The sequence below is a fragment of the Pelophylax lessonae genome, assembly GCF_965119305.1.
Source record: "Pelophylax lessonae genome assembly, chromosome: 11".
Lineage (NCBI taxonomy): Eukaryota > Metazoa > Chordata > Amphibia > Anura > Ranidae > Pelophylax > Pelophylax lessonae.
In genome coordinates, this window is record NC_138778.1 from 10,263,229 (window position 1) to 10,407,407 (window position 144,179).

At 43.1% G+C, this 144,179-nt stretch overlaps 2 protein-coding genes and 1 long non-coding RNA gene across 3 annotated transcripts; 2 read left to right on the plus strand and 1 right to left on the minus strand.

Annotated features, from left to right (window-relative positions):
* The first annotated feature begins 14,851 nt into the window (after window positions 1–14,851).
* On the plus strand, window positions 14,852–60,998 carry LOC309567095 (myosin-4-like). Its single transcript, XM_082272419.1, has 40 exons — window positions 14,852–14,915; window positions 15,710–15,763; window positions 18,524–18,737; window positions 18,832–18,975; window positions 22,254–22,410; window positions 23,241–23,268; window positions 26,726–26,840; window positions 26,928–27,020; window positions 27,567–27,630; window positions 29,565–29,663; window positions 33,986–34,089; window positions 35,344–35,482; window positions 35,592–35,710; window positions 37,275–37,424; window positions 37,508–37,678; window positions 37,771–38,080; window positions 38,422–38,489; window positions 38,601–38,688; window positions 41,207–41,324; window positions 41,419–41,542; window positions 41,628–41,764; window positions 41,840–42,095; window positions 42,934–43,176; window positions 43,935–44,111; window positions 44,205–44,350; window positions 45,475–45,565; window positions 45,651–46,040; window positions 48,857–48,983; window positions 49,082–49,200; window positions 49,285–49,481; window positions 51,778–51,961; window positions 52,140–52,305; window positions 54,578–55,011; window positions 55,101–55,304; window positions 56,127–56,252; window positions 56,337–56,507; window positions 56,620–56,724; window positions 56,987–57,082; window positions 57,187–57,321; window positions 60,868–60,998. Exons 3-40 carry the CDS (start codon window positions 18,537–18,539, stop codon window positions 60,880–60,882), a joined length of 5,811 nt encoding a protein of 1,936 aa, XP_082128545.1. The 5' UTR covers window positions 14,852–14,915; window positions 15,710–15,763; window positions 18,524–18,536; the 3' UTR covers window positions 60,883–60,998.
* On the minus strand, window positions 16,163–17,821 carry LOC309567004. Its single transcript, XR_014225909.1, has 3 exons — window positions 16,996–17,821; window positions 16,819–16,878; window positions 16,163–16,760 (listed from the first exon to the last, which is right to left on the minus strand). It is a non-coding gene; the product is annotated as an uncharacterized lncRNA (long non-coding RNA).
* Window positions 60,999–104,783: 43,785 nt separating the features above from the next.
* On the plus strand, window positions 104,784–128,208 carry LOC309567092 (myosin-1B). Its single transcript, XM_082272416.1, has 41 exons — window positions 104,784–104,881; window positions 107,375–107,422; window positions 108,168–108,381; window positions 108,487–108,630; window positions 108,716–108,872; window positions 110,286–110,313; window positions 110,438–110,555; window positions 110,652–110,744; window positions 110,833–110,896; window positions 111,855–111,953; window positions 113,254–113,357; window positions 113,480–113,618; window positions 115,117–115,235; window positions 115,327–115,476; window positions 115,568–115,738; window positions 115,857–116,166; window positions 116,443–116,510; window positions 116,605–116,692; window positions 117,777–117,894; window positions 119,418–119,541; window positions 119,627–119,763; window positions 119,856–120,111; window positions 120,225–120,467; window positions 120,565–120,741; window positions 120,833–120,978; window positions 121,125–121,215; window positions 121,306–121,695; window positions 121,779–121,905; window positions 121,995–122,113; window positions 123,926–124,122; window positions 124,379–124,562; window positions 124,665–124,830; window positions 125,730–125,854; window positions 126,104–126,412; window positions 126,495–126,698; window positions 126,783–126,908; window positions 127,114–127,284; window positions 127,371–127,475; window positions 127,599–127,694; window positions 127,794–127,934; window positions 128,090–128,208. Exons 3-41 carry the CDS (start codon window positions 108,181–108,183, stop codon window positions 128,099–128,101), a joined length of 5,817 nt encoding a protein of 1,938 aa, XP_082128542.1. The 5' UTR covers window positions 104,784–104,881; window positions 107,375–107,422; window positions 108,168–108,180; the 3' UTR covers window positions 128,102–128,208.
* The last annotated feature ends 15,971 nt before the right edge of the window (window positions 128,209–144,179 follow it).

Genomic DNA, 144,179 nt, shown 5'->3' on the forward strand with positions numbered 1-144,179 from the left:
CTGACAATTCAAATCCTTATCTTTGCATTAAAGTTTAGTGAATTTAATGTTTTAATGTTTTCATTAATATTATGACAGTTTTTTTTATTATTATTTATATTTATATAAATAAATTATAAATATATTATATTATATAAAGAGTCAGTCTTCAGTATTGATAGGACTTGCTACAATCTTGTTACAATATAACATGTAGATGTCCTTCCATGCAATCTCTCCTCATAAAGAAACTTCATGCAGACATTCATCAGTGTCAGAATTTGGGCTACATACATGGGTGCTCAACCTGTGACCCTCCAGCTGTTGCGGAACTACAAATCCCATGAGGCATTGCAAGTAGGGATCAACTGTTTATTGGCAATGCCGATATATCGAGGGCCGATATGCACTTTCCCCGATATATCGGAAGGGGCCCCGGAGGTTGCCGATATTCCAGGAAAGTGCTGTACCGGAGTGATCCCTGCAGCTAGAGGCATCACCCCGGTACCGGCGTCCATAGCCGACGGTTGGCTGTCTTGTAATGACAACCAATGCAGCTGAGAAGCCACTTAGTTGTCATTACAAGGAGTGGGAGGGGTCAGCCTTCCGCGGCTCGCCTGGGTCTCCTGTCCCATCGGGAGACCCGGGCATCCTTCCTACACGGCCGCCCAATAGAAGACCCAATCAAAGCCGCATTAGACTCTGATCGGGTCTCCGTGTAAAAACCCGGAAGTGATGTCATGACATCACTTCCGGGTACTCGGCGCCAGATTAAAAAAAAATGACAGCATTCAAAACAGACAAACTTGACATTTTGACTGCTTTTAAATGCAGAGGAGGGGTTTGGGGTGTTTTAGACCCCCAGATCCCTCCACAAGAGTACCTGTGAAAAAAAAAATAATTTTTTTTTAAATGTCTGAAAATATTGGTCGATACCGATATCCGATTACCAAAATATCGGTATGGGCACTAAAAAAACAATATCGGTCGATCACTAATTGCAAGCAGTGATGCCAACTCATCCCTATAACCACTTGCTGACCGCCCGCCGCAGTATATATATATATATACTGTGGCAGGCTGGCTCGGCTGTGTGAATTGCCATACCCATACGTCGCTTCTCAGGAGCGAGCATGGGGGTCAATTTGCAAGAGTGGAAGCTGATCTGCGGGGCTGGCGGCCGCGATTGCTTCCCGGGAAGACAGAACGGCAGACCATTGTTATCATCTTTATCATCACAAGGCTCCTGTGTTTCTCAAATTTAGGCACCTTTCACACTTGTGCGACTTGTCCAGCGATTTGGGACTGCAAAGTCGCATGACAAGTCGTACTCCATGATTTCCGAGTGCTGTTTCATGAGTACCGTTCATATCTGTACAACTTAGAGTCGCAACAACTTCAAAGTAGCCCCAGCACTACTTTGGGACGATTTTAATGCGTTTTGAGGTCCAAAGACATAGGCATTGCTTCAAGTCCAGTCAAAATCACGGTAAAATCGTGCAACTTTTAGGTCGCATAAGTGTAAATTTTGTGAAAGGGACCTTAGAAACATAGGTCTCTGTGTTGATCCAATAGGCCCATCCCCCTCACAGTTAGAAAACACCCCCTCAGGCTCATATTTAACCCTTTGATCGCCCCCTGGGTTATCCCCTTCCCTGCCAGTGTCATTAATACAGTAACAGTGCATATTTTTAGCACTGATTACTGTAGTAATGTCACTGGTCCCCCCCAAAAAGTGTCAAAATGTCAGTTAGGGGTCAGATCTGTCCGCCGCAATGTCGCAGTCCCACTAACAATCGCAGATCGCCGCCATTACTAGTAAAAAAATAAAAATAAATAAAAATGGCATAAATCTTTCCCGTGGTTAGTAGATGCAATAACTTCTACGCAAACCAATCAAAATACGCTTACTGGGATTTTCTTTTTTTTACCAAAAATATGTAGCATAATACAAATTGGCCTAAAATGTTAAAAATTTTTGATTTTTACATTTTTTTTTGGGAATGTTATATAGCAGAAAGTGACAAATATTGTTTTTTTTCCAGAATTGTCGCTATTTTTTTGTTTATAGTGCAAAAAATAAAAATCGCACAAGTGATCAAATACCACCAAAAGAAAGCTCTATTTGTGGGGAAAAAAGGACATCAATTTTATTTGGGTACAGCATCGCACGACCGCGCAATTGTCCGTTAAAGTAACGCAGTGCCGAATCTCAAAATATGGCCTGGTCAGGAAGGGGGAAATCCTTCCGGTCCAGAAGTGGTCAAATCAGGACACACAATAATTACACAGGTTCTGTGGCTGATTAAGGTGGTAATTAAACTCACTTAGTGCCTTATGTGCATTATATCAGCCTCAGAACCGGTGTAAATAATACGTGTCCTGGTTTAAAGGGATGAGGTCGCAACCCTAATTGCAAGGCAGACAGTTACAAGCATGACTCCCAAAGGCAAAGACATGATGGGACTTGTAGTTCTGCAATAGCTGGAGGGCCACAGGTTGGGCACCCATGGCCAGTGTAGCAATATATCACACTGGGATTGCCCATGGTACATGATGATGTGCACAGTCCAGGCACAGAGCAGTGGGAGCCCTATGCACCGCTCTAATATAGAGTACATTTCAATAGAGGACCAATAATCCACGGATTTTTCACAGCTGGTTACTCTGCAATGGTGGCATGAATATGAAAGTGATTTTGTTTCATCCTGATCTGACCTGACAACACTGTGATCTTGCTTTACTGATCCAGACATATAGGGGGACGATTTACATTTACATTTAAATCTGGTGCACACAGAATCTGGTGCAGCTGTGCATGGTAACCAGTCAGCTTCTAGGTTTTAAGGCTCAGTTCACATATAGGTGAATCTGATGCGTCATGAACCGCATCCCAGGGTTTGGACAAGGACAAGGGGTGGGCAGAAGGGACGGCTGACCTGGTTACTGTGGTATCATTTGAGGTGGGGTGGGGTGGGGGGCACCACAAGGAGATGGGGGGGGGGTAAATTGTGCTGGAAGGGGGAATTTGGGGGCGGCCAGAGGCAAAATTGCAACTTTTGGCACAGAGGGCAAGTACAAACCAGAGGCCCATGGTTCAGCAACTCGACCCCCCTCCCACTCGCCCTCTTCCTGTCCTCCTCCTGATCTCCATTCCAAGCTGAAGCTCCGCTCCAGATACTCTCTACTTACTGACAGAATCCAGGTTCCTGACCTGGCCAGCAGGGGGTGTTTGGGGGGAGCTAGGACAGCTCGGTAGGGGATTGTCGGGGGAGAGTCTCCAGTGGGGCATGGAACCGGCCTCTGCTCAGACGCAGTTTACACCATCCATGCTGGGGAGGAGGGCTGCCCTCTGTCCTTGCCTTCATCCTGCACTCAGTCGGTCAGTGGCAGAGACTTTTTACTTCTCTCCACCAGGAATCCTTTAGGCATGTCTGTGGCAGAAGCAGTGCAGCCTTTTTATGGAGCATCAAAGCGGCCCAGGGGGCAATTGCCCCCCTGCCCCCTGGCCCAGTCCTCCCCTGGGGGCGGTAGGGGGTAAGTATTATTCTTGGAGGGAAAATTTGGGGGGTGGTAAGAGCGGTGAGGATTGGGAGGATTTGGGGAATGGGGGAGCAAAGATTTGTGCTGAGAGGGGGGATTTCAGCAGGGGGTGTATTTGTGCTTGGAGGAAGGGGAACTTATGGTTAGGGGTAAGTAGGCAGATTAGTGCTTGAATTTTGCTGTCACATAATGCTCATACATCTTGAGGGGGGGCGCAGTTTAGCATGTTTGCCCTGGGGTCTCAGCACTGCTGCAACCAATTAACATAACATGTGAGCCAGACCGGCTTTTAATGGAGCGGCTTCACATAGATTTGGGCCGGTTGCAGTGCAAATTTTAGAAGGGTCCTGTGAGTTTTTGCAGTTTGGTTCTGGTGCGATATCAGTGTCAAATTCACACCTGAATTGCTAAATGGAAACTGCACCGGACTCTGCACTAAAACCAGACCCGCATATATGTGAACCCAGCCCTAGCCCCATTCACATTGGTATGATCTGATATGCGATTTGACAGATTAAATTGCATGTAAAATCGCAGCCTATAGCCGGCAATGGGAGAGTCCCAATCGGTGCGATGCTGACTTTGCGGCGCCGCAACCATTTTCAAAAGTAGTTCCTGCACTTCTTTTGGCAACTTCAGTGGGGGGCGGGGGGGTGATTTCAATAGACATCTGTGCATGAATCCACACAGATGTCTTTCAAGTTGCCCCCCCAAAGTCGGCCTGAAATGCGGCTTTGAAATCATGCGAGCTCAGATGAACTTGCACGATTTCAAAGCTGCCTTGATGTGAACGGGGGCTTATTGTCAAAGCTTAATTGAACAAGGGGAAGTTAGAAGCTAATTGGTTACTATGCACAGCTGCACCAAAATTAGTGTGCACCAGTTTTAGTAACCCCCCCCCCCACATAGCAAATCTTGCTACATGTGATTTTTTTTTTTAAGTTTTTCTTTAACTTTTATGGAATCATAGAGATTGTTTTACTAAAGGCAAATAGACTGTGCACTTTGCAAGTGCAGTTTCTCCAGAGCTTAGTAAAGTTTCACCTTATTTACTAAGCTCTGGAGAAAGAATAACCAATCATGTGCAAGGAAAATGTAACCACTTCTGGACCGGAAGAATTTACCCCCTTAATGACCAGGCCATATGCGATTCGGCACTGCATTAGTTTAATGGACAATTGCGCGCTCGTGCGACGCTGTACCCAAATAAAATTGATGTCCTTTTTTTCCCCACAAATAGAGCTTTCTTTTGGTGGCATTTGATCACCTGTGCGATTTTTATTTTTTGCGCTATGAACAAGAAAATAGCGACAATTGTGAAAAAAAAAAAAAAACAATATTTTTCACATTCTGCTATATGAAATTCCCAAAAAAAAAAATCTAAATTTTCTAACATTTTAGGCCAATTTGTTTTCTGCTACATATTTTTTGGGGGAAAAAAATCGCAATAAGCGTATTTTGATTGGTTTGCACAAAAGTTATCGCATCTACTAACCACGGAAAAGATTTATGTAATTTTTATTGTTTTTTTTATTTTTTATTAGTAATGGCGGCGATCTGCGATTTTTAGCGGGACTGCAACATTGCGGCGGACAGATCGGACCCCTGACTGACATTTTTGACACTTTTGGGGGGACCAGTGACATTACTACAGTAATCAGTGCTAAAAATATGCTCTGTTACCGTAACAATGGAACTGGCAGGGAAGGGGTTAACACTGTGGGTGATCAAGGGGTTAAATGTGTACCTAGGGGAGTGTTTCTAACTGTGGGGGGTGTGGCTGTGAAATGATCACAGGGGCTCTGTGATCATTCCAGAGAAGAACGGTCAGCTGTGTTTACAAAAGATGACCGTTTTTCTCTCTCAGCGGGGAGCGATCACAGGTGGGCGGCGGCAATCGGAGCCACCTGCCCGCTGCATCGGCTGCCCCGCTGATGAACGGGGGAGGGAGCCTCCAATATCCCTTGGAGTGTTGTCCTTGAACTTTAATCTGCACTTCACAAGTGATCTCCTTCTCCTCGTTGTCCCCTTTGTGTTGAGTTTTTGTCCATGCCTCAGCCCCGGGTCAGACTTTTCTTGAGTCATCTCTGTTCTCCTTTTCCAGCATTGGATTGCTTCTGGACTATTGACATTACCTAAGGTAGTGTTTAATAATTCTTTTTATACACCCCCCCATTACATCCTAATTTTTTCCAAAATTATACTGTACTATAACCCATATTCCTATTTTTAGAAACACAATCTTTAATCAAGCTCCTGATGAATGGACGGAGGTCTATGAAACGCGTCGATCCTACAATAACTCAGTTGTCATACCCCCATTTTGACACATTTTATAGACTGTGAGCATACAGAAACTAAGATGTTATGTTGAAATGATCTTACCATTGAGAGATCTATGTTTGATCCGTGTAATATTGTACGGAATTTTATTCAATATGAATAGTATAACTTGTCACATGTCATTTCTCTTATTGTGTCTGTTTATGTATTTTCGCAATGTGTCTGTTCATGTATTTATTCAATAAAATCGACATGCCTAGTTGACCTCATTAAAGTCCCACATTTTGGTCTCTATTTTTGCTGGTGATGGTGATGGTGAATGGTGAGTGTGGAGTCCTGGTACCCAGGACTGGTGATGGTGAATGGTGATAGTGGAGTCCTGGTACCCAGGACTGGTGATGGTAATGGTGAATGGTAAGTGTGGAGTCCTGGTACCCAGGACTGCTGATGATGAACTGGTGATGGTGAGTGTGGAGTCCTGGTACCCAGGACTTGTGATGGTGAACTGGTGATGGTGAATGGTGAGTGTGGAGTCCTGGTACCCAGGACTGGTGATGGTGAACTGGTGATGGTGAATGGTGAGTGTGGAGTCCTGGTACCCAGGACTGGTGATGGTGAACTGGTGATGGTGAATGGTGAGTGTGGAGTCCTGGTACCCAGGACTGGTGATGGTGAACTGGTGATGGTGATGGTGAATGGTGAGTGTGGAGTCCTGGTACCCAGGACTGGTGATGATGAACTGGTGATGGTGATGGTGAGTGTGGAGTCCTGGTACCCAGGACTTGTGATGGTGAACTGGTGATGGTGAATAGTGAGTGTGGAGTCCTGGTACCCAGGACTGGTGATGGTGAACTGGTGATGGTGAATGGTGAGTGTGGAGTCCTGGTACCCAGGACTGGTGATGGTGAACTGGTGATGGTGAAGGTGAATGGTGAGTGTGGAGTCCTGGTACCCAGGACTGGTGAACTGGTCATGGTGATGGTGAATGGTGAGTGTGGAGTCCTGGTACCCAGGACTGGTGATGGTGAACTGGTGATGGTGAATGGTGAGTGTGGAGTCCTGGTACCCCGGACTGGTGATGGTGAACTGGTGATGGTGAATGGTGAGTGTGGAGTCCTGGTACCCAGGACTGGTGATGGTGAACTGGTGATGGTGAATGGTGAGTGTGGAGTCCTGGTACCCAGGACTTGTGATGGTGAACTGGTGATGATGATGGTGAATGTGGAGTCCTGGTACCCAGGACTGGTGATTGGGAACTGGTGATGGTGAATGGTGAGTGTGGAGTCCTGGTACCCAGGACTCCACACTCACCATTAAGACTTCATTTGGTCCAGAGGGGTGTCTCCATTTCTGGTGAGTGGGGGTGCAGGAGAGGGGAGTGGCACCTGGACACGGATGAGCACCTTCCAGCATTAAGAAAATGAGGCACCTGAGCGCCTTTTTTGAGCACCTTTGCACAGTCTTTCTGAACATTTTATGAACGTCATTACTGCATGCACTTATTTATGAATTGAACTTTATTATTGTGTGTATTCATTTATGAACTGAATCATATATTTGTTTTTTGATTACATTGCGTATTTTGCACATCTATTTATTGACCTATATATCGTAGGAATTTGTTTTGCACTTTAAATGCTGATACACATTTCATCCAGCACGTTTTTGTAGCACGTTAAACACTTTATTTGTTATTTTTCTTATTTAGCAAGCGCTGTTTAGATTAATTTTTTTTTCCGGTTTCTTCCCCTATTGGGTGAACAGCAGCTGCTGATTGTATTTTAGCAATCAACCAAGCACGGGTTATTTTGTATTACAAATTTTGTATTATTACGAATAGACTGTGCACTTTGCAAGTGCAGTTTCTCCAGAGCTTAGTAAATAAGGTAAAACTGTACAAAGAATACCCAATCATGTGCAAGGAAAATAAAAAAAAAGCATTTTTACTTGCACATGATTGGATGATTGAAGTCAGCAGAGCTTTCCCTCATTTACTAAGCTCTGGAGTAACTGTACTTGCTAAGTGTACAGTCCATTTGCGTTTAGTAAATCAATACCATAGTGTGCATATGCAGTGCTGGGACAAGGCCATCTTAAACCCAGGGCAAACATACCAAACTGCGCCCCCCCCCCAGGATGTATGAGCATTATGTGTCAACAGAAACCCCCCCCCCTAAAAAAAATCGAGCACTAATCTAAATTCCCCTCCTCCCAGTACAAATCTGACTCCCCCCCTAAAAGCCCCCCTGCCAGCACAAATCTTTGCCCCCCCCCATCCCCCTCCAAGCTCAAATATTCTCTCTCCCCAAATCTCCGCCCCAAAAATATCACCACTCATAGCACAAATCCTTTAGCTTGCATATTCCCCCCCCCCCCCTTAGCAAGAATTCTCCCCCAATCCTGCCTCCTAGCACAAATATGTCCCCCCCCCTCCCCAATGTCCTCTTTTAGCACAAATACTCCATAATCCTCCCTACTAGCACAACCCCCCCCCCCCCCCAATAAAAAAAATCCCCTCCTAGCACAAACTCCAACCCCCCTTCTACCATATTGCCTCTGCTTGCACAAAGCTACAATATCCCCCGTCCTAGCAAAAATCTTCTTCTCCCAGCTCTAATCCCCCTCAAATCACAACTCCTAGAACACCCCCCAAATTACCCCTTGCCACTCCTCAAATTCCCCATCCTAACACAAATCCCCGCCCCCCCCCAATCTCCTCATGGTGCACCCCAACCTCACATGACACCACAGTCCCCAGGGCAGCCGTCCCTCCTGCCCACCCCTTGTCCCGGTCCTGTGCATATGCATGTTACATTGACATAAGATATAATACAGAACACAGGTCAACCTTCCGTAGCTTCAAATAGATAATCAGCAGAACATTTCCCAAATGGAAATTGTCAATGATCATCTTACTGAACCGCTGTTCATATTCCACCAATGGCAAAGATCCATCGGTGTTTACCCCAATATAATGATTTCATAGAGGTGGAAAGTTGTGTTATTCCACCCCGAGACACCAGGGCCGTCTTTATTATTGATTGGACCCTGGGCAAACATTTTCTTGGACCCTCCCAAATCCACTTATCAACTATTCTCAGGCAGTACAGGCTCAAGGGGCATCTGCTTTGGGCCCACAACAATGACTGGGCCCAGGGCAGCTGCCCCTTTTGCCCTGCCTTAAAGACGGCCCTGCGAGACACACATACCATGAATAAGAATCCGCACCACAGACCAAAACTTGCACACAAATAAGTCAAAGAGACCAACAGAGAATTTTTATTTAACAGATTTATTTTAAATAGATTTACATTTTGTATAAATACATATAAAGCATTTAAGAAATATATTTAAAAATATATATACCGTATATACATATATCAAACATATATAAATATATAATTTATTTTTTAATAATATTAATATTATTATATTTAATAATAAATGAAGGTCTATGAGGAATGAGATTCCATTGGTGAGGGAAAGGGAGGGCACTGCCTGTCCCCTGCTCTGCAATTGGTTAGTGACACTCACCATACTAAAACAAGCTAATAATAAATCAACAGTCAATTACAACAAATCTATTCATGATAACAGAGAGGTTTTTTGACACATTTATATCAAATATATTTAAGAATTTTTATAAACACATATATAACATTTATTAAGTTTAATAAAAAAAATGTATATATATATATATATATATACATATATACATCTATCTATCTATCTATCTATCTATCTATCTATCTATCTATCTATCTATCTATCTATCTATCTATCTATCTATCTATCTATCTATCTATCTATCTATCTATCTATCTATCTATCTATCTATCTATCTACAGGTCCCTCTCAAAAAATGAGCATATTGTAATAAAGTTCATTATTTTCTGTAATGTACTGATAAACATTAGACTTTCATATATTTTAGATTCATTACACACAACTGAAGTAGTGCAAGCCTTTTATTGTTTTAATATTGATGATTTTGGCATACAGCTCATGAAAACCCAAAATTCCTATCTCAAAAAATTAGCATATCCTGAAAAGGTTCTCTAAACGAGCTATTAACCTAATCATCTGAACCAACTAATTAACTCTAAACACCTGCAAAAGATTCCTGAGGCTTTTAAAAACTCCCAGCCTGGTTCATTACTCAAAACCGCAATCATGGGTAAGACTGCCGACCTGACTGCTGTCCAGAAGGCCATCATTGACACCCTCAAGCAAGAGGGTAAGACACAGAAAGAAATTTCTGAAGGAATAGGCTGTTCCCAGAGTGCTGTATCAAGGCACCTCAGTGGGAAGTCTGTGGGAAGGAAAAAGTGTGGCAGAAAACGCTGCACAACGAGAAGAGGTGACCGGACCCTGAGGAAGATTGTGGAGAAGGACCGATTCCAGACCTTGGGGGACCTGCGGAAGCAGTGGACTGAGTCTGGAGTAGAAACATCTAGAGCCACCGTGTACAGGCGTGTGCAGGAAATGGGCTACAGGTGCCGCATTCCCCAGGTAAAGCCACTTTTGAACCAGAAACAGCGGCAGAAGCTCCTGACCTGGGCTACAGAGAAGCAGCACTGGACTGTTGCTCAGTGGTCCAAAGTACTTTTTTCGGATGAATGCAAATTTTGCATGTCATTCGGAAATCAAGGTGCCAGAGTCTGGAGGAAGACTGGGGAGAGGGAAATGCCAAAATGCCTGAAGTCCAGTGTCAAGTACCCACAGTCAGTGATGGTCTGGGGTGCCTTGTCAGCTGCTGGTGTTGGTCCACTGTGTTTTATCAAGGGCAGGGTCAATGCAGCTAGCTATCAGGAGATGCTTCCATCTGCTGAAAAGCTTTATGGAGATGAAGAAATTCATTTTTCAGCACGACCTGGCACCTGATCACAGTGCCAAAACCACTGGTAAATGGTTTACTGACCATGGTATTATTGTGCTCAATTGGCCTGCCAACTCTCCTGACCTGAACCCCATAGAGAATCTGTGGGATGTTGTGAAGAGAAAGTTGAGAGATGCAAGACCCAACACTCTGGATGAGCTGAAGGCCGCTATCGAAGCATCCTGGGCCTCCATAACACCTCAGCAGTGCCACAGGCTGATCGCCTCCATGCCACGCCGCATTGAAGCAGTCATTTCTGCAAAAGGATTCCCGACCAAGTATTGAGTGCATAACTGAACATCATTATTTGAAGGTTGACTTTTTTTGTATTAAAAACACTTTTCTTTTATTGGTCGGATGAAATATGCTAATTTTATGAGATAGGAATTTTGGTTTTTCATGAGCTGTATGCCAAAATCATCAATATTAAACCAATAAAAGGCTTGCACTACTTCAGTTGTGTGTAATGAATCTAAAATATATGAAAGTCTAATGTTTATCAGTACATTACAGAAAATAATGAACTTTATCACAATATGCTCATTTTTTGAGAGGGACCTGTATATATATATGTATGTATGTATATATATGTACGTATATATTGTAAGTATATTATATGAGTGTATATGAGGAATAAGGTGCCATGGGTGAGGGTGCCATGTTACAAATACTTCTGATGCAGCAAAGGGAGTCTCACCCCATCTGCTGCATTCTCTGTAATACGATGTAGATATACAAGAAGTGTGAGCTCTTTTTACATTGTTTGGATTAGATTGGTAGTGCTGAGAGCACCACAAAGATTTCCACTCCCCCCCCCCCCCCACCCTCAGGACCTTTAAGAGACCTTTAGAGCTGAAAGTGGATCGATGCCCCACAACCTGCCAAGACTGAAATGAGGTTGGGTGTGGAATGAGGGAGGGGGGAGGGGGGATATAGATATAGTTGGAGTTCTGCTCATTTCTTCAATACTATGAGATGACATTCCACCTCTGATTGTGGTACTGATACGGATTGTGAATGGAGTCTCTCCAATAAAGTGTACCTGTCTTCTGCCAGGTGTCTCCTGGGTCTCCTCTTCTGTTCTGCACACTTTATAGTAAGATAATAATGTCTGCAAAAACATATCCACACCCAGATAATTCCCTGAGATAATTCCTGGGGAGGAACCCTACAACAGAGCAAAATAATTCCATAGAATAAAAGAAATCAATCTAATCTGTCATATAAAACAAAGCTGCTTACAACTATCGTCTATCAATCTATACATCTATGGATCTCTCTTTTATCAATCAATCTATTAATTGATCTTTGTAACTGTTATCTATGAATCTATCTATCTATCTATCTATCTATCTATCTATCTATCTATCTATCTATCTATCTATCTATCTATCTGTCTGTCTGTCTGTCTGTCTGTCTGTCTGTCTGTCTGTCTGTCTGTCTGTCTGTCTGTCTGTCTGTATGTCTGTCTGTCTGTCTGTCTGTCTGTCTGTCTGTCTGTCTGTCTGTCTATCTATCTATCTATCTATCTATCTATCTATCTATCTATCTATCTATCTATCTATCTATCTCCTATTTATTGCTCTTTTATCTATCTGTCTATCTTTATCTATGAATGTATCTGATCCTTCTGTGACAGGGTCCTCCTGTAAAACAACAAAATTGTTAAATACAGTAACATCACTAGAAAGAATATATCAGTGCAATCTGTTACATAATAAAGGAAATTGAACCGCTTGTGATATGAAATGGCAATAAAACTGAAGTTTTTGATTTTCCCCTCTGTTATGAAGATTTCAGCTCTTCAAAATGATAAAAGTTCAAAGTAATAAAACACAAATTTCCTACAACACAGAACTGCTGAAATGTGACCGAGAACTGAAATGTGTTTGGTGGGTAGAAAGGAATTAATAAGACAAACAAACAGAGAGAGAGAGAAGTAGAAATAGATGATGGGAACCTTTAAATAAACATCCACAGAAAGAACTTCCTAGAGTTTAGGAGATTTCACTCATCTTCATCTATCTATCTATCTATCTATCTATCTATCTATCTATCTATCTATCTATCTATCTATCTATCTATCTATCTATCTATCTATCTATCTATCTATCTATCATCTATCTATCTATCTATCTATCTATCTATCTATCTATCTATCATCTATCTATCTATCTATCTATCTATCTATCTATCTATCTATCTATCTATCTATCTATCTATCATCTATTTTAAATTATTGACCCCTCTCCTTTTTCTATTGATCTCTCTCTCTCTTATCTGTTATCTATGAATCTCTCTTTTTTTCTATCAGTCAATGTATTGATCTTTGTATCTATCTATCTATCTATCTATCTATCTATCTATCTATCTATCTATCTATCTATCTATCTATCTATCTATCTATCTATCTATCTATCTATCTATCTATCTATCTATCTATCTATCTATCTATCTATCTATCTATCTATCTATCTATCTATCTATCTATCTATTTTCTTTCTTTCTTTCTTTCTTTCTTTCTTTCTTTCTTTCTTTCTTTCTTTCTTTCTTTCTTTCTTTCTTTCTTTCTATGGATCTCTTTTATCCATTAATCTATCTATCTATCTATCTATCTATCTATCTATCTATCTATCTATCTATCTATCTATCTATGGATCTCTCTTTTATCTATCAGTCTATCTATTGATCTTTGTATCTGTTAACTATTAATCTATGTATCTATCTATGTATCTAATGTATCTATCTATGTATCTATCTATTTATTTATCTATCTATCTATCTATCTATCTATCTATCTATCTATCTATCTATCTATCTATCTATCTATCTATCTATCTATCTATCTATCTATCTATCTATCTATCTATCTATCTATCTATCTATCTATCTATCTATCTATCTATCTATGGATCTGTCTTTTATCTATCAGTCTATCTATTGATCTTTGTATCTGTTAACTATTAATCTATGTATGTATGTATGTATGTATGTATGTATGTATGTATGTATGTATCTATCTATCTATCTATCTATCTATCTATCTATCTATCTATCTATCTATCTATCTATCTATCATCTATTTTAAATTATTGACCCCTCTCCTTTTTCTATTGATCTCTCTCTCTCTCTTATCTGTTATCTATGAATCTCTCTTTTTTTCTATCAGTCAATGTATTGATCTTTGTATCTATCTATCTATCTATCTATCTATCTATCTATCTATCTATCTATCTATCTATCTATCTATCTATCTATCTATCTATCTATCTATCTATCTATCTATCTATCTATCTATCTATCTATCTATCTATCTATCTATCTATCTATCTATCTATCTATTTTCTTTCTTTCTTTCTTTCTTTCTTTCTTTCTTTCTTTCTTTCTTTCTTTCTTTCTTTCTTTCTTTCTTTCTTTCTTTCTTTCTTTCTTTCTTTCTTTCTTTCTTTCTTTCTATGGATCTCTTTTATCCATTAATCTATCTATCTATCTATCTATCTATCTATCTATCTATCTATCTATCTATCTATCTATCTATCTATCTATCTATCTATCTATCTATCTATCTATCTATCTATCTATGGATCTCTCTTTTATCTATCAGTCTATCTATTGATCTTTGTATCTGTTAACTATTAATCTATGTATGTATGTATGTATGTATGTATGTATGTATGTATGTATGTATGTATGTATGTATCTATCTATCTATCTATCTATCTATCTATCTATCTATCTATCTATCTATCTATCTATCTATCTATCTATCTATCTATCTATCTATCTATCTATCTATCTATCTTCTCTATGTATCCAGCTATCTGTCTTTTTATTTATCCATGTGGCTATTATCACTCACTTAAGTCGATATCTATCTATCTGTCGGGTAATGATTTCGGTTACCGTTGGAGTGTGAATTGCCGAGTCCTCTGCCCTCTCCTCTCCAGTCTGTAGCAGCTCCAGTTACATCTCTGTCTTCCACTCTAATAGCCAGCCATCAGATCTCATAGCGTTAATGATTTGTCCATATGGCCGTGTGTACACAAGCAGCCAATAATATCTCGCCGTGCCCCCATGGATGGCAGATCGTATCCTCGACACATTTTTACAGCTGCGGCCAGAGTCTGATTCACCAAATATAGAGAGTGAATGTGCTGGGGCAGCAATTGCGTGTATATAAAAGTAGTTGAGATGCCAGGGGGGCTCATCCTTCACTGCTCTGCATCTAGAGGTAAGACTGTGCCAGAGGAGCCACCATACTACCCAGACCACTAACCTTCATCACGGATTATGTCGGGGGCCCGGGGTCCCTTCCTACCGGGCTGGACTTTTTTTTTTTTAATTTACAATTGGTCAAATAATTGAAATTTATTAGTTTCATATTTGACTGTACGAATTCAGCTTAGAAAGTAAAAAAAAAAATTTTTTATTTGAAAATGTATTTCGCTACATAAATTGGAAACTTTTAGATTCCCAACCACAAACAACATTTTCCTATGGCCTCCTTTTTATTTATTTATTTTCTTTTTTTACAATAAGAGCCAATTGGGATTCTGCAAGGAGGACGGGATTGGTCCAGAGCTTGACAGGCAGTGTAGAGAATCACCAGATGTCTATTTCCCTCAATAATGACTCGTCTGTCTGGCACAGACAAGGGGGAGGAGTCCTCCCTGTAATGACCTCTATTACTGTGGATATCACCCAGTTTGGAGCAGGATTAATTAAGAAAATCCATTTATGCATCAATATTGGTTGGAATAAGACCCTTTATTTGCACTGGGCCGTTATCCGCTGAATTTGGCTTTTAATCACAGCAAATTTTTTTGGTTGGAGTTTAAGAGGAATATAATTATACTGGATGCCAGTTTGCTTTATTAAAAACTTTTCTGTGCTCAGGAAAGTAGGCCATACTATCATACACCCAACTTTTACCTATATTAATGATGTCTGTCTATATGTATTTCCTTTGTGTCATGTGATGCCATTTATATCCTATATTTATTAAAATGTCTTTCTTTTTCACAGCTTCATTTCCCTTCCAGAGTCATCATTTTTTAACATCTTAAAGGCATATTAAAGGTGAGAAGCCATCATTGTCCTTATCTATGTAACATTTAGGTCTAGAGGGGATGACCAAGCCAAGTAGTTTTCTACCATTGTACTTTATTTATAAAGAGATAATTTTTTCTAATATTCTACTTTACTTCTTGCTGGAATTTTGTTGTAAAATATCTGTCCTATCTGTCAACTCCCAGTTAAGCCTGGCATCCCGCCATGGCTGCCATCCCACATTAAACCCTGGCGCCCCACGGTTGGAGGACATGGACTGTATTACAAATTCCATGCCTTGTTAACCCCTGGCCCCCCACTGTTGGAGAACATGAAGTATACCATATGTTCCATCCATGCCATGTTAAACCCAGACAACTCACCTTTGGAGGATGTGGGCTACATTGCATGTTCAATCCCAACTCCCAAGTTAAACCCTTGCAACTTTCCGTAGGAGTACGTGGACTAAACTACACGTTCCCTTCCTTGTTAAACCCTGGCACTGTTTTCTGGGAAGTCATGGACTATATTACATCATCCATCCCATGTTAAACCCTGGCACCCTGCTCTGGGTGGACATGGACTATATTACATGATCCATCCCATGTTAAGACCTGGCACTGTTTTCTGGAAGGACATGGACTATATTACATGATCCATCCCATGGTAAACCCTGGCACCCCGATCTGGAAGGACATGGACTATATTACATGATCCATCCCATGTTAAACCCTGGCACATCACTATGGGAGGACATGGACTATATTACATGATCCATCCCATGTTAAACCCCAGCAACCCATCGGGGGAGGATGTAAACTATAATGCTTTAACCATCCCATGTTAAACCCTGACACCCCGCTCTGGGAGGTCATGGACTATATTACATGATCCATCCTATGTTAAACCCCAGAACCCCATTGTGGGAGGATATGGACTATATTACATTAACCATCCAATGTCAAACCCTTGCACCCCGCTCTGGGAGGACATGGACTATGTTACATGATCCATCCCATTTTAAACCCTGGCACTGTTTTCTGGAAGGACATGGACTATATTACATGATCTATCCCATGGTAAACCCCAGCACCCCATCGTGGGAGGATATGGACTAATTGGCATTAACTATCCCATGGTAAACCCTAACACCGCTCCATGGGAGGACATTGACTAAATTACTTGATCCATCTCACGTTAAACCCCGGCACCCCATCATGGGAGGATGTGGACTATATTACTTGATCCATCCCATGGTAAACCCCGGCAGCCCATCGTGGAAGGATATGGACTATATTGCATTAACCACCCCATGTTAAACCCTGGCACCTCACCATGGGAGGACATGGACTATATTACATGATCCATCTCATGTTAAACCCCGCCACCCCATCATGGGAGGATGTGGACTATATTGCTTTAACCATCCCATGTTAAGCCCTGACATCCCATCATGGAAGGACAAGGACATTGTTACTTGATACATCTCATGTTAAACCCCAGCACCCCTTCATGGGAAGATGTGGACTATATTACTTGATCCATCCCATGTTAAACCCCAGCAACCCATCGTGAGAGAATGTGGACTATATTATTTGATCCATCCCATGTTAAACCCTGGAACCCCATTGTGGGAGGACTTGGGCTATAATACACATTCCGTCCTTTGTTAGACCTGGAACCCTGCTGTGGGAAGACATGGACTATATTACATGTCCTACCACTTGTTAAGTGTAGATTTCCACATCTGCATTAAACATACCAAATTAAAGATAACTTGTTTACCCCATATATATATATATATCAAGGCATATAATAAATATGAATTTGTATATGATAAACGCATAGTCTATTTATGAGATTTAGCTAAAACCTAAAGTATATGTAAAGCCAAAATGCTTTTAGTAGTGTTAGGTGGAGGGATGAAAGGTTAGAACCCCTGTTAAGGTTTTTATTTAGTCCTCTGTAGCCCATTATGGGGATTTCCCTTCATTTCCTGCCCTACAGACATAAGAGGAAGAGAAAGGAAATCTCTCGAAAGGAAGGGTAAACTGTCTTTTGGACAGATGGGCCCAGGCCCAGATTAGTTGTTCCCAGGGCTTTTTTTCAGCGGGAACGTGGGGGAACGCAGTCCTGGCACCTTCTTCAATGCTGAATGGTACTGTATTTAATGGCAAGGGGTGCTTGGGTGTGCTGGAGGGTCTATTGATAATGGCTGCTGGGGGAATCTATTGTTGCTGAAAGGGATCTATTTTTGCATGGTTGTTTATTGTTTCTGGGGAGGTCAATTGTTGCTGGTTTGCTGGAGGGGGGCTTATGATGCTGAGGAGTCAATTGCTGCTGGATAGGACTTGCTGTTGAGGAAGGGGGTCTGTTGATGCTGGCTGCTAGGCGATCTGTAGTTGCTGGGGAGGGTCTATTGCTGGTGGATGCAGGGGATCTATTTTACTGCTTTTCTTGCTATCATTAGCAAATTCCATACAAATTACTTAGCACCACAAAATGATACCTGGCTCTGTATTCTGTAAAGGGGGCGGCACTAAGAGTCGGGGGGGGGGGGATTTGAATCAAGAAACGGTGCTCATGGGTGGGTAGGGGCAGATACAACAATTGACCCAAAAAGGGGGAGTTCCTGCACCTATTCTCTGAGAAAAAAAGCCCTGGTTGTTCCTATTGGAAGATTCCCTGTTATTCTGATGACAACTGTAACATTTTAAGTATAGTGACTCAGAAAATGTTAAATATTACCAACATTTCAGAAAATGCTAATATTAATTGATTATTTCATAGAAAACCAGCAGCCATGGGTGATGGTGAGATGGCCGTATTTGGGGTCGCAGCCCCTTTCCTCAGAAAATCTGAAAAGGAGAGGATTGAGGCTCAAAATCGCCCCTTTGATGCCAAAACCTCCTACTTTGTAATCGACCCAAAGGTGATGTACGTGAAAGGTACCATCCAGTCCAGAGATGGGGGAAAAGTCACTGTAAAGAAAGAAGACAATACCGTAAGTTGGAGAAAGCAAAATCTCATCTATGTTATAATACGTGTTTATAATAGCTACACTCGGTTATGTTTAATATCTACATGCTTTTCTGTAGACCGTAACAGTGAAGGAAGATGACGTTTTCCCCATGAACCCTCCAAAGTTCGACAAGATTGAAGACATGGCCATGATGACTCACCTAAACGAGGCCGGTGTGCTGTATAACCTCAAAGAGCGTTATGCAGCCTGGATGATCTACGTAAGTGGGAATCACATTACATGGAAAAACAATATCTCAAACTACACAAAAAGACTATATACGGGGCCAAAAATAGATATGGTGGCTCTGGTGGCCAGTACACATGTGTTAAAGTATGTAGTAAGCAGTGATCAAAAAAAATAAATAAAAGACAATTACATCCTCTCCTCTAATTTTAAAACTTTTCCCCAACACCAAAGAGGCAATTGGCCAATCATTCTCAGCCTTGAGATAAAATAGTTATTATGAAGGAGACACTAGTAATTGTCACATTCAACTGTAATGTTGAAAACTTTTTAGCACTCATTTGGGTAGCTTCCTTGGTTCTTATAGGTGGCAGGAACATTCGTTTTTGATCTATCCGGGTGGCTCAATCACCTTCATCCAAATAACATATGGAACGTGTCAAAGCAGATGTTGATTGTCAAAGAACAAGTCTTTTACACCTTCTGTCATGTTCCTGAACAAAGTGGACAAGTGTTGAGGTTCCTAACACCAGTGTTGGGGTAGTTACTCAAAAAATGTAACTAGTTACTAGTTACTTCTGTAAATTGTAACAAGATTACTTTACTAGTTACTGCATTTGAAAAGTAACTCCACTACTTATTACTTTACTTTCCTCTTTCTTAATTGACCGTGTACAGGGCTGGCCTTAGGTGTTCAGGTGCCCTGTGCGAGCTAATTCTGTGGCGCCCCCACTGCGCGCTTGACCACCACCCCCCTGCACATTTTCTTGCACTTTTTTGCACTTTATTTGACTTTTCTTTTTTATGATCACTAATAACTTAGCCCCCCTTACATTAGAGACCCCTCACAGAGCCCCCCTTACATCAAATACCACTTTACATTAGAGATCCCTACAGAGCCCCCCCTTACATCAAAGACCCCCTTACATTAGAGACCCCCACAGAGCCCCCCCTTACATCAGAGACTCCCCCCACAGAGCCCCCCTTACATCAGAGACCCCCCCACACAGAGCCCCCCTTACATCAGAGACCCCCACACAGAGCTCCCCCTACATCAGAGCCCCCCACACTGAACCTCCAGGCCGCGGTCGCCGCTTACCTCCCGCTGTGCGGCCTGATCATCTGCGAGCTGTAATGGCTGCACGGCGCCCCTGTTGCCCATGGCGCCCTATGCGGCCGCACAGCTCGCACACCCCTAAGGCCGGCCCTGACCGTGCAGAAGAAGATACATGACACTCTTTCTGCATAGAGTTTATTGTATAAACACAGGCTTTGGGAAACATGAGAACAAAACCTGAAAAAACAGAATAAAACATAAAGTGCAACAAAAAGTCATAAACTTCATCCCTCTCTATTCTTCCAAATAACGATTGTATCGCACGGCTTGGGTAACGCAGGAAAGCGCCTTCCTATAGCCTAGTAAAGTAGTGTAGTTACCTCCTATAGCCTAGTAAAGTAGTGTAGTTACCTCCTATAGCCTAGTAAAGTAGTGTAGTTACCTCCTATAGCCTAGTAAAGTAGTGTAGTTACCTCCTATAGCCTAGTAAAGTAGTGTAGTTACCTCCTATAGCCTAGTAAAGTAGTGTAGTTACCTCTTATAGCCTAGTAAAGTAGTGTAGTTACCTCCTATAGCCTAGTAAAGTAGTGTAGTTACCAATATTAGTATTGTAACTAGTTACATTACTTCGTTACCAAAAAAAGTAATGTAGTTACTGTAATCAGTTACTTTGTAACTAGTTACCCCCAACACTGCCTAACACTCATTTGAACTGGAGAAGCTGCTTAGATTATGGGGAAACGTCTTCAACAATGCAGAACAAGTTCAGCTAAATGTGACAAACCAGAGGTGTAACTAGAACCTTCAGGGCCCTGGTGAAAGAAACCATGAAGGGCCCCCTGAACATCTGGCCGGGGCCATTCCCTTCAAGCCTGGGGCTCTTCCCACTGATCCTGGGGCCCTTTACTCTCATTGTGGGGCCCTTTATTACTGTCCCGCAGTGGGACCCTTTCACAAGTTTTGCAGTGGGCCCCCTTCCTGCCATCTTGGGGCCTCCCCACGCCGGTGGAATGCCAGGGCCCAGTTGTAAGTGTGACCTTTTGTGATCCTCGAAGTTCACCCACTGTCAGTCGTTTTTATTTTTTGGTATTTTAATTGTCTTATTTTTTTATCTTTTTATTTAACTATTTAATGTCACTGACTATGACTCTGTCCATTCAGAAAAGGAAGAAGCTGGTAAATTACATATTTATCGACGCCTTACTGGTTCTCTATTGTGACACATTCCCTGCAGCAGCCGGCAGGAGAGGGGAGGGAGCACAGTGATGGGGGGGGGGGGGGTAGCACAGTTGGGGGGGGGGGGACCAGGGGAGCACAAAGGGGCCCAGAGACAGCAGAAAGAAGTGAACTGGATAGGAGGAGTGGCATGGGAGGGGAGGGGAAGCACAGTGGGGGGGGGGGGGGGAGTACACAGGGGCCCAGAGACAGCAGAAGAACACAAGTGAACTGGATAGGAGGAACGGCGGGGGCAGCATACAGAGGAACCAATCTCCTCCATTTTCCTCCTGCATCTACAGGAGGAAAAAGAAGGACAGTAATTTCTCTACATGCTGCCCTCGCCGCCCCTCCTATCCAGGCCAGGTGTACAGGGGAGCCACACAGGCCCCCTGAAGCATGGGGCCCGGTTGCAATTGCAACCCCTGCAACCCCTGTAGTTACGCCCCTGTGACAAACTACTAAACTACTATACTGTGACCAGGGAGAATGAATGTTCAGCACATATTATTGGATGGGTTTTCAAGCACATGTGATGGGAGCACACCAAAAAGCACAAGCTAATCATGAAATAGTTGTGGTGTCTGTATTTTGCCTTTCTCTTCCATTTATTAAATTGCTAGATAGGTGCCACATGTCCACCATGTTCAGCCTCTCACAAACTCCGGCTGGCTTCGTTTAAAGGAGGTGGAACAGGTCCCAGGGGCAGATGTGGTCATATTTAAGGCAGTTGCCCAGTCTAACAGTATTTTCTTTTTTTTTTACCATATTTTTATTGAAGATTTTCAGGAAAGTATTAATTATAATCATTTCAATATACGCATATTTAAATATGCAAAAAGTACATTGTTAGTTTGCTGTCTTTATATTGAAAGGTAACTTAACATAGTCAAAGTAGAGATTGCAATAGTAGTAAAGTGATTTGCAAATATTTCTCCACTTGAGAGTGTCTGATGCTTATGCTACAACTGTAAAGAATCTTTATTGTCCTTTGCTAACCACATCTAACATGTTGCCTCCACTTGCCACTTGTCATACAGACCTACTCCGGCCTCTTTTGTGTCACTGTCAACCCCTACAAGTGGCTGCCTGTGTACAACCCCGAGGTGGTGAATGGATACAGAGGGAAGAAGCGTCAAGAAGCTCCACCACACATCTTCTCCATCTCTGATAACGCCTATCAGTTCATGTTGACTGGTGAGTCACATCAAATATTGACCCATGGTTGCCTTCTGTCTGCTGCTCAGTACATCTAGTTCTGTCAATGAGTTGCTTTCTTGTGGGTTTTTCAGCAGAGTCTTTATACCATCAGTCAATTGATCAGTGGCGGCCGGCCGATAGGGGGCGCAGGGGCGCCGCCCCCCCCCCCCCAAAAAAAAAGAAAAAAAGATTTAAAAAAAAAGTCAAATTTTCGCCCACTAGTGGCGCCGGACTGTGTCCTGGGTATGGGGGGGGGGGGTGGGGTTTTTGACCCCACCCTCGGCCAGCAGGGGCGCCAATTGGCGCTCTTCAGGGGGTCATCGGGGCGCAGAGCAATGCGCCCCGATGCCCCCCACTTTTCTGATGTCCGGGTTGTGATTGGTCCAGACTCCAGCCTGGACCAATCACAGTAGGACATCATCTGGTGACGTGACGCGTGGGGCGGTGCTCCGCCCCGGCATCACAATCACCGCTTCCGCCTTCAGACTGACTTCCTTCCCGCCCGAGTGTGTCGCGCAGCCAGCAGCAGTGGAGAAGATGTCCCATCCGCAGCTCTGCACACCGCACTGGGCAGGCACTCAGACCGACGAGGCGACTCGAGTCACTCACCACTCACCGTCACCAGAATTGATGGTTACATTAGATCATTTCTACGTGGCAAGCCTAAACAAATGTGGAAGCCCTATTAGTTTTTAGGCCTTAGCTTAGCTGCATTCCTCTCCAGTGCCATACGGTGCCTCCTAGGGACAGAAGGATGAATAAGCTGTAGGGGATTATTTTTATTTTTTACTAGAGGTCTAATTCTATGTATATCATTCCCCCCACAGATCGTGAGAACCAGTCCATCCTGATCACGTGAGTTCACTTTCTTATGTCTGCACAACTATTGACATCTGCATCACTTGAGTCATTATTACAAATGAGAGTGAAGGGGGGAGAGCGTCCTCAGCCCATATACCGTAGGACATCCTCAGCTCATATACTGTAGTGTGTGTCCTCAGCCCATTTACCATAGGACATCCTCAGCCCATTTACCATAGGACATCCTCACCCCATATACTGTAGGGTGTCCTCAGCACATATACCATAGGACATCCTCAGCCCATATACCATAGGACATCTTCACCCCATATACTGTAGGGTGTCCTCAGCACATATAACATAGGACATCCTCAGCCCATATACCATAGGACATCCTCACCCTATATACTGTAGTGCGTCCTCAGCACATATACCATAGGACATCCTCAGCCCATATACCGTAGGACATCCTCAGCTCATATACTGTAGTGCGCCCTCAGCCCATATACCGTAGGACATCCTCGGCCCAGATATTGTGGGGTGTCCTCAGCCCATATACCAAATGACATCCTCATCCCATATATTGTAGGGTGTCCTCGACCTATATACCGTAGGACATCCTCACCCCATATATAGCAGGGTGTCCTCGGCCTGAATACCGTAGGACATCCTCAACCCATATGCTGTAGTGTGTCCTCATCCAATATACCATAGGACATCCTCAGCCCATATACTGTAGGACATCTTCAGCCCATATACTGTGATGTGTCCTCAGCCCATATACTGTAGGCCATCCTCAGCCCATATACAGTGGTGTGTCCTCAGCCCATATACAGTGGTGTGTCCTTAGCCCATATACAGTAGGACATCCTCAGCCCATATACTGTAGGGCATCCTCAGCCCATATACAGTGGTGTGTCCTTAGCCCATATACAGTAGGACATCCTCAGCCCATATACTGTAGGACATCCTCAGTCCACATACTGTGATGCGTCCTCAGCCCATATACAGTAGGACATCCACAGCCCATATACTGTAATGCCTCCCCACCCATATACAGTGGGCAGACCTCAGCCTATGGTGGAGATAACACAGAACCTATTCTCCTTTACTCTACTGTAGTATCACATAGATCCTCTGACATGTGTTAACTTGATAGTGTGTGTCTAAGATCTCAGTGATGCTACAAAAGTAAAGTCTTTACATGTTTCCTGTCTCAGGAGCGAGGAGCTACATGCCGAGGAGGGGGGTAAGACAGGTTCCATATTGCAATACGAAAAAAGATGTAAAAATGCAAGGGTATTGTTATATTTTAATCAGATCTGCTCTTGCCCTGGGAAATAAAGCACAGAGAAGGGGAATGAATGCAAAATGGCAAAAAAAAAAAGTGTTTGGTCTAATTTTTTGTAGAGGAGTTGGCTTATTAATAATTCTGCCCCATGGTTCAGATGTCCCTCATTACATTAGGGTACCACCATTCAGACTAGGTTTCCTGCATCTCAGTGTTCAGACCTGGGAACAAAGAAGTAAAGCAATTACAGGAACAAGCAAAACTAAACCAAAGAAAATTCCCAGCTCGACTCACCAGCCAGCCTGCAACCAACCCAATCATCTTGTCTAATATTATGAGTTAAAAACGGGGGACAGTATGTCACTAGCCTGGGAGCAAATAGGGGGCGAGCGCGCGCCACCGGAGGCGCGCTCCCGCCCCCGCTCGTACCCGACGAAGCCGGCGCGTGTGTCCGGCGGACCCGATGTCCGCCGGTCACTCGCGATTGTCGGGCAGAGAGGGAGAAAGGCAGGCGGCTAATGTAAACAAAGCCGCCCGTCATTCTCCCCTGTGTAAAAACACAGATCACTCGGTCCTGCTATGTAGGACCGTTGATCTGTGCTATTACACCACTAGCCACATCCAATGACAGTTGGAAACACGCCCCTAGGGACACACTTAAAGCGGAGTTCCACCCGAAATTTATACTTACCTCCATCTTCTCGCTCCCGGTCACCTGAAAAACAAATGGATAATCGCAATTTTTTTTTTTTTTTTCACTTACCTTTTAGAGAAAATATACTCACCTTACTTCCTTCTTCCTCCCCTCGGCGGCCACGGCGATTCGTCACTTCCTGGCTCTGCAATGATTCCTGGGAGCTGAACGTCATCACTCCCAGGAATCATTGCGCCTGCACCGGCCCCGACGTCAGTTCCGGGGCGCGCGCGTCATTCCCTTCTAAACAGCTTCTGGGCATGCCCAGAAGCTGTGGAGGGATGACGCGCGCGACCCGGAAGTGACGTCGGGGCCGGTGCAGTGCATCGTGGGACCGAAGAAGAAGGAAGAGGATGCAGAAGAAGATCACGCTGGCTTCAAGCTGCCCACACCTGAGATGGCAGCGCTGGACAATACATTTTCAAGGTAAGTATTTCTCCTGAAAGGTAAGTGCAACCCGGGACAGATCAGAGGCTAGCCATTGTGGAATGTACTAGCCCTGACTGTCCCGGGGGTATTTTTATTAAAAAATGTATAACGAGGGTGGAACTCCGCTTTAACCCCTCCCTCTCCAATAAAGTTAACCCCTTCCCTGCCAGTGTCATTTTTACAGTAACAGTGCATATGTATAGCACTGATTACTGCAGTAATGTCACTAGTACCCCCAAAAGTATCAAAAATGTCAGTCAAGGGTCCGATCTGTCCGCCGCAATGTCGCAGCCCCGCAAAAAAAATCGCAGATCGCAGCCATTACTAGTTAAAAAAAAAAAAACAAGAAAAATGACAAAAATCTTTCCCTTAGTTAGTAAACGCAACAACTTTTGCGCAAACCAATCAAAATACGCTTATTGTGATTTTTTTTTTTACCAAACATTGGTAGCAGACAACAAATTGGCCAAAAATGTAAAAAAATTTAGATTTTTTACATTTCTGGGGGGGGGGATTTCATATAAAAAAATGTGAAAAATATTGTTATTTTTGCAAAATTGTCGCTCTTTTTTTGTTTATAGCGCATGATCAAAAAATCGCACAGGTGATCAAAAAAAAAGAAAGCTCTGTTTGTGGGAAAAAAGGACATCAAATTCGTTTGGGTACAGCATCGCACGACCGCGCAATTGTCCGTTAAAGTCACGCAGTGCCGAATCGCAAAATACCCCCTGGTCAGGAAGGGGGTAAAATCTTCCGGGGCTTAAGTGGTTAAGTAAATCAACCCCAAAGTGTTGTAGTCAACGCTCATTGTGCAGTGAAGAGAAAGCTAAATATGACTTAGGAAATTACAGAAAATGGTAGATAGTGCAGACTGTAAGTTAAAAAAATCTAATCGTGCATTCGAAAATTGTTGGTGTAGTTACTACCAGACCTGTAGAACGCATATCATGCAGTGGGTGGTATTGTCTGACACTAAATGATTGCCCAGCTTGGAGGCTCTAAATTCAATGGCAGGTCTATTCCTAAAGGAACCCCTAAATCTGACAGGTCCCCAAAAAATTAAGATTCAGTGATTACTACATCTTGTATCCCCCCAGTGGAGAATCCGGTGCCGGAAAGACTGTCAACACGAAACGTGTCATCCAGTACTTTGCCACAATTGCAGCTATCGGAGAAAAGAAACCCAAAGAGGATGAGCCGGGAAAGATAAAGGTGAGTCACCAGTAAAAGGTCATGGTGAACCCAACAGCAGGAAGAAATCCTCTCTTACACCTGTATGTTTCACTCCACCAATTCTAGGGAACTCTGGAGGATCAAATCATCCAGGCCAACCCTCTACTGGAGGCCTTCGGCAATGCCAAGACGGTCAGGAATGACAACTCCTCCCGTTTTGTAAGTTGGTCTAAAAAACCTGACTGGGGTTTTGGGGCTTCTGTATCCTGATGTCTATGTCCTTGCCTGCAGAGGCATAACTGGAACCTTCAGGGCCCCGGTGCAAGAAACCATAAAGGGCCCCCTGGACCCCTGGCTGGGGCCATTCCCTTCAAGCCTGGGGCTCTTCCCACGGATCCTGGGGCCCTTTACTCTTGTTGCGGGGCCCTTTATTATGATCCTGCACACAGTGGCCCAGAGACAGCAGAACACAAGTGAACTGGATAGGAGGGGTGGTGGGGGCAGCATACAGAGGAACCAATCTCCTCCCATTTTCCTCATGCAGCTACAGGAGGAAAAAGGAGAACAGTGATTTCTCTACATGCTGACCCCACCCCTCCTACCTAGGTGTACAGGGGAGCCGCACAGGCCCCCTGGAGCATGGGGCCCGGTTGCAATTGCAACCCCTGCATCCCTTCTAGTTAAGCCCCTGCTTGCCTGTATTTTATATATTTTAAAATGTATGAACACAAACTTTAGCCCTAATGCTTCTTGTTTGATGTACAGGGTAAATTCATCAGAATCCATTTCGGCACTACAGGAAAGCTGTCTTCTGCTGATATTGAAACATGTAAGTAAAATGTCTTATAGAGAACTAAGGCCCAACTTCCCTCCTGTTCTTATGGTGCCACACAGACTTTTTACTATCAAAGCCCTTCTATACCCCTGAATTGTGGCTGGTGCCGGGTATTTCTTTGCTAGATAATGTCATATATCACCTCTCTGTGAAAAGTCTAGTATGCTCTAGTATACTCACAGCTTTGATGTCCCTGCCCATATGGTTGTGCCCAACCTACTGTACAGTGGTGTCCACATGCTCAGATCAGAAGGTCCTTCTCCTTGAAAATACAGATAGTGGTAGCCCCAACCGATAGCTCGGTTCAGGGCCATCTTTAACACAGGGCAAAAGGGGCAGCTGCCCTGGGCCCAGTCATTTATTGTTATGGTGCCCTAGGCAGCTTCCCCTTGAGCCCACACTGCTCGCAAATAGTTGATAAGTGGATTCGGGAGGACCCAAGAAAATGTTTGCCCAGGGTCCAATCAATATTAAAGACGGCCCTGGCTCGGTTGGTTTTAAGGTGCAGCTGTATGGCACCTGTATAGTAAAACCTGCAGTAAGCTCGGCAGATATGAATATTCACATCAAACTCTCCCATCCATCCATGTCTCCATGCTTTATTTTGCTGAGAAAACACTTTAAAAAACACCCCCCTAGCATATCTAGGTGCGGCCATCTTGAGTAAGGGCCGATGATTCATTGTAGAGTGTACTTCCTGGAATCTATCTGCTTAGGCATTGAGGAAGGAGGGTGTGCTTAGTAAGTCCCTCATCCCCTCCTCCAGATGAAAGAAGAAAATGCCCATGAAGACTCCTGGGATGTATGACATCATTTTGGCCTAGGCCATAAACCAGAGAGCAACTGAACAAATGTAAAAAAAAAAAAAAGTTAAAACAAACAAATATATATATATATATATTAATTAATATAATTAATATAATTAATTCATTAATTCATTCATTCATTAATATAATATTATTATATATTATATAATATGTATATATATATATATATATATATATATATATATATATATATATATATATATATATAAAGGGCTAGTAGCAAAGGATTTAAATAAGTTAAGGGTCTATAGCAGGGGTAATGAATTAAAATTCAAGGAGGTCCGGTCGCTAAAATTTTCTTTGGGCCGAGGTCCGAATCTCAAGTCTGTGCTATGACTCAGAAAGATGGGCAAAACAAAATGTGTCCATCAGCGTTGCTCTTAACATAAAATATGCCCATTAGAGTGCCCCTTAACATAAAATTTGCCCATCAGCATGACCCTTAACATAGAATAAGGCGCATTCTGATGGGCACATTTTATGTGAGGGGGCACTCTAGTGGGCATATTTTATTTTATGGGGCACTCTAATGGGCACAAATGTGCCTATCTGTGTGCCCCTTAACAAAATATGCCCATCAGTCTGCATTTTATAAAAATAAGAACCCCCTAAAAAATGTGCCCCACATACCTTTGGGGGCGGAAAATGCCAGAGCCAGGAGCCGTGAATAGCAGGGGGGCGGGCGTGCACGTGATGTCCCGCCTCAGCTCGCGGCTAGGCTGAGCGTGAGAGTCAGGAGCCGCAGTTAGGAGCAGGTAACGGGGCGCGCATGCCACGTCATGCCCCAACTCGCGGCCGGCTGGGAGGGAGCCGAAGAAAGAAACAGGGAGCGGGGCGCTCACACGGGATGTCACTGGTTGCTGGGACACCCGCCGTCCCAGCAAACCAATGTCTACTTACAGTAGCGGCCTGACGGGTCCGGGCGGAAGCATCGTGCGGTCCGTTCCTGGACCGCGGGCCGCCATTTAATGACGGCTGGTCTATAGAGACCCTTTTAATTCTCTACCATTGTTACTTTAATATGTCTGATTGTCTTCAAACTGCATCAAACACTAAAAAAATGCAGCCAACTTTTTTGTTATAAATTATTGTTTATTCTAGATCTTCTGGAAAAATCCAGAGTAACATTCCAGTTGTCTGCTGAGAGGAGCTACCACATCTTCTACCAGATCATGTCCAACAAGAGGCCAGAACTGATTGGTAAGTAATGCTAAAGAAGACAAGTTTATTAACTTCTTTGTGTAAAAACATTATTAAGTTCTTATACACAGGGCTGCTGATAGGGGGGGGGACCACCAGCCCTCTTGTAGGGGGCCAGAGCTCACAGGGGGGCCCACACAGAGAGGGGGATTAGTGATGGACGACAAATACAGAAATCTTCCTCCAGCACCTGAATCTGATCTGTCCCTCTCCCTGCTATCAGCTTTTATTTGTTGAGAAAGAGACAGTCGTCCCTCACTAATCCCCCCTCCCTGTGTGGGCCCCCCTCCCAGCACTTATCTCTGCTCAGGAGTTTATTTGTAAATTGTAACTTTGTTTCTCTCTCTCTGTCTCTCTGATCACTGAGCTCCAACTGCCCAGCCTGTATATTTTTCTCATCTCATCTTCTTTTTTATTTAACATCGTTTTTTTCTTTAGATTTAGCAGGAATTATGCGAGTTATGTTATATTTGTGTCTGCTAATAGTGATTTTGTTGTAATTTTAGCTAAATATATCTTTAATATATCTTTAATATTTCTTTGGGGGGGCCCTGCCAGGTAGTCTGTACGGGGCCCCGCGATTTCTAACAGCAGCCCTGCTTATATAGCGCGGACAATTTTTATGCAGCACTTTACATACATATTGTACATTCACATCAGTTCCTTCCCTCAAGGGGCTCACAATCTAAGGTCCCTAACTCGCATTCATGCATACACATACTAGGGCCAATTTAGACAGGAGCCAGTTAACCTACCAGCATGTCTTTGGTGTGTGGGAGGAAACCTACGCAGGAACAGGGAGTACATGCAAATTCCAGGCAGGTAGTGCCGTGGTTGGTATTCAAACCAGCAATAAACAAGCAAAAAATTGGGGGAGCAAACCCTGAACATGTATATCTAAAGCCGGTGCAGCTATGGACCAAGCAACATGTATATTAAAAAAGAATAGCGCAACCATGCAAAAGAAATGGCTATCAAATATGGAGACAATCCATAAATAAAAATGGGGGTTTAGTCCCACCATATGGCCATATCGTGCTCAAGCCCACCACTGCGTCAAAGTACCCCATTATCAGTGGGTCCTACACTATCCATAAAAAAGGGGTGAATCCAGCCTCTCTTACCCTTGGAGACAAAACTTAATAGAGTACATGTGTGTGTGGGGGATGGGATGCTCAACCTCATAAGTCTGGTCAGACCGAATACATAATAAACAAGCAAAAAATTGGGGGAGCAAACCCTGAACATGTATATCTAAAGCCATTCAAACCAGCAACCCTAGTGCTGCCAGGCAGAAGGGCTACCCACTTAGCCACTGTACTGCACTGTTAAAGTCCATTAACCTTCCTCGCAGTATTCCCGAGTGTGGCTCGGGGTTAATATTCAGTGCCAAAAGCGGTAACCCCGAGCCACACTCGGGATTACCCCAGAATGAAACTCACCTTCCCTGCGATCCCCCGCCGTCCTCCTCCAGCCACTCTCCTGCTGTCCTCTCGCTGTTTGCTAGACCGATGCCGGCACCTTCTTCCGGTTCCCTTCCCTGCAAGTCGCGGGGGGGGGGGGGGGGGGTTGTGGAACTGGCGGGAGATTAAAAAAAAAAAATGACATAACAGTGTAATCTGTTAGGATTACAACTTTGTATCATTCCATTTCACCTAGAGGGTTTTCCAGTGCCCTGCCTGTACTTTTTGCGGTACCTCGTGCTTGGAAAATTGATAACGTCCATGGCGTCCAAAAAGCTTTCCATTAGTTCAAAAACGCTTTTGGACGAACTGGGAAACAGCGACGGTGTATCGGAATTATTTGAAGAAATGAGCGACAGCGATTCGTGGGAAAATTCATCATCAGGTACTAACAGTGACAACAGCGACGATACTGCGATGTGCGGACTTGGTGCTCTATTGACTGCGATACGGATCAGGCAGCGCCCCCCAAGTACAGATTCTCCCTCATAATGAAATATCTCCACTTCGAAAACAATTAGGAATTTGATGAAATATTTTATTATTATATTATAATTTTATATATATTTTAAACTTTATCATACCCGGGATGTCTACTAGACTCTTGTTTGGACAGATTTAACCTTCCTGGCGGTATGATTGTGTCCGATTTTAGGTGCTGAAAGCGGTACCATTATTTTGCATCTAATTCTTAAGGACGAGCAGCCCAAACCAACTATTTACATATGATTTTTTTTTTACTGTGCGTTCTTCTTTATAACATCTCGGGTATGATAAAGCTTGAAACACAAAATCATAAATTATAATATAATAAATAACTATAAATAAGTATATATATATATTGTAAAAAAGTCTGGTGCGCTACTAAATTGCAATAAAATTAACAATGTCAATCATGCACACAAAATAGTGTACAAACAATTTGAAACAATTTGAAACAAACTGTGACTGACGGCGCGACACCTCCTTCGCTCTGACGCGTTTCCTCCCTATTGGGCTTCCACGGAGATAGGAGGGGGGGTTCACGGAAAACACATTACTGTATATTGATTTGCAAGAGAAGCCAGAGACTTTGTTTACTCACATTTTCATTTGTTTCAAATTGTTTCAAATTGTTTGTACACTATTTTGTATGCATGGTTGACATTGTTCATTTTATTGCAATTTAGTAGCGCACCAGACTTTTTTACACTATTTCATTCATACACCTTTGGTAGCAGCACACTCACATTTATCAGCACACTTTTCCATTTATATATATATATATATATATATAAATATATATATCTATATATATATATATATATATATATATATATATATAGATATATATATATACACATATATATACATACATATATTATATATATATATATATATATATATGTGTATACATATATATATATATATATATATATATATATATATATATATATATATGTGTGTATACATATATATATATATATAGATAGATATATATATATATAGATATATATATATATATATATAGATATATATATATATATATATATATATATATATATATATATATATATATATATATATATATATATATAAATAAAGTACAGTAAAACTGCAGGAAAGGGCACTGGGGGGGGCAAACTAATGTCAATTTATTTTATTTTGTAATGCAATCCAAAAGGATTACAATATATCAGTGTGTTTGTGTGTTTTATTTTTCAAATTTGCCGCCGGTTCCACCCCCCGCGTCACAGGAGACGGAAGGCGGGGCTCACAGCATCGGGGGAAGGATCCGGCCGCCGTATGCTGCACGTGGGATCCCGGGAGTACCCTCTACCAGGATCCAGCAATGCTCCCTGGCGGTACCCTGAGTGTGGCACTGAAATTCTACCCCGAGCCACACTCGGGAATACCGCTAGGGAGGTTAAGTGGGTTATTCCTAAGAATTACAGGCCTAAAATGAAAAAACAGCAGATTTACATGCAAAACAATGTACCGCTTTTAGCACAGAAATTCTGACATAATCAGACTGCCAGGGAGGTTAAATAAAACTATCAAATAAATATCTATTTCTGTGGTGTGTTAGACTGATTTATGCCTTTGCTTCTTATATCACCTGGGGGCTCCTGTGGGGAGATCTCTTGGTTCTACTATGAAGTCTCCCTCCTGCTGCTACTTTTTCTATAACACGAGTATCCAGCAACTCTAAGAAAAGGTGTAATACAACCGAAAGTGATATATGAATTTTGGAAGGACTGGTCTTATGAAATATTGACAGATCAGATCTCAGGGGGGGATGCTAGTAGTAAAAATATAGTGAATTATTAGTTGTCAAATGTAAGAAAGATAGAGATGTTAACAAATTTGGAGGATGTTTACAAATAAGCAGCAGAAAATTTTGGCAAGAAATAGAAAATTGTCACTGAATTGGTGACTTGTGATCTGGGATGTAAACTTTTAGACCCCGTTCAGACAGGGGCGACACGACTTGCTGGGGCGACCTGTGAAGTCGCGTTGCACAGCGTGCACCGCGACCTCGGCGCGACTTGCACGGACTTCATATCATTGAAGTCAATGCAAGTCGCCTCCAGGTCGCCCCAAAGTAGTACAGGACCCTTTTTCTAAGTCAGAGCGACTTGTGTCGCTCCTATTAGAACGGGTCCTGTGCTAATCTATGGCAGGCGACCCACTGCGACTTGTCAGGCGACCAAGTCGCCTGACAATTCGCGCTAGTGTGAATGGGGACTTAGACCTTAAGATGGACATAAATATAATACTGGGAAAAGAAATCCTGGGTTTCTCAGGGCTGGTTATTAGTTAAAATGACCGTAATGTCTGCAACAACAAAAAAAAACATGCATCCCTTCCTTCTTCCAGACATGCTTCTGATTACCACCAACCCCTATGACTTCCCCTTTGTCAGCCAAGGTGAGATCACCGTGGCCAGCATTGATGATCAAGAAGAATTAATGGCCACCGATGTAAGTGGATTCGCTCTCTGGAACATTATACTTATAACCAGGGCTTTTTTTTCTCAGAGAATAGGTGCAGGAACTCCCTCTTTTAGAGGTATCTCTTTTCTCCGCCTCTTACCCACCTCCAAGCACCGTTCCTTGGTTCCATCCCTTACCCACCTCCCAATACTGCCCTTTAGGACAATACAGAACCAAGTAATGTGTATGGAATTTGGGAATGATAACAAGAAAAGCAGTACAATAAATCCCCTGCAGCCAGCAACAATAGATCCCTCTAACAACAATGGACCACCCGCAACAAAATTTCTCCCTGAACAACAATAGACTCCCAGCAGCAACAACAACACATCTCCCTACAGTCAGTGGTGTATTTAGGTTTTGTGCTGCCCTAGGCCTGACTAAACTTGGGCACCCCCTAATTTAAATATGACCCATCCCTTCCTGTAAAGGCCACACCCCTTCATGTTTATGACCCGCCCTGTTATCTGTAAACCACAGACTACAACCAGTTTTTCAGTGCCCATCAGTGCAGCCCCATCAGTTTCCATAAGTTCTGCCTCATCAGTGCAGCCTTATGAGTGCAGCCTCATTACTGGCCATCAGTGCAGCATATCAGTGCGGCCTCATCAGTGGCCATCAGTACAGCCCCGCCAGTGGCCATTAGTGCAGCCTTTCAGTGCATCATATCAGTGGCCATCAGTGCTGCCTTATCAGTGGCCATCAGCACAGCCTCATCAGTGGCCATCAGTGCAGCCCATTAGTGCCCATTAGTGCAGACTACCAATGCAGCCCCATCAGTGAAGCTTATCAGTGCCCACTTTTTTGCTGCCCCCCTGCGAAGTGCCGCCCTAGGCCTGGGCCTTGTTGGCCTAGGCCAAGATACAGCACTGCCTACAGTCAGCATCAATAGGCCCCTCCCTCAACAGTAGATCTCTCCCAGCAACAACTGACCCCCCCAGCAACATAAGACCCACCCCCAGCAACAATAGATCCCACAGCAGCAGCAATAGACCTCAGTAACAACAGACCCCCCTGCAAAAATATATCCTTCCAGTTAGAATAGATCCCCCAGCAGTTATTATCAATAGACCCTGCAGCACACCCCAGCACCCTTTGCCATTACATACAGTCAGTCCTGGAGGTGCCGCGTTCCTGCTGAAAAAAGCCCTGCTTATAACATATCAATTTACCTAATGTCGTGCATACAATTTTGTGTTACAGTCAGGAAGCAGTTTATTCTGATGAGTTTATGTTTAATAGAGTGCTATTGACATCCTGGGCTTCAACCCAGACGAGAAGATCGGTATCTACAAAATGACCGGCGCTGTGATGCACTACGGTAACATGAAGTTCAAGCAGAAGCAAAGAGAGGAGCAGGCTGAGCCCGATGGCTCAGAAGGTGAGGCAGATTTAGCCCTGATTACTTGTTATTCTTCTTCCCGTTATCATGGAGTCTTCTTCTTTAAAAACCAAAAAGTGCAGACATTTACGTAATTACTGTTTCACAGTGGCTGACAAGGCTTCCTACCTGATGGGCCTGAATTCAGCTGATCTTCTGAAAGCTCTGTGTTACCCCAGAGTCAAAGTTGGGAATGAATATGTCACCAAAGGTCAAACTGTCCAGCAGGTATATACCCTTTTCCACTATTTTTTTTTATTCATAGGACACAGTTTAACCACTTGCCGTCTGCTCACTAGAGCTCTACTGCGGCAAAGTGGTTCGTTATCGTCTGGCGACGTAGACCTACGTCAACCAGACACTCCCCTTTCTCGGCGGCGCGCGCACGCCGCCGGAGGCTCGCTCCCTCTGTATTCAGTCACAGCGGGAGTCGGGCCAGGGGAGGAGCGGCGGTGATTGCCGCTGCTCTTCCCCGATCGTCGGGGAATCGAGTCTGGAGATCCGCCCGCTTGTGTAAACAGAGCGGGCGGATCTCCTAAGTGACAGGCAGTGTTGGGGTAGTTACTCAAAAAATGTAATTAGTTACTAGTTACTTCTGTAAATTGTAATGAGATTACTTTACTAGTTACTGCATTTGAAAAGTAACTCCACTACTTATTACTTTACTTTCCTCTTTCTTAATTGACCGTGTAGAAGAAGATACATGACACTCTTTCTGCATAGAGTTTATTGTATAAACACAGGCTTTGGGAAACATGAGAACAAAACCTGAAAAAACAGAATAAAACATAAAGTGCAACAAAAAGTCATAAACTTCACCCCTCTCTATTCTTCGAAATAACGATTGTATCGCACGGCTTGGGTAACGCAGGAAAGCGCGTTCCTATAGCCTAGTAAAGTAGTGTAGTTACCTCCTATAGCCTAGTAAAGTAGTGTAGTTACCAATATTAGTATTGTAACTAGTTACATTACTTCGTTACCAAAAAAAGTAATGTAGTTACTGTAATCCGTTACTTTGTAACTAGTTACCCCCAACACTGGTGACAGACAGGGTCAGATTGCAGGGTTGAGCATAGCTGAACCTGCGATCTGTCCTTGTGTCACTCAGTCACCTCCCCCCACACATGTCAGTAAGCACCAGGCATACATTAACTCCTCCCTCTCCAATAAAATTAACCCCTTCCCCGCCAGTGTCATTTTTACAGTAACAGTGCATATGTATAGCACTGATTACTGTAGTAATGTCACTGGTACCCCCAAAAGTGTCAAAAATGTCAGTCAAGGGTCCGATCTGTCCGCCGCAATGTCGCAGTCCCACAAAAAAAATCGCAGATCGCCGCCATTACTCGTTAAATAAAAAACTACCAAAAATGAAAGAAATCTTTCCCTTAGTTAGTAAACGCAATAACTTTTGCGCAAACCAATCAAAATACGCTTATTGTGAAAACAAATTGGCCAAAAATTTTAAAAAATTTAGATTTTTACATTTTTTTGGGGGGGAATTTCATATAAAAAAAATGTGAAAAATATTGATATTTTTTCAAAATTTAGGCTCGTTTATAGCGCAAAAAGTAAAAATCGCACAGGTGATCAAATACCACCAAAAGAAAGCTCTGTTTGTGGGAAAAAAAGGACGTAAATTTTGTTTGGGTACGGCGTTGCATGACCGCGCAATTGTCAGTTAAATTCGCACAGTGCCGAATCGCAAAAAGTGCCCCAGACGTAAGACAGCAAAATCCTCCGGTGGTAAAGTGGTTAAAGCATATAAACTTGCAACTTTGTTCTTTTCAAGGTATACAACAATGTCGGTGCCCTGGGCAAATCCGTCTATGAGAAGATGTTCTTGTGGATGGTCATCCGTATCAACCAGCAGCTGGACACCAAGCAGCCAAGGCAGCACTTTATTGGCGTCTTGGATATTGCCGGCTTTGAGATCTTTGATGTGAGTGGCATGACTTGATACATGAATGTCCTGACATTGTTTTACTTGGGAAAAATCTTCAAATTTGTCTTTTTTTTGTACAGTACAACAGCTTGGAGCAGCTTTGTATTAACTTCACCAATGAGAAACTGCAACAATTTTTCAACCACCACATGTTCGTGCTGGAACAAGAGGAGTACAAGAAGGAAGGTATCGAGTGGGAGTTCATTGACTTTGGCATGGACTTGGCCGCCTGCATTGAGCTTATTGAGAAGGTATGCTTGCTACATTTTATCTCCCAGTTTTAACATTTTACAAGCAGAAAGCCTATCAATACACCAAAATGTTATTGCTTTTCTGTGATTAGCCTATGGGCATCTTCTCCATCCTGGAAGAGGAGTGCATGTTCCCCAAGGCAACAGACGTTTCCTTCAAGAACAAGCTGTATGACCAACATCTGGGCAAGTCCAACAACTTCCAGAAACCCAAACCAGCCAAAGGCAAAGCTGAGGCTCACTTCTCCCTGGTCCACTATGCTGGAACTGTGGATTATAATATCACTGGCTGGCTGGAGAAGAATAAGGATCCATTGAATGAGACTGTCATTGGACTCTACCAGAAGTCTTCAGTAAAACTCTTGTCCTTCCTCTATTCTGCCTATTCTGCTACAGATGCAGGTAATACATTATGTAATCTTTGTTTTGTCTTCTGTGCTATTGGTGCCCTAAAACATTTTGCTACATTTCCAGTATAGTAAGTGATTTAGATTTTTTTTATACTTTATAAAATACACGCATCTATTCAGTCTCTCTTGCACTCAATGAAACCTACCCTCCAATGTCCCTATCACAGCCTACAGACATTCACACATAGTTTGCAGTTTGCTTTAGTTTAATGGGATGAAAGGCCCATGTGGGAAAAAAATTATTCTCAAAATTAGGAGCTGAACCCACACCCATATCACCTGCAACACCAATCCTTCCACGCATGTCCTAACAAGAGATTCTTCCTGTTGCAGATGCTGGTTCCAAGAAGGGTGCTAAGAAGAAGGGTTCATCTTTCCAGACTGTGTCTGCTCTCTTCAGGGTATGTGTGACAATTTATATTGGATACACGTGTTTTCTCATTTCTGCTGTACATTTACTAATATACAGTATATTTATATATATATATATATTATTTTTTTTTTGGCTACAGGAGAATCTGAACAAACTGATGTCAAACTTGAGGAGCACTCACCCTCACTTTGTGCGTTGCTTGATCCCCAATGAAACCAAGACCCCAGGTTAGCTCTCCCGAAAACAAAAGTATAAAGAACGCTCTCATCTATAATGAAGTTTAGGGCCCCTTTTACATGGACGCCTCCGTTGAGCTCATTTCGCTTGCTCAGTGGGGGATTGCTCCGCTGATCCCCTCTGAGCGGGCAAATGACGGGTCCTGTTCGCTACGCTATGTAGAGCAGACACGGACACAGTCCTACAGGCTGAAGAGGTTAGCCGCTCAGGTGAGACGAAGCACTCCGGTGCAGGTAAGCTGACATTTTGCCTACAAATGCTAGTCTTTCACCGATATCTCATTGTGTGGTTATGAGTAAGCGATCCTCTCTATCGTGAAACGCGTCAACCTATTGCATGTCTTTGATGCACTGTATGGATGTATTCATGAGGAATAAAGGACAGTTCTGATTTCATCTACTCCTGAGTGCGGTCCATTTTCCTTGGTTTTGAGACATTCACGGACACAGTCCTGCTCTCCTCTATGGGGAACTTGGGTGGAAACGGGCTGCCTGTCCCTTTTAATCCGATCTTATCCGATCCGATCCGCCAGACAGATGGAAATAGGGCCACCATCTGTCTAGATTTTGCATGCAGGATAGGACCGCTGACATCCGTCGCTCCATAGGGGAGACTGGAGGGTCTGATCAGGTCTACCTATAAACCTGACAGGTGGACCTGATCAGAAGGACCGTGTGAAAGAACCCTTTAGTCTATACTCTACACATTCTTTTACTTTTGGTATTTCTAGAGTCAATGCAGTATTTTTTCATTTGTATTTTATTTTTTTTTGTAAATAAAAAATAATGGGCTGGGTGCCTCAATAACAGTTTATGCTTTCTGTCTGGAAAGCACAGCAGTGCGTGAGTGCTGAGAGGCATCAACTCCTCATGCCAACAACCTTGTGTGTTCTGACCAGGGCAGCCATCAGAAATTTTGAGGCCCCTTACACAGTTTTAGGCCTGGGCCCCCCCTCCCCCCTCGGGCCTGACCACCAACATTCCCCAGGGCCTGCCTACAATGCCGTCATTCTGCTCCAGTCCCATGTCCTCCTGCATCCCATGTCCTCCTCCTCCAGTCCCATCTCCTCCATCCCAGGAAACAAAAAGGTGATCGGTACTAGTAAATACCGCTCCTCCTGTCCAGGAGTGAACAGCTGGAGAACAGGGGAGGGCGAGGCCTACAGCTGTGTGTGGGGGCTAGTGAGGGGCAGGACTCCCCACATAGTGCCAGTCTGCAAGGGAACCGCGGAGCTTACAATTGAATGGTATTGTGAGGACAGGAGGCAACCCTACCCTGTTTGGGGCCCCTCGGGATACCCGGGCCCCCTACATGGGTATGGGCTGTACCCCCCTGATGGCAGCCCTGGTTCTGGCTGGCATAGTCAACTGCACAATAACATCAGATCCTTACTGTAACAATACAAATTCAGCAAAAACTTGCCACTTGTTGGGTATTATTGATAAATATGGGATATTTGTATGTGATATTTAAGTATGAGAGTTTATTTTTTTACTTTTAGAGCCGGTTCACACTGGGGCGACCTGTCAGGCGCCCGGCAAAGTCGGCTCGCCCCAGTGTGAACGGGGTCTTAAACTTTTTTTAAAGGTAAACTTTGTAAAAATAAAAATGACAAATTTCATCATGAGAAATATAAAAAAAAAATACCAATGTTCTACCATATAATACGGAAGGGGGTTTTGGGACTTTAAATGAAACACATGATACAACCAGATCATGCGTCTCCATCCCTGTAATTGGAAAAAAAAAAAGGAAGAGGTTGGGACTTTGAGTGAGGCAAGTGGCATACAGCTGATAAAATAATGTTGTATGATGGCATGTTTATTAATTGATACATGGATGACAAAGTTAGACATGGCACATTACAGACATGAAACATGTTAATTATTGATACCAGCTGATATACATGCCTTGGCATCAGATAGATTAAAATACATAATTACAAACAATTGCTAAATTTCATATTTTGGATCAAGATATAAACGCATGATTATGATATGGCTGCATCCAGTAAAAGCTCAACGTGTTTCGTGCCCTAAACGCACTTCCTCAAGAGCAGATGCAGGACATAAATATGCAAAACAATATATGTATGGGGGGGGGGGGGACAAAAATCTATCCACCCCTGATGACTTACAACAAGTCAGCTCATGGTTCGAGATGGTGCTGAGTATGTGTGGTGCTGAGCTGTGGGAGCATAGCCAGCGGAAGTCCAAGGCACACACATAACACACCCCAGACGGTAATAGGTCCCAAAAAGTTGTAAATAATGCATGAAGCAGCTTCGAACATTGTCTGTAAAGGAAAGGAGTAGTATATAGAATTAAATGTTGCTGCTTGCATATACGGTAAGCATGAGACCTGGGAAGCCTAATCAGACCAAAAGAGGGATAAAGAACGAGTATGGAGTTAAACCAAAGGACCATCAACCAAGAAAACAGAAAGTGATGTAGTGATGTAATGTTCTACCATAGATTCAGTTTCACAATTAAACTTTTTCATTTTTAGGTGTTATGGATCATCATTTGGTCATGCATCAGCTCAGGTGTAACGGTGTGCTGGAGGGCATCAGAATTTGTAGGAAAGGTTTCCCCAGCAGAATCATCTATGGTGACTTTAAACAACGGTATGGGTCAATTGCTCGGATACAGTATGTGACGGTGTATGACAGAAAACAAAAAAAGACTTATTTACATTTGTTTACCTATTCAATAACACAGTTACAAAATCCTGAATGCAAGTGCCATCCCAGAAGGCCATTTTATTGACAGCAAGAAGGCTTCCGAGAAGCTTCTTGGATCCATTGATATTGACCACACCCAATACAAATTTGGGCACACTAAGGTACACTTTTGTATCAGTGTGATTTACAATGTTAAACTCTCCAAAACTTAAGCGCAAATTTTATATTAGATTCTGTGGTTTCTAGGTATTCTTCAAAGCTGGTCTGCTGGGTACTCTTGAGGAGATGCGAGATGATAAGCTGGCACAACTGATCACTCGTACTCAGGCAATGTGCAGAGGATACCTCATGAGAGTTGAGTTCCAAAAAATGATGCAAAGGAGGTACTTTAATTTCAAAATTTGTTATAAAAAAATTATGAAATGTTCATTCAGATGACAGTTACACCTTCCTTCCAGAGAGTCCGTCTTCTGCATCCAGTACAACATCCGCTCTTTCATGAATGTCAAGCATTGGCCATGGATGAAGCTCTACTTCAAGATCAAGCCTCTCCTAAAAAGTGCTGAATCCGAGAAGGAAATGGCAAACATGAAGGAAGAGTTTGAGAAGACAAAGGAGGCTCTGGCCAAGTCAGAGGCCACGAGGAAGGCGCTTGAAGAAAAGATGGTATCCATACTACAAGAGAAGAATGACCTTCAGCTCCAAGTTTCATCTGTAAGTGTTTAACCATTTGTAATTAGAAATAAAAAATAGGATGGCGCTCTAGTGTGCATAAATGTAGCCAAATCACCCCAACTGAAGCTCATATGTGCAGTCTATGAAAGTTTATTGGGTATATCCATGGTAAATTAAAACAATTGGCATATTTTCCTACCGGACCTTGAAGCCTCTGTGTCTCCTGGCTGTGATATAAGGATCCCTGATGTGAGTCATGGGAACCTAGTACCTTTATACCCGATGGAGGGGGAGGTGGCACTCTCAGATTGAAACGGTGGTCCTCGAGTGTGGAGGCTACCGCACACTGGACCGTGCGAGCCTCCACAATCGAGGACCACCGTTTCAATCTGACAGTGCCACCTCCCCCTCCATCGGATATAAAGGTACTAGGTTCCCATGACTCACATAAGGGATCCCTATATCACAGCCATGAGACACAGAGGCTTCAAGGTCCGGTAGGAAAATATGCCAATTGTTTTAATTTACCATGGATATACCCAATAAACTTTCATAGACTGCACATATGAGCTTCAGTTGAGGTGATTTGGCTACATTTATGCACACTAGAGCGCCATCCTATTTTTTATTTCTACCTTCCCATACACCATCCTGTGTCTAGGATTGGGCGACCAGCGGTGCATCATATACATTTCTATCACAATTGTGTACTCTCTGTATAAGGACACTATAGGAACTTTGTGTTTGGATCAGCGCCTGAACTCTTTTTTGTGTAACCATTTGTAATTAGCACATCAGAGCAAACACTACAAAAAAGTTGCATGATACACAATCTACGACTAAGCAATTTATACCTATAATTAAATCTACTTCCCAGGAATCTGAGAGCCTTGCAGATGCAGAGGAAAGGTGTGAGGGTCTCATTAAATCCAAAATTCAACTGGAAGCCAAAGTAAAGGAGATTAATGAGAGGCTGGAAGATGAAGAGGAATCAAATGCAGAACTTACAGCAAAGAAGAGGAAACTTGAAGATGAATGTTCTGAATTGAAAAAAGATATTGATGATCTTGAGTTGACTCTGGCTAAAGTAGAGAAAGAGAAGCATGCTACAGAAAACAAGGTATTTAACCAGTACATGTGACGTGGTACACTGGTGGTGCTGGTACTTTGCTTACTGAGTGTAGCTTGTATGTCAACTACATACCCGTGTTTCCCCGAAAATAAGACCGGGTCTTATATTAATTTTGGCTACAAAAAACACACTAGGGCTTATTTTCAGGGGATGTCTTATTTATTTATGGTACATACAGTAATTTACATTTATTCAAAAACAGTCATTTTGTCAAATTTCCTGTGTCCCCTGTCTTCTCTCCCCCTGTCAGCTCAGGAGTCAGCATTGGAACATTCTGTAATCCCAAAAATAAATCTTGGTCAAAATTAGTATTGTAAAAAGATTATAGAATGTACAATGTGTCTCCTTTTGTAAGTTTATAGTGGAAAATACCCTATTTACAGCACCGTTGGGTGCTCACATGCCCCACCAGAGCTCTTCTTCCCAGCTTTGCGCACTGCAGAGTAAGGGGCCGCTGACGTCAACCGGGAGGAGAGCAGAAGATCTACTGCGGGTCACGTGAGCACCCAGCGGCACTGTAAATAAGGTATATTCCACAATAAAGTTACAAAAGGAGACACACTGCACATTATATAATCTTTTTACAAAACGGATTGCATGTTTTTACAACGACTTTAGCTAGGGCTTATTTTCGGGGTAGGGCTTATATTGCAGCCATCCCCAAAATTAAAGCTAGGTCTTATTTTCAGGGTAGGGCTTATTTTCAGGGAAACAGGGTATTAAGCTGTCATTCCTGTACTACATAGGTGAAAAACCTTACTGAAGAAATGGCTGTGCTTGATGAAAACATTGCCAAGCTGACCAAGGAGAAGAAAGCTCTTCAGGAAGCCCACCAACAGACCTTGGATGACCTTCAAGCTGAAGAGGACAAAGTCAACAGCCTAACTAAAGCTAAGACCAAGCTGGAGCAGCAAGTGGACGATGTGAGCAAATACAAAAGACAATAAGTAATCAAGTTATGTGTGCTATAATAATAGAGTAGGAAGATAGTTATTATTTTAACTTGTATCTTGAAGCTGGAGGGATCTCTTGAGCAAGAAAAGAAGCTCCGCATGGACATGGAAAGAGCAAAGAGGAAGCTGGAGGGTGATCTGAAGTTGTCTCAGGAGTCCCTGATGGACCTGGAAAATGAGAGGCAACAGCTGGATGAAAAAGTTAAAAAGTAAGACATTTTGAATGACAGTTTAGAAATGTAGACCATAGATCAGAAGTCTCCAAACTTTCTAAACAAAGGGCCAGTTTACTGTTTTTCAGACTTTGGTGGGGCCGGCCAATCAGTGTGAGTAGAAAATGCCCTGGTGGCAGTGGGAGGAATAGTGCCACATCATTGGTGTCAGTGGGAGGAATAGTGCACCATCATTGGTGTCAGTGGGAGGAATAGTGCCCCATTATTGGTGTCAATGGGAGGAATATTGTCCCATTATTAATGTCAGTGGGAGGAATAATGCTCTATTATTGGTATTACTGGGAAGAATTATGCCTCATCTTTGGTGTCAGTGGGAGGATTAGTACCCCATCATTGGTGGCAGTGGGAGGAATAGTGCCCCATCATTGGTGGCAGTGGGAGGAATAGTGTCCCATCATTGGTGGCAGTGGGAGGAATAGTGCCCCATCATTGGTGTCAGTGGGAGGAATAGTGCCCCATCATTGGTGTCAGTGGGAGGAATAGTGCCCCATCATTGGTGTCAGTGGGAGGAATAGTGTCCCATTATTATTGTCAGTGTGAGGAATAATGCTCTATTATTGGTATTAGTGGGAAGAATTATGCCTCATCATTGGTGTCAGTGGGTGAAATCACACCTCATCATTGGTATCAGGGAAAGGAATCTTGTCCCATCATTGGTACCAGTGAGAGGAATAGTGCCACATCATTGGTGTCAGTGGGAAGAATAGAATACCATCAAGGGTGCCAGTGGGAGGAATAGTGACCCATCATTTTTGTCAGTGGGAAGAATAGTACCCCATCACTGGTACCAGTAGGAGGAATAATGTACCATCATTAATGTCATATGGAGGAAAAATGCCCTATTATTGGTATTCGTGAGAGTAATCGTACCTCATCATTGGTGCCAGTGAGGGGAATAGTGTCCCATCATTGGTGTCAGTGGGAAGAATAGGACCCCATCATTGGTGTCAATTGGAGGAATTGTGCCCCCTTGTTGGTGTCAGTGGGAGTAGAAGTGCCCCAAGGGTCGCATATAGGCAGTCAAAGGGCTGCATTTTGGAGACCACTGCCATAGATGAAGAGCAAAACCATTTAACTCTATTACACTGTTGCTTAAACAGGAAGGAGTTTGAAATCAGTCAGTTCCAGAGCAAGATTGAAGATGAACAGGCCTTGGGTTTACAGCTGCAGAAAAAGATTAAGGAACTTCAGGTAACTTGGTAGAGCATGATACAAATAATTTTGCGTTTCAGTTATCAAAAATATACAGTTAAACAATAATCTATGTGAACATTAGGCCCGCATTGAGGAACTTGAAGAAGAAATAGAGGCAGAGCGAGCAGCTCGTGCCAAGGCTGAGAAACAACGCTCCGACCTCTCCAGAGAGCTTGAAGAGATCAGCGAACGTCTGGAGGAAGCTGGAGGGGCAACATCTGCTCAAATTGAGATGAACAAGAAACGCGAGGCAGAATTCCAGAAGATGAGACGTGACCTGGAAGAGGCCACCTTGCAGCATGAAGCCACCGCTGCTGCTTTGCGGAAGAAGCACGCTGATAGCATGGCAGAGTTCGGAGAACAGGTTGACAACCTTCAGAGGGTCAAACAGAAATTGGAAAAAGAGAAGAGTGAGCTGAAGATGGAGATAGATGACCTAGCCAGCAACATGGATTCTGTCTCTAAAGCAAAAGTAAGTGCAAGCTTAGTTTCTTTTTGAATTTCAACTATGACATACTGTATATGATATGAGGAAAAGTATGTTGGTAAAGTTTTTTATGAGATCACTTCCTGTAACTTTTAGTGATGATATAAGCAGGTCAGGTGAAAGAGTGCTGACTCCATGCTGCAGATGAGTGAATCTATTCTTAATGTTTCTGATTCAAACTGACATTCAGGTTGGTTTTCCCATGGCTGGAAGGCTGAAAGTCCTCTGCCTTACACATACCAACCCATTTTCCCTCCAGCGCAGCATGGGGCCTCTCTAGGTACTAGCACTGTTATGGGCATCAGGCTCTTCATTTTTTTCCCCTGGAATATAAGTAGCCTGAATACCACTCTTTGGAATGAGGAGTGCTTTAGAGCAGGGGTCTTCAAACTTTTTAAACAAAGGGCCAGTTTATTGTCCTTCAAACTTTAGGGGGGCCGGACTGTGGCCAGCAGGAGTAGAAAATGTCCTGGTGTCAGCGGGAGTAAACAGCGTCCCCTCTTTGGTATTAGGGGGAGAAATAGTGCCCCTACGTTGGGAGGAATAATGATCCATTGTTGGTGTCAGTGGGGGGAATAGTGGCCCGTTGTTGGTGTCAGTGAGACGACGAGTGCCCAGGGCCGGTGCACCACTAGGCAAACTAGGCAGCCGCCTAGGGCGGACTGCCACCTAGGCGCAGCTATGGCCAGTGCCACATTCCTCTCCTGTCACCTCCTTATCCCCAGTGGATGTCACCTCTAGAGAGGGGGGCAGTGTGTACAGGAAGGGTTGTGTAGGGTTAAAGGGGGGCAATGTGTATAGGAAGGGGGTGAAGGGTTAAAGATGGTGAAGTATTAAAGGAGGGCAGTGTGTGCAGGAAGAGGATGTAGCGTTAAAGGGGGGCACTGTGTGGAGGAAGAAGGGGGGCAGTGTGTTCAGGAAGGGAGGTGTAGGGTTAAAGGAGGGCAATGGGTAGAGGAAGAGGGGTGTAGGATTAAAGAGGGCAGTGTATACAGGAAAGGGAGTGTAAGGTTAAAGGGGGTGTAAGTAGCTGGTCTTGCCTAGGGCGCAAAATAGTCTAGCACCGGCCCTGCTAGTGCCCTGTTGTCAGTGTCAGGAACTAGGCCCCACTGTTGCTGACAGTGGAGGGAATAATGCCCTATGGGCCAGATCAAAGCAAGCAAAGAGCCACATCCAGCCCCCGGGGAGGCCACTGCTTTAGTGCAACTAACCTGTATTTGGTAGAAGGGGAGTTTTTGATAAACTGATTCTCCACCATGGTGAACTTATAGAGGTGATATTTGCTTTCCTTATGTATTTACCACAGTTGGAAAGTAAGAAGACTATAATAAGGCCTACCTATAGGTAAAATTAATATCTCCTAAACCTGAACGGTTTAGGAGATATTCACCCTGCATGCAGCCGCTGACACCAGTGGCGCATACGCTCTGAAGGTCCGGCGTATCTTGCCGGACCTTCAGAGCTCCTTGCTGGCTCCCTGCCGAAAAATGATTTTGTGCTGCATGCGCGGGAGTGATGTCATCACGGCTCCGGCCACTCACAGCGCCCGGAAGAGACGCAGAGGGAACATGTTTGCTCTCTCACCAGTGTCCGGTCAACCATTTCGGGGCTTCGTTCTAAGATAAGTATTTCATAATGTGCTTTTGGGGATACAACCGCTTTAAGAGTTAAACAGGAAATCTGGTGCTAGATCACCAGTGGTGTGATCACTGTTTACATATATGTGGGGGACCTATGTATGCTTTTGCATTTTTGCGTGAGTACGGGGATACAGGGGCACCTAAATCATTTTTTTTTTTATTATCTGTTTTATTTATTTATTTATTTTACACTGTCCCTTAATTTTTTTTAATTTTTTTGATCAACTTTATTGCTATCACAAGGGATGAACAACATTCCTTTTGATAGCATGGGCAGTGACAGGTACTCTTTACTGAGAGATCTGTGGTCTATTAGACCACAGATCTCTCCTCTGCCCTCAAAAGCATCTGATCAAATGGTTTGATCACATGTTTTATAAGCCATTAGCAGCTGGTAAACAGCACTACCAAAACCAGATTTGACAAAATCCTTGTCGCTTCCAGTTTCTGAAGTCTTGAGGAAGTGCAAGTATGGATATACTTGCCTTTCCTCTTCTAGCAGCTGGACAGACAGAATGCAGTGGTCCCCGATTGAACCTAGGAATGGAGGTGGAGGAAGGCGGCCCTCTTCTGCACCTTGTAGAAGAAATCGGGTGGCTGCAGATCCACTGGGACCAGTGGGGACTTGAAGAGCACGGGGGGGGGCTAAGGAGCACGGGGGGGGCTAAAGAGCACTGGAGGGGTTAAGAGCACTGGGGGGGGTTAAGAGCACTTGGGGACTAAGAGCACTGGGGGGGGGGGCTAAGAGCACCAGGGAAGGGTTAAGAGCACTGGGGGGGGGGCTAAGATCACTGAGCAGAAGGCTGATTGGCCGCGGAGCTTGCCTCAGTGAGGGAACTTCTTTGTGATGAGTGAGAGCCGCGGCCCACTGGGAATATGCCGGTCTGCCCTATGGCCAGTCTGGGCCTGGGGACCACTATATGAAAGCCCATGGATGGCCACAAATTTTGATATTGGGATCATGGCTACAGCTGCAGCCATGATCCTGATATAACCACTTCAACCCATGGATCTAACGGTACGTCCTAAGTGCGTAAAGTAGTTGAAAACTGGCATATCAGCTATTTAAAACTCACAACGAAATCACAATTTGATAACAAGGCTTTGCTTTATAAATTCATTACTGCCCTGCACTAAAAATAAACTTGGATTTCCTAACAGGCAAACTTGGAGAAGATGTGCCGTACCCTAGAGGACCAATATTCTGAGATCAAAACAAAAGAGGAAGAACATTTAAGAGTGATTAATGACTTAACTGTCCAAAGAGCTCGCCTTCAAACAGAGACTGGTATTTATCTGTCATGAAACATTTTCTGCAATGGTTGTCACACAGAAAAAATGCTATACCAATTTAATTATTTTATTTTTTTTATCTCTCCAAAACAGGTGAATTCTCTCGTCAGGTGGAAGAAAAAGAGTCCTTGGTCTCTCAACTCTCCAGAGGCAAACAGGCTTACACCCAGCAAGTTGAAGAGTTAAAGAGGCAGCTTGAGGAAGAGACAAAGGTAGGATATATTCTTTACCAAAATGTTCTGTAACTTGTAAATGAGAGAGGCACTCACATGCCTTGCTTTGATATACTTCTATAGGCTAAGAATGCCCTAGCTCATGCTCTTCAGTCTGCTCGCCATGACTGTGACTTGCTCAGGGAGCAATATGAAGAGGAGCAGGAAGCTAAGGGTGAGCTTCAACGCTCATTGTCCAAGGCCAACAGTGAAGTTGCTCAGTGGAGGACAAAATATGAGACAGATGCCATTCAGCGCACAGAGGAACTTGAAGATGCCAAGTAGGTGACCTAGTTCTTTATAACAACAGTTTTAAATCTTAACTAGTTTACCCCCTTCCTGACCAGGGGGTATTTTGCGATTCGGCACTGCGTGACTTTAACGGACAATTGCGCGGTCGTGCAACACTGTACCCAAACAAATTTGACGTCCTTTTTTTCCCATAAACAGAGCTTTATTTTGGTGGTATTTGATCACCTGTGCGATTTTTTGATCATGCGCTATAAACAAAAAAAAGAGCGACAATTTTGCAAAAATAACAATATTTTTCACATTTTTTTTATATGAAATCCCCCCCCCCCCCCAAAAAATGTAAAAATCAAAATTTTTTTACATTTCTGGCCAATTTGTTTTCTGCTACCTATGTTTGGTAAAAAAATTCACAATGAGCGTATTTTGATTGGTTTGCGCAAAAGTTATTGCGTTTACTAAGGGAAAGATTTTTGTTGTTTTTTTTTTAACGCGTAATGGCGGCGATCTGTGATTTTTTTTTGCGGTACTGCAACATTGCGGCGGACAGATCGGACCCTTGACTAACATTTTTGACACTTTTGGGGGTACCAGTGACATTACTACAGTAATCAGTGCTATACATATGCACTGTTACTGTAAAAATGACACTGGGAGGGAAGGGGTTAACTTTATTGGAGAGGGAGGGGTTAAGTGTGTCCCTAGGGGCGTGTTTCTAACTGTCATTGGATGTGGCTTGTGATGTAAAAGCACAGATCAATGGTCCTACATAGCAGGACCGAGTGATCTGTGCTTTTACACAGGGGAGAATGACAGGCGGCTTTGTTTACATTAGCCGCCTGCCTTTCTCCCTCTCTACCCGACGATTGCGAGTGACCGGCGGACATCGGGTCCGCCGGTCACACGTGCCGGCTTCGTCGGGTACGAGCGGGGGCGCGCACTCGCCCCCTATTCGCTCCCAGGCTAGTGACGTACCGGTACGTCACTTTGCCTGGGAGGGGCTGACCGCCGCCGTATATAGTCGGGCGGCGGTCGGCAAGTGGTTAAGATGGCTTTTATAATAATTGTTAAATAAAGTCACAAGGATCAATAACCTTTGAATCCCAAACTACTGTATTTCATTTAGCATTATTTATCTTAAGAAAATCACACAAAACAGCAAATAGATACGGATAGTTTACATCAGGGGGTCTCCAAACTTTTCAAACAAAGGGCCAGTTTACTGTCCTTCAGACTTTAGGGGAGCCAGATTATGGTCAATGGGGGTAGAAAATGTCCTGAGCTCAACATCAGTGAGAGTAAACATGGCCTCTCCATCATTGTTATAGTACCCCATCATTGGTATTAGTGGAAGAAATGGTGCCCCATTGTTCGTGTCAGTGGTTGGAATAGTGCCTCATACCATTGGGAGGAATATTGCCCTAAGGGCTGGATAAAGGCTAGCAAGGGCCGGTGTTCTAAAATTTCATTGGACCCTTGAAAATTCCGGACCCTCGTCACTTCCGGTGACGCTACGTCACCACCAGCTGGTGCGACAGCTGTTGCGAGCCCCGGTGCGCATGCGCACAAGACATTTTCCAGGTCCGATGAAATTTTAAGACTTTGCTAACAGCTGACTGAGAGCAGGAGGGGCTGAGGTGGGACGCACACACCGCCGCGGGAAAATTTTACAACACCGCCGCATCATCGAGCAAGGAACATGTTGCAGAGCTGACTTAGAGGGGACTGTCCGTTGGAAATTAATGGTGGAAATGTGGATGTCGGGGACAGAAAATAATGTTAATGAGTACTGAAGTGGCTCTACGTGAGGGCAGACGTTTCCATAGAGAATGCTGAATTCACTTTTATGTGAGGGCGGAAGTCTAGGGACCTCAGGCGGAGGTATGTGTCAGTAAGGGCGGAAGTATCGGGAGAACAGGCGGAAGTGGCTCTATGTGAGGGCGAAAGTCTAGGGACCTCAGGCGGTGTTCTAAAATTATATATGTTCACTTCCTTCCCGCCTCCTCTAAGTCAGCTCTGCAACATGTTCCTTGCTCAATGATGCGGCGGTGTTGTAAAATGTTCCCGCGGCGGTGTGTGCGTCCCACCTCAGCCCCTCCTCCTCTCAGTCAGCTGTTAGCAAAGTCTTAAAATTTAATCGGACCTGGAAAATGTCTTGTGCGCATGCGCACCGGGGCTCGCAACAGCTGGTGGTGACGTAGCATCACCGGAAGTGACCGGAAGTGACGAGGGTCCGGAATTTTCACTGGTCCGACTAAATTTTAGAACACCGGGTCGCAGTTTGGAGACCACTGGTTTACATGTAACTTACTATTATCTTCAAAACAGGAAGAAGCTGGCCCAGCGTCTCCAGGATGCTGAAGAACAGATTGAGGCAGTCAATTCCAAATGTAACTCTCTGGAAAAGACCAAACAGAGACTTCAATGTGAAGTGGAGGATCTCATGGTGGATGTAGAACGTTCCAATTCAGCATGTGCTGCTCTGGATAAGAAACAGAAGAACTTTGATAAGGTTTGTCTTTGAATGTCATAGAAGATTCTTCTTAGTTGTGCCCTATAAATATCAAGGACAAGGAATGATTCTAAAGATGGATCAGATGATGCAAAAATTAAGAGGTATTGCAACCAATACTCGGTTTATAACCTAAAAGTATGGATCTCAGAATGTTCAATTTATTTTATTTGAACAGGTGCTGGCTGATTGGAAACAGAAGTATGAGGAGACTCAGGCTGAGCTGGAAGCTTCTCAGAAAGAATCCAGGTCTCTAAGCACTGAACTTTTTAAGATGAAGAATTCCTATGAAGAGGCTTTAGACCAATTGGAGACCCTCAAGAGAGAAAACAAGAACCTTCAACGTAAGTATATATGTACTTTGTTTTAAAAGTGTAGCACTACCCCGAAGGAGCCGCTGAAAATCGGCCAGGTTCTTTTCCCAGTAGATTGCCCCGCATCCAGGCACACAATCACAGTCACTCTTTGCCTCAAAGACCAGTCTAGGGGTGTTCTTTTTTGGTGTTTTTATTTTTGGATTAACTGGAATAGGGTTGAGGGAATTGAGTGGGTAACCCCAAAAAAAGAGAACTATGTACAGGCTGAGAACAGTGAACACTTTTCTGTAAAGCTGAAGCAGAAGTCCTTGCACAAGTAAACTAAGTACTTGGCTTTGTAGTAGAAGCAGTTAAAAGAGCAAAAGCTTCTTTCTTTAAAGCAACAAAAGCAGAGTCCCTTCACAAAGAACTATGTAGACTGAGTTCTTAAGGATCCCAGCCAATGTCCTCCTTAAACAAACACACAACTGACTTTCTAGCACCAGATGGCTGGCAGCAGCTCAAAAGTCTCTAGAATCTCTCACAGCAGTCTGTACTCACAATTGTCCAGGGAAAGTTGGTTGCCTCCTTTCAACCACCATGCAATACCTTTCTCCTGTGATACAAGACTAGATCTTCAGGTGAGAGCTCTCAGTCAGCTCTCTGTAGCTTTAGCATCTAGACCAGGGGTGGGCAAACTTTTTGACTCAAGGGCCGCAATGGGTTCATATATTGGACCCGGGGGCCAGACCAAGAGTAGATGGACGGTGTGTATGTGTGAAATAATATAAATTAAATTTACATTTGTAACAGATATGCAGATATGCCAGGGGGCCCCCTTTCAATGCAGATATGCCAGGCCCCCCCCCCCCACAAGACCAGTGCACTAACCTAAGGTAGCGCTTCTCTTCAGTCCCCCGACGTGTACTCTAGTCCTCAGTCCTCCCGCCTCCTCCTCTGCAAAGGCATGGGGTTTGCCTTTCGGCCAATCAGGAAGCTGGGGGACCCACTTCATAATTGGCCAGGAGGAGGATCCGTGTGACAATAGCGAATTTTCATTCGCTATTGTCACACAATGGGCGGGCTCGGGGCAAGTTCCTCGGGCGGCCCGGTACCATTTGATCCACGGTACCGGTCCGCAGGCCAGGAGTTGGGGAACACTGGGCGCTCCGCGGGCCGGATTAAAAGGTCCGCCGGGCCGTAGTTTGCCCATTCCTGATCTAGTCCCTCAGGTTGCCCACCCGAGGCCTCACAAGCAGCAAGCACATAGCAACGCTTCCCTGGAGGGCAGCAAGCCCTCCAGGCTGTGTTCCTCTCCTGAAGAAAAGGACCCAGCAGCTCTGTGCCTCAGAGTATTTATATAGAACCCAGCAAGTTTCAGGGCCACCGTTCCCGGGGATAGGCCAGGGCAGTATAAATATTCATGCTGCTATTTGCATTGCTCTACACCTGTGTTCCGGAGGATTCTACTGCTCCCTGGAAAACAGAGGAAACAAGCAACCCAGCAGCAGCTGAAGCATTTAGCAGACATAACTACAGTGCTGTATCCAACAAGGCCCAGGCCTAGGGCAGCACTTTGCAGGGGGGCATCAAAAAAATATTTCATTATTTGTGTAATGACTATGGACTTCCTATTTATCATACAAATAAGTGAAATAATCCTATTATCACAATTAGTGGCAGCAAACACAAGTCCAAATATCTTAAAAGAGTAATCTTACTAAACCCGTGACATAAGGCTTTACTAATGGGCACTTATAAGGCTGCACTAGTGGCCACTGATGAAGCCACACTGATGTGCTGCACTGACGGGCAGTAAAGAGGCGGCACTGATGAGGCTGAACGTATGGGAACTGATGAAGCTATGCTGATGGGCACTGATAGACTGTGGTTGTGGTTTACAGATGACAAGGTGGGTCCTAAACAGGAAGGGGTGTGACCTTTACAGGAAGGGGTGGGTCATATTTAAATTAGGAGGTGCACAAATTTAGTCAGGCCTAGGGCAGCACAAAACCTAAATACACCACTGCATAACTAATCACATGCAGCTACACTAATTGCAGTGACCACAACTAAATTTACCCAGCACAGCAATTGCAGCCACTTTGGTTACAGTAAGACAAGCTAAATTTACCTAGCAAACAAACATATAGCTCCACTGAACACAGTGAGCCAGCACTAAATCTACCTAATCCTAGCACTTATCGAGGAGGGTGGTACAAAAGCAACGTATTTTTTTCTCTAAATATCTAGTTCACATAATTTGTGAAGTGACACGCTTGTTGAATTTAATTTTGTGTTTTAAAAATACTTTCTTCAGAGGAGATTTCAGACCTGACAGAACAGATTTCAGAATCAGGAAAAACTATTCACGAGTTGGAAAAGGCCAAGAAACAGGTTGAACAGGAGAAGTCTGACTTCCAGACAGCTCTTGAAGAAGCTGAGGCCTCCCTTGAGCACGAAGAGGCCAAAATTCTGCGCATACAACTTGAACTGACCCAAGTTAAGTCTGAGATTGACAGGAAGATAGCTGAAAAAGATGAAGAGATAGACCAGATTAAGAGGAACAGCCAAAGAGCCCTGGAATCCCTGCAGAGCTCATTGGATTCTGAGATCAGAAGCAGGAATGATGCTCTCAGACTGAAGAAGAAGATGGAAGGAGATCTCAATGAGATGGAGATCCAACTCAGCCATGCCAACCGACAGGCAGCTGAGGCTCAAAAGCAACTTAGGAATGTTCAGGCACAATTCAAGGTACAGTTACTGAAGATTCTAGTTGGTCTGATATAACTGAAACTATAAGGTTTTCCATTAGGCTAACATACCACATTATACCTACTTAGGATGCCCAACTGCATCTTGATGATGCTCTTAGAGGAATCGAAGATCTTAAAGAACAGCTGGCTATTTCTGAAAGACGAAGCAACCTCTTGACTGCAGAAATTGAAGAGATGAGGTCTGCCCTGGAACAGACAGACCGTGCACGTAAGGTGGCTGAGCAAGAGCTGCTCGATGTCACTGAGCGTGTCCAACTTCTACACACCCAGGTGAGGACAGTGGTGTATTTTGGTTTTGTGCTGCCCTGGGCAAGATTAAAATTGAGCCCCCCCCCCCTCTTCCCCTCCTATGTAAATTTGCCCCACTCCTTTTTTAACGGATGTGACTCCCTCCAAAAAAGTCCCAGCATGAACCCCTGAGATTTCACGAGAGGTGGGGTGGGTGTGGGAGAGAGAGGGGGACGGGTGAGAGGAGATGAGAGGGGGGGTGAGAGAGAGAGATAGAGGGGTGAGAGAGAGGGGGGTGAGAGAGAGACGGGGGATGAGAGAGAGGAGGGATGAGAGAGAGAGGGGGGATGAGAGAGAGAGAGAGGGGGAGATTAGAGATAGGGGGATGAGAGAGAGGGGGGATGAGAGAGAGAGAGAGGGGGAGATTAGAGATAGGGGGATGAGAGAGAGGGGGGATGAGAGAGAGAGGGGGGGTGAGAGAGAGAGAGAGAGAGGGAGAGGGGGGATGAGAGAGATGAGAGAGAGGGGGATAAGAGAGGGGGATGAGAGAGAGAGGGGGATAAGAGAGAGGGGGATGCAAGAGGGGGATGAGAGAGAGAGAGAGGCAGGGTTGAGAGGGGGGGGGGTGAGAGAGAGAGAGGGGGGATGAGAGAGGCGGTTCTAGCAACCAGTGGCCAATAAAGTCTCAGGTGGAGGGGGGCGACTTTTTTTCTGCCCCCCTGCAAAGTGCCGCCCTAGGCCTGGGCCTTGTTGGCCTAGGCCAAAGTACAGCACTGGGTGAGGAGGATAGTTTCATTGGACTTTTTGTTTTAGTGTTTATCCACAGTGATATATGTAATACTTGCTTGTTTTTTATTCCTTCAGAACACCAGCCTTATCAACACAAAGAAGAAGCTTGAAAGTGATGTCTCACAATTGCAATCTGAAGTGGAAGAAGCCATCCAAGAGTGCAGGAATGCAGATGAAAAAGCAAAGAAAGCAATCACTGATGTAAGGCTTACAGGACAAAAACAGGCATAACACTTGAATAATTAACCTTTCTGTCTTCCTAATTATCGATTATTAAATACATAGGCTGCAATGATGGCTGAAGAGCTGAAGAAGGAGCAGGACACCAGTGCTCACCTCGAGAGGATGAAGAAGAACCTTGAACAGTCAGTAAAGGACCTTCAACTTCGTCTTGATGAGGCTGAGCAGCTGGCCCTGAAAGGTGGCAAAAAGCAACTCCAGAAACTGGAGGCCAGAGTAAGTTTTTTTCAAATTATTTGTTCCTGTAAGAACCAAAATGTTATTATTGACAGGTCAAAACTGGTAATTTTATTATATTTTAGACCTAAAACTCAATTTCACGTTACAGGTACGGGAGCTGGAAAATGAACTTGATGCTGAACAGAGGAGAGGCTCAGACGCCATCAAAGGTGTGCGCAAGTACGAGAGGAGAGTCAAGGAGCTGACATACCAGGTTTGTAGAATTAATCACCAGATCTTGAAAACTAGTAGGCAATTTACAGACTGAAGGAGATAACAAGAGAACGTGCAGTACGCTGTTGTATAAAATTTGGTTGGAGGAAAAAGTGATTTCTGGAACATATTGTTTTTTCCTAACCTAAAATCCAGAAGCCAAATACATTTTGTTGGCTGTCTTTCTCACAAAAACTTGGTTAGATTTAGCATGGGGATTCGTTCACCTCCTAAAACGTCTAATTGTCTCTAATATATCACAGTCTGAAGAGGACAGGAAGAACGTGTTGAGGCTCCAAGATTTGGTTGACAAGCTGCAGATGAAAGTCAAGTCTTACAAGAGACAAGCAGAGGAAGTTGTAAGTATACTGAGATCAGTCTACAATTGTTTTGATGCTCACCGATACATAATAAAAAACACAGAGAAGTGACAAATTCTAAAAGTGGCTCATGAATATTCCAGGAGGAACAAGCTACCGTCCACCTAGCCCGATTTAGGAAGACTCAGCATGAGCTGGAGGAGGCCGAGGAACGTGCTGACGTTGCAGAGACTCAGGTCAACAAGCTCAGAGTCAGGACCCGGGAAATCCATATCAAGGTAAGGACTGCAGACTTGTGCTTTCTGGTGTTCTCCAGTTATATGTGAATGTGTAACATTTAAATGCATAGAGCCAGAGGCGTAACTAGAACCTTCAGGGCCCCAGTGCAAGAAACCATGAAGGGCCTCCCGAACCCCTTACCATGGCCCTTCCCTTCAAGCCTGGGGCTCTTCTCACTGATTCTGGGGCACTTTACTCTTGTTGCGGGGCTCTTTATTACGGTCCCACAGCAGGACCCTGTCACGAGTTCTGCAGTGGGCCCCCTTCTTCCATCTTGGGGTCTCCCCACGGTGGTGGAATGCCAGGGCCCAATTGCAAGTGTGACCTTTGCAATCCTGGAAGTTCACCCACTGGTGTCAGTAGTTTTTATTTTTTGGTATTTTAATTGTAATTTTTTTTATCATTTTATTTTATTTTTTTACAATGTCACTGACTATGACTCCGTCCATTCAGAAAAGGAAGGAGCTGGTAAATTACATATTTACTGACCCCCTTCCTGGTTCTCTATTGTGACACATCATCTGCAGCAGCCGAAAGGAGAGGGGAGGGAGCACAGTGGGGGGGACCAGGGGCCCATACTGGGTCCCACACAGGGGCCCAGAGACAGCAGAACACAAGTGAACTGGATAGGAGGAGTGGCGGAGGCAGCATACAGAGGAACCAATCTCCTCCATTTTCCTCCTGCAGCTACAGGAGGAAAAAGAAGGAAAGTGATTTCTCTACATGTTGCCCCCGCCGCCCCTCCTATCCAGGTGTACAGGGGAGCCGCACAGGCCCCCTGGAGCATGGGGCCCGGTTGCAATTGCAACCCCTGCAACCCCTGTAGTTACGCCCCTGCATAGAGCACCTTCATCCTGAAAATACCATCCTTTGGAATTGTGATTGTGTGGTCCCTTCATCTGGGTTCATATGGTCAGTTCTCTGAATTTGTGCAGACTGAGGAATCCCACACAGCCATGAAAGTAACTATAAGAAAATACCAATGAATAATGCTTGGATATTAGCATTTATAGGCAATAACACCAGAAATTTGAAGAAATGTATATGAAGCATAAGTTGCTGACGTGGCACCGCATCCCAAACCATTAATGAGAAAAGAAAATATGAAACAAAGGAATTGTTAGGTTTTATATATTCTTTTCTCAATAACACCAGAAATTAATGATCCATCCAATGCTCTTCCGGGGATCAAGAAGGAGTTTTTTCTTTCCCACTGCAGCAAATATGACCATGGTTTTTTTTTGCCTTCCTGTGGATCAACCATAGTTATTGAATTTTGCATATGGAGGTTTTCTATTTATTTATTTTTTACTATTGGTTGAACCTGTAGGTGGGATGCAGCGGGGTGTGGTGGCGATAATACACACAGTCCCAGTGCTGTAAAGAACTTGTATTGAAATAATGCAGAGACAGTTCACAAATAGCCCGGTGGTAAGGCAGCCCAGCTATGAACACTCAAAGGTCAAAAAGCGTGTAGAGGGCAGGTTTCAAGCAAAATAACAATGCCTGTAAAGAGGGATAGAATGCACATGTTGGTCTTGTGCCCAAGCAGGAAGATTTCCAGAGAGGTTGCAAACCCTATGCTTTCCCTCCTCATCAGGAACCTTACCCTGCCACTAGTTCTGTCCCTACCAGACAGGTACCTGTTCCTACTCTTCCAACTCACAAATGTACCCCAAACCTGGAAGGCCAGGGCCTTTAAAATCCTCTGCCTGACCCAAGATGGCTACTAGAGTCACATGGGGCAGCAGTATCAAATGGGATAACTTCTCAGTGATTCAGGACACCATAGAGCATGGGTGTCAAACTGGCGGCCCACCAGCTGTTGAGGAACTACAAGTCCCATGAGGCATTGAAAGGCTGACAGTTACAAGCATGACTCCCACAGGCAGAGGCATAATGGGACTTGTAGTTTGACACCCCTGCTAGAGGAACCGTATTCAGAGCAGAGCCGTAGCAGAAGAGTGCCACCTGCAGTGGAGAAATTTTACTGCATCTGCCTACAAACTAGATGGACTTGTATCTTTTTTCAACCTCACTATGTAACTATGTACCAAATGGTATAGATTCTATTATGTGCTTTTTAATGATGTATGCCTCAAGACCACCCCATTCTAAATATGTACATTCTGACTATTCAGGGTGAAAGCGCTCACACTCCTCCCCTAGTTTGGAAGCCTGTTGGTAGAGCTGTGTACAAGGATCCTCAGGGGTGGAGCTCCATTGCCATTCAGAGCAATACTGAAAATACCAATCTAGCCAACGTGGTCCTGGGAAATTTATATAATTTTAAAATGCAAGAATAATTATTTAAATAGTTTAAAAGTGATGTCAGTAGACCAAACTGCATCCAAGGGTCCAATTAAAAGGTTGATGTGACTATAGGCCAGCCTTTCTTAACCAGGGTTCCATGGAACAATACGATTCCTTCAGAGGTTTCTAGGGTTTCCTTGCGCAATAAGCAATTGAACGACTAAAGCCACTGATCTTTTTAGCTGTCTGTAAGGGGGGGGGGGGGGATTCTTCCCAATGACCACAAATATAGGGGGGCATTCTTCCCAGTGGCCATCACAATATTGTACCATGAGCCGTAGATATCATAATTAATGACAAGGGTTCTCTGAGACCAGAAATTCGTTTGAAGGGTTCTTTGGTGTTAAAAAGTTTGAGAAAGGCTGTTTTAGGCAATGTATAGCAGAAGGGAGATGTCTAGGCATCCTACATAGTGGTGGGCAGTGGAGGACTGGGCCAGGGGGGCAGGGGGGGAAATTGCCCCCTGGGCCGATCTGATGCCCTGTAAAAAGGCTGCACTGCTTCTGCCACAGACATGCCTAAATGATTCCTGGTGAAGTGAAGTAAAAAGTCCCCACTGCTGACCTACTGAGTGCAGGATGAAGACAAGGACAGAGTGCAGCCCCCCCCCCCCCCAGCATGGATGGTGTAAGATGTGTCTGAGCAGAGGCCGGGAACCTCCCCTGGCCAGCCCCGACCGAGCTGCCCCAGCTCCCCCCAACCGCCCCCTGCTGGCCAGGTTGGGAACCCGGATTCGGTCAGTGAGTAGAGAGTACCTGGCGCAGAGCTTCAACCTAGAATGGGGGTCAGAAGGAGGCAGGGAAGAGGGAGAGTGGGATGGGGGCCGAGTCGCTGCACCATGGGCCTCTGGATTGTACTTGCCCCCTGGGCCAAAAGTTGCCAGTCAGTCCCTGGTGATGGGGGTGACAAGGGAGGTTTTGAATCATCATTCATAGACCAATAAGCAGGCTGGAGGCAGCAAGGCGGCTAGGGTTGCCACCTCATCCCTTTAAACCCGAACACATACGAATTACACAGGTTCTGAGGCTGATTTAATGCAGATAAGGAACCAAGTGAGTTTAATTACCACCTTAATCAGCCACAGAACCTGGGTAATTCGTATGTGTTTGGGTTTAAAGAGATGAGGTGGCAACCCGAGGTGACACAGGAAGCTACAAAACTGCAGAATCTCCTGCAGATTATACATATTATGCACAGCATCCAACTAATGTTTTCTAATCTTATCTTTGCAGAAATCAGAAGAGTGAAGAGATCGAGGAACACTTTGCAGAAGTTCATACAATATGGACTTTTATGTAATTAAATCTGTTCGTATGTAATTAATACGTGTAGCTCTAGGTGCAAATAAAATTTAAAACGAAAACCTTGAGTTCCATTTTGTTTTCATTAGTATAGCAATACTGGGGAATGCTGATGTGATTTATCACAAGATCTACCTTCACTGGCTACTGGTTTAACTTATCATTTTTTTTGTATAATTCAACTTTAAGGGGGCGTGTCCTATGCCTACATACTTTTGCTAATAGGTTTCCCTCATAGTATCATGGTCGGTAAGGTTGAATAAAGACATCAGTCCACCCAGTTCATACTGTGTAGGTGTATGTGTGTCAATGTCGATAATCATTTCCCATATCCTTGTATGTTGCCTTCACTAAGATGCATGTCCATGTCTTTTCAAACTATCAATACTTCCCACTGACATTACCAATTGTGGAAGGGAGTTCCACATCCCTATTGCCCTGACAGTGAAAAAACCCCTACGCATCTTAAAGTGGATGTAAACCCTATTCAAGAAATCTGACCAGGGACCACTATACCTACATACAGTATGATAAGGAGCTTACACTCTAATGTCCCACCATAGTCACACTCTAGTATTATTATACTTTTATATAGCTTTGACATATTCTGCAGTGGAAATGCTGTACAGAAAACACTGAACAGCCAGTCACATCAGTCTCTGCACCACAGGAGCTTACACTCTAATGCCCCCACCACAGTCACATACTATTAATAATATTATTATTATATTATTATTGTTATTTTTATTATACATTTATATAGCTCTGACATATTCCACAGTACTGTATAAAGAACACTAAGCCAGTCACATCAGCCTCTGCACCACAGGAGCTTACATTCTAATGCCCCCACCAAGGTCACATACTAGTAATAATATTATTAATATATTATTATTATTATTATTTTTTATTATACATTTATATAGCTCTGACATATTCCACAGTGCTGCACAGAGAACACTGAGCCAGTCACATCAGCCTCTGCACCAGAGGAGCTTACACTCTTATGTCCCCATCACAGTCACACACTGTGGCTCTGACATATACTGTAGTGATGTACAGAAAATTCTAAGCCAGTCACATCAGTCTCTGCACCAGAGGAGCTTACACTCTAATGCCCCCACCACAGTCACATACTATTAATAATATTATTATTATATTATTATTATTATTATTATTTTTATTATACATTTATAAAGCTCTGACATATTCCACAGTACTGTATAAAGAACACTAAGCCAGTCACATCAGCCTCTGCACCACAGGAGCTCACACTCTAATGCCCCCACAACAGTCACATACTATTAATAATATTATTATATTATTATTTTTATTACACATTGTTATAGCTCTGACATATTCCACAGTGCTGCACAGAGAACAATGAGCCAGTCAAATCAGCCTCTGAACCAGAGGAGCTTACACTCTTATGTCCCACCACAGTCACACATTATTATTATACAGTTATATAGCTCTGACATATACTGTAGTGCTGTACAGAGAACACTGAGCCTGTCACATTAGCCTCTGCACCACAGGAGCTTACATTCTAATGCCCCCACCACAGTCACATACTATTAATATTATTATTATTATTTAATTATACATTTATATAGCTCTGACATATACCACAGTGCTATACAGAGAACACTGAGCCAGTCACATCAGTCTCTGCACCAGAGGAGCTTACACTCTAATGTCCCCACCACAGTCACACACTATTATTATTATACATTTATATACTGTAGCTCTGACATATTCTGCAGTGCTGTACAGAAAACTCTAAGTCAGTCACATCAGTCTCTGCACCAGAGGGGCTTACACTCTAATGTCCCACCACAGTCACCCTATTATTGTTATTATTATTATAAATTTATATAGCTCTGCCATATACTGTAGTGCTGTACAGAGAACACTGAGCCAGTCACATCAGTCTCTGTACCACAGGAGCTTACATTCTCATGCCCCCACCACAGTCACATACTATTGATAATAGTATTATTAAATATTATTATTAATATTATACATTTATATAGCTCTGACATTTTCCACAGTGCTATACAGAGACAAAAGAGATTTTGGGACTTTATATGAGGCTCACAAAGACATGAGCCTCCATCCCCATATGTATACATAAAATAGTAAAAAGTTTGGGACTTTATATGAAGTGTGTGGCCCTTCGTAACTAACATAGATGTGATCACATCCAAAAAATGAAATAAAAGAAAATCCGCTCGATATAAATCGCATTTTAATAAGACAAGGGAAAATGAATGACAGCATTGTACATGGAGGATAACAAATAAAAGGGTATGGATTATGCATACGTAGGAAAATGAAAATAAAAACATCAGCACTGATAAGTGGATGATAATATACATGCGTTCATATAGGTAAAAACATGAATATACATGATACATATGTATGTAGAACAAAGCAATCGAGTACATGGTAAATACAAGATGGTAGAAGGAATTGCTTCCCAAAAAGCTCAACGCGTTTCGTAAATAAACACTTCATCAGGAACAGGTGCAATTCATGTATCTAGGGAGAATGTAATAATACATGTATATGTAAGGTAAATTGGTATATAGCTGGTATATAGCTAGTATCCTCCATGTACAATGCTGCAATTAATTTTCCCTTGTCTTATTAAAATGCGATTTATATCGAGCTGATTTTCTTTTATTTCATTTTTTGGATGTGATCACATCTATGTTAGTTACTAAGGGCCACACACTTCATATAAAGTCCCAAACTTTTTAATATTTTATTTTCAGTGCTATACAGAGAACACGCCAGCCAGTCACATCAGTCTCTGCACCAGAGGAGCTTACACTCTAATGTCCCCACCACAGTCACATATTATTGATAATATTATTATTAAATATTATTTTTAATATTATACATTTATATAGCTCTGACATATTCCACAGTGCTATACAGAGAACACACCAGCCAGTCACATCAGTAGTCTCTGCACCAGAGGAGCTTACACTCTAATGTCCCCACCACAGTCACATACTTGCCAACTGTCCCATTTTTGCCGGGACAGTCCCGGCAAATAGGAGCGTGTCCCGGGTAATTTACATTGTCCCTGGAAGTGCCCGTTAATCGGGCTGCCTGTAAATGTTACTCAGAAGTAGTGCTGCTGAATGGGAGAATTATTCCAACTCTGCTAAAGTTTGAAATTCCCTTTTTAATTTCCTGTAATTCTCTCTATATTGAGTAGACTCTATAATCTGATGATAAGTAGGCGGAGATTAATTATGCAGATTATGCACATTACTTATGTGGTAAGTAATTGATAGCTGTGCTGCAAAGTGTCCCTGGAAATTTTTTTCAAATGTTGGCAACTATGCAGTCACTCTGGTATCATTATACATTTATATAGCTCTGACATGTACTGTAGTGCTGTACAGGGAACACTGAGCCCGTCACATCAGTCTCTGCATCAGAGGAGCTTACACTCTAATGCCCCCACCACAGTCACACACTATTATTATTATTATACAATTTGTGACAGGACACGACTCTGTCACCACAAAATTGGTCAGTTAAAGGACACATGTTGTGCACATTGGCTCTGTGCAGGACTATAGAGTGTAGCTGTGGAGTGGAGAAAACTGCTTTTGCAGCTTTCTCCAGGTTTTTGTATTCCTGGATAGGCTTTGTAGTTTGGAGATTCCATAGTGTCTTGGGTGGGATGGAATCTCCGACCGTGTCCAGGTTTTGTGGAGGACCAGCATGGTGTGTGCTTTGGTGCACATCTTACCGAATGGGCATGCTGGGCAGTTGTCCGGGGGCCTAACGTGCCCGGGGAGCCCCACCTACCCAGCCCCAGCCAAGCATTTGTCCCGATTCCTGTGTGCAACCCACCACCAAACTTAGCAGGTGGCAAGCGCCTGTCGGCCCTGCGCTGCTGTCAGGCCACTTGGGCCGTGGAGGGGGAGCCCACAACTGCATGCCTTTCCACCTCCACAGGAACAGGCACACACAGGACAGCTGAGTCTGACTCCCATCCATGTGTGTGTTCACCGGAGCCGGCCGCCGAACTTGAAAGCTGTCATTAGCCTGGCACTTCTGTACCAATAAATATCGCCTTATCGATAATTAGCATTTTTATTCTCGGGGGTGATTGTGTAGGCGAGGCCCCAGTGCACTGCATTGCCCGGGGGCCTATAATACTCTTAAGATGACACTGGACATAGGCCTTATAATGAAGGTGGAGGAATTACTCAGGGCTCCCAGTTGGAGACGGCTCCACCCAACAGGCAGGAGGTCTGTGCATGGGGAGTCAGGAGGACTCCAATCCTCTCCAGGAGTCGGAGAGCCTGCAGGTGGCAGCCAGAGGCAGTGCGTCTGCAAGAGGCAGTAAACGGCCTGAGGACTAAGGCCAGAGCGGAGCTGTGGATGGACGCTAGAGTAAAGTGGTCTGCACAGAAGCACCTATAGTCGGCCCAGGGGCGTAACTACAGGGATTGCAGGGGTTGCAATTGCAACCGGGCCCCATGCTCCAGTTGGCCTGTGCGGCTATCTGTACACCTGGATAGGAGGGCGGCGGGGGCAGCATGTAGAGAAATCACTGTCCTCCATTTTCCTGTAGCCGCATATCCTCTGTGTGCTTCCCCTGCCACTCCCCCTATCCAGTTTGCTTGTGTTCTGCTGTCTCTGGGCCCCTGTGTGCTCCAATGGTTTCCATGGCCTGCCTAGCCAGAAGGCCTGGCAGATCCCGTTCTTCAGGCCAGCCGAAGCCGACCCCGAATACTAGGTCAGGGGGCTCTCCCGAAGAGAGACCCCCCCAGAGGCAGGGGAGGACTTCAGGGTAAGCCCGAGGACTCACACCCTACAATCCGTGAAAACACACACAAAAGTGAAAGTGACAAACAGTGAGGGAAATAAATGAGAAAATAATAAAGTGGCCGTGCCAAATGTGCACTGGCCAGGCCCTAGGGCTTAGTAAGCAAAAATTGCCTCGGACTTTAGCCAAAAGGCCCTGCCCATGAGGCGCAGTGCAGAAAGGAAAGCAAATTTGGTGCTGTGATCTTGTGCCCGTTCACACTGTGGGGTCCCACACCCGTGTGTTACTAAGAGCACCCCTGGGGCGACCACTCCCTGAGGGCACAGACACTGCAGACCTTCTGCCCTCCTGGCCCCTGGCCAGACAAGGTAGTCCATTCAAATCAGGAGGTAATGGACCCTTCCAGTTTTCTCGGGGAGAACTTACTCCCGGCTCCCAATTATGCTCAGGTGCTTCGGTTTCAGTTCCTGCCCATACCAACCTTCCAGGTCCCCATCACTCCAGCAGGTTTGCATAGCCGCTACCCAACCTTGGTCAGGTCAGAAGACAGCACAGCGCCCCCACTGGATCACTGATAAGAACAGATACTACACTTGATCTTAGCAAAAAGATAGAGAAGCCCCCAAACCAACGAATTGTTAACTTGCTGTTTATCAACAGCCAGGGATTATTTTCTGGCAGGACGTGCCGGTGCGGCATTCCGGCAGCTCCGTCAGAGACAGTGGGGGAGAAGCACTCGCTGTATACTATTGCTTTAGCAGGATGGCCGCAGAGTGAGCCAATGCAGCTCACTTAGTTCCGGCTGCAGCCTGGGAGAGGAGATATTATCTGCACTCCGCCACTCTCCCTGCAGACTGGAAGCTGGTTTGGGAACCAGTCGCAGCTCAGCTGTGTGGAAGAGCTGCGCCGCGTGTAGTCTGCCTTACTAATTGCTCACTGTGGACTGGAGACAAGTTGTTAGACATCACAAGTTCAAATTGATTAACATAGTTCCCGGATGTGGTCCTGTGCTGTGAGTGTTACTTTGTTGGCTTGGGCTGTGACTGTCTCTTTGTTGGGTTGGGCTGACTCTTTGCTGGATGGGGATGTCTCTTTTCTGGATTGAGCAGTCTCTTTGCTATATGGGGGTGCCTCTTTGCTGGATCGGCTGTCTCTTTGCTGGATTGGAATGTCTCTTTACTGGATTGAAAAGTCTCTTTACTGGATTGGAATGTCTCTTTGCTGGATTGGAATGTCTCTTTGCTGGATGGGGATGTCTCTTTGCTGACTATATAAGGATGTCTCTATGAGGGTGTCTCTGCTGAATTAAGCTGTCTCTTTGCTGGATTGGGATGTCTCTTTGCTGAATATATGAGGATATATCTGCTGGATTGGGCTGTCTCTTTGCTGGATTGGGATATCTCTTTGCTAAATATATGAGGATATCTCTGCTGGATGGGGATGTCTCTTTGCTGTATTTGGCTGTCTCTTTGCTATAAGGGATGTCTCTTTGCTGGATTGGGATGTTGCTTTGCTGAATATATGGGGATGTCTTTGCTGGACTGGTCCGTCTTTTTGCTGGATTGAGTTGTCTATTTAATAATATAATTGGGGATGTTTCTTTGCTGAATATATGGGGCTGTCGGATTTGGTGGGACAGCCAGTGGGCAGGCTCTGGGGAATGTTGGTGGTCAGGTCCGGAGGGGCCCAGGCCTAAAGCTGTGTAAGGAGCCCCAGATTTTCTAATGGCTACCCTGGCTGTGGGTGTACACAGCCGCATCTGACCACAGTGTTTGGTTAAGAGGGGCAGTAAAACTGCAACTCAACAACCTGTTTTTAACAACCCCACAACTGCAAGTGTAAAGTAGGCCTTTTTGAGGTCTTCACACAATATTTCTTCTCTCATTTTTGTCCACCTTAGAGTCTCAGTGCTCCCTGGACCTCAAGGCACATCTCAAAGCTCAGTACAGCGATGGTGGGAACCCCTCATAATAGACACAGCAGGAAGCAGTGGCGGCTGGTGCTCCATGGTCCGGGGGGGGGGGGGGGGGCGTCAGACGGACCACACCATACACCCCCCCCCGACCACACCAGCCCGCACACCATACCCTCTTGGTCGCCGGCTCACTCACCCTCTCACCGTGTACAGACTCAGGAACTCAGTTCAGAGATGGTGGAAACCCTTCATAATAGACACAGCAAGTGTACGGACCTTTGAACTCTGGGCGGGGATAGTAGAAACACTTCATAATGGAATCAGCAGGTGTTCAAGCATGTAAAGGGGTGCAGGGATGGTGGCAACCCCTTGCAATGGGTATAGCAGGTGTAAAGACCCAGAAACCCAGAGCAGAGATTTGGGAACCTCTCATAATGGGCACAACAGGTGTTTAGATTGGGGAACTCAGAGCAGGAATGGTGGGAACCCCTCATGATGGGCACAGCAGAGGTACAGACTTGGGAACTCAGAGCAGAAATGGTGGGAATCCCCCAAATGGGCACAGCAGGTATTCAGAGATGGAAACTCCGCACAGGGATTCTGGGAGCCCCTTATTATGGGCACAGCAGGTGTACACCAAATACAGTTCATGATAGATGGAAGAAGACGGTTGAATTGTTGAACTCTTCATCATCCACCAAATATCAATTCTACGTGAACTGACCCTTTAAATGCTTTTAGTAAATTTTGCAGCTAAGTAAAGTCTTTCCTTAGTCACTCTAGTGTGGCCCTTTGTAGAATAAATCTACAAAGGGCCCCACTAGCCATGAAAGTTGGCTCTGAGCTTCATTGGAGCTGGTCATGTCTATGCTACAATGAGTGAAGAGCAGTAGATGGCAGCAGAGCCACACAGCAAGTCAGCTCTGTTTGGGTACAAGTGTGTGTGTCTATATATATATATATATTTATTTTTTATTCTTTATTTATTTATATGTAGATTCAGAATACTTTATTATTCCCAAAGGGAAATGTTATATACATAAATATATATATATATATATACATACACACATATATATATATATATATATATATATATATATACATACACATATATATATATACATACACCTATATATATATATATATATATATATATATATATATATATACACATACATACACCATGTTTCTATATATACAGTAAATATATCACTATTCATAAATGCGTGTGTCAGTCTCGGTATTGTTATGTAAATAATATTTTTTTTATTGCTCCTGAAAATGTAATCTATTACCTATTAATACAGATTTACTATCTAAATAAGTAATTACAAAATAAATAAAAAAAAAAAAGTAAAAGAGCTTCAAGTCGGAATTCTCATCATTTCTAAAGTCAAACATGCAACAGATATTTACACCCCTTTTATTCTCCCCACAATAAAAAAAAAAATGATAAAATAATAAAAAAAATTAAATAAAATAAAAAAACTGAATGAAGCTAAATCACAACCAACATTTTTTATAATATAAGAATATTGAAGAATATAATAATGCCTTTTAAATTATTCATAAATCATGCTGATTAAGCATGAGGCAAAACTGCAAGTTTTTAGTTCCCCAAAATTTCACCAAAACTTTGAAATTTTGGCACAATTTTTTATTTGTTTTTATGTATTGTGATGAAATCAATTAGTAGGTAAAATTGCTAAGTTCCAAAGCGGGAAATCCCAGTTTTGCTCATTAGGAGAAATTTGCCTAAAAATAAAAATCATCCATTTTTTTGATCAAGTTTTTGGGTATATTTAGGGCAGTTTCTTTGTTATTGTGCCTGTAATAATTCTTAGTATAATAATAATAATAATAATAATAATAATAATAATAATAATACATATTGGTTGAGCCAGATGGACTTGTGTCTTTTTCAACCTGACTAACTATGTAATTATGTATGTAGTAATAATAATAAATAAAAAAAACAAAAAAAAAAACAAATTTATAGTATGTAAAGTGCTGCAAAAATTGTTGGTGCTATATGAATAAAAAAATAATAAATATAATAATGAATAAAAATATAATATATCAATACATTTTTAAATATATGTTATCAAAATGAATGACAAACAATAAAAACAAATAAAAATAATGTCTGTACAGTATGTTTAAGGCGCTGCATTAATTGTTGGCTCTATAGAAATGAAATCTGATAAATTTCATAATGTATATTAATATAATATATTAATACCTTATATATATAAATATATATATATATAATACATACTGTATGTGTGTGTGTTTGTGAGTGTTATGATAAATAGAAATAATAAATGTGCAGTATATAAAGAGCTACATCAATTGTTGGCACTGTAATAAATAAGTAATGAGGGGCTGTTTTCTGGCCCAAGAAAAGATCCAGGGTAGGTGAAAGGAGCATTTGTAACCCTCAGTACCCTTCAAAACTACCAAAAAACACCTTATTTTTGCCAAAGTCACTCATCCTTAAAACTGATACTTTTTAGAGTAAAGAATACACAAAAATAAAATACAATGAAGCAATCATCCCCCCCCCATAGAAACACTGCTCATGAAACTCCCAAAATACAATTTTTTTTCTGCCACTCACCTACCCTCGGGGTAGCAGAGAGGCTACCTTGCCCTCTCCAAACCTCTTATATACCCCCCCCCTCCACACCCAGCTGGATATGGAGATCTATATTAGGTCACTAATATCGGCCCCTCTGGCCATAGAATTGCAGATGGTGCTATTTTCCCACCCTTGACCCCCTGGCGGATATGATTAGCTGCGGAGGGCCATATGGACAAATCATTTTTTCTGTCTGCATCATCTCAGGTTCAGGCAGGGCAGAATTTCCCCCCTCCCGCCATCACCCAGCTCAGAGCTCAGGACTTGGCAGGAGCTCCGCACATCGCTGGAATATTTCCCTGTAATCGTTTCATTCCACAACCACTTCAGATGTGTGCTCATTTAATTCATTTGCTGTCCGAATAAAGGCGAACAGAGGAAACATTACAATTCACACAGCTAACACACCAGGAGAAGGGTACTTGTTTTTTTTTTTTTTTTTAAATGGCAGTTTCTTTTTTTTTAGCAAGTGGAAGCCCAATGAAATTTTAAAATGACGGTCACATGGCTGAAAATAAAGATCCTTTTGCTCAGGGATCCTCAAACTACGGCCCTCCAGCTGTTGTGGAACTACACATCCGATGAGGCATTGTAAAACTCTGACATGCACAGACATGACTAGGCATGATGGGAATTGTAGTTCCTGAACAACTGGAGGGCCGTAGTTTGAAGACCCCCGGCTTTTGCTAGTGTAAAGGTTTGCCAATCCTTTGGATTGTAAGCTCCTATCAGCAGGACCCTCCCAACCCTCGTGTATTCATTTGAATTGTCTCCTTGTATTTTGAAAAGCCGTCGGCGCTATTTAAATCCTGTGATGTGCTAATAAATAATAATAATAATAATACCAATAAAAATGTGTTCAATGCATAGATATCCTGGACTTTGTGTCCTCCATGTTTACACGGCTCTAACATTTTGAAGATTTAAATGTATTTTCTAAAGTATATTAACCAGTTCTGGACCAGAAGGATTTGCCCCCTTAATGACCAGGACATTTTTTGTGATTTGGCACTGCGTTAATTTATCGGACAATTGCGCGATCGTGCGACGCTGTACCCAAATGAAATTGATGTCCTTTTTTACCCACAAACAGAGCTTTCTTTTGGTGGTATTTGATCACCTGTGCGATTTTTACTTTTTGCGCTATAAACAAAAAAAGAGTGTAAATTTAGAAAAAATAACAATATTTTTCACATTTTTTTATATGAAATTCCCCCCAAAAAAATTTAAAAATCAAATTTTTTTTAACATTTTTGGCCAATTTGTTTTCTGCTACATATGTTTGGTAAAAAAAAAATCACAATAAGCGTATTTTGATTGGTTTGCGCAAAAGTTATTGCGTTTACTAACTAAGGGAAAGATTTCTGTCATTTTTGGTGTTTTTTTTTAACGAGTAATGGCGGCGATCTGCGAGTTTTTTTGCAGGACTGCGACATTGCGGCGGACAGATCGGACCCTTGACTGACATTTTTGATACTTTTGGGGGTACCAGTGACATTACTACAGTAATCAGTGCTATACATATGCACTGTTACTGTAAAAATGACACTGGCAGGGAATGGGTTAACTTTATTGGTGATGCAAGGGTTAATTGTGTTCCTAGGGGCATGATTCTAACTGTAAAGGGGTGTGGCTAGTGATGTAAGCACAGAGACATACGATCCTACATAGCAGGATCATATGAGCTCTGTTCTTACATCAGGGAGAATGACAGGCTGCTTTGTTCACATTAGCCGCCTGCCTTTCTCCCTCTCCACGGAGAGATCGTGAGTGACCGGCGGACATTAGAGCCACCGGTCACACGCGCGGACTTGTTAGGGAAGGAGCCGGGGCAGGAGCGTGCCTCCGGCGGCGCGCGCTCGCCCCCTAGAGGCTCACAGGCTAGCGACGTAGTCCTACGGCACTTTGCCTGTACGGGGCTGACCGCCGCAATAAATAGTCGTGCGGCGGTCGGCAAGCGGTTAATGACCAGGACTTTTTTTGTGATTTGGCACTGCGTTAATTTATCGGACACTTGCGCGGTCGTGCGATGCTGTACCAAAATAAAATTGATGTCCTGTTTTCCCACAAATAGAGCTTTCTTTTGGTGGTATTTGATCACCTGTGCGATTTTTATTTTTAAACAAAAAAAAAAAAAAAAACGACAATTCTAAAAAAATAAATAAATAAATAAATATTTTTCACTTTCTGCTATATAACATTACCAAAAAAAAAAAAAAAATTTAAAAATCTAATTTTTTCATCCTTTTAGGCCAGTTTGTATTATGCTACATATTTTTGGTAAAAAAAAATTGCAATAAGCGTATTTTGATTAGTTTGCGCAAAAGTTATCGCGTCTACAAACTAGGGGAAAGGTTTATGTCATTTTTATTTATTTTTTTTTTTACTAGTAATGTCGGCGATCTGCAATTTTTAGCGGGACTGCGACATTGCGGACCCCTAACTGACATTTTTTTTACTCTTTTTTACACCCCCAGGATTGCTCCCGTGAACTGCCGTACAGGTACAGCCGAGCCAGCCTGCCGCAGTATGTATGCGGTGGGCAGTTGGCAAGTGGTTAGGATAAAAATATTCTGAAAGTAGCCTACACAATAAATCAGTAGAGCTGTGCAATCCAATTATGCCACAATCAAAACTTTCCTGTTTGTTCACAGTATAGTACTGACAAATGTTATCTGAGCTGTCTGCACAAAATATCCGAAGGATTGAACTTTCCTGCCCCAGAACTACGGCCTGAATTTTATTTTACTTTGAATTTCATTGATTATCATTTGTATAATTCCAAATGTGCAATAAATGCCACGGTCCTCTAGATGGCAGCACAGCTCACCTGACTTTCCAACTTTCCAACCTAGCTATTGGGAACAATGCTGACCTAACTTCTCATCCCAGCTATAGTGTACAGAGCTCCTCTGACTTCTCATCCCAACCATGGTGTACAGAGCTCCTCTGACTTCTCATCCCAGCTATGGTGTACAGAGCTCATCTGACTTCCCATCCCAACCATGGTGTACAGAACTCATCTGACTTCTCATCCCAGCTATGGTGTACAGAGCTCCTCTGACTTCTCATCCCAGCTATAGTGTACAGAGCTCCTCTGACTTCTCATCCCAACCATGGTGTACAGAGCTCCTCTGACTTCTCATCCCAGCTATGATGTACAGAGCTCCTCTGACTTCTTATCCCAGCTATGGTGTACAGGGCTCATCTGACTTCCTAAGCCAGCTATGGTGTAAAGAGCTCCTCTAGTGGAATTCTGTACTCCATTATTGAGTCTCACACTTCTTCTTCATCCTCTACTCCAATCCTGAGGCTTCTTCCTTTTCTTCTGCTCAGATCTTCAGACATCTTCCTACTCTGATCTTCAGGCTGATTCTTCATCGTCTACTCTGATCCTTAGTCTTCTTCCTCCTCCCCTGATCTGATCCTCAGACTTATTTATCGTCTACTCTGATTTTAAGGCTTCTTTCCCCTCTCCGGCTCTGATCCTCAGGTTAATTTCTCTTCCTGTACTGTGATCCTCAGGCTTCTTCCTCCCTATCTGCTCTGTACCTCAGGCTTTCCCCCTCCCCTGCTCTGATTCTCATGTTTATTCCTCTTCTTCTACTCTGGTCCTCAGGCATCTTACTCCTTATCTGCTCTGATACTCAGGCTTCTCCCTCTTCTTCTTCTCTGATCCTCAGGTTTCATCCTTCTCTTCTGCTCTTATCCTCAGACTTCCTCTTTTTCTCCTGCTCTAATCCTCAAACATCTTCCTCCTCTCCAGATCTGATCCTCAGGCTCTTCCCCTTCTCCTGCTTTGATCCTCAAGCTTCTCCCTTTTTTTCAATGTAATCCTCAAAGTTCTTCCTCCTCTGATCCTCAGTCTTTTTCCTCCTCTTATATTTGGTTCCTCAGGCTTCTCCTTCCTCTCCTTCTCCCAATCTAAGATTTCTTCCTCCTCTTCCACTCTGATCCTCAGGCTTCCTCCTTCACTCTTACTCCTATCCTCATTCTACTTGCTTCTTTTCAGCCCTGATTCTTAGACTTCTTCCTCCTCTTCTACTCCAAACCTCAGGCTTCCTCCTCCACTCCTACTCTTATCCTCAAGCTTCTTCCTCCTCTTCAGCCCTGATCCTTAGACTTCTTCCTCCTCTTTTACTCTGATCCTTCCTACTCTTCTACTCTGGTTCTCAGGCTTTTTCCTCCACTCCTACTCCGATCCCCAAAAGTCTTCATCTTCTTCTGCCCTGATCCTTAGACTTCTTCCTCCTCTTTTACTCTGATCCTTCCTACTCTTCTACTCTGGTTCTCAGGCTTTCTCCTCCACTCCTACTCCGATCCCCAAAGGTCTTCCTCTTCTTCTGCCCTGATCCTTAGACTTCTTTGTCTTTTTCGACTCCGATCCTCAGGCTTCCTCCTCCACTCCTACTCATATCCTCCAGCTTCTTCCTCCTCTTCTTCCATGATCCTTAGGCTTCTTTGTCTTTTTCAACTCCGATCCTCAGGCTTCCTCCTCCACTCTTACTCCTATTCTCATTCTACTTGCTTCTCTTCAGCTCTGATCCTTAGACTTCTTCCTCCTCTTCTACTCCGATCCTCATGCTTCCTCCTCCACGCCTACTCTTATCCTCAAGCTTCTTCTTCCTCTTCAGACCTGATCCTTAGACTTCTTCCTCCTCTTTTTCTCCAATCCTCAGGCTTCCTCCTCCACTCATACACCCATCCTCGGGCTTCTTTCTCCTCTTCTGCCCTAATCCTTAGACCTCTTCCTAGTCTTCTACTTCGGTCCTCAGGCTTTCTCCTCCACTCCTACTCTGATCCTTAAACTTCTTCCTCTTCTTCTGCCGTGATCCTTGGACTTCTTTGTCTTTTTCGGCTTCGATCCTCAGGCTTCCCCCTCCACTCCTACTCCCTTTCTCAAGCCTCTTTCTCCTCTTCTTCCAAGATCCTTAGGCTTCTTTGTCTTTTTCGACTCCGATCCTCAGGCTTCTTCCTCCACTCCTACTCCCATCCTCAAGCTTCTTCCTCCTCTTCTTCTATGATCCTTAGGCTTCTTTGTCTTTTTCGACTCCGATCCTCAGGCTTCCTCCTCCACTCTTACTCCTATTCTCATTCTACTTGCTCCTCTTCAGCCCTGATCCTTAGACTTCTTCCTCCTCTTTTCCTCCGATCCACTCCTACACCCATCCTCAGGCTTCTTTCTCCTCTTCTGCCCTAAGCCTTAGACCTCTTCCTAGTCTTCTACTCCGGTCCTCAGGCTTCCTCCTCCACTCCTACACCCATCCTCAGGCTTCTTTCTCCTCTTCTGCCCTAAACCTTAGACCTCTTCCTAGTCTTCTACTCCGGTCCTCAGGCTTCCTCCTCCACTCCTACACCCATCCTCAGACTTCTTTCTCCTCTTCTGCCCTAAACCTTAGACCTCTTCCTAGTCTTCTACTCCGGTCCTCAGGCTTTCTCCTCCACTCCTACTCTGATCCTCAAACTTCTTCCTCTTATTCTGCCGTGATCCTTGGACTTTTTTGTCTTTTTCGGCTTTAATCCTCAGGCTTCCTCCTCCACTCCTACTCCCATCCTTAAGCCCCTTCCTCCTCTTCTTCCATGATTCTTAGGCTTCTTTGTTTTTTTCGACTCCAATCCTCAGGCTTCCTCCTTGTCACGGGGTAGCGTGGCAGAACCTGACGTAAGAGGAGTGGGTTACCGGGTAACTGGCGTGGCACAGGTACACCAGAAGTGCGGAGTCTAAGTGTTAGCCGGTTTTCACCAGGGCCCCAGATGGTGGGGATGGACTTGGCTGCTTGCTAACACCAGGTCGCGGCCCCCCGGATTCCCTGGGAGAGCCAGGAACAGGTCCAGGACCAATAGCCGGTAGCAGGTAAACAGATCAGGACGAGACAGGAGGATAGTCAGGACAAGCCAAGGTCAGGGCGGGCAGCAGGTAATCAGAATCCAAAGACAAGCCAGGTCAGGTAAACAGGAACAATCAGAATCCAAAGACAACCCGGGTCAGGTAAACAGGAACAGCAGATATAACAGGCACAGGATACAGGAGAGCTGAAGACAACACAGCAATCACCTAGAGTGACAGCTGTGTTTAAATAGGCCATTTTGGCGCCAATTTGGTAGCCTTGAACTACACTGAGGTAGCCTCGAACTCTACCTAGGTAGCCTCAAACTCTACCAAGGTAGCCTCAGCGCATGAGCATGCGCATAGGCGTTCGCCGGTTAGCGACGCCAGTGCGCCTGCGCAGGGTATTGAGTCCCTGACATTCCTCCACTCTTACTCCTATTCTCATTCTACTTGCTTCTCTTCAGCCCCAATCCTGAGGCTTCTTCTTCCTCTTCTACTCTGATCCTCAAGCTTCCTCCTCCGCTTGTGCTTTGATCTATAGACTTCTTCTTACTCTTCAACCTTAAATCCTCAAGCTTCCTTCTCTGCTCCTACTCCGATCCTCAAGCTTCTTCCTCCTCTTCTGTGCTGATTCTTAGGCATCTTCATCTTTTTCTACTCTACTGCCCTGATCCTCAGGCTTCCTCTTCTACTTTTACTCCGACCCTCAGACGTCTTCTACTCTGTTCCTTAAACTTCTTCCTCCACACCTATTTCAATCCTCAGGCTTTTTCTTTCTCTTCTCTTCCACTCCTCAAGGGTTCCTCTTCTGCTGGTTCAGTGTACATAGCCTGACCACACTCCCTAAGTTCAGGAGACTGATTTCCCAATCATCAACTCCACAAATAGAGTGGAAATTTGTTAAAGTTTAATTATGTAACAATTACAATCCAGGACACCATGAGTAATCCCTGATTTCATTGCCAACTTAATGAAGACAGCAACCAGCCAATCACAAATTATTGTCCAGTTATCAGGCTCTAATAAACTAAAGCCTAGACTTCTATTGGTTAGACCCAATTATATGTTGGCTGACCTTTGTTCTCAGTGATCACCCTTTATAAATGCCTCTGTTGTATGTAACAGTCTCTGGGAAAGGTCCTATAATAACATTTCACTCTGGATTCTTTGTGTATATTATTATGAAAATGCATTACAAAAAAAAAAAAGGCAGTGAGAAGAACGAGACCAGCTCTCTTTGCTTAGTAATGGTTTCCATTAGGGAAAACCTTAACGCTGTATTTTAGGTATTGAACCGATGGAAGTTTGTATATTTCGCTGGTTGTAAACCAACCATTATTGGTTTGAAAGAAGCATGGGATCATACCGATCTTGGTATGATATGAAGCTTTTACTTTCAATAAATTTTTATTTGGTTTAAATGCAAAGGAAAAATACACAATAAAACAGTGTGGAAGATATCCGTTGTGAAATACATTAATACAAAACAGAAAACAGAACTAGGGACACAGTCTCCGAAGGGACGCATAACAGCAATCAGCAATCAGCAGTTCCAAGCTAAACATTTCCATCTGCGTCCCTGACCGAGGCGGCCCGGGCCAGGCCCAGACCCACCCCCTCCCCCGTCGCCCCCCACAAGGGAACACACTGCGCCGAGAGGAGGGGAACGGCCATCCAGACCCCAACCCACCGCCAACCCCCGGCCCCGGGACATCCGTGCAACCTCAGTAATACACCAGATTAAAGTATAACAATGTATAACAATATAGCCGCACTAGGCGGCGCTGTCAAACCCAATAGGATCTCAAGGGGACCGCGTCCGTTTAAGTACAGAGCAACGGAGATACAAAAAGAAAAGAGAGAAACAGAAACGGAAGAGAAGAAAGTCCGAGAGAGAAAAGAGGGAAAGGAGGAAGTAGAGAAAGAGATAGGGTACAGGAGCAAGGAAAGATTGGTGTCCAAACCCGCCTCAAAGAAACCAAAAAAGTCGTGGAAAGTGCCATCGCGGGAGCCTCCAGTGAGAGCCTCCCATACTATTGGGGTCCCGCCAGATATCTCATCCAGGGGACCCAGGTCTTCTCAAAGAGGGTTAACTTGCCTGGAGGATAGCCACCATTAGTTCGTTCACCATAATCCAGGTTAACTTAGCTTTGAGCAGCTCTAGCAATATCACCAGGGAGCGCCAGGAACGAGCTATGGCAATCTTGCCCGCTCTGAAGATAAGAGCGACCAAACGTTTGGTGTGTTTGGGGGCCAGTTCTATCGGTTTGCCCAAAAGCGCTTGGGCAGGGGATTTAGACAGGCTAATGCCAGTGAGTGAATATATAAAATTATATACCCGGATCCAGAATCTGCGGACCTTGGGGCAGGTCCACCAGATATGCATGACCGTGCCCGACTGACCGCTACCCCGGTAGCACAACGGGACCGCCGCCGCCAGCCTGGCAGGGACCATGTACCATCGTAGAAAAACCTTATAATTGGCTTCTGTTGATATGAAGCTTTTAAGGGCAAAGATGAGATCTGGGGTCTAATAGACCCCAGATGTCTCAGTAAAGAGGACCTGTCACAACCCATTGCTATCACAAGGGATGTATTTACATTCCTTGTCATAACAATCAGTGATCAAAAAAAAAAAAAGGTACAAAGTAAAATAAATAAATAAAACAAATAGTAACATTTAGAAAAAAAAAAAGTTTAAAGAGCCCCCGTTTCCACATGCTCGCACACAAAGGCATGGGTCTTGTGTCGGTACATAAACAGCGATCGCACCACAGATGTGAGGTATCACCACATATGTCAGATCAAGAAGAGCAATCATTCTACAATTTGACATTCTGTATGAATCGAAAGTGGTAACCTGTAAATGTTTTTAAAGCGTCTCCTATGGATAATATATTTTACATAGTTTGTCGCCATTCCACAGGCGTGCACATTATAAAGTGTCTCCCTGGAAACATTGGTGTCATCTACTACTTCCCCCTGGATTTGACCATTCATATATGCACTTTTTTTGTGATTTTTTTTATTGCCATATTTATTATCTTTTCTGTGATTAGCGCTGCACTATTCTGTTTTGATATTTTGTTTTGGAAGCGTGTATTGTTATTCCAAGTGCTGGCAGCTTTCCTCATAGCGCAGTGTTCATTTTGTTTGTTACATTATAAAGCGTGACATGTTTGGTATCTATTTACTCGGCATAACATCATCTTTTTTATATTTTACCAAACAATTGGGTATTATACCGTGTTTTGTGCAATAAAATTCAATAAAGTGTATTTTTGTTCCCAAAAATTGTGTTTGAAAAACCGCTGCAAAATACCATGTGACATATAAAATTGCAATACCCACCATTTTATTCTCTAAGGCCTCTGCTTCAAAAAAATATTTAATTTTCTATAAAAAAAAAGAAAAAAACAGATTTTAACATGTATGTGAAAAATGTCAGAAAAAGGCCTAGTCTTCAAGTAGTAAACTTTAAAAAGTGCATACATTTTGGGTGCATAAAATAAGTGCATTGGTGTACCAAGTAGTTGGTGGCACAGAACTCCTTATTACCTATGGTTATTTAGTGCAGCGCTAAAAATGAAATTAACCACTTTACCACCGGAGGATTTTGCTGTCTTACGTCCAGGCCACTTTTTGCGATTCGTCACTGTGCGAATTTAACTGACAATTGCGCGGTCGTGCGACGCTGTACCCAAATGAATTTGACGTCCTTTTTTTCCCCACAAACAGAGCTTTCTTTTGGTGGTATTTGATAACCTGTGCGATTTTTACTTTTTGCGCTATAAACAAAAAAAGAGCGTAAATTTTGAAAAAAATAACAATATTTTCACATTTTTTTATATGAAATTCCCCCCCAAAAAAATGTAAAAATCAAAATTTTTTAAAATTTTTGGCCAATTTGTTTTCTGCTACCTATGTTTGGTAAAAATCACAATAAGCGTATTTTGATTGGTTTGCGCAAAAGTTATTGCGTTTACTAACTAAGGGAAAGATTTATGTCATTTTTGGTGTTTTTTTTTTAACGAGTAATGGCGGCGATCTGCGATTTTTTTTGTGGGACTGCGACATTGCGGCGGACAGATCGGACCCCTGACTGACATTTTTGACACTTTTGGGGGTACCAGTGACATTACTGCAGTAATCAGTGCTATAAATATTCACTGTTACTGTAAAAATGACACTGGCAGTGAAGGGGTTAATTTTATTGGAGAGGGAGGGGTTAATGTATGCCTGGTGCTTACTAACGTGTGTGGGGGGAGGTGACTGAGTGACACAGGGACAGATCGAGGGTTCAGTTATGCTGAACTTTGCAATCTGACCCTGCCTGTCACTTCGGAGATCCGCCCTCTTGTGTTTACACAAGCGGGCGGATCTCCACACTCGATTCCCCGACGATCGAGGAAGAGCAGCGGCGATCGCCGCTGCTCCTCCCCTGGCCCGGCTCCCGCTGTGACTGAATACAGCGGGAGCGAGCCTCCGGCGGCGCGCGCGTGCCGCCTAGAAGGGGGAGGGTTTACGTCTTCAGACCTACAAGAGCCACTTTGCCGCAGTACAGTGAGCAGTCGGCAAGTGGTTAAGCAAACTATTTGTTGTTTATGTTTATGATCTGGGATATGGTATATTGGCCCTTGGTGCTTAGCAGCTTAGATAATTTGGCCCAATGTGAGATTTTTTTTTTTGTGTGACAGTTTCCCAAGAATTTTGCTGCCGCAGTTTACCGCTCTGTGCCCAACATTTATCAGACCCAAAGAGAACTTTCTGCAGCCTGGGTAGAAAAAAAAAAAATCTGGATCTGTAGAATTATCCTTAGCATGAGCAGATGTGTAATAGATTAATCGATGATAAGGGACTCCGGGCGTGCGTCCCAGAATGGTAAAACGATATCCGCGGTATGACGAATATGGAGGGAGGAGGACGATCGTTTATTTCGAGAGTTATGATAACTGCCGCTAATAAAGCATAGCGCTGACAATCTAAATTTACCAGATGGAGGATCGTGTTTAATACGCCTATTAAAATAGATTCCAGAAACCTTTTAAAGCGCGTTAAATGCAAATTCTGGAGGACTTATAGCTAGTAAAGGATATTGAGAGTTTGGGTAATGTTATATCTGTACAAGATTAGATGGAGATCTATCTATCTATCTATCTATCTATCTATCTATCTATCTATCTATCTATCTATCTATCTATCTATCTATCTATCTATCTATCTATCTATCTATCTATCTATCTATCTATCTATCTATCTATCTATCTATCTATCTATCTATCTATCTATCTATCTATCTATCTATCTCTCTACTATTTTTCTATCTATCTATCTATGTAAAACTACCCCTTATTTTTATTAAAACCACGTTGTCTCATTTCCCTTTTCGCACGATCTGATATAAAAAACAAAAAGAAAAATATATAAAATAAATAAATAAATAAACAAATAAATAAATAAAATACTATTAGATGGGCATCTTAACAACCACAACATAGAGGGGTATACAATGTACTATTGACAGCAAACACACACACACACACACACTCATCGTAGTTTGAACTGGATGGACTGGTGTCTTTTTTTCAACCTCACTAACTATGATAATACTGAAAGCAGGGCTCGAGTCCTGCAGGAACGTATGGGAATGACGTTCCTGTACTATTCCCACAGCAGGAACGCCGTTCCCATTAGCTGCCGAATCCTGCAGGACTGGCCTTTGTCCTCCCCTCCCTCGGTTCTTCTCCTCCTCCTCCAGTGGCCGCTGTAACAAAGTCCAGCCTCCAAGACCGGCTCCAGTGATAGGCAGAACACTGATCCAATGTTGGCAAATTGAATCAGTGTGACGTGTATTAGAGGAGGCGGGACTTTGTTATAGCGGCTGCTGCAGGAGCAGGAGGACCGAGGACGAGCATGCGGGACATTCAAACTACAGACCCCTCAACTGGGGGAAGGTAGGTACAGTGGCGTACCAGCGAGGGGGGGGCCGCCCTGGGTGCCGTGCACTGGGGGGGGGGCTGTCAAGCCGGTAGTGGCGCCGCTGACCTCTCATCTCCTCATGTGAGGGCAGCTTGCTCCCTCGGTCGGTGCTGCGCTGCTCGCGGGGGCGGAAAGAAGGAGAGTGCCCAAAATTTGAGCAGCCTACCTGTGTGCTAGATGGCGGTGTGATGGGACAGCTGCATATGGAGGAATTGATCTTTCCATATTCCTCCTGCAGCTGCCAAATGCCTGATTCTCCTCTCTCTCCTGCAGGCATTCAGCGGTTGCAAGAGGAATATGGAAACATCAACTCCTCCATATGCAGCTGCCCCCCAGTACTCTTTAGCCCCCCCAGTTCTCTTCAGTCCCTCCCCAGTGCTCTTCAGTCCCCCCACAGTGCTCTTCAGCCCCCCCCCAGTGCTCTTCAGTCCCCCCCAGTGCTCTTCAGTCCCCCCCCAGTGCTCTTCAGTCCCCCCCAGTGCTCTTCAGTCCCCCCCAGTGCTCTTCAGTCCCCCCCAGTGCTCTTCAGCCCCCCCCCTCCACTCTGTGCTGTTCAGCCCCCCCCCCTCCACTCTGTGCTGTTCAGTCCCCCCCTCCACTCTGTGCTGTTCAGTCCCCCCGTCCACTCTGTGCTGTTCAATCCCCCCCTCCACTCATTGTAGCAAAGTGTCATTTCTTCAGTGTTGTCACATGAAAAGATAGAATAAAATATTTACTAAAAAAATGTGAGGGGTGCACTTTTTTTTTTTTTTTGAGCGAGGGGGCTGGCGGACGGAATCTTGAATTCCCACACTTTTTTTCCCAGGACTTGACCCCTGACTGAAAGTCGCATCTGCAGAGTATGTCCTGGATTGAGGTTTAAAGAATATATAAAACTTGGGATAATGTAATACCAGCAACACACTTGTTGTCCTAAGGTGACAGTGCCTACCCTATTGTATATATTGAGGAGCAGCATTGTCACCCTATACTGCCCTCCTAATTTGGAGTACAGGTTGATGTGATGTGCCATCATTCCTACACTAAGGGGTTCAATTATATAGAATTTTAATAGTTATTCACCCAGTGATGTACAGTTGTGCTGTTCAAATGTAAAGATTTAATCTTAAATTGAAAATATTACAATTGACCACTAGATGGAGCTAAGTATTATAGGAATCTCCTCTGACACTTAGCTCCATCTAGTGGCCAAATGCAGTATTTTGTGTTGAAAGTCTATTATTTGTATTTAAACAGCACCGGATATTGCCTACTTACATTTTTTGTCCCATTAGCACAGAACATGCACTTTTGCTGGGCAAATGGATATGCAAATTGTTTATAAGTCAATCCTTAGGCCCCTTTCACACGGGCTTTCCGACCCGGTCCGCCTGTCCGTTTTTCAGGCGGACCTGATCGGATGCTCCATGCTGCCCTATGGAGCAGCTGATGTCCCCTGACACCCGCTGCTATCCGATCCGATCCTGTCCGTGAAATCCGGACGGATGGAAACCCTATTTTCCATCCATCTGGAGGATCGGATAGGATGGGATTGGATGAAAACGGACAGGCGGGCCGTTTTCATCCGATCTCCCATAGAGGAGAGTGGGGATCTGTCAGCTCCATCTCTGCACAGTGAGCAGAGATGAAGCTGTCATCCGCCTGCTCAGCGGGGATCGGCGGATCAATCCCAGCTGAGCAAAACGGAATCCGCCGGGCGGAAAGCCCAAGCTGGAGCGGACCCACACAACACTGTTAGGGGAAATGTACCCGCATGTAAGATATGGTATATGACAGTATATGGTGTATAGAGACTTCAAAGAACATCAAGAACTGTAAAGAAATGCTGAAAGTAAGAATGCTTTAAAAATATATATATTTTACTTGTTTATTTTTATCAATTTACAAAATGCAAAGTGAGCGAACAGAAGAAAAAATTTAAATCAAAGCAATATTTGTTGTGACTACTCTTTGGCTTCAAACCAGCATCACTTCTTACACTTGCACAAAGTTCGGGATTTTGTAGGATTGTAGTCAGGTGTATGATTAAGTTGGTTAATCACAAAGCAGGTGCTAATGATCATCAATTTCATATGTAGGTTAAAACACAATGATTAACAAAAACAAAACCAGCTATGCAGGGGGCCTAAAACTGGATGAGGAACAGCCAAAATCTGCTACTAAGGTAAGTTTTATGGCACAGGTCATACACCATGGCAAGCAGTGGCGGCTGGTGCTCCATGGGCCGGGGGCTTCAGACGGACCACGCCATACCCCCTCCGACCACACTGTCCCCCCACCAGCTCCAGCCCGCACTGTTATTCCCCCCCTCCCCCCGGTCGCCGGCTCACTCACCCTGGGCAGGCAGTGGCGGTGGCGGCAGCTTCCCCCTCAGCCTCCTCCCTCCTCCTCCTCCGCTCCTTGACCAATAGCATGGGTTTTCCTTTTGGCCAATTGGGAAACGGGTCTCAGGACCTGATTCCTGATTGGCCAGGAGGAAAATCAGTGTGGCAATAGCGAATATTCATTCCCTATTGTCACATAGGGGGTTGTTCCTTTCCTCCAAACAGCTCTCAGAGCTCTCTTCACTGATGTGACTTCAGCTCCCCCCTGCTTTTCAGAGCTGAGAGATCCTGTGTAAATTTTGCAATTTGAGTGGATGTCGGGGAAAGACGACTGTAGTTACACAGTTACAACTTATGTAGGAGGATTCATTTAATCTCTGTGTATCACCTGAGGCCAGTCACTTCACTGGGTTTAACCACTTGCCGACCAGCCGTCATAGTTTTACTGCGGCAGCTTGTCCCTATTACGCAAAATGACGTACCACAGAGGGTCCACCGGCCACCCATGAGGTCCCCCAGCCACCCATGATTGCTCCCCATGGAGACAGAATGGCGGAGATTGGGGAAGGTTCAGTGTTAGACCGAAAAGTATTATGTGTAACGGCTGGTTTGTGTTCTGCACCCTATAGAAGCGTAGGCTTGATTGTAAGCCAATTGCCCCAAACTTCAAAGAACATTTCTTTTCCTCTAAGCTGTGTAAGCTGTGTATGTAAAATCTGAAGGCAAATTCAAGTCAAGGATTCTTCACTTCAGAGAAGTATGAGTGTAGAGGTGCCCACTATACGCCTAACAATTATCTGTAATCGACTTCCCAGAGATGGTCCATGACTACAGTATTCTCAGACGGCCTCTCTAGATATGGAAATTAAATTATTTTCCCTGAAGGCGATCATTACTAAGTGGCAGCTGCTTGTTTCAAGGGGTCCTCATTTGCACCACCCAAGAACCTCTGCAAATGGGAAAACATATGTGAGTTTAAGAAATTCCAACCTAGAAATGTCCAGGAAGTTTAGATTCTTCTGAGGGTCCCACCAGACAAAGTCACTTAAGGCCAGTTCAAGCCTCAGACTTTTTTCAGATGCTGCTCAGGGTGTTTGCCCTGTCAGATGGAGTACCATGTATGGTGCTGGTAGAAGAGGAGATCCCTTCTCTGTCTTGACATGGTGATTACGTATGTAGAATCTAAAGGCAAATTCAAGTCAAGGATTCTTCACTTCAGACAAGTATGAGTGTAGAGGTGTCCACTATACGCCTAACGATTATCTGTAATCAACTTCCCAGAGATGTTCCATGACTACAATGTTCTCAGACGGCCTCTCTAGATATGGAAATGAAATTATTTTCCCTGCAGGCGATCGTTACTAAGTGTCAGCTGCTTGTTTCAAGGGGTCCTCATTTGCACTATCCAAGAACCTCTGCAAATGGGAAAACATATGTGAGCTTAAGAAATTCCAACCTAGAAATGTCCAGGAAGTTTAGACTCTTCTGAGGGTCCCACCAGACAAAGTCACTTAAAGCCAGTTCAAGCCTCAGACTTTTTTCAGACCCTGGTCCTGTCAGATGGATAGGGCTGCCGCTAGAAATCCTGGGGCCCCATACAGCCTACCTGACAGGACCCCCCCCCTCCACCGAAAATATCAGAATTATATTATCACCCCCTCCCCCAATCCCTTTTCCAAGCAGAAATCCCTCCCAATCACCCCTCACAGCGCAACCCCCCAAATCCCTCCACAAATTCACAACCCCATCCCCATACAGAGTGCAGGGGTCAGGAATACGTTCAGGAGAATGCTAGATACAGAATGCAGGGTTCTGGAGTGCAATATGCACAGGGTTCAGGAGAGTGCTAGATAGGGAGTAGTGCCTTACTAAGCTGACCAAGATTTCCCATAGATGCAAATGTTAGACAGGGAGCAGTGCCATACCAAGTTGACCAAGATTCTCCATTGAGGACAATGTTAAAAATCGGGAGTAGTGCTATACCAAGGTGACCAAGATTCTCCATTGAGGACAATGTTAAAAATCGGGAGTAGTGCTATACCAAGGTGACCAAGATTCTCCATTGAGGACAATGTTAAAAATCGGGAGTAGTGCTATACCAAGGTGACCAAGATTTCCCATTGAGGCCAATGTTAAAAATCGGGAGTAGTGCTATACCAAGCTGTGCATAGTAGCGAATGTACATAAATGCCTCTGTACTGCACCTCTTCCCAGCTGCTACAACCTCTGCAACACACACACCTCTCCTCTGCCCTCATCTTCCCCAAAGGTCCCCCATCTTCCACATGATTTCCTTTCTAAACTACCTTTCTGTTGCTGGCTGCCATATCTTACTTCTCCTTCTTCCCTATGCACATGTTGTTTGACACAGGGGGCGGGTCTGAGTAGCAGTCCCGCCCATTACCGACATCACAGCATGAATTTGACAGGTGCAGTCTCTCATTGGGGCTGCATAGTGCACACCCAGCTGGTTCGTTAGCCAATCCCTGGCTGTTCTAAATGTTCCCACTGCTGCAGGTCCTTCTGAGCTAGAAGATAACATTTATCACCAGAATTATGCCGGACAAAGCCTCTGTACAGCGGGACAGTCCTGCCCAGGTTGGGAGGTATGCTGTCATCCTATTGATCTTCCTGCTGTACGGGCCCCCCCTATGTGCCGGGGCCCCATACAGGAGTACTGGCAGTACCCCCCTGATGGCGGCCCTGCAGATGGAGTACCATGCATGGTGCTGGTAGAAGAGGAGATCCCTTCTCTGTCTTGACATGGTGACTTCCAATTTCCAATTTTAATTTTGCAACACAAATTTGGTATTACAGAAAATTTCATGTAGAAGTCCAAGAGAGAGGAAATGTGGTTCAAGCCCCGGGGAACTTCCTTTTATTCATATAGTTTACGTGGAAAGAAACAATAAATTATATTATTGTCTCTGTTTGGTCATCTCCACCACAGAATGATGGACTGAGACTTCAACTGGATAAAAAACCCCATCTGGTGCTTTTACCAAATGGGGTCTTAGCATTATTTTTATAACTTAGAGGGTTTCATGTCAGTTTAATGTGTGAATGAAACTACATGGAGCAGAGTTTGTTACAAAAATCAGATAAATAAAAAAAAATGAAATAAAAATGAGATTTTTAGAGTATGCAATGGGGTTGATTTATTAAAACTAGAGAGTGCAAAATTTGGTGCAGCTCTGTATAGAAAGCAATCAGCTTCCAAGTTTTTTTTTTTCAAAGCTTAATTGAACAAGCTGAAGTGCGAAGCTGAAGATAGAAGCGGTGACGGCCCGTCCATTGGGGGGCCCCCTCTATCCATTCGTCCGGCCCCCTAATCTACATGCAGGGCACCGGACGCATGGATTCCAATGGGGGTTTTTTTTTTTTTGAAGCACGTGATCAGAGCCAGAGGCTCTAATAGTCTTCAAAAAAGGGTAGGCTTGTGGCGCAGAGCACTGCGCCCTGAGCCCACCCAGTTGTGTGACAATAGCGAATTAATATTCGCTATTGTCACACGGATCCTCCTCCTGGCCAATCAGGAAGTGGATCCTGAGACCCGTTTCCTGATTGGCCGAAAGGAGAAGCCATGCCATTGGCCAAGGAGGAGGAGGGAGGAGACGTAGGAGACTGAGGAGAAGCCACCACTGCCTGCCCTCCACATGTTCACGGTGAGTGAGCCGGTGACCGGGGGGGTATGGTTTGCAGGTTGGTGTTGCCGGGGGGGGTATGGTGTGGTCCATCTGCTGCTCCCCCCGGCCCATGGAGCACCAGCCGCCACTGGTTAGAAGCTAATTGACTCTCATGCACAGCTGCATCTTAATTTGCCCTCTCCAGTTTTAGTAAGGCTCCTTTCACACGGGCTTTCCGATCTGATCCCTTTCAGTTTTTTCAGGCGGACCTGATCGGATGCTCCATGTACCTCTATGGAGCAGTGGATGTCAAAGGTGACATGTCCGCTGACACCCGCTGCTATCCAATCCGATATGGTCTGTGAAATCCAGACGGATGGAAACCCTATTTTACATCCGTCTGGAGGATCGGATCGGATTGGATCGGATGAAAATGAACAGGCGGTCCGTTCTCATCTGATCCCCCATAGAGTAGAGCAGGGATCTGATAGGTCTGTCTCTGCAAAGTAAGCGGAGACGCACCCGTCATCCGCCTGCTCTCCGCTAAGCAAAACGGAGTCCGCCGGGCCAAAAAGCCCGTGTGAAAAGGACCCTAAATCAACTCCATTGTAATAACTTAGGGCAACCATACGAGGAGTGAATTTCTTTCCTACATCAACACAGACAGGGAAATCTCTCCTTCCGGCCCATTGTCTTCTCCCAGCTGGGGGGCAGGGGAGGGTGGGGAAAGGCATCCCTGCTAGGAGAAGACATTTAATTTTTGCCAGCGGCTATAGTAGCCGCTAGCGATAATCGCAAGAGATTCTGGCATGCTGGTTGTACCCAAATTGGTACATTCAGCCTGCTAATTATGGGTTCGAATCTCAATCAGTTACTGCTGAATGGCCAGCATTAGAAGTAGCCTTGAAGCACATTCCCTATTTTTTTACTCATCCAGGAATTCCAATCACATCATCTGTTACTTTCACTTGCTATCGTTTCAGCCTCATATCAGTTAAAGCATTTATTACTTAGCATTCAGCTTGTCTGCAGTCTGCATTGCAATTGCAGACAAATATCAAGGAAAGCCTTTGCTCCACATTTCTGTTTAATGGTAAATGCCAGGAGCCACAACTGATGATTCCCGCACTGCACTGCACTCATCAATGGAGATCACAAAGTGCTAGAAGACAATAATCCTAAATATGTTTACTCGAGCTGTCAGAAACTGGATCACCTGCTGGTGGCACTGTACTGTGCGGAAGGTTGTAGTTTCCGTGTCCACCAGCGGGTGTCTCCTAACAGGCAGCAGACCCCAGTATTCAGTTTCCATCTGGTGCTGGCTGCTGGGAGGGTATTTAGGTCCTCTACTACTAGTGCCTCTCACTCCAGTATCCTGTTCCTTCTCCTGCCCTGTACCCTGTATCCTGCTGCCTTGTACCTGATCCCTGTGTTTGTTCCCCCTTCCCATCTGCTCCCTACACCTCCAGTTTTCCCTGCTTCTCCGTGTTCCCCATTGTATATATTGTATATACAGTAGTTAGTTGTTAGTTAGACTTTTGGTTTGTTAGTTATTAGTCAAGTATTCTGTCACTGGGTTTTTTGGTTCCCTTATATTTTTATGTTTGCTGTGTGCTGGTTTTTGGAAGAATTTTGTTTGACTGTAAATAAATCTCACAAGTGTTACTAAACCCAGGAGCTTGCATTCACTATATCTGATCTCCCACAGTACACAGAACATGGAAATGCAATTATTTTAGTAAATATAAACTGCTAAATACCTTTTCTCATCAGCAGTATATAGCAGTCTTATGACTTCAACCAGTGTCTGGTTAAAGCTTGTAGGAGGATTTTTCATTCTATCAGTGTCTGGTTAAAGCTTGTAGGAGGAATTTTCATTTTCCTCTGACTGTCCTATGAGGCTGCAGGACCCCTGACCCCCTGTCTTGACAGTGCTGATTGGCCCTGTGCTGATCACATGCACCCCCCCCCCCACAAAAAAAATAAATAAATAAAAAAAACTCTCTAGCAATACACGCCAAACTGAGCAAATGCAGAGAGCCTCCAAGGCTATGTACTATCAGGAGATTTATTGGGGACAGTGCAAGATGGGGAGGATCAGAGAAGACAGGATCAAACAGCCTATTTACACAATGCGGGGGAATAACCACTTAGGTTCCACAGTGAGTATAACAAGCATGCTTTACTGCATATACAGACTGATTTTACTGTTGTTGGTTTAGTAACACTTTAAAGTAGAGATTGACCGATTACGAGGGCCGGTATGGACTTTCCCCGATATATCGGAATCGGCCCCTGAGGTTACCGATATTGCCGATATTTCGGGAAAGTGCTTGTACCAGAGTGATCCCGGCAGCTAGAGGCATCACTCCGGTATCGGCGTCCATAGCCGACGGTCAGTTGTCTTGTAATGACAGCTGATGCGGCTGAGAAGCCGCTCAGGTGTCATTACAAGGAGCGGGAGGGGACGTCCCCCACCCCTCCCGCCGCCTTCCGCGGCTCGCCCGGGTCTCTTGTCCCACCGGGAGACCCGGGCAACCAGCCTGCACGGCCGCCGAAGACCCGATCAAAGCCGCATTCGGCTCCGAACAAGTCTCCATGCAAAAACCCGGAAGTGATGTCATGAGTGACATCACTTCCGGGTACTGTCTGGCGCCAGATTAAAAAAAACGACAGCATTCAAAACAGCCAAGACCTTTTTTTCAAGACCTCTGCAACTGACCCTGGCATGCTATCACTCAACTTCTGGGCCACATCCTGACTGATGGCCGCCCATTCTTGTATAACCAATGCTTTGAGCTTGTCGGAATTTGTGGGGAGTTTTTTTGTTCACCTGCCTCTTGAGGACTGACCACAAGTTCTCAATGGGATTAAGGTGCGGGGAGCTTTCTGGCCATGCACCCAAAATTTTGATGTTTAGTTCCCCAAACCACTTCATTATCACTTTTGCCTTATGGCAAGGTGCTCCATCATGCTGGAAAAGGCATTGTTCCTCACCAAACTGTTCTTGGATGGTTGGGAGAAGTTGCTCTTGGAGAATGTCTTTGTACCATTCTTTATTCATGGCGGTGTTCTTAGGCAAAATTGTGAGTGAGCCCCTCCCTTGGCTGAGAAGCAACCCCACACATGAATGGTCTCAGGATGCATGACACAGGGCTGATGGTAGCCCTCACTTTTTCTTCTCCGGACAAAGTTTTTTTCTGGATGCCCCAAACAATCAGAAAGAAGATTCTTTAGAGAAAATGACTTCACCCCCAGTCCTCAGCAGCCCAATCCCCGTACCCAGGGCTTTTTTTCAGCGGGAACGCGGGGGAACGCAGTTCCGGCACCTCCAGAACTGAATGTATGTAAGGGATGCTGGGGTGTGCTGGAGGGTCTATTGATGCTGGCTAATAGGGAATCTATTGCTGCTATTTTTGCAGAGCATGGGGGTCTATTGTTGCTGGGGAGGTCTTCTGTTGCTCATGGGGATTTATTGTTGCTGGGGTGGGTCTTTGTTGCTGGTGGGTCAGTTGTTGTTGGGAGGGATTTATTGTTGAGGGAGGGATTTTTGTTGCTGGCTGCTGGAGAATCTAGAGTTGCTGGGGGGGTCTATTTGTTGCTGGAGGGGATCTATTTGCGCAGCGGGTCTATTGTTGCTGGGGAAGTCTGTTGTTGCTGGTGGGGTATCATGTTGCAGGGAATCAATCATTGCTGGGAGGGATCTACTTTAGATGGAGGGGTCTAATGCTGCTGGCTGCTGGAGAGTCTATTGATGCTTGATGTTGGAAGTCCATTGTTGCAGGGGTGGATCTATTGTCGCTGGGGTGTCCATTGTTTCTAGATCTATTATATTGCCTTTCTTATTATCGTTAATACTCTAAAAGGGGTGGTACTGGGAGGTGGGTAGGAATTGAAACCAAGGAATGGTGCTCGGGGGTGGGTAGGGGACGGAGTAAAGGAGTGACTCAAAAGGGAGGAGTTCCTGCACCTATTCTCTGAGAAAAAAAGCCCTGCCTGTACCTATTGCAGAATCTCAGTCTGTCCCGGATGTTTTTCCTGGAAAGAAGTGGCTTCTTTGCTGCCTCTCTTGACACCAGAGCATCCTCCAAAAGTCTTCTCCTCACTGTGCGTTCAGATGGACTTACACCTGTCTGCTTGTCATTCCCTAGCAAGCTCTGCACTGCTGGTGCCCCGATCCCGCAGCTGAATCAACTGTGAGAGACGTTCCTGGCGCTTGCTGGACTTTCTTGGGTGCCCTGAAGCCTTCTTCACAAATGCAGTGGAAACGTTTTTTTTTTTCATGGCAGAGGGACTTTGCAATAAATTGCAATTCATCTGATGACTCTTCATAACATTCCGGAGAATATGCAAATTGTCATCATAAAAACTGAGGCAGCAGACTTGGTGAAAATTAATATCTGTGTCATTCTCAAAACTTCTGGCCATGGCTGTACATCTAAAAGGAATCCCTAATGTCTTCCTTGTTCTCAAGTCCTGGTGAGCTGTACATAATGGCACTTCAGGTACCGGCTCGGCTCCACTCGGCCCTGCTTGGCTCGGTTTGGTTTTCCACTGCATGGTACCGCATGGTACGGTGTTGGAACGGTTCGGTACGGTTTGCTTTTCCACTAATAGTAAGTGGGTGGGATAACAATGATTCTCTGACCAATCAGTGACTAGTAGTGACAAACAGTCAAGGCTGCATGCAAAGGATTGTGGGATATGGTATCGGTACGGCCCTCTTGGAACCCCAACCGAGGTGGTACTGTTTAAGCGAGCCGTACCGTTCGGCTCCATGTAGTGGAAAAGCGCCGCCGTACCGTACCGAACCGTTCCTACACCGTACCATACAGTACCATGCAGTGGAAAAGCGCAGCCGTACCGTACCGTACCGCACCGAACCGTTCCAACACCGTACCATGCGGTACCATGCAGTGGAAAAGCGCAAAAGCGAGCCGAATCGTTCGGTTCCATGCAGTGGAAAAGCGCCAATAGAGATCGACTAATGGAAGGGCTCCCACCTTCTAGCACCTAATGTGTATTGAAATCAAATCATTGTTTCAAATTGGCATTACACAACAAAAATGTAAATTTTTCCTTAACCTCTTAAGGACCGCCCGCTGCAGATGTACTGCGCCAGGCAGCCGCTCCCAGGTGAATCGCCGTACATGTATGGTGCTCGCTCTCGGGAGGCCAGGGGGCGCGGTCCCGTCCCCGCTCGTCAGTGGGGAAGCCAATGCTCTGATTGCTGCCTGACACCCGCGATCGCTCCCCGCTGAGAGAGAAGAACGGTCGGCTGTTGTAAACACATCTGACCGTTCTTCTCCCTGAAATGATCACAGAGTGCCTGTGATCCTTCTATATAGGATCACAGATCTCTATGATCATTTCAAAAGCCACACCTCCCCACAGTTAGAATCACTCCCCTAGGCTCACGTTTAACCCCTTGATCACCCATAATGTTAACCCCTTCCCTGCCAGTGTCATTATTACAGTAACAGTGCATATTTTTAGCACTGATTACTATAGTAATGTCACTGGTCCCCCCAAAAGTGTCAAAAATATCAGTTAAGGCTCCGATCTGTCCGCCGCAATGTCGTAGTCCAACAAAAAATCGCAGATTGCCTCCATTACTAGTAAAAAAAAAATCAAAAAACAACAACTGTAGTAATGTCACTGGTCCCCCCAAAAGTGTCAGTTAGGGGTCCGATCTGTCCACCGCAATGTTGCAGTCCCACTAAAAATCGCAGATCGCCGCCATTACTAGTAAAAAAAAAAAAAAATAATAAAAAAAAAAAAAATGACTGGTACCACCAAAAATGTCAAAAATGTCAGTCAAGGGTCCGATCTGTCCGCCGCAATGTCACAGTCCCGCTAAAAATCGCAGATCGCCACCATTACCCCCTTAAAAAAAAAAAACAATAAAAATGACATAAATCTTTCCCATAGTTAGTAGACGCGATAACTTTTGCACAAACCAATCAAAATACGCTTATTGCGATTTATTTTTTACCAAAAATATGTAGCAGAAAACAAATTGGCCTAAAATGTAAAAAAATTTTGATTTTTAATTTTTTTTTTTTTCAGAATGTTATATAGCAGAATGTGAAAAATATAATTATTATTTTTTTTTCTGAATTTTCGCTCTTTTTTTGTTTATAGCGCAAAAAATAAAAATCTTTTTTTTTTTTACCAAAAATATGTAGCAGAAAACAAATCGGCCTAAAAAGGTAAAAAAAAAATGTGATTTTTAAATTTTTTTTTTTTTGAGAATGTCATATAGCAGAATGTGAAAAATATAATCATTATTTTTTTTTTCTGAATTTTTGCTCTTTTTTGCTTATACCGCAAAAAATAAAAATCTTTTTCCTGACAGACTCCATGGCAGCATACGTTCGGGTAGGCTCCGCCTCCTCTCCTACCTCATAGGACCCCACTCCCATAAATCTTTGCTCCCTTTCAGCATCAGTGTTCTTTTTTCGTCCTCCTCATACATATAGTTTTATGTTCCTACTTTCTTCGGTCCTATATGAAAAACGGTGGCAGATTGAGTCATGGAGTCTCCGATAAGCCCTGGCTCTTAGCGGGGTATGGAGGGGGCAATGGAAGAGACCCTTAGCAGGAGCTCTGTGGTCTGGCCGAGAGAGCCTTGCTGCTGCGGGTGGCCCTTTTTTTGCCTGAAGATATAAGCTGGTGCTGCGTCTCCTGGACTCGATTATGCCGTCGGCAGGGTGGTAAGCCCTGATATGGGACCAAGTTTCTTATCCTTTTTATTTATTGTGTGTCTTTTGTACTGCCAAAATGCATGTCTATGTTTCCTTCCTGTAGTATACAGTAGTGCCATTATTATAGGGTCCAATTGGTCTCACACCTGTTAACATACCGGTTTCTTGTTTCCTTGTCGGTTCCGCTTCTCACGGCCGTGGCCGCGATCGCGTCCGCCGCTTCCGGGTTGTCCGGCGCCTCTGCGCATGCGCAGTGTGCTCCGGATAGGTCTTTTCGTCGTGCATGCGCAGACGCGATGTCTGACGTCGCGTGCGCATGCGCAGTACCTCGGGATCACCTCGGGGCGGCATATTTAAACAGTGTAATTGACCAGAGCTGGTGGGAAGGTCGGCAGATCGATAGCCTCCCCCAGTCTCTGGTATACTTTATTGAGGTAAGATTCTTCCTTTTCTGGGGTCTGTTAGTATGGCACTGAGACTGATAGTCTTTTGTCCTCCCTCCAGCTAGCTTCAGTACAAAGTCTGCTTAAACTATGGATACCTCATCACCGCCCCCTAGTGGCCAGCCAGCTCTTTCAAGGTATGTGCTGGATCCTGTAGCTAGATTGATCTGAGTGTCTTTTTAGTGTCTCTTATGCTCTGCTGTATGTGTCTGTCTCCAGCTCTTTTAGGCCTGATCAACAGCCACGTGCACGCAGCGAAGACAGACATACAAAATCGCAGCACCGGCGCTCTTCATCCAAATCTAAACGCAGCTCCCCCCATAGTAGGGGACGCGATGGCCACTCTTCCACACATTATGGCCAAGTGGAACGCCAGCAGGGGAAAAAATGCTGGGGATGTCGCACTGTGATACCGGAAGGTTCCTCCCTATGTAAAACCTGTTATGCCCAAGCTACGGGTGAAAGAGAAAAATCAGACCAACATATTGAGGAGGTGGTGCGCAGGGTTCTCAAGGACTCTCTCGCTGATTTTCACAAGACAAATGCTCCTGCAGGGCCGTCCCACTCCCCTAATAGAGATCTTTTGCTTCAGGATCCGTTTGAGTCTTCCCAGCCCAGCCATCCTTCTATTCTTCCGTCAGATTCCGAATCCGATTCAGATGACTCCGGTTCTGGATTTGAGTTCAGCCTCGTTTCCCCGTTAGTGAAGGCGGTTAGAGAGGCCCTTGACTGGGAAGATCCTGCTGTTTCTTCGCCTAAGCAGAAGAAATATTTCAAGCAGCTGTGTAAGGAGCGGTTAAACTTTCCATTTTTAGGAGAGCTGGGAGACATAATCTCTGAGGAGTGGAACAAGGTGGAGAGGAAAAATTCCATGACCACAAAAATGACAAAGATGTATCCTTTTAAACAGGAAGAGGTGAAGTATCTGGAGTCTTCCCCCAGTGTGGATGCCGCAGTGATGCGTCTTGCGAAGCATGTCACTCTTCCAATGGAAGATACAGCATCTTTTAGGGATCCTTTGGATAGGAGGATTGATGCTGACCTTAAACGGGCATATCTTTCAGCCGGTATGGCCTGTAAGCAAGCTTTGGCCTCGGCTACAATTTCTAAAGCAATGGAAGTTTGGATCAACGCCCTTGAGGATACTCTTGGAGGAGTTTCGGAAGAAGCTCTTCGGAGCTCCCCGATTCAGGAGCTGAAGATGGCTGCGGGCTTCTTGGGGGAGGCGTCTCTGGACACCATTCGCCTCTTGGCCCGAGTTATGCTGTCCTCTGTTACGGCAAAACGTGCCCTTTGGCTTCGTCCTTGGGTAGCCGATGCTGCCTCCAAACAGGCTTGGTGCCGAATTCCCTTTGAGGGTTCTTCCCTCTTTGGGAATAAGTTGGATGCAGCCATAACTCGGGCCACGGGTGGAAAATCTGGGTTCCTCCCTCAGGATAAACGCCCAGGCGCTCAGAAGCGTTCCTTCCCAAGAAGACAGAATACTAATCGTTCGAGGGAAGCGCGCAGCTACAGACCAGGAAAATCTTATGGAAGAAGCTGGAAGTCAAGACAAACCTCCTTTCAGAAAAATTCCAAAGGCTCTTCGTCCGGTGACCGGGAGGCCACTAAATCCTTTTGAGGTTGGGTCCGTCCAGTCTGTTCCGGTAGGGGCCAGGTTGCTCCAATTTCGGGACGTCTGGGCGGCCTCGATCCAGGATCCCTGGGTTTTAAATATTGTGTCCCAAGGGCACTCTTGGGCGTTCGACAACGTTCCCAAACCCAGGTTCGTTGCAACTTCCCTCCCTCCTGCAGCAGAAAAGAAGAAGGTTCTTCTCAGTTATGTGGATACCCTACTGGATCAGCGAGCTGTCGTACCAGTTCCCGAAGCAGAAAGAGGTCAGGGAGTCTATTCACCTCTCTTCCTCGTCCAGAAAAAGAATGGCACATGGCGCCCGGTAATAGATCTTACATATGTCAACAGATCTATCCATCGGGAGAGATTCAAAATGGAATTTCTAGTCACAATACAACATTCGGTCCTTCCAGGGGATTGGTTGGCATCAATAGACCTAAAGGATGCGTACTTCCACGTTCCTGTGGCAAGAGAATACCATCAGTTCCTCAGGTTTGCTGTCAATCATGTCCACATGCAATTTACATGTCTTCCCTTCGGGCTCTCGACTTCGCCTCGCACCTTCTCCAAGACGCTGTTGGCAATTGTGGCCCTCATCAGAACCAGAGGTATCAGATTACATCACTACCTGGACGATCTTCTTCTTCTGTCCCAGGACAGGTCCCAGCTACTGATACATCTGGAGCAGGTGATCCTTACTCTTCGAGAGTTCGGTTGGATTCTCAATTTGGAGAAGAGCCATCTGGTACCCACGCAGTCCCTGGTATTTCTCGGAGCACTGTTCAACACGTTGAATTGCACCATATCTCTACCAGAGGAGAAAATCCCAGTAGTCCAGAGCAGGGTGGCTTTCGCTCTTGCTGCCTCCCATCTCACTGCTCGTCAGTGTCTAAAGGTGGTAGGGACTCTAGTAGCTACCTCGCCCATGGTGAAGTGGGCTCTGTGGAAGTTGAGACCCTTCCAGAAAGGGTTTCTACATCAATGGACGACAGAGAACTTATCACAAGTCATTTACCTAACACCATTCATGAAGGGGTGCCTTCCATGGTGGTTACGCCGTGCGAATCTAACCAACTGCCACTCAATTGCTCCAATTTCCTGGGTGACGATAACCTCCGATGCCAGCAGTACCGGTTGGGGAGCCCATTGCCTGGCGGAAGTGGCACAAGGCAGGTGGAATTTCTCCAGTCCCGGAGTGGTATCCAACATCCTAGAGTTACGAGCCGCCTTCAAAGCCCTTCAGGCTTTTCACCATCTGACTCAGGGAGCCTCAGTGTTACTCAGGATGGACAACACCACGGCAGTGGCATACGTCAAGAGGCAAGGCGGAACCCGCAGCATGTCTCTACTCCACGAAACAGAACCAATTATGTCCTGGGCCCAGCAACATCTGGCCAATCTCTCGGCGGTCTTTGTACCAGGAGTGTTGAATACGGAAGCAGACTTCCTGTCCAGATTTCAGTTGGACAACAACGAATGGTCCCTCCATCAGGAGGTGTTCAATTGGGTTCTGTCTCTGGGAATCTCACCGGAGGTGGATCTCTTTGCGAGTCCACGCAACAAGAAACTTCAGAAGTATTATACGAGGTTCAGGGATCCCCGAGCCTTCGGAGTGGATGCCCTCACAGACAGATGGAACTTCCAGTCTGCCTATGCCTTTCCTCCGGTGCCAATAGTACTCCAATTCCTTCGGAGACTGAAGATGGAGGAAGTGGAGGTCATAGCAATAATTCCCTTCTGGCCCAACAGGCCTTGGTTTCCTCTGCTGTCCCTTCTCAGCTTCAGGGATCCGATCCCTCTTCCTCTCAGGCCAGACCTTCTATCGCAGGGTCCTACTCTTCATCCATGCCCTGCGCGGCTACACCTCAAGGCCTGGTTCTTGAGAGGGGGAGGTTGGAGGCTCTCGGATGTCCAGAAGAGGTGATTCCCACTCTTATGAGTTCTAGAAGAGCCAGTACCAACAGAGTTTATGAGAGGATCTGGGCAAGGTTTATGAGTCATCAAGCTCGGAGTTTGGGTTCAGCAGGCGCCCCTACTATTCAGCAAATCTTGAGTTTCCTACAGTCCGGGTTGGATCTATCCCTCTCGGTTAGTTCTCTCCGGGTACAAGTTTCTGCCATCTCTGCTTTCACCGGGATTCAGTGGGCAAGACATCAACTGATCCAACAGTTTTTTAAGGGTGCAGTCAGGCTAAGGCCGCAGAGAAAGCCAAGATTCCCGAAATGGGATCTTCCGTTGGTTTTGGACTTCTTTACTTCAAAAGATGTTGCTTCCATGTCCATCAAGGAGCTTACGCTGAAGACGGTATTTCTGGTGGCTATCACCTCTGCTAAGAGGGTTTCAGAGATACACAATCTGGGCTGCAAAGAGCCTTTTCTGACCTTTTTTCAAGATAGAGTGGTCCTAATCCCTATGCTGGGGTCAAACCCTAAAGTAACATCTGTCTTCCACGAAAATTCTGAGATAGTTCTTCCCACCTTCAGAACAGATGAGGAGTCCTTAGTCCATCCTCTGGACGTGGGCGACACTCTGAGTCGATACTTAGAAGCCACATCCTCCTTCCGTCAATCAGATTTCCTGTTCGTTCTTCTCCATGGAAATAAGAAAGGAAGGCGTGCTTCTTCAAGAGCAGTGGCTGCATGGATTGTTCAGGCTGTACAATGGGCATATAGAGCAAAAGGCTTGGCTCCTCCAGAGGCGATTACAGCTCATTCTACCAGAAGCATCGCTACGTCCTGGGCTGTTTCTAAACATGTCGCGCCTGACGTAATCTGCAAAGCAGCCGCCTGGTCGTCTGTGAATACCTTTCTTACACATTACTGTGTAGAACCGGCTGCTTTATCTTCAGTTAACTTTGGCGTTCAAGTTTTGTCAATTGACAGTGCAAATTAAAGTTTTTTCTTTGTTCAGCATCTTCCCACCCGGGAGTGTATAGCGAGTTATTTCCCGAACGTATGCTGCCATGGAGTCTGTCAGGAAAACGGAAAATTGATATCAAATACTTACCGTAATTTTCCTTTCCTGATGGACTCCATGGCAGCAGGAGTCCCCTCCCAATTCCTGAGTAGGCTAGTTACAGAACACTGATGCTGAAAGGGAGCAAAGATTTATGGGAGTGGGGTCCTATGAGGTAGGAGAGGAGGCGGAGCCTACCCGAACGTATGCTGCCATGGAGTCCATCAGGAAAGGAAAATTACGGTAAGTATTTGATATCAATTTTCCGTTTTTTTTTTTTTTTTTTTACCAAAAATATGTAGCAGAAAACAAATCGGCCTAAAAAGGTAAAAAAAAAATGTGATTTTTAATTTTTTTTTTTTTTTTTGAGAATGTCATATAGCAGAATGTGAAAAATATTGTTTTTTTTTTTTGTTTTTTGTTTTTTTTTAGAACTGTCACTTTTTTTGTTTATAGCACAAAAAATAAAAATTGCACAGGTGATCAAATACCACCAAAAGAAAGCTCCATTATTGGGGAAAAAAAGGACATTGTATTTGGGTACAGCGTCGCACGACCGCGCAATTGTCCGTTAAAGTAGCGCAGTGCAGAATCGCACTGGTCAGGAAGGGGGTAAATCCTTCCGGTCTTAAAGTGGTTAAATGGGTAATTTCCAGTAATACTTGATAGACTGACTGTGGAAATGAATGGAGTCAGTGGTGCACATGCAAGGGTCTCCCATTGGGCAGAAGCTGTTCAGAGTTTAGAGTTGGGCAGGCCAGGCAATGTAGAACTTGGGGGAGGAGTTTGTAAGTGATCATGACCCACTTATAAACATGTTGGTAGGCGGAGCTTACTGTAACTGTACTAAAATTTCCAAATTGTTTTGCGCAAAGCTAAAGGAAATGTAAGTCGACCAGACAGTAACTATAGAAGTCTGTATGAATAAATACCCGGCATGTTACAGATTTATAATTAGAAATGCCTTCTTTGAGCTCCAGTCACCGTTCACATTGGAGCAAAATGTTGTGCAATTCAGAAGGTCAAATCGCATGACTAGTCGCACCCTGTTGCTGGCAATGGTGGTATTTAAATCACTGCGACGCCAATAAAAATGAGACCAAAAGGCAAAAAAAAAAAAAACTTTTTTTTTTTTAAATATTGGCTTAAAAGGAATTATTTTTTTTTGTTTGAAATTTTGCTTTTCTTTTAGGTTTGTGGGAGAGTAGATAAAAAGTTCCAGAAGGAATTCCAAAAAACAGACATTAGGGAAAAAAATTAATAATTTTGCATAATTCTCATATTTTTCCTAACTTTTTTTTATTTTTTTATTTTAACAATCCCGCAGAATCTACTCCCATATTTTCTCATTCCCTCGTTCCTACAGTCTGTGCACCACCACAGTCAGCACAAACATTTTTTTTTTTTTTTTGAATACTGGATAAAAATTAAACCAAAAGGCAAAAAAACAAACTTTTTATTTTTTTTTTTAATATTGGCTTAAAAGGAATTGATTTTTTTTTATTTGGAATTATGCTTTTCTTTTAGGTTTTTTGGGAGAGTGGATAAATAGTTCCAGAAGGAATTCCAAAAAAACAGTCATTAGGGGAAAAAAAAAATATTTTGCATAATTCTCAGAGTTTTTTTTTTTTTTTTTTTATTGTAACAATCCTGCAGATCTACTCCCATATTTTCTCATTTCCTCGTTCCTACAGTCTGTGCACCACCACAGTCAGCACAAACACTTTTTTTTTTGAATACTGGATAAAAATTTGACCAAAAGGCAAAAAAAAAAAAACTTTTTTTTTTTAAATATTGGCTTAAAAGGAATTTTTTGTTTTTTTTCATTTGGGATTTTGCTTTTCTTTTGTGTTTTTTTTTCTGGGGGAAAGTGGATAAATAGTTCCAGAAGGAATTCTAAAATAACAGACATTAGGGGAAAAAAATAATTTTGCATAATTCTCAAAGTTTCCCTAACTTTTATATTTTTTTTACTGTAACAATCCCGCAGAATCTACTCCCATATTTTCTCATTTCCTCGTTCCTACAGTCTGTGCACCACCACAGTCAGCACAAACACTTTTTTTTTTTTTTTTTTTAAATATTGGCTGAAAAGGAGTTATTTTTTTTTGTTTGGAATTTTGCTTTTCTTTTAGATTTTTGGCAGAGTGGATAAATAATTCCAGAAGGAATTCCAACATAACAGACAGTAGGAAATAAAAATAATTTAGCATATTTCTCATAGTTTCCTTAACTTTTTTTTTTTTTTTTAAATATTGGCTTAAAAGGAATTAATTATTTTTTTTGTTTGGAATTTTGCTTTTCTTTCAGGTTTTTGGGAGAGTGGATAAATAGTTCCAGAAGGAATTCCAAAATAACAGACATTAGGGGGAAAAAATATTTTTGAATAATTAGAGTTTTTCTAACTTTTTTTTTATTAAAACAATCCCGCCAATTTACTCACATATTTTCTCATTTCCTCATTCCTACAGTCTGTGCACCACCACAGTCAGCACAAACACTTTTTTTTATACTGGATACAAATTTGACCCAAAAAAAAAAAAAAACTTTTTTTTTTTTTTTTTTAAATATTGGCTTAAAAGGAATTAATTTTTTTTGTTTGTAATTTTGCTTTTATTTTAGGTTTGTGGGAGAGTAGATAAATAGTTCCAGAAGAAATTATAAAAAAACAGACATTAGGGAAAAAAAATAAATAATTTTGAATAATTCTCAGAGTTTTCCTAACTTTTTAATTTTTTTTATTGTAACAATCCCACAGATCTACTCCCATATTTTCTCATTTCCTCGTTCCTACAGTCTGTGCACCACCACAGTCAGCACAAACACTTTTTTTTTGAATACTGGATAAAAATTTGACCAAAAGGCAAAAAAAAAAAAAAACTTTTTTTTTTTTAAATATTGGCTTAAAAGGAATTTTTTGTTTTTTTTCATTTGGGATTTTGCTTTTCTTTTGTGTTTTTTTTTCTGGGGGAAAGTGGATAAATAGTTCCAGAAGGAATTCTAAAATAACAGACATTAGGGGAAAAAAATAATTTTGCATAATTCTCAAAGTTTTCCTAACTTTTATTTTTTTTTTTACTGTAACAATCCCACAGATCTACTCCCATATTTTCTCATTTCCTCGTTCCTACAGTCTGTGCACCACCACAGTCAGCACAAACACTTTTTTTTTTGAATACTGGATAAAAATTTGACCAAAAGGCAAAAAAAAAAAAACTTTTTTTTTTAAATATTGGCTTAAAAGGAATTTTTTGTTTTTTTTTCGTTTGGGATTTTGCTTTTCTTTTGTGTTTTTTTTTTTGGGAAAGTGGATAAATAGTTCCAGAAGGAATTCTAAAATAACAGACATTAGGGGAAAAAAATAATTTTGCATAATTCTCAAAGTTTCCCTAACTTTTATTTTTTTTTTACTGTAACAATCCCGCAGAATCTACTCCCATATTTTCTCATTTCCTCGTTCCTACAGTCTGTGCACCACCACAGTCAGCACAAACACTTTTTTTTTTTGAATGCTGGACAAAAATTTGACCAAAAGGCAAAAGGCAAAAAAAAAAAAAAAATTTTTTTTTTTTTTTTTTTAAATATTGGCTTAAAAGGAATTAATTTTTTTTGTTCGCAATTTTGCTTTTCCTTTAGGTTTGTGGGAGAGTAGATAAATAGTTCCAAAAGGAATTCCAAAAAAACAGACATTAGGGAAAAAAATATATCATTTTGCATAATTCTCATATTTTTCCTAACTTTTTTTTTTTTTTTTATTGCAACAATCCCACAGATTTACTCCCATATTTTCTCATTTCCTCGTTGCTACAGTCTGTGCACCACCACAGTCAGCACAAACACTTTTTTTTTTAAACTGGATAAAAATTAGACCAAAAGGCAAAAAAAAAACAAAAAAAAAACTTTATATTGGCTTAAAAGGATTTTTTTTTTTTTTTTTAAATTTTGCTTCTCTTTTAGGTTTGTGGGAGAGTGGATAAATCATTCCAGAAGGAATTTCAAAATAACAGACATTAGGAAATAAAAATAATTTTGCATAATTCTCATAGTTTCCTTAACTTTTTTTTTCTTTTTTTTTTTTAAATATTGGCTTTAAAGGAATTCATTTTTTTTTGTTTGGAATTTTGCTTTTCTTTTAGGTTTGTGGGAGAGTGGATAAATAGTCTCAAAAGGAATTCCAAAAAAAAGAACATTAGGGGGAAAAAAATAATTTTGCATAATTCTCAGTTTTCCTAACTTTTTAATTTTTTTTTTAATTGTAACAATCCCACAGATCTACTCCCATATTTTTCTCATTGCCTAATTCCTACAGTCTGTGCACCACCACAGTCAGCACAAATAATTTTTTTTATTTTTTTTTTAATACTGGATAAAAATTTGACCAAAAGGCAAAAAAAAAAAAAAAAACTTTTTTTTTTTTTTTTTTTTTTTTTTTTAATATTGCCTTAAAAGGAATTCATTTTTTTTTTTTGTTTGGAATTTTTTTTTTTTTTTTTTTTGCTTTTTCAGAGGGAATTCCAAAATAACAGACATTAGGGGGAAAAATAATTTTGCATAATTCTCAGAGTTTCCCTAACTTTTTTTTTTTATTGTAACAATCCCACAGAATCTACTCCCATATTTTCTAATTTCCTCGTCCCTACAGTCTGTGCACCACCGCAGTCAGCACAAACACTTGTGTCCTCCTGAAAGTGATACCCACCCTGGAACGTATATACGTTTGAAACACAAGTTCATTGAGAAATAGACAGAATTTTCTCCAGGTTTTATGGTGACACTGAGCTGCTCGATTCAGTTTCAGATCAGCGTTCTATATTGGGAAGCCGGGAGATGTAAACACATAGCAGGTGACACGTTATATTAAAATAAAAAAAATTAAAAAAATAAATGGATCCTCCATATGGCTGCTGGTCTTCTTGTACTGGGCGTATCTTGTATCCCACAGTGGTCAACAGAAGTAAAATTACAGCATCGACACATTTACAGCTGAGAGCCTTTTAATATTCTCCAAATATAGAGGGCCAATAATGCTGCCCTAGCAGATCTCACTGTATAAAAGAATTAGCAAGGCGCAGACCCACTTATCCTTCACTGGCTCTGCATCTAGAGGTAAGCCGGTCCCTGCGTCTGTGTGATATGTCATTCCAGCTCAGCACTGCACTATACACAGCATCCTGTCCACTCTCTTTATACTCATCCACCCAAGCAGGTCCAGCTTATTGTTATTCTCACTTAGAGAATCATTTATATATATTTTTTTATTTATTTATTTATTTTTTTTTTAAGTCAGACTGTTGTAGCTTGATAAGTAAACATTTTAAATTAAAAAGTTAAAAAAAAAAAAAATAAATAAATAATAAGGACCATGATTAACTTTTTTAAGTCAGACTGCTGTAGCTTGATAAGTAAAAATTTTAAATTAAAAAGTAAAAAAAAAAAAATTAATAAGGACCATGATTAACTTTTTTTAAGTCAGACTGCTGTAGCTTGATAAGTAAAAAAAAAAATGAAATTAAAAAGTAAAAAAAAAAAAAATTAATAAGGACCATGATTAACTTTTTTTAAGTCAGACTGCTGTAGCTTGATAAGTAAAAAAAAATTGAAATTAAAAAGTAAAAAAAAAAAAAATTAATAAGGACCATGATTAACTTTTTTTTAAGTCAGACTACTGTAGTTTGATAAGTAACATTTTTAAATTAAAAAGTAAAAAAAAAACAAAAATGAATAAGGATCATGATTAACTTTAAATCATTTTTTTTTCACTGAAAGAGTGGAAGATGCTTCACAGGCTTCCAGCTTCCAGAAGAGATAGGGAGTCTTGATTGGATCTATAGTAAAAAAAAAAAAAAAAAAAAAAATTAATAAGGTTCATTATTAACTTTAAATAATTTTTTTCACTGAAAGAGTGGAAGATGCTTCACAGGCTTCCAGCTTCCAGAAGAGATAGGGAGTCTTGATTGGATCTATAGTAAAAAAAAAAAAAAAAATTAATAAGGTTCATTATTAACTTTAAATAATTTTTTTCACTGAAAGAGTGGAAGATGCTTCACAGGCTTCCAGCTTCCAGAAGAGATAGGGAGTCTTGATTGGATCTATAGTAAAAAAAAAAAAAAATTAATAAGGTTCATTATTAACTTTAAATAATTTTTTTCACTGAAAGAGTGGAAGATGCTTCACAGGCTTCCAGCTTCCAGAATAGATAGGGAGTCTTGCTTGGATCTATAGTAAAAAAAATAAAATAAAATAAAAATAGAGAATCTTGTTTGGGTTTAACATCAATCTTAACCTAGACAATAAAAAAAAAAAAAAAAGGCCAGACCTTGTTTTATGTTTCGATGCTTCTATAAAACATATTTCTTATAACCAACAATTAATATAATTATATCTTTTTGCTTTTCCAACCATTAAGAAAGTTAGCTAGTTTGAATTTTAATTAATTAATTTTTTTAATTAGTAAAATTAATATTGTTCATAGAAAAATTGCACTTTGATTTTATATATATATATATATATATATATATATATATATATATATATAAACATATATAAATAAAATATAAATGCCTTTACAATTTTTTTATCAGTTAAAGAATATTTAAATGCTAATTATAAATGTTAGAAATAAATAATTTAATGACCTAAGTTTAGAAATACCCAGATATTATATATCTAAACTTGGTTCAATAGTTTCAATATACTTTATATAGCCTTTATTTATATAAAAAAAGACATATATATATATATATATATATATATATATATATATATATATATATATATATATATATACATTTATCTATGTATCTATATATAGTTATATATATATATATTTTTTTTTAATAAAGGCTATATAAAGTATATTTAAACTGTTGAACCAAGTTTAGAAATTCAATATCTGGGTATATATAAATTCAGTATTTAAAATGATCTGGTTAAATAACTAAAGAAGCAGCTATAAGTTACCTGATATAAAAAAAACAAAAAAATCCTTTAGAATTATTTTTGTTTAAACACTATTTAAATGCTTATTATAAATGTTATAAATAAAAAATTTAGTGACCAAAGTTTAAAAATACAGTATTTAAGTATATTTAAATTCAGCAACCAAAAATAATCAGGTTACACTAAATAATTTTAAAAAGCAGCATCAAGTGACTTGAAATAAAAATACCTTTAGAATTTTTTATCAGTTAAAAAATATTTAAATGCTAATTATAAATGTTATAAATAAATAATTTTGTGACCTAAGTTTAGAAATACAGTATTTGAGTACAATTAAATTCAGAAACTAAAAATGATGAGGTTGAATAATTACAGAAGCAGCAATACTTGACCTGACGTAAAATGCCTTTAAGAATTGCTTAAGTTAAAAAATTATAAATAAATAAATACATTCATAAAGGTATTTTTTTTTATTCAAATGTGCCTATGTATCAATAACATTTAGTTCTTATGTACAATGATAAAAACACTTTGACATTTATAAAGGTGGGAGGGAGAAAGAAAGAGAGCGAGAGAGATGTGAATAAATAAGAAATAGGAAACAATAGATTTCAATTTGTCATTTTTTTAAATGCTGCAATATTTTTTTTTTTTCCATAGCTGAAATCCTTTGAATCTTATTTTTCCATCTTAGAAGGATACAACAAGGTTGGTACATTGCCTCTGTAAAGTTTACCCTTTTTTTTTTTTCTTTTTTTGTCCCACCATGTAACAAAAATAATTAATAAATTCAAATGTCTTTAGATTGCAAACAATTAATCACATCACAAATGTTTTAACAACAGTCATAGAATAAGGAGTTAGTAGAATATTAATTTATTTTATTTTATTTATTTATTTCAGGTACTTATATAGCGCTGTCAATTTACGCAGCGCTTTACATATACATTGTACATTCACATCAGTCCCTGCCCTCAAGGAGCTTACAATCTAAGGTCCCTAACTCACATTCATACACAGTAGGGCCAATTTTTTTTTGTTTATACAGGATCCAATTAACCTACCATTAATTTAAATATTATTACCTTTAAAGTTATATAGAATAATAAATGCTTTGATGACAATGTATCAGGAAGGTGTCATAGCGACCCTTCTAAAAGCCTAAAGGATAACTATTGAACGCCATGCAATGGGCCCTGAGTCGCCTGGATATGCAATAATCAATTCATGTAGAGCGATATTATTTGGCTAACACATTTGAATACAAATAATGTATAAAATGTTGGGACCCCCTTTTGCAATTGTTCTGAAAGTGATTGGTACTAACTAGAGGAATTGCTTTGAGATGAAGAATAAAGAGACATGTGGGCCCATTTATGATTTTGCTATGGGGGCAATAATACACCTAGTTCTTGTCCTGTTAGAAGCTAAAGCTTTTATTTCCTCCATACAGAAAACCATCAGCCATGGGTGACGGTGAGATGGCCGTGTTTGGGGAGGCTGCCCAATACCTCCGAAAGTCAGATAAGGAGAGGATTGCGGCTCAGACCCGGCCCTTTGATGCCAAGACAAATGTCTATGTGATTGACCCCAAGCAAATGTACGTTAAAGGCACTGTCACCTCCAGAGAAGGGGGAAAGGTCACTGTAAAGAAAGAAGACAATACCGTAAGTTGGAAAAAGAAAACAATCATCATGGTTATAATTTCAAAAAAATTTGTTATAAATACACTCAGTCGTGTTTATATCGTCCCATGCTTTTTTCTTCTGTAGACTGCAACAGTGAAGGAAGATGAAATTTTCCCCATGAACCCTCCCAAGTACGATAAGATTGAAGACATGGCCATGATGACCCACTTGAATGAACCATCTGTCCTGTATAACCTCAAAGAGCGTTATGCAGCCTGGATGATCTACGTAAGTCTCTCAGCCAGCTCAGTCCTCTGGATTTTACTCCATGACCAATTCCTGGTGTCACTAAGATATTCTGTGATCTCTGCAGACCTACTCCGGCCTTTTCTGTGCCACAGTCAACCCCTACAAGTGGCTGCCTGTGTACAACCCAGAGGTGGTTAATGGATACAGAGGGAAGAAGCGTCAGGAGGCCCCACCTCACATCTTCTCCATCTCTGATAACGCCTATCAGTTCATGTTGACTGGTGAGTACTGGGGTTTACTTGCTAACAAATAACACTAGATTCATACACATAGAGTACTTTCTGACCAGAGTTGTAAACCTCATTAAGATATTTAATCTTTTACATTCGGATAGAAAACAAAATGCTCAATTTCAGCCTTTCTCAACCTTCTTACCACAGGGTAACCCTTGCAATTATCTTCAGATATCAGGGAAACACTGCTAAAATTATTTAATAAGGGTCAGGGGAAAAAATGTCCCTTGCACTGGTGGCTAGTGGTAAGAATGTCCCCTTTACAGTCAGAATGCCACCCTTAAAGACAGCTAAAGAGACTATTGGTGTCATCCTGCTGGCCCTGCCAAGTGGTAATGGACTTGGAATTATATAGGCACCAACAGATGAGTGGTCAATCTGCCACAGCTCAAGGAACCCCTTGGCAACCTCTTGAGGAACCCTAGAGTGCCATGGAACCAGGGGAGGGCTGGCGGGCAAGTTCAATTACGTGGCCCATTGAACCATCCAATCTGCTCACCATTCGTGCCCACCTGGTTTTATAACGAATATTGATGTTATGAAGCCAGACAAACATGATGCAATGTGGTAACATAATTCAATGTTCATAGCAACAAAGGAGGTTTAACAAAAATACATGACACCCCGCCAGGCAGGGCCTAGGAAGCTCCTATCGGGTGCAGGAGCGTACTCTGCGCACTCATACCGCTCCGCTGCAGCTCTGTAAATATAACATTGTGTAGCGGCGACCGGCAGCTGTAAACAGTGTCTGGCCTCTACATTTATCCAGCCCTGAGTTCGGCCTTTGTACCTGGCATCAGGGCGGCCCGGGGGGCAATTGCCACCCTGCCCCGCTTCCCAGTCCTCCCCTGCATGGAACCCCCGGTTGACAAAGGCTGCTCTAGATAACCTCTTAGCGCCGGCGCCTCCAGGGCTTTTAAGATGTTTATGACGCCAGAAGGCGGGGCGCGGCTTAAAATCACGTGACCGCCGTGATTGGCTGTCACATCATTCACGTGGTCGGAAAACTCCCGATCACAAAGAGGGACCAGGAGCTTTCGGTTAGGCGACGATAACTGTGCCTGGAGCAGGCAGCGCACGTGTTCTCGGCACAGGTGTATTGGCAGCAATTCATGTAAATATGCAACCCCATCGGCGCTAAGGACCAGGGGCCGAGGGGCCGCATATTTGCGTACGGCCGACGCCAAGGGTTTAACTCGAATCATTATATAGAAAATCATTATATAAACCTTTTTACAAGGGCCACAGTTTTACAATGCAAACCCCAGAAAAAGAAAGTACAATATGTACAAGAAATGTGGCAAACTCACATAACATATTAATTAGCGAGCTCTCACATAGTTTATATTATATTTACATATAATGGGTTTGTAATTTTTTTTTTTTCACCCTCTTTAACAGATCGTGAAAACCAGTCTGTTCTGATTACGTAAGTTTAAAATAAATAATTTAATCTTTGTCTGTGTCATTCCAAGAATGAGATGTGGCTGTATGTTGTAGACATGAGTTGTGCAAGAGATAACTATTTTTTATTCCATTCTTTTAACCCACAGTGGAGAATCTGGTGCCGGAAAGACTGTCAACACGAAACGTGTCATCCAGTACTTTGCAACAATTGCAGCTATTGGTGAAAAGAAGAAGGACGAGCCACAACAAACTGGAAAAATCCAGGTCTGTAGCTTCCTTTTGGTCTTCTAAGCAAAAAATATGATGCTGATATATATAAAAAAAACCTGTAAGAAACGAGTTTGTTTTAAACCTTTATAGGGGAATCTGGAGGATCAAATCATCCAGGCCAACCCACTGCTGGAGGCCTTTGGCAATGCTAAGACTGTGAGGAATGACAACTCTTCCCGTTTTGTAAGTTGGCCCTATTTTAACCTTATATTTCTCCATTTGCATTGAAAAAAAAATTGCCAGTTGACTGGTATTTCTCGTTCTTGTCTAGGGTAAATTCATCAGAATCCACTTTGGGGCCACAGGAAAACTGTCCTCTGCTGATATTGAGACATGTAAGTCTTGTAGGGGAGACAATTTACTTGTAAAACGGGGACAGTCAAACTCAAAAAAAAAAAGGGAGTCAGGAGATCTAGAAACAGGTCATTGTTGGTATCTCCACCAAGCAGTTCTTTTTTTTTTTTTTGTCCATACCATGCCAGATTGGTCATACCAGCTCTAATGGGAAACAATTTACTGGTCAAAATCTAGGGCATGGGTGTCCAACCTTTTGGCTTCTCTGGGCCACATTGAGTGTAGAGAAATTTTCTCGGGCCGCATATAAAATATATACTATAGTTAAGGTATATAAGTAATAAAATGGCGCCGCGTCCTTCCCGCACTGCCGCCCCCCCCCCCCGCACTAATTTAACACAATTAGAGGATGATCCCTTCCGAGGCAGCCTCTGCCTACAGTTAGTTGGAAGCCACTGTGGCCGTGCCCCCGACCCGCCTTCCTTCCTCCCCAGCAAAAAAAACAAATTGTCAGGGTGCAGTGGGCCGCATTGCCTGCGGTTCTGGGCCGCATGCGGCCCCCGGGCCGCAGGTTGGACATGCCTGATCTAGGGCTAATCTCTAATGGTTTATTCTTCAAAGACTTAGGTTGGATCCACCATGGAGGGGTTTTATGTTGTTTCCCAGACTGAAGGGGACTTAATTCATAGATCAAACACATGTGGTCTCTCTTTTACCTATCTAGTAGAAGACATAAACATGGGAATATTACCTGTGTGGGAATATGCTCACTGTTTAGGTGGCAAGATTTGGAAGCATATCTGAAATATTTTGCTGCCAGCCTAATGATAGGTGGCACATGATGCCCACTTACTCTTTTTACCCAAATTACAAACAGCGTAATTACAGGAAGTGCATAGACCTGATAAATATCATGACTATGGTACATGGCTGACCAAAGTTAGGGCAAACTGTTTCAAATATATATGTTGTTTAACAATCTTACCCTAATTGTTCTAGATCTGCTGGAAAAATCCAGAGTAACATTCCAGTTGTCTGCTGAGAGGAGCTACCACATCTTCTACCAGATCATGTCCAACAAGAGGCCAGAACTGATTGGTAAGTGATGCTGAGGAAAACGTGTTTATTAACCTCTTTGTGTAAAAACATAAAAGTAGTAAAGCTAATAGACTGTTACTTCGGAGGGCTAGACTAAGAAAAAAAACGGCCGCACATCCAGGAATTCCAATTGCCTTGAATTCCAAAGTGATGACACCAAAGACACCAACATAGGGTCACGTAGACACATTTTACACGTACATCTTGTGCTTAATCATTAAATACTAAGTTATTACACTGCTTCTTATACCTCTTGGGGGCTCCTGTGGGGATATCTCTTGGTTCTACTATTTTTCCATAACATAAGTATCCATCAAGGAAAGGGATTGTATTGTACAAAGAAGCTTGGCAAATCTAGGAGCCCAAGTCCAAAGATTTCACTGCAACCAACTCTGAGAAAATGTGAAATACAACCCAAAGCAGTATAAGAATTTGAGAAGGACTGGTCTTATGAAAATGGTTCATAAGTAACAGATCAAGATCAGATCAAAGCTGGTCTTATTAAAATGGTTCGTAAGTAACAGATCAAATCTTAGGGGCCATCCTAGTAGTAAAAATGTAGTTATTATTATTATTATTATACAGGATTTATATAGTGCCAACAGTTTGCGCAGCGCTTTACAATGTGGGGGAAGACAATACAGTTACAGTACAATTCAATACAGGAGGAATCAGAGGGCCCTGCTCGTTAGAGCTTACAGTCTAGAAGGGAGGGTCAAGTGAAACAAAAGGCAGTAACCAAGGGGGATGGGCAGATGGAGAAAATGGAGGGAGAGTTGTTAGGTTTGGGTAGGATAGGCTTTTCAGAGACGCATAAAAGCTAATAGAGTAGGAGATAATCTGACAGATAAGGGTAAGGAGTTCCACAGGATTGGAGAGGCTCTGGAAAAGTCCTGGAGGCGAGCGTGGGAGGAGGTGACAAGGGAGCTAGAGAGCAGGAGGTTTTGAGAGGAACGAAGAGAGCGATTGGGTTGGTGTTTTGAGACTAGGCTAGTGATGTAGATGGGGACTTAGCTGTGGATGGCTTTGTAAGATGTTGTTAATGAATCATTTTCAAATGAGATGGAGATAAAAGAAATATAGATTTCTGTATTGAAATAAGCAGCAGAAAATTTTGATAAGGAATAGAAAATTGTCACTGAATTGGTGAATTGTGATATGGGATGTAAACCTTTAAACCTTAAGATAGACCTTAAATCATACTTAGAAAGAAGACCTGGGTTTCTCAAGGCTGGTTATTAGTTAAAATGACCCTAATGTCTGCAACAACTAAAAAACCTGCATCCCTTCCTTCTTCCAGACATGCTTCTGATTACCACCAACCCCTATGACTTCCACTTTGTCAGCCAAGGTGAGATCACTGTGGCCAGTATCGATGATCAAGAAGAATTAATGGCCACCGATGTAAGTGGACTCTCTGGAACATTATACTTTTAACACTTTGATCTACCAAATGCGGTTTATACAGTATATTAATGTGTTACAGTCCAAGGAGAAGTTTAATTTACTGAGTTTTTGTATAACAGAGTGCCATTGACATCCTGGGCTTCAACTCAGATGAGAAGAATGGTATTTACAAAATGACCGGCGCTGTGATGCACTACGGTAACATGAAGTTCAAGCAGAAGCAAAGAGAGGAGCAGGCTGAGCCTGATGGCTCAGAAGGTGAGAATTAGAGAGCATCTTCTGTCATTTTACATAGTGACATAGTTACATAGTAGGTGAGGTTGAATAAAGACAATAGTCCATCCAGTTCAACCTGTGTAGGAGTATGTGGCCGTAATCATCTCTCATACCCCTGAATGTTCTTCTCCTTGAGATGTACGTCTAAGAGTCTTTTGAAAGCCACCATACTTCCCGCAGAAACCACCTCTTGTGGTAGAGAATTCCACAATCTTGTAGCCCTAACAGTAAAGAACCCCCCACGTTGCCTGAGGTTAGAACGCTTCTCCTCTAATTGCATTGTATGCCTTCGAGTCCTCATGCAATCCTTTCGACTGAATAGCTTTTTTTCTATGCTGAGATCACCATTGAGATATTTATAAATTGCTATCATGTCCCCTCTCAGGCGTCTCTTCTCCAGGGAGAATAAATCAAGCGATTGCAGACGCTCTTCATAATTAAGGTCCTCCAATACCCTAATAAGTTTATTTACCCTTCTCTGGACTCTCTCCAGCTCCAACAAATCCCTCCTGAGGACTGGTGAAAAAAAAAATGAAAAGTCAGGAGCTACAAATACTGCAGCTGCTGACTTTTAAAAAAGGGACATTTACCTGTCCAGGCATCCGGGCCGGTTCTTTGCTTGTCTTTGGTGCAGACATGTTGACTGTGGAAAGACAGCTGTGACTCCCTGCCGCTTCACAGCCAGCTCTTCACTGCGCACGCTGCATTCTATGAATGGTCCCGCAGCCTTCAGGTCCCAGGAGGTTGAGGGTGGTGAAGAAGGGCTGAAGTGGAAGCTCCCTAAAAAAATTTGTTTTTATTAATGGCAGGGAAGAAAGGGAGGAGGAGGATCAGCAAAATTTCAGATTTTATGTGAAGTTCCACTTTAACATCCTTTTCGGCATAAATGTTAAAATAATCCTTTCTTAGCACTAATAAACCGTTAAACTCACTGCGTGTACTCAGTCTGTACTAAGGTGGGGTTATTTATGCCTCGTTTCCACTGAGCGGAATGGTTCGTGTCGGTACAGTTTGGAAGGGTTAGACTGGTACGGCCTATTCAGGTGAGCGCTTCTACTGCAAGTCGGACCACCAGGAGCCATGCAGGGTTTACACTAAACGTGGTGTTTGTTTTGCGCTTTCATTTGACGTGAGCATTGAAGTTTTCCTGTCCGCCAATCAGTGGAATGTATCGTGTGAAGCCAATAGCTCCGCCCTAACCTTACAGTACCGTTTCCTATGGCCCTACATCTGAAGGAGGACCAGGAATGGTGCAGTTTGGTTCGGTTGTATGGGCCACTTTCATAATGGAAACACTCAAAATAGTGTACTGTACCGAACCGACCCGAACCGATCCGCTCAGTGAAAAACGAGGCATTAGTAATGTAGTAAAAAAGACAGAGAGCTATTGCTTATTATTATAATATGTTTTTTGAACATAATCTCTATCGCTTGAATTGCATAATTCAAGACATTAAAACAAATATTCTCTATTCTTCAGTGGCTGACAAGATTGCCTATCTAATGGGCCTCAACTCTGCTGATCTCCTGAAAGCTCTGTGTTACCCCAGGGTCAAAGTTGGAAATGAATATGTCACCAAAGGTCAAACTGTCCAGCAGGTAAACACAATTTATGCTGGCATATATTTTTTTTTTTTGGGGTTTTTGCAATTCATAAAACAGAAGCCTCATTGTCATCTTTGATCTTTAGGTATACAACAATGTCGGTGCCCTGGCCAAGTCTGTCTTTGAGAAGATGTTCTTGTGGATGGTCATTCGTATCAACCAGCAGCTGGACACCAAGCAAGCAAGGCAGCACTATATTGGCGTCTTGGATATTGCCGGCTTTGAGATCTTTGATGTGAGTAAAATGACTTGGTTGATAAATGTCCTGTCATGTCCTTGTCTTTAATGGATGAGGTTAACGCATTATTTTGTATTCTTTTGAACAGTACAACAGTTTGGAGCAGCTGTGTATCAACTTCACCAATGAGAAACTGCAACAGTTCTTCAACCACCACATGTTCGTACTGGAACAAGAGGAGTACAAGAAGGAAGGAATCGAGTGGGAATTTATTGACTTTGGCATGGACTTGGCCGCCTGCATTGAGCTTATTGAAAAGGTAGATAATATAAAAAATAGCAATTGGCAGTAACATTTCATATTTTGAGCACTAATGTCATTAGCAGTATACTTTAGCAGTACCATTTTTTTTCTAAATTTACTGTTTTTTTATATAGCCTATGGGTATTTTCTCCATCCTTGAAGAGGAGTGCATGTTCCCCAAGGCAACAGACACGTCCTTCACCAACAAGCTGTATGACCAACATTTGGGCAAGTCCAACAACTTCCAAAAACCCAAACCTGGCAAAGGCAAAGCTGATGCTCACTTCGCCCTGGTCCACTATGCTGGAACTGTGGATTACAACATCACTGGCTGGCTGGAGAAGAATAAGGATCCATTGAATGAGACTGTCGTTGGGCTTTACCAGAAGTCTTCAGTAAAAATCTTATCCTTCCTGTATAGTGCCCATTCTGCTGCTGAAGCAGGTATTGCATTGTTTCATCACCTGCTCAAATCAATAACATGTTAATCACTATACAATAGGAAAATTCCCCTAGTTGTGGGACTTTATAGGCACTCGTACGAGTGCCTATAAAGTCCCACAACTAGGGGAATTTTCCTATTGTCTAGATCTATTTGGGATGTGGCACCTTGGGAAGTATTCAACACGAGCATATTTTCTTTGTTAATCACTATACAGCATCCTAGAAAGTCTTCTTGTATATTAACTTAACTAACATTTTTTTGTTTTGTTTTTGCAGAAGCCGCAGGCAAGAAGGGTGGCAAGAAGAAGGGTTCCTCTTTCCAGACTGTGTCTGCACTTTTCAGGGTAAACATTTAAACATTTTTTTATTAAATAGAATACTGATCGTTTAATGCATTTCTGCAGCTCTAATGATACAATTATCACTGCTCACCTACAGGAGAATTTGAACAAATTGATGTCAAACTTGAGGAGCACTCACCCTCACTTTGTGCGCTGCTTGATCCCCAATGAAACCAAGACCCCAGGTCAGCTGAACAAGTTTCTTTCGTTTGATAAGAAACATAATTTGTGTTAAATAAATATGGGGAAGATAGGGGGAATAATCTGGGTAAATAGGGGGTATTAGAGGAATCGGCATTTTGGGTAAAATAATTAAGGGGATAATATTGTAATCCATAACATAATATATATAAATATTGTTAGAACAGCCGATATCCCCAAAGGTACAAAAGGTATAACGGGAAGGGGGGGACAAGAAGCGGGACTTTGTGTGAGGTGTGTGGAGTTGGTTGGGATAAGAAATAGTACATTATTCTGTAAAAAGGTAGGCTTTAATCAGATATCATCATAATGTCCATCATAATAACAATACGTATGGTAATAAGGTCAATCGGTACCAGAAACATCTCATAGTTGGGTCATACATAAAAAAAATAGGAAAAAACATTGGAAGGAAAGTCATTGATGGGCCTGTATAGATTCCAAATCAAAAAGTATAATGATGATTGTGGGGGATGCATCAAGGATAGGCTCAACGTGTTTCGTGGACAATTTCCACTTCGTCAGGAGCAGATGTATCCCAGGTCAATGTTTCTAAGTGGGGTATATATGGATAAAATTGTTGTGGATGGGGGTCCAGGGCCATAAAGTCTGCACCGGGAGCTGAAGGAACCCATAACTGCGGTCCAGGGCACAACCATTGAACACATCAGGGTGACTAAGGGATGACCATATTGATGAATGTAGATAGATTCCTCTAATACCCCCTATTTACCCAGATTATTCCCCCTATCTTCCCCATATTTATTTATGAACAGGGCTCGGAGGCACACAGCCCAAGAATTGGCTGTACCTCCCAAAGCCCCACCGTGTTTGTATATATGTAAGTTTGCGTCTTTGTTGTCTTTTGTCCTTTATGTCATTCCATGATAATTTGTGTTAAAATATGATTAATATTGTTTCCCTTAATTTAGACATTATACTTTATTATTTGCTTATGCACCAGCTTACAATTTTTAAATCTGTACACAATAAAGTACACATTTTAACCTGAGATTTTTTTTTTTTTTACCGTGGATTTCTTTAACAATTAAAAATTGGTATCTTTAGGTGCTATGGATCATTATTTGGTCATGCACCAGCTCAGGTGTAACGGGGTGCTGGAGGGCATCAGGATCTGCAGGAAAGGCTTCCCCAGCAGAATCATCTACGGTGACTTCAAGCAACGGTATGGACCACTCCTGACACTAAGGGGGGATTTACTAAAACAGGGGCATGCAAAATCTGGTGCAGCTCTGGATAGAAAACAATCAGCTTCCAGTTTTTATTGTCAAAGCTTAATTGAACAAGCTAAAACTAGAAGTTGATTGGCTGCCATTGCAGTGTTGGGGGTAACTAGTTACAAAGTAACTGATTACAGTATCTACATTACTTTTTTTGGTAACTAAGTAATGTAACTAGTTACAATACTAATATTGGTAACTACACTACTTTACTAGGCAATAGGAGGTAACTACACTACTTTACTAGGCTATAGGAGGTAACTACACTACTTTACTATGCTATAGGAGGTAACTACACTACTTTACTAGGCTATAGGAGGTAACTACACTACTTTACTAGGCTATAGGAGGTAACTACACTACTTTACTAGGCTATAGGAGGTAACTACACTACTTTACTAGGCTATAGGAGGTAACTACACTACTTTACTAGACTACAGGAGGTATCTACACTACTTTACTAGGCTATAGGAGGTAACTACACTACTTTACTAGGCTATAGGAACGCGCTTTCCTGCGTTACCCAAGCCGTGCAATACAATCGTTATTTGGAAGAATAGAGAGGGATGAAGTTTATGACTTTTTGTTGCACTTTATGTTTTATTCTGTTTTTTCAGGTTTTGTTCTCATGTTTCCCAAAGCCTGTGTTTATACAATAAACTCTATGCAGAAAGAGTGTCATGTATCTTCTTCTACACGGTCAATTAAGAAAGAGGAAAATAAAGTAATAAGTAGTGAAGTTACTTTTCAAATGCAGTAACTAATAAAGTAATCCAGAGAAGGGCAACTAAACTGATTAGGGGGTTGGAGGACCTTAACTATGAAGAGCGGCTGCAATCGCTCGATTTATTCTCCCTGGAGAAGAGACGTCTGAGGGGGGACATGATAGCAATTTATAAATATCTTAATGGGGATCTCAGCTTAGAAAAAAAGCTGTTCATTCGAAGGAATTGCATAAGGACTCGAGGGCATACAATGCGATTAGAGGAGAATCGTTTTAACCTCAGGCAACGAGGAGGGTTCTTTACTGTTAGGGCTACAAGATTGTGGAATTGTCTACCACAAGAGGTGGTTTCTGCGGGTAGTATGGTGGCTTTCAAAAGACTCTTAGACGTACATCTCAAGGATCAGGACATTAAGGGCTATGTTAGATGATTACAGCCACACACACCTACACAGGTTGAACTGGATGGACTATTGTCTTTATTCAACCTCACCTACTATGTAACTATGTAACTATGTAATCTCGTTACAATTTACAGAAGTAACTAGTAACTAGTTACATTTTTTGAGTAACTACCCCAACACTGGCTGCCATGTACAGCTGTGCCAGATTCTGAGTGCTCCAGTTTTAGTAAATCTCTCTCTAAGTACACATATAGAATTAACGTACCATAACAAAAACGTAATGTTAAGGACGTTTTTTTTATTAGTTTAATTTACAAAACTGTTACTCTTTGTATTACAGTTACAAGGTCCTGAATGCAAGTGCCATCCCAGATGGTCAGTTTATTGACAGCAAAAAGGCTTCTGAGAAGCTTCTTGGATCCATTGATGTTGACCACACACAGTACAAATTTGGACACACTAAGGTATTTTCACAGTTTGCGCAGTTTTAGGCAATCAAAAAGTAAAAGCAAAACAATATAATATTTTTTATTTTGACTTGATGTATAGGTGTTTTTCAAAGCTGGTCTGCTGGGTGTCCTTGAGGAGATGCGAGATGATAAGTTGGCACAATTGATCACTCGTACTCAGGCCATTTGCAGAGGATATCTCATGAGGGTGGAGTTCAAGAGAATGATGGAGAGGAGGTACTTCCAAGTTCTTTGTTCTTAACTTAATCAATTTTTGAACCAGAAATGACTGATTCGAGTGCTACATTTATTTATTTATTTATTTCCAGAGAGTCCATCTTCTGCATCCAGTACAATGTCCGCTCCTTCATGAATGTCAAACATTGGCCATGGATGAAACTCTACTTCAAGATCAAGCCTTTGCTCAAGAGTGCTGAATCTGAGAAGGAAATGGCCAACATGAAGGAAGAGTTTGAGAAGACAAAAGAGGCTCTGGCCAAGTCAGAGGCAAAGAAAAAGGAGCTTGAAGAGAAAATGGTAGCGGTCATGCAAGAAAAGAATGACCTGCAGCTCCAAGTTGCATCTGTAAGTGTTTACCCATTTATAATTAATGCTCCAGAGCAAACACCCAAAAAACCATTTATGCTACACGCTCTAAGAATAAGCAATTTATACCTATAATTAATTGTACTTCCCAGGAATCTGAGGGCCTAGCAGATGCAGAGGAAAGATGTGAGGGTCTCATCAAATCCAAGATTCAACTGGAGGCCAAACTCAAGGAGGCCAATGAGAGGCTGGAAGATGAAGAAGAATCAAATGCAGAGCTGACAGCCAAAAAGAGGAAACTTGAAGATGAGTGTTCTGAGCTGAAAAAGGACATTGATGATCTTGAACTGACTTTGGCCAAAGTAGAGAAAGAGAAGCATGCTACAGAAAACAAGGTATTTTCATTTTCTACTCTCCAACATCAACAGTTAAGAGCTACCTTACGGCTAATGTTTTTAGGTAATAACTCCCAAAATATCATTTGAAATGTAGGTTAAGAACCTCACTGAAGAAATGGCTGTTCTTGATGAGAACATTGCCAAACTTTCTAAAGAAAAGAAAGCGCTTCAAGAAGCCCATCAACAAACTCTAGATGATCTCCAAGCAGAAGAGGACAAGGTCAACACTCTGACCAAGGCCAAGACCAAGCTGGAGCAGCAAGTAGACGATGTATGTGGAAATATATAAAAAAAAAATATATCATGGTGCTAAAAGTTATATAAAAATGTCACAAGTTTGAACAAGTTTTCTTTTCTTGCAGCTGGAGGGATCTCTTGAACAAGAGAAGAAGCTCCGCATGGAGATGGAGAGAGCAAAGAGGAAGCTAGAGGGTGATCTGAAATTGGCTCAGGAATCAACAATGGACCTGGAAAATGAAAGGCAACAGCTGGACGAAAAAGTTAAAAAGTAAGACACTCAATTGTGATATGTAGGGAACCAGGTGTCCCATCTCCTCCTGTTGTTGATGTTTTGTATGCTTTTGATTTAGTGCTGTTTTGTGCACCATTTCATGCCTTGAAGTTTCATATAAATCCACCTTTTTAACTTAACAGGAAGGAGTTTGAAATCAGCCAGTTTCAGAGTAAAATTGAAGATGAGCAGGCATTGGGTGCACAATTGCAGAAAAAAATCAAAGAGCTTCAGGTAAATTTTTCAAACAAATGTAACAATACCAACTTCGTTTTTTTCTTATCAAATGTTTCATAAGAAAATTGCAATTTGTTTGAACTTTAGGCCCGCATTGAGGAACTTGAGGAAGAGATAGAGGCAGAGAGAGCAGCTCGTGCCAAGGCTGAGAAACAACGCTCCGACCTTTCCAGAGAGCTTGAAGAGATCAGTGAGCGCCTGGAGGAAGCCGGTGGGGCAACATCTGCTCAGATTGAAATGAACAAGAAACGTGAAGCAGAATTCCAGAAAATGAGACGGGACCTGGAGGAGGCCACCTTGCAGCATGAAGCCACCGCTTCAGCACTTAGGAAGAAGCACGCTGATAGCGTAGCTGAACTCGGAGAACAAATAGACAACCTTCAAAGAGTCAAACAGAAGCTGGAGAAAGAGAAGAGTGAGCTGAAGATGGAGATTGATGACCTCGCCAGCAACATGGAGTCTGTCTCTAAGGCCAAGGTAAATAAAATACCGCCTCGGCTGTTTTTGCCAACCAATACAATTCTGAATAGTGGAAATAATGACTTTGTTTTACCTTGTAGGCCAACTTAGAGAAGATGTGCAGAACTCTTGAGGACCAATATAGTGAAATTAAATCCAAAGAAGATGAGCATCTCAGAACAATTAATGACTTGAATGCTCACAAAGCACGTCTTCAAACAGAAAATGGTAACTTTTGAATGCCAAGAGTAAAAAAAAGATTACACGTAACAGATTCCCAAAATATGCTTAACTACACTATTATTTTTATAAAATAGGTGAATATAGCCGTCAAGTGGAGGAAAAAGAATCTCTGATCTCTCAGCTCTCTAGGGGAAAACAAGCCTTTACCCAACAAACTGAGGAGCTGAAGAGGCAGCTTGAGGAGGAAACCAAGGTACTTTGGCCATATGCAATAAGAAAATTGTGAAACACTATCTTAAGTATATGTTACATAGTTACATAGTTAGTGAGGTTGAAAAAAGACACCAGTCCATCCAGTTCAACCTATGATGTGTGTGTGTGTTTGCTGTTAACCGTACATTCTATACCCCTGTATGTTGTACATTGTATACCCCTGTATGTTGTACATTGTATACCCCTGTATGTTGTACATTGTATACCCCTGTACGTTGCGGTCTTTAAGGTGCCCATCTAATAGTTTTTTGAAACTATCAATGCTCCCTGCTGATACCACTGTTTGCGGAAGAGAATTCCATATCCTTACTGCTCTGACAGTGAAGAACCCCCTGCATATTTTAAGGTTAAACCGCCTTTCTTCTAGTATGTTTTTTGCCTTTTTCAAATGTAATGATAAAAGGGCTACTATTCATATGACATATTTCTTATGACTGGTGTCTTGGTTCTAGAAAGTCAATTTTTTTTAGGACAATTCACTAAAATTGTTGGCAATGGTACCCCTTAGGAATTCAATTAACTGGTAAAAACACCAACAAATACAACATGATTTATTTATCAATGTAAGCCTTTCCTACCTCCGTCCATCATTATATTAGGACAGCTTGTGTTGCAGTTTTTTACAGAAACTTTTAATGCTAGCAATTGCTTAGTGTCATTGTCAGACTTCTCCCAGGGCTATTGACTTGGAGCACGATAATTTTTGATGATTCCATATAGCAGCCCACGTGGTAAATTGTCCTTATATGGGCTTCTTGGAAATTAGAACAGCATTTCGGTCACTGACTAGACTGTGAGAATGCAACCCTAACACTTAATGAAAAAGTGAAAAAATGTAGCGCTCAACAATTTGATATAAATCACAAATAAATTTCAATGTCCAAATAATCATGCAAAAACAGTCTCTAGTGTCCAAATCAATTGGGTTAACACTTAACCCACCATTGCCCATAACTTAATCCTACCATTAACCTTAACCTTTACCCAACACAAACCTAACCAATAAATACCTACCCTGTTGGCATGTGAAAATATCTTACAGCACCAATATCTGGGTACCAATCTGTAGAGGTGGGCAGGGCGTAGTACTCAAGGTAAGCAGTATGTTGGTTCATACCGAGCTGGTATTTACTGTATTTTCTGGCGTATAAGACTACTTTTGAACCTCAAAAAAATCCCCCAAAAATGGGGGGGGGGGGGTCGTCTTATATGCCGAGTATAATATCTCCAAGGTAACCTAAGTATAAGTATTACCGGTAGATGTAATCTCTCAAGACGCTGGCTGTGTGGGAAACCTGTACCGGTATACCCAGGATTCCCGCAAAGCCAGCGTCTTGAGATTACATCTACTGGTAATACTTAGGGTACCTTGGAGATATTATGAGAGATTACATGTATTACAGTACTAGGGTTCCTTGGAGATCTATGAGAAATCTGATGTTTTTCAATGGTGTTGCCTTGCTTCGGAAGGGGGGGGGGGTGGTCTTATACGGCGAGTATAGCCCAAAACCTATGTTTTAACTTGAAAATTAGGGGGGTCGTCTTATACGCCCAGTCGTCTTATACGCCGGAAAATATGGTACTATCCAATTATACCTGAAAGCAGGTTGCAAATCTAAACTTTAATGCAGAAAAACATGAAGTCTTTAAATGCACATAATGCATTGTGTATGTCATGCTTGTAAATAATGCTGAACCTTACATACTTGCCATTAATCTTTCATAATTTTTTGACAGTTATTTTTAATGCTGTTTGTCTTACATTGACATGAAATGTCCCTTTGCCTTCAAGGCCAAGAATGCCCTGGCTCATGGACTTCAGTCTGCCCGCCATGACTGTGACCTTCTCAGAGAGCAATATGAAGAGGAACAGGAAGCTAAGGGTGAACTTCAGCGTTCACTCTCCAAGGCCAACAGTGAGGTTTCTCAATGGAGGACAAAATACGAGACAGACGCCATTCAGCGCACAGAGGAACTGGAAGAGGCCAAGTAAGATTCTGTCAAGTCCTAAAATAAGTGGTGTTAAGGCTTTTAAATGATATCCTTCAACATTAGTTGAATTAGAGTTAACATTATTCAAGTTTCCACCAGTGAAAAATGATATTGATGATCATCTTCCACCAGGGGAAGATGATATTTGTTTCAAATAATGTGATAATGAAATCCTGACATCCATAGAAAATCAATTTTATCTCTGTGATGTCTAGTTTTTCTGAGCATTCATATAATATCTCTTGCATAACAGGAAGAAGCTGGCCCAGCGTCTGCAGGATGCTGAAGAACAAATTGAGGCTGTCAACTCTAAATGTGCTTCTCTGGAAAAGACAAAACAGAGACTACAAGGTGAAGTAGAGGATCTCATGGTGGATGTAGAACGTTCACACTCAGCGTGTGCCGCTCTGGATAAGAAGCAAAGGAACTTTGACAAGGTGTGCTAAGAAAAAAAAAAAAATAGAAGCAAGTGAAGATTTTGATGTTAGTGCAGTGGTCGGAACTTATGTAATAAAAAAATATTATTTTGCATTAAATAGGTCCTGTCTGAATGGAAGCAGAAGTATGAGGAGGCCCAGGCTGAACTTGAAGCTGCTCAAAAAGAATCTAGAAGTCTCAGCACAGAAGTTTTCAAGATGAAGAACTCCTATGAGGAAGCACTCGACCAGCTTGAGACGCTGAAGAGGGAAAACAAGAACCTCCAACGTATGTCCATCTTTACATTTAGTGTAGGAGAGGAGAAATGTGCAATTTTAGGACATAATTATTAAAAAAAGTGACTTTCTTTGTAATTTTGGCCACCAGCACTGAATTGGTTTTGACATATACTGTATTTTCTGGCGTATAAGACTACTTTTGAACCTCAAAAAAATCCCCCAAAAATGGGGCGTCGTCTTATACACCGAGTATAATATCTCCAAGGTAACCTAAGTATAAGTATTACCGGTAGATGTAATCTCTCAAGACGCTGGCTGTGTGGGAATCCTGTACCGGTATACCGTATGGCTTCGGCTACATACAGTATACCGCGCTGAGCCAATCAGGGAGAGCGATGTATTCTATTATTGAATGCAAAGCCTGCTCGGATTGGCGAGGTAACATCAGCCCGCCTCTCTGACTCTGCCAATCCGAGCAGGCTTTGCATTCAATAATAGAATACATCGCTCACTGTGATTGGCTCAGCGCGGTATACTGTATGTAGCCGAAGCTACGGTACATACGGTATACCGTTACAGGATTCCCACACAGCCAGCGTCTTGAGATTACATCTACTGGTAATACTTATACTTGGGGTACCTTGGAGATATTATGAGAGATTACATGTATTACAGTACTTGGGGTACCTTGGAGATCTATGAGAAATCAGATGTTTTTCAATGGTGTTGCCTTGCTTCGGAAGGGGGGTAGTCTTATACGGCGAGTATAGCCCAAAACCTTTGTATTAACTTGAAAATTAGGGGGGGTCGTCTTATACGCCCAGTCGTCTTATACGCCCAGTCGTCTTATACGCCAGAAAATACGGTATTTTTGTTTGCACAAAAGTAAGGTTTGAAGGTTCTTTAATCCTGATAATGGCAAAATATGCTTATTTCTTACGATTGTAGAGGAGATCTCAGACCTGACAGAACAAGTTGCCGAGTCTGGAAAGAGCATCCATGAGATTGAAAAAGCCAAGAAACAGGTTGAGCAGGAAAAATCTGACCTGCAATCAGCACTGGAAGAAGCTGAGGTAGGCAGACCGGATGCTGTTATGCTTTAAAACCCTTAGACATTTTGGGCTCTATGTATAAAATGCTTGCTGTACGAGCAGTCAAAACAAAAAATTGCTTAATTTTCTTTAATATGTTTAGATACTACATTATGAGTGCCAGATGGTGCCCATAATGTATTTCAAAGAAAAAAAAAACACATTATGGCCACTCTACATAGACAACTGAGTCTCCATATATCTCCATATTTACAAATTTGTAACATTTAGGGATCTCTGGAACATGAAGAGGCCAAGATCCTTCGTGTACAGCTTGAATTGAACCAGGTGAAGTCTGAGGTTGACAGAAAGGTGGCTGAAAAGGATGAAGAGATTGAGCAGCTCAAGAGAAATAGCCAGAGGGCCCTGGAATCCCTGCAGACTTCCCTAGATTCTGAGATCAGAAGCAGGAATGATGCTCTGAGACTGAAGAAGAAGATGGAAGGAGATCTCAATGAGATGGAGATCCAACTGAGCCATGCCAACCGACAGGCAGCTGAGGCCCAAAAACAGCTCAGGAATGTCCAGGGACAACTCAAGGTAAAAAAAAAAATTAATTCTTACTCTTTTTGCAGCTTTACAGAAATATCATAATCAACAAAACTGTATACTTTCAATTTAGGATGCCCAACTGCATCTTGATGATGCTCTTAGAAGTAATGATGACCTTAAGGAACAGCTTGCTATTGTGGAGAGGAGAAACAATCTCATGCAAGCAGAAATTGAAGAGATGAGGTCCGCCCTGGAACAGACAGAGCGTGGTCGCAAAGTGGCTGAGCAAGAGCTGCTCGATGTCACCGAACGTGTCCAACTTCTACATTCACAGGTAAGGATGAGGGCCTATTCCTAACAAATCCAAATAACGCAATAACAGAAAACTTGACAACTTTTGGGTATCTTTATCCAACAGAACACCAGCCTGATCAACACTAAGAAGAAGCTTGAGTCTGATGTTACTCAGCTCCAAACTGAAGTGGAGGAAGCTATCCAAGAATGCAGGAATGCCGATGACAAAGCTAAGAAGGCAATCACAGATGTAAGTCCCAATTCACCCATAATTAGTAAATAGTATGTTAATGAAATACATGTCTCATATATGACAATTTTCAGCTTCTTGTTCAAACTTTTAAATTTTCAAAACAATATGTCAGCGTAACTTTTCCAAACTGATTTGGAACGCGTTTTGGTCGATCCATGATGTAAAAGATCTTTGTAAATGTTAATGTACTTTTATTTTATAGGCTGCCATGATGGCTGAAGAGCTGAAGAAGGAGCAGGACACCAGTGCTCACCTTGAGAGGATGAAGAAGAACCTTGAACAGACTGTGAAGGATCTTCAACATCGCCTGGATGAGGCTGAGCAACTGGCAATGAAGGGTGGCAAGAAGCAATTGCAGAAACTGGAGAGCAGGGTAAGCAGTCTTTGATATATTTACAGTATTTAACAATGAATATGTATTTTCCATGTTTAACAAAGTGATATAATTTTCTTTTCTAGGTGCGTGAACTTGAAAATGAGCTTGAAGCTGAACAAAAACGAGGCTCTGATGCCATCAAGGGTGTACGCAAGTACGAGAGGAGAGTCAAGGAACTGTCTTACCAGGTATATACCATGTAATGGGTTTCCTAAAGATGAAACATTCTATTTAAACTCTGCATCGTATATATATATATTTTTTTTTTTTTTTTTTTTTGCCATATCTTATATTGATTCTCTACTTTACAGTCTGAGGAGGACAAGAAGAATGTGTTCAGGCTTCAGGACCTGGTAGACAAACTACAGCTGAAAGTCAAAGCCTACAAGAGACAGGCTGAGGAATCTGTAAGTACAATTCTTTTGGGGTGGGATGTTATTAGGAGACTTTAAGAGTCTATAATTTACTTTGAAATAATTCATCTCCTCCCATCTCTTTCCTTGTAGGAGGAACAAGCCAATGTACATATGTCTAGGTTCAGGAAAACTCAGCATGAGCTGGAAGAGGCTGAAGAGCGCGCCGACATTGCTGAGTCCCAGGTCAACAAACTGAAAGTCAAGACCCGGGAAATTAGCAAGGCAAGTAGAGTTGTCTTTTAGAGGATCATCATTTTTACAGTGTCAAAGCACACTGCAATATAACTCCAAAATCAAAATGATGAATGCCTGAACTGTAGACTAAAAGTTTTTCTCATTTTTTTGTATCCATAACATATTTTGTTTTTTCTCTGCAGATTCAGAAGTCAGAAGAGTAAAGAAACGGACCGAAAAGAAGATATTTACAAAGGATGTTCATAAAATATGAGCTGTGTTTGTAAATATGAAACCCACTTTATAGTATCCTTAGGCTCTAGATGCAAATAAAAAAATCAGTCAGTATCTAAATGTCTCCGTTCATTTTTTTTTTTTTTTGGTTGTCACTAAAGAAATAAGGTGTGGTTGTAGGTCTGGACAGATTAAAAAATAAGACTGAAATATAATGGTTACTGACATACACACACGCACACACACACATATACATTAACACTTATACACACACAAAAATACACACACACACATTGACACTTATACACACACACACATATATATATATACATTAACACTTATACACACATGGATGCATACAGACACCCATACACATATAAATACACATTAACACTTATACACACCTACCCATACACACATACCTACCCATACCTACCCATACACACCCATACCTACCCATACACACATACACCCACATGTACACAGACACATTCACATTAACACTTATATACACACAGACACACCTGCCCCTACACACATACACACATATATACATTAACACTTATACACACATAAATAAACCTACCCATAAGCACACACACACACACACACATTAATACTTGTATACACACAGACACACCTACCCCTACACACATATATACATTAACAATTATACACGCACAAACATACACACACATACACACATATATATACACACATTAACAGTTATACACATACATACTTACAGACACCCATATGTACAAACACACAAAAACAAAAACACAATCACTCACACTTACAGTAAACACACTAAACATAGACAGCTATAGACATCTACATATACACACACACTGGGCCTGGTCGTTGTTACATGGGCACCTGCTAGGTCAGCCTGTGTCACATGAGCACTTCCTGGGCCATCATATGTTACACAAGCACCTCCTGGGCCAGATTTTGTCACAGGAGCACCTCCTGGGCCAGCCTGCATTACAGAAGCACCTCCTGGGCCAGCCTATGTCACACCAACACACTGGGTTGGCCTGTGTCACATGAGCACCTCCTGGGCCACACTGTGTAACATGAGCACCTCGGTGGTCAGAATGTATCAGACCAGCACCCTGGCCCGGCCTGTATCACACAAGCAACGTCTGGGATAGCCTGTGTCTAACAAACGCCTCTTTAGCTGGCCTGTATCCTCCCAAGAAACTTTACACATGCCCCTTCTATGTTATATGTGGACACCTGACCGCCGCACCTACTCTATGGCCAATAGTATGTGAACACCCTTTGTGTTTCCACTTAAGGGTACTGTTAATACTAAAGTATCCAAAGATATTTTAGAGAATTGTTTACATCCAACATTGTAGCAAAAAAATTAGAGGAGACTCTTTTGTTTCCCAGCATGAGTCTTCTAATAAAGTAAGCTCCATAAAGAAATGGTTTTACCAGTTTGGCGCAGAGAAATTTGAGTGTCCTGCACTGACCTCAACCCTACGGAAGATCTTTGGGATCAATTGGCACGCCAATTGTGAGCCAGATCTTCTCATCCACCATCAGTACCTGACTTCACAAATGGGCACAAATTTGCACAGACACTCCAAAATTTTGTGGAAAACTTTCCTAGAGGAGTGGAGGATATCATAACCACAAAGAGGGGCAACTCCATATTATTGTCCAGGAGGAACCCTTGAAATAATTTTCAGGTCTTGGGGACAGTACTGGGACAGGGTCATCCAGATTGAACTGTTTTTAAGGCTTTTTCATGGGAAAACTAGGAAGAAAAAGAAAAAGTGTTCAGTCAGTGTCGCAAGTCCCTTTTTAGGAACCAGGGGCTGTGCCACAAGTGGGCCCTTAGGTACCAACGGCCCCATAGACCATGCCAGCTCTGCTTTCAGGGTCAATGTGTTACATATTCACAAAGCTCTAGGGTTGCCCTTTCTGACACAATTATCTTCCACAAAGTCTAAAGTAGATATAAACTCAAACTGGGTGACAGTTTACTGTGTATCATAAAAAAAACTGCCAATATTCCTTTTTAAATAAAATTCTGTTTATACCTTCTTTTGCTTCTTTGTTGCATCTCAGTGCAGCTTATCTCCTGCAGCCTCTTTACAGTGACTTCCAGCCTATATTCACTTCAGCAAGGGTTGCGTGGCAGAGGTGTGACTAGAACCTTCAGGGCCCCGGTGCAAAAAAACATGAAGTGCCCTCCGGACCACTGGCCGGGGCCCTTCCCTTCAAGCCTGGGGCTCTTCCCACTGATACTGGGGCCCTTTACTCTCACAAGTTCTGCAGTGGGCCCCTTTCCTGCCATCTTGGGGCCTCCCCACAGTGGGGGAATGCCAGGGCCCGGTCGCAAGTGTGACCTTTGTGATCCTGGAAGTTCACCCACTGGTGTCAGTAGTTTTTATTTTTTAGTATTTTAATTGTATTATTTTTTATCATTTTATTTTATTTTGTTTACAATGTGACTGACTATGACTCTGTACATTCAGAAGAAGAAGGAGCTGGTAAGTTACATATTTACTGACCCCTTCCTGGTTCTCTATTGTGACACATCCCCTGCAGCAGCCGGCAGGAGAGGGGAGGGGGCACAGTGGGGGGGGGGGGACCAGGGGAGCACACAGGGGCCCAGAGACCGCAGAACACAAGTGAACTGTATAGGAGGAGTGGCGGGGGCAGCATACAGAGGAACCAATCTCCTCCATTTTCCTCCTGCAGCTACAGGAGGAAAAAGGAGGACAGTGATTTCTCTACGTGCTGCCCCCCCCCCCTCCTATCCAGGTGTACAGGGGAGCTGCACAGGCCCCCTGGAGCATGGGGCTCGATTGCAATCGCAATCCCTACAACACCTGTAGTTACGCCCCTGCTGCATGGCATTTCTCAGGGCAGGATTCCTGCTGGTGACAACATTGGACCATGCCTGTGTAACGTGTGCTGAAACAGGCTCTTGTAGTCGCCAGCCTATGTAACAAGGTGACAACACAGGAGCACAATTGGCAGACAGGGACAGAGCATTGTCACTCTATCTCAGGAAGTGCCTGATCATGGACCTTCCTGGCAGGATCACCAGGGATTATTTTAATAAAAAACGCTGTTTTAAAAACTTAAAATAACTTCTGAAGTGGAAAAAGCGTATTAAACATGATATCAAATGCTGTATGTGTGCTTGGATTCAGGTGACTTTAATATTGCTGTGTCCTCTCCGGTGTCAGATTCTACTGGTGGCCACCAGTGACCTGATTGCAAATGAGTCCCCTGTGGGTACAGGGCACTGAAGCCTCCAGAATCATCTGAACCTGATACAAACTTCCAGCCATGCTCAGTGCAGCTTGTAGCAGCTAGGGCTGGGATGAGGGGTGGCCAAGAGTGGCAGCTGCCCTTGGTGCAGTATCTTCATGTGGATGGGGGGTGATACTCTCTGAACTGCTAAAGTTTATGATGAGTAGTCATGTTCAATTTGTTTCAGCCCGAATATAAATTTCAAACACATTTTTGGTTATTCGGATGTATTCGAATCTCCAAATGAAATAGTAATGAAAATTGTTGAAATTTGTTTCCTTTCGTACATTTGTTTTCAAATTATTCTTAATCGGATCGGTCGAAAAATGATGGACTGATTCAAATTCTGTGTGAAGAAAAGATGGTTGTTAAGACTCATCAGCTGTCAGTGGGCCTCCCCGCTGACAGCTGAATGTAATCAGGATTGCCGGCAAGCAAAAAAGTCAGAAAACAAAACAGCGTGGGGCTCCCTTCCAAATCCATACCCGGGCCCTTTGGGTTTGGTATGGATTGTAAGGGGAACCTGTAAGCTCAATCTTGTCAGGAGGCAATTTACAAGATGATATACGGCCCTTCAGTTGCTAACCTCCCTGTATAGTGAATTCTCTCTCTCCAGCTGGGAGATGCGAGGACACAGAGCACTTAAGCAAGGTGTAGACACATCTGTTTATTTCAAGTTTCTCTCACACATTTAAAGGATATTTGGGCGGCAAAAACTGCTTGAAACTGGTTACAATTCATGAGTCAATTTAACAATAGAACATATGCAGCGTCCCACTCAGGACACGTGGGAACTGCAAATGTATTATTTCTTTGTCATCGCTGTATTGCATGTCATTTTGCATTTGTCATTTGTCAATCCCTGTTCATAGGCTGGTCATGTGTGCTTCATACTTCCCACCACAAGATGGGGATAGCACCACTCTGGGATATCTATCCCAGCTCAGGTTTATCTGTGGTCAGTTGTTCAGTTCAGGAAGTGAGTGTACAGGAGAGAAGCACAATGTAGAGGTTAGTGAAGGTCAGTCCAGAGAGGGACAAATTGGAACTGCTAAAATCAAAGGGTAAAAGCCACCAAACGGCAGCAAGACCTTTGAGAATAAAGGTGAAGGATTTCTTAGCCACTGGCAACCTCACCAATTTTCGCTGGATTCTAAAGGGACCAGAACAGTAAGCATTATACCGAACCACAGCCTGAGACAAGACCTACCAAAACCTATTAACAGTGGACCAGCAGAATTCCTCTATTTACCCAGAGACTGTATTCTATCTGGATGTTTATGCTGCAATCAAAACCAGTCACAGTAAAAGTTGTGAGTTGTATCCTACCACTGTCTACCTCATTCTTCACTATTGCTATTACAACTGGTTGTACCACCATTAACGGTACTGGCGTCACGACAAATACCATCAAGGGACCCAGCCACCACAAGCACTCTAAACACCCCTGTCATCACGGGCACCTCAACCACCATCTTGGCTGGCGTTTCCCTATCACGGAGCGTGCCCCGGAGGATTTCGTGCTGTCTTCCTCTTCACTGTGCGACCAGCCCAGGGAGGCTTTCTGCTAACCGTGAGTAAACCGATGAACTGTATTATTGCTGTCTCTCATCGGCCCACCGTGCACCTCACGTGTCGCCCCTGCGGTTCTGGCTCGTCGCATAAAAATTTGGCGTCACGAACAGGATGCTAACCCCTGCGCCTTATCTAAAAGACTGTTGCATCAGAATAAGCCCCTTTGCTTTATTGAGAGACTGTTTACTTATTGCACACTGTGTGGGGCCACAGAACTGTTTAAACTGTTTCAAAGTCGCATGGAGTGTTTTTCCAGTTATCAGCATAAAAATCGCAGCATCCAAAGAGAGGAAATCAGACGTTTGTGTGTCAACAAAACTGCTTGCTGTATTTGAATTGACTGTTTCTATTCACTTAAAATGGCTGCCGGAGGCCTTCTTGTTCAAAAATGTCTGTGCCATCACTGTGGATAAGTTAGTGACACCCCCTGCAGAGCGGGAAAGTTTGGTGCCACCCATTTATGCAAAATTGTCCAGCCAGCCCGCCTTACCTTTGCTGTGTCAATCCTGGGAGGAGAGTGTGACAAGCGCACGCCCCAGAAGTCGCGAGACTTCGCATGCGAGCAAAAGAAGAGAAAATAATCGCATTGCTTGCTGTCCGAAAAGTAATCGCAACCTGTCAGCTGCCTCTACTAACTATAAGGAGCACTAATAGCAGGAACTCTGCCAGAGACCCAAAATCAACTTTGTTGCAGCATTGTATTCAGCTTGAATAAAATTCTTAAAGGGCCATACACCCGCAAGGCAGCGGTCGCCCATAGCAACGCCGTACAAAAAGTGTCTAAAAACGCATTTGACTTACCTAACTATAATTCACCTGCTGTCACCATGTCTGTGCAGGGAGATGACGTGCAGCCTGACCTCAGCGCACCCCCTGCATCAGCCACAGTCGGTCCCAGCGCAATACCAACCGCTGCAGCACCAAGCTTAATGCCTTTAACCATGCCTTATTATTTTGGGGCCCCCTGGTTCCCACGATATTCTGGAGAAATTCATACTTTAATGGACTTTAAAGAAAAAATTCTTGCTGTGTTCAGATTGTACCCTGTATCCTCAGAGCAACAGATGGAGATTCTTCTTGCACAATTGGAAGGAGCTGCGCTCAGAGAAGTGAAATCTTGGCCGAGCTCAGAGAGAAAGACCATGGAGCAGATTTTTGAACGTCTCTACACCACCTTTGAACCCAGAACCATGTCAGAGGTCAAGATGAGGTTCTTCAGCAAGAAACAGCAATCTGGTGAGTCACTCAGAGACTTTGCATTATCTTTGCAGGAATCCCTTAGAGCTGTTGTCCAAGTAGACCCCCGTGAGGCAGAGAATCAGGACAAAACCCTGAAAGAACAATTTATTGAGGGCGTCAATACAGACAATCTAAAGAGCCAACTAAGAATGTTAGCCGCCCAACATCCAGGAGCTACCTTCTTAGATTTTAAAGAATTAGCTATCAGCATACTTGGAAAAAGCCCACCATCAGAACCTGTTAGATCTGTTGAAGTGCCTGTATCACAGCTGGTTACCCCTGCAAAGTCTTTACCTATAGTCAGTCAGGCAACCCAAGCTCCAGTTCCTGACGCAGTTGCTGCCTTGACTGAGCAAGTCCATTTCCTGACTAAAAGTCTGGAGAAAGTCCACCAAAAGTTGGAACAATGGGAGAAACCATTAATGCTAGAGGATGAGAAACCTGTGTCCAGAAGACTCTTCCCCTCTAATTATAGAGAGACTTATTCCAGAAATTCTGGCGGACGCCCCCCTGACCGCACTAGTACCCCTAAGCGGCCAATCTGCACGTACTGTCACAAACCAGGCCATACAGAAGCAACCTGCTGGCAGTTAAACGGGAAACCCCCGAGGCCAAGGACCACCCCTCGGGAGGTAAACCAATAGGTCCAGAAGATCCCCACTGGTTGCCAAGATATGTAGGATCCCGTCCTGAAGTGGCACTTCAAATAAATGGAGTTCCTTTTGTTGCCCTAGTTGACACCGGATCCCAAGTCACCACTATCCAACAAGCAGCCTTTGAAAAATACTGGGATCAAAATCAGCTTACCCAGCCTCCAGAATCCTGGCTGAGTCTCATAGCCAGTAACGGCAAACCCATACCAGTCCATGGTTATTGGGAACCTACCATTCAAGTAGGAGGAACTACACTACCTCGACAAGGCCTTATTGTGGTACGAGTCAGAGACAATAATCCTAACCCTCCAATAGTCCTAGGAATGAATGTCCTCAGGAACTGTTATGTTGAGATGCTAGAAGCCTTGCACCAGTTAGTGCCTACTGCCTCTCCTGATTCTAAGAAGGTGATCCAACAAACCATCCGTGTACTAAATGCGCAACAGAGTTTCACCAACGAAAAAGGAGAAATTTGCTGTGCCCGCATCCGGGATAAGCAACCTGTGATCCTCAAACCCAACACCGAAACTCTCTTGTGGTGCCGAGCTGTAGTCGGAATTCAAGGTCAAGACTACCAAGCCCTGGTAGAGCCTGTTGTTTTGGAAGACTATCCTCTAGTTAGAGCTGCAAGGAGCCTAGTAACCGTCTCTGAAGGTAAAGTGCCTATACGACTCCTAAACTTGAGTGATAGCAGTGTAACACTAACAAAACACCGTCCTATCGCACAGCTAATTCAAGTCACTTTTCAAGATGTCATCAGTGTGGCTACAGCTACCACAGAAGAAATTACCAGGAGACAGAACCCACAGGACCAACATGTGAACACATCCTGGTGGAAAGAACTTCATGTGGGAGATGCTTCCACACCAGCAAACCAAATTGAAGGAGTACTAAAAATTGTGAAGGAGCTTCACCATGCCTTCAGTAAGCATTCTACAGACTATGGAGAAGTGGATATCATCAAGCACTCCATCCCTACAGGTTCACACCCACCGATCAAGGAAAGATATCGGCCTATACCACCAACTATGTACCAATCGGTAAAGCAAATGATCCAAGAGATGAAGGACTCCAATGTCATTAGAGACAGCCATAGTCCATGGGCTGCACCTCTAGTCCTTGTCCGTAAAAAGGATGGTAACATCAGATTCTGTGTGGATTACAGAAAAATTAACCAAATCACCCACAAGGATGCTTACCCTTTACCACGCATAGAGGAATCTTTGACAGCTTTAGGATCTTCAGCCTACTTCTCTACCCTTGATTTAACCAGTGGATACTGGCAAGTACCAATGGCACCTGAAGATCGTGAAAAGACTGCATTTACCACCCCTATGGACCTATTTGAGTTCAACTGCATGCCTTTTGGACTTTGCAATGCGCCCGGAACTTTTCAAAGATTAATGGAGCGTTGTTTAGGACACAAAAATTTTGAAACCGTCCTGTTGTACTTAGATGATGTCGTCATCTACTCCAAATCTTATGAAGATCACTTGAAACATTTGGCTGAAGTTTTTCAAGTCCTCATTAAACATGGACTCAAAGTCAAACCATCTAAGTGCTATCTACTGAAGTCAGAAGTGAAATACTTAGGGCATATTGTAAGCTCTGAAGGTGTTAAACCGGATCCAGAGAAGATAGCCGCAGTCCGAAATTGGCCTACTCCTACTACAGTGAAAGAAGTGAGGAGTTTTCTCAGTTTCGCAGGATACTACAGACGCTTTATTCCTCATTTTGCCCAAGTTGCGGGGCCAATATTAGAACTTCTGAGAGGACATCCTAAGAGGTACCAAAAGTCTCCAATACCAGTTGAATGGAACACAGAAAGAGAAATTGCCTTCCAGCTCCTGAAGAAGAAGTTAACAGAACCACCAATCCTAGGCTATCCAGATTACCAGCAGCCATTTCATCTTTACACAGATGCTAGTAAGAAAGGTCTGGGAGCTGTCCTGTCGCAAGTACAAGAAGGAAAAGAAAGAGTCATTTCCTACGCTAGTAGATCTCTTAGAGGTACTGAAAGAAACGACCAAAACTATAGTTCCTTCAAATTGGAATTCCTCGCACTCGTGTGGGCTGTTACAGAAAAATTTAAAGATTACCTTGCTGCAACACCATTTGTAGCCTTCACAGATAACAACCCGCTAGCACATCTTAATACCGCCAAGTTGGGAGCATTGGAACAAAGATGGGCCTCACGCCTAGCTAACTACGATTTCACCATAAAATACAGAACAGGAAAAGCAAATGAAAATGCGGATGCATTATCCCGTCTGCCTACCCAAGAAGACCCTACTACACAGGAAGATGTTTGGGAAGAGGTAGAAATGCCAGCTTTTTACAAAAATTTTGCCCAACAAGACATTATCACCATCAAAGGAAGAAAAGTTCTTAACCTTCAACAACAAGTGGATCCAAGATCCCAAGTGGACAAAGAAAGGTGGATCAAGCTGCAAAATGAAAGCAGAGTGTTGGGAGAACTGCAAGATTTCTTCACCAGCGGAAGAACACCTGAAAGAATTCGCAGAAGAAATGCTGATCCAGAATTGTCAAAACTTTGGAGACACAGAAAACATCTCTTCCTACAGAAGGGCCTACTATTAAGAAGAACTTTAGACCCAATTACCTGGGATCGTCTATACCAAATCTTAATACCACGCCGAGATGCAAGAATCATTCTTGAAATGTATCATGACCAATCAGGACACTTTGGCGTGCAGAAGACAGAAGCTACCATCCGTAGAAGATTCTATTGGATTGGGATGAGAGGAGACATTGAAAAGTGGTGTCGAGAATGTTCCACCTGTGCTGTTGGAAGAAATGAAAAACATGACCAAAAAGCACCCTTACATCCCATTGTAAGCCGAACACCGCTAGAAATAGTTGCAATTGACCATGTGAAGCTGGAACCAAGTCGCTCAGGTTACACATACGCCATGACCATCATTGATCATTATACCAAATTTGTTGTAGCCGTACCTGTCAAGGACTTGACCGCTAAAACAACTGCAGATGCTTTCTGGAAACATTTCCTATTGCCATATGGATGCCCAGAAAAAATCCTTACAGATCAGGGATCTGCCTTTGAGTCGCAACTCTTCAAAGAACTGTGTACACTTCACAATTGCCAGAAAATCAGGACCACAGCCTACCACCCCCAAGGGAATGGACTTTGCGAGAAAATGAACCAAACTTTAATTGAGATGTTAAGAGCAGTACCTCCTGCTACAAGAAGTGATTGGCCTACTCTATTGCCTCAATTGATGTACACCTACAATAACACCATTCACTGTTCTACTGGGTATACACCTTACTATCTCATGTTTGGCCGACAAGGTAAACTACCTGCTGACCATACTTTGGGCGTACAAGTGCCTGATGCAATCAACCCTCTACCAAAGACTGATTGGGTAAGTGAGCACCAAAGACGTCTAATTGATGCACAAGAAATTGTTCAACATCGCATGGAACATGCTCATGAAAAGCAACAAAAAGATTATAACCAATCTGCCAAAGCAGAACCTCTCAAAATTGGTGACCATGTATGGTTAAAAAACGACCATCGCACCAGCAAGTTAGATAGCAAATGGGAGAGAGAACCTTACACCATTACAGCTATTCTCAATCCAGAGACTCATACTTATGAGATCACCAAAGAAAACAAATCACGTGTAGTACATCGCAATCGCCTTAAGTTATGTCTCAAGGAAAGTACTCAAGAAGAAACTCTTCAAGAAGAAGCTGTCCAAGAGGAAACAAAATCCATAGAACCAGAGCCTACAAAATCATCTGATTCAGAGAATCCACTACAGTCCTTTGGAAAAGCATTATTAGACTCTGATCCTTTACAGTGGTTCCTTACACCATGGCTCAATATCTTAGTGCCTGCCAAGACCAATACAACCGCACTTCAACCAGAGGAGCTATCTCAAGAAGTGTCTACTACAGCTCAAGAGACACCAAGTTCCCTTGAAACAAGGCCTGTAGAAACTCAGCCACTACGAAGATCCGACAGGACTACAAGAGGACAACCACCTGTCCGTTTTAAGGATTTCCTACACCAGCAGCCGAGAAGACAACTACCAGCCCTGCCATCTCATCGTTGAGTGCATCCTTACATCGTCGGAAGTTCCAGAGTGAGAAGACTGACTTTGTGATGTCATGTTCATTTCCTTTAAAGGACTTTTTAAAAGGATTACTTACCTACTGTTTTGCAACGTTCAAGCCTGCACCCGGAGATAGACTTTCACGTACCTGAGCCTCCGTGATATTCTTCTTTTGCCATTTTTCTGTGCCCAGGGAACGGACTCATACCCTGTGAGCCTTCTGAGATGTTATTTTTGTTTTGTTTTCCTTTTTCCATCTCATCGTGGACTATTCTGGTTTTGCCATACATCACCAGTCTTCAGAGGAAAAACTACACCCCTTTTTGTCACCCTTTTGACACATTTCGTTGTTGCCTGAGATATGTTTGCCTAACCCATTTTACTTGCAGATACAAGAAGTACAAGAATGGGGTTATGTTATTTCCTATGCATGCATGCTTTTCCCTTTCTCTTATATCTTACAGGAAGACACAACATCGAGTCAAAAATGTGTCGAGGTCGACACACGTTTTACCATGGGGGTATGCAGCGTCCCACTCAGGACACGTGGGAACTGCAAATGTATTATTTCTTTGTCATCGCTGTATTGCATGTCATTTTGCATTTGTCATTTGTCAATCCCTGTTCATAGGCTGGTCATGTGTGCTTCATACTTCCCACCACAAGATGGGGATAGCACCACTCTGGGATATCTATCCCAGCTCAGGTTTATCTGTGGTCAGTTGTTCAGTTCAGGAAGTGAGTGTACAGGAGAGAAGCACAATGTAGAGGTTAGTGAAGGTCAGTCCAGAGAGGGACAAATTGGAACTGCTAAAATCAAAGGGTAAAAGCCACCAAACGGCAGCAAGACCTTTGAGAATAAAGGTGAAGGATTTCTTAGCCACTGGCAACCTCACCAATTTTCGCTGGATTCTAAAGGGACCAGAACAGTAAGCATTATACCGAACCACAGCCTGAGACAAGACCTACCAAAACCTATTAACAGTGGACCAGCAGAATTCCTCTATTTACCCAGAGACTGTATTCTATCTGGATGTTTATGCTGCAATCAAAACCAGTCACAGTAAAAGTTGTGAGTTGTATCCTACCACTGTCTACCTCATTCTTCACTATTGCTATTACAACTGGTTGTACCACCATTAACGGTACTGGCGTCACGACAAATACCATCAAGGGACCCAGCCACCACAAGCACTCTAAACACCCCTGTCATCACGGGCACCTCAACCACCATCTTGGCTGGCGTTTCCCTATCACGGAGCGTGCCCCGGAGGATTTCGTGCTGTCTTCCTCTTCACTGTGCGACCAGCCCAGGGAGGCTTTCTGCTAACCGTGAGTAAACCGATGAACTGTATTATTGCTGTCTCTCATCGGCCCACCGTGCACCTCACGTGTCGCCCCTGCGGTTCTGGCTCGTCGCACATATCTCACAGAAACAATACATGAAAAGGTCCTTGTGTTCCCTATACATCAGTGTCAATATGAGGTGTCTTGTGTCATAAATTGTGTTTTGTGGGAGAGCCGATCCGTCTGTGTTCAGCTGTATGATGTGTTGACATGTAAGTAATTGTCAATGAGTTTAGGTGGTGTCAGTAATTTCTATGCGAAGCCTTAACTTGTTAAGTGTCCGAATGAATGAATGAAAGGGTGTTTAACATGTAATTACCTATCAATGTCTCGTCGTCTATATGCAAAATATCCAACTGTCAAGTGTAGTCTGGCTCGTTAATAGGTAATTGCAAGGGGCCCACATTCCATTGGAAAGTGGGCATGAGCTGAAATATATTATGAAATATAATAAGGCACGTTGATACACTCTTTCAGAACCCAATGCCAAAATGTAAAACAAAAATGGCGTGGGATCCCCCTCAAAATCCATACCAGACCCTTCTCCGAGCATGCAATTCAGGAGACTAGGAAAAAGGGGGGCGAGCGGCCCAACCTCCAGAACTATACCAGGCTGAATGCCCTCAACATGGGGGGTGCTTTGGGTCAAGGGTGGCCCTGCCCTCACAAAGCACCGTGGCCCCATATTGATGGGAACAAGGGTCTCTTCCCCACAACCCTGGCCTGATTGTTGTGGTGTGACTTATCGGGATCTGGCAGCACCCTTTAACAAGGGGGCCTTCAGATCTTGCCCCCCCCCCCTCCATGTGAATAAGTATGGAGTACATAGTCCCCCTACTCATACACCAAAAAAGTGTAAAAAGTAAATAAAAACACAACAGTTTTTGACAAGTCCTTTATTAAAAAAACAATAAAATAAATGGTCCCCAAAGTAGATCCAACATCAATCACGAAGCCCGCTGCTACCTCAGACCTGAAAAAAAAAAAAAAAAAGAGTTGTGCACCCATGAAGGCTCCCCCGCTTTAATAAATAAGGAGTGGGAGCTCCCGATGATGTCTTTCGATTACCCTGCCACCTTGTGACATCATCGACCGGGGGCATGCTGGGCCCTGCTCCCCGGCCCTTATCATTACCTTATCCTGTAGCCCTGGGTGGACTGCAGACCTTGGAAGGCAAGGCTTTGCAGGAACAGAGCCCAGAACATGTCCAGTACTGGTGTTATCTAACTGGATGGCCTCTTCCCAGTACTGGCTGAACCCTCATGAAAGCACGATGGAAAGACTATTTAATGTTAAATCCTACAAGCACACCACACTCACAATGTCCAAAAAAAGTCTAGGTTTGGACTTATTGAAGGAATAATAATAATAATAATAATAATAATAATGAAATAATTAAAATAAGGAAATGCTTTTATGAGCAGGTAGGAAGCTTCCGGGAGTTTTTTCTGGAGTTCCTCCTTAGCACTGCAGTACTCCGGCCTGTAGTACGCTGCAGACTTTGAGGCGGCTTAAACAGGAAAATGTTTCCAGTCCGATGTAAGTAATATCTTCTTGCTGGACTGGTCCTGGGTTTCATGCATTCACATTCACACTCCTCTGCTGACACCAGGCCAATTGCTGTCATATTAAACTCCCAATCTGGCTGCTGCCCTGGAAGGAAGATGTCAAACATAAGTTCTCTGGAAGAAGAACAAAATGTCCTACCTGGGCTGGATGGCCCGTACTGACTTCTGCAATGTGTGTGATAGATTTCCCAGCATGTTGGACATGTTCACCCACCAACAAATCCTGTGCTGCTGAAAATAATGGTAAATCAATGGCCTGTGCGTGTGTGCCAGTCGTCCCATGTGGCCAGGACTGTATGAGGAAAAGGATAGACATTACAGGACACAAAATACAGCTTGTCCTTCAGCTTCTGCCTGGGCTTCCCTATGTGCGTGATCGCAATCACTCTCACTGGACAAATTACAGTCAGACCTGAATTTACACCTTGTCATTTCCAGGTTCAGGTTTGTATCAGTTTTCTCTGCCCAACAGGGACAGCTCTCCTAAAAAAGAAACTTGAGTAAATGAGGACCAACACTTAGTCCTGTCCTCCCCTTCCCCATGCTCAGTGCACGGCCTTCAGTGCTCAGTCCCGTCCTCCCCATGCCCACGCTTAGTGCAAGGCCTCCAGTGCTCAGTCCTGTCCTCCCCATTCCCTTGCTTAGTGCAAGGCCTCCAGAGCTCAGTCCCATCCTCCCCATTCCCACGGTTAGTGCAAGGCCTCCAGTGCTCAGTCCCGTCCTCCCCATGCCCACGCTTAGTGCAAGGCCTCCAGTGCTCTGTCCCATCCTCCCCATCCCCACGGTTAGTGCAAGGCCTCCAGTGCTCAGTCCCGTCCTCCCCATGCCCACGCTTAGTGCAAGGCCTCCAGTGCTCTGTCCCATCCTCCCCATCCCCACACTCAGTGCAAGGCCTCCAGTGCTCAGTCCTGTCCTCCCCATTCCCACGTTTAGTGCAAGGCCTCCAGTGCTCAGTCCTGTCCTCCCCATTCCCATGTTTAGTGCAAGGCCTCCAGTGTTCAGTCCTGTCCTCCCCATTCCCACGTTTAGTGCAAGGCCTCCAGTGCTCAGTCCTGTCCTCCCCATTCCCACGCTTAGTGCAAGGCCTCCAGTGCTCAGTCCCGTCCTACCCATTCCCACACTCAGTGCAAGACCTCCAGTGCTCGGTCCTGTCCTACCCATTACCATGCTCAGTGCAAGGCTTTTAGTGTTAAAGCCAGTCCCTCCCATGCCCATGCTTAGTGCAAGGCCTCCTGTGCTCAGTCTCCTCCTCCCTATCCCTACACTCAGTGCAAGGCCTCCAGTGCTCAATCCCATCCTCCCCATCTCTGCGCTTAGTGCAAGGTCTCCATTGCTTAGTCTCACCCTCCCAATCCATAGGCTCAATGCAGTGCCCTTAGAACTCAAGCTCAGCCTCCCCATCCCTAGGCTAAGTGCAAAGGCTCCAGTACTCAGTCCTGTCCTTCCCTTCGTCACGCTTAGTGCAAGGCCTCCAGTGCTTAGTCCTGTTCTCACCATCCCCGCGCTTAGTGCAAGGCCTCCAATGCTCAGTCTCGTTCTCCCAGTCCATAGGCTCATTGCAGTGCCCTCAGAACTCAAGCCCATCCTCCCCATCCCTAGTCTAAGTGCAGTGCTCCCAGCATTCCCATCCTCTCCATCACCATGTAGGCAGGAGTTTATTTGTTGCCCTAAAGCTGTGTGCCCTAAAATTTCTGATGGCTGCCCTGGTGAGGAGGAGAAGCCAGCATTCAGCTGCTCTAGAGAGAGTTATAAGGGGGATCGATTCCAAAAAAATGCTCCCCCCTGATGCCCACATCTGTTTTACCCTGCTGCCTAATACCCCCTTCTGGCCAGGGCCCAGTACAGGAGGACCAGTGGTACCCCCTTATCAGTAGCCTTGTCTACAGGCCTGGAAAAATCAGTTTGTGAATGGATAGAAAACTGGCTAAAAGATCGTATTCAGAAAGTCGTGATTTATAATTTGATTGGTCTAAAGTTATCAGTGGTTTTACCCCAAGGTTCAGTGTTGGGACCCTTACTTTTTAACATATTTCTAAATGGTGTAGGATCTGGAAGTAAAGGTGCAGTGTTTGCAATGACACCAAGATATGCAGTAGAATAACATCATTACGGGATTTCTCCAATTTACAAGCCAACCTCAATGCATTTTTTAATTGGGCAACTATGTGGCAATTGAGATTTAATGTTGAGAAAAGTAAAGTTATGCACTTGGGGGCTAAAAATACACATGCAACATACATGTTAGTAGAAGAACAGCTGGGGCAATCAATGGTGGAGAAGGATCTGAGTGTTCTGGTTGAT

Excerpts from the sequence above, each read along its gene's own strand:
- LOC309567095 (XM_082272419.1), top strand. The coding sequence starts at position 18,537 with ATGGGTGATGGTGAGATGGCCGTATTTGGGGTCGCAGCCCCTTTCCTC. Across the intron at positions 23,269-26,725 it reads AACCAGTCCATCCTGATCAC|TGGAGAATCCGGTGCCGGAA; the intron begins GTGAGTTCACTT and ends GTATCCCCCCAG. Across the intron at positions 38,081-38,421 it reads CTATTCTGCTACAGATGCAG|ATGCTGGTTCCAAGAAGGGT; the intron begins GTAATACATTAT and ends TTCCTGTTGCAG.
- LOC309567092 (XM_082272416.1), top strand. The coding sequence starts at position 108,181 with ATGGGTGACGGTGAGATGGCCGTGTTTGGGGAGGCTGCCCAATACCTC. Across the intron at positions 113,358-113,479 it reads AAGAATTAATGGCCACCGAT|AGTGCCATTGACATCCTGGG; the intron begins GTAAGTGGACTC and ends TTTGTATAACAG. Across the intron at positions 120,468-120,564 it reads AGCATGCTACAGAAAACAAG|GTTAAGAACCTCACTGAAGA; the intron begins GTATTTTCATTT and ends TTTGAAATGTAG.